The 140,921-nt window shown below is 40.0% G+C and overlaps 1 protein-coding gene and 1 pseudogene across 1 annotated transcript; both read left to right on the forward strand.

The window, feature by feature from the left end:
• Nucleotides 1–4,734: 4,734 nt before the first annotated feature.
• LOC102943704 lies at nucleotides 4,735–50,308 on the forward strand (annotated as a pseudogene).
• A 3,919-nt stretch (nucleotides 50,309–54,227) lies between these two features.
• On the forward strand, nucleotides 54,228–101,601 carry LOC102943928 (macrophage mannose receptor 1). The gene is made up of 27 exons (XM_037891562.2): nucleotides 54,228–54,413; nucleotides 58,063–58,464; nucleotides 59,411–59,572; nucleotides 59,951–59,968; nucleotides 61,818–61,982; nucleotides 62,885–62,998; nucleotides 64,557–64,703; nucleotides 67,077–67,259; nucleotides 67,727–67,884; nucleotides 68,301–68,414; nucleotides 72,096–72,211; nucleotides 74,029–74,177; nucleotides 79,336–79,538; nucleotides 79,875–80,002; nucleotides 82,420–82,507; nucleotides 82,989–83,133; nucleotides 84,193–84,335; nucleotides 84,489–84,603; nucleotides 87,224–87,420; nucleotides 90,063–90,165; nucleotides 91,344–91,576; nucleotides 92,480–92,645; nucleotides 97,181–97,333; nucleotides 98,250–98,366; nucleotides 99,474–99,641; nucleotides 100,812–100,853; nucleotides 101,204–101,601. Exons 1-27 carry the CDS (start codon nucleotides 54,353–54,355, stop codon nucleotides 101,416–101,418), a joined length of 4,005 nt encoding a protein of 1,334 aa, XP_037747490.1. The 5' UTR covers nucleotides 54,228–54,352; the 3' UTR covers nucleotides 101,419–101,601.
• Nucleotides 101,602–140,921: the final 39,320 nt, after the last annotated feature.

The raw sequence follows: 140,921 nt of genomic DNA on the forward strand, positions 1-140,921 counted from the left end.
AACCGTGGGTCGAGGGCCGTACCTATCTTTAGAAATTTCACATTGGTATCTTCTTCGCATTTTGTCAAATTTGAAGTGAAAGTGTTCGTAAATCAAACAACGTGTGCTGGGTCATCATCCGAGACTGCTATAACATGAAATATATGGCAGAATGCAGGTAAAACAGAGCAGGGGACATACAATTCTCCCCCAAGGAGTTCAATTACAAATTTAATTAATGCACTATTTTTTTTAACGAACATCATCAGCATGGAAGCATGTCCTCCAGAATGGTGGCTGAAGCATGAAGGGGCATACGAATGTTTAGCAGATCTGGCACATAAATACCTTGCAACGCCAGTTACAAAAGTGCCATGCAAACGCCTGTTCTCACTTTCAGGTGACATTGTAAATAAGAAGCAGGCAGCAGTATCTCCCGTAAATGTAAACAAACTTGTTAGTCTTAGCAATTGGCTGAACAAGAAGTAGGACTGAGTGGACTTGTAAGCCTTAAAGTTTTACATTGTTTTGGTTCTGAGTTCACTTATGTAACAAAAAAAAAATCTACATTTGTAAGTTACACTTTCATGATAGAAATTGCACTACACTACTTGTATGAGGTGAATTGAAAAATACTATTACTTTTTTATCATTTTTACAGTGCAAGTATTTATAATAAAAATAATATAAACTGAGCACTGTACACTTTGTATTCTGTGTTGTAATAGAAATGAATATATTTGAAAATAATCCAATAATATTTAATAAATTTCAACTGGTATTCTATTGTTTAACAGCATGATTAATCACGATTAATTTTTTAAATTGCAGTTAATTTTTTTGAGATAATCGTGTGAGTTAACTGCGATTAATCGACAGCCCTAATTTTTATCCATGTAATCTTACTTCCCCAGATCATCAGAATTAATATTCCCAGCTACTTGGTACAGCCATCTCAACCTCCAAAGCCTTTTTCCTCATCAAGAATTAAGGGCCCCAGTCCAATGCCCATTGAAATCAGTGGAAATACTCCCACTGACTTCATTAGATATTGGATTGGTCCGTAAAAGCATTGCTGCTCCAGGGAGAATCTGTTTGATGTTACATTCAGAATCCTCCCACCATTACCTCTGCATGTCTCCCTGGAATAAAGTCTGTCTTGTCCCAGTATACAACATACAATAGGGGAAGTAGCGTAGCCAAGTGGATAGTGCACTAATCTGGAACTCAGAAGGCCAAGGTTCTATTCCTGGCTCTGATGCTGGCCTCTTAGGTGACCTTAAGCAAGTCTCTGTGCCTCAGTTTCCTCATCTGTAAAATAGTGATAGTGACCTCTTTTGTAAGGTGCTGTGAGATTCACCTATGCAAATCGTTATAAAAGAGTTAGGTATTATTATGGGTATATTTTATATTATAGGTATTATTAAGTCAAATGGGAGGACTTGTCTAAACAGTGAGTTAGTGTACAGCAAGCTGGGGTGCAAATCTACAACATACTAGTGTGTCATGCATTAACTCTCCGTATGGACCTTACTATCCTACATGCATTAAAAGTTCCCCAATGCGCATTGACCTACTCCCAGAGTAGATCAAAGCACACTATATCACTTTTAATGCATGATAGCAGGATCCACGTCGACAGTTAGTGAGCGGCATACTAGTGTGCTGTAGATTAATGCCCCCGCTTGCTGCCCACTACCTCCCCATGTAGCCGAGCCCTCATTTCACCTGAATAAGGACTTATGTTAAAAATTAGTAATAACCCTCAAGATTTGGATATTTTTTAAAAGTCTTATAACCTAGGTCTAAGTGAAAGTGACTAATGCGGGGGTTCACCGAGTGAGAACTTTGTCTTGTTTTGTGAATTATTGATATACGTTACTGTCTCCTATGATTCTCGGAAGAAGCCTTCATATAAAATAAAACTGGAGGCACCAGTTAATGATGAGGAGAATAATTTCAAGACTGTCTAGAAAAAAATATCTGCCAGAACTCCAGTTGGGGCTTACGGTGGTGTTGTTTGGTCAGTTTTTAACAATGTCCGATAAATTCTTGAGTAATGAGTTTTGCACTGTTGGGTCTAGGGGAAACCTTTACATGTGAGAGCTTCTTGCAGAGGGTTCTGTAAAACTCAGCAAAGGTTTGAGTTATCTAGGTGGTACTGATCAGGATTCTTACTAGGGATAGGTGAAACGTTTCAACTGAAACTTTTTTTGGAGAAAAATGCAGATTCGGTGTCCAAGATATTTTTCAAATTCATGTTGGTTTCAACTAATGGTTTTTGCCAAAAAAACCCCCTTAAAATCAGAAAAAAATTAACATTTTCTTTTAACATTTCCAAAACAAATGTGTGTACATTTTTGAGCCAAAAGAGCTTTTCATTTAAAAATTTCCTTTAACTTCATTAAAAAGCAAAACAAAACATTTATTTCCATTCAAACAAAAAGTTTTGTTCCAATCTAAAATTATTATTTTGATTGTCTGAGAATTTTGAAAATGTTGTTTTCCATTGATGCAAAATGAATTTTTCTTTCAATTTTTGCAGAATTGCCAAAAAAAAGAAAGAAAGAAAAAAAAATCAGTTATTCACATAGCTCTGGTTCTTACTTATTTTTGTTTATGTTCTTATTCGATCAACATATTTTGTCCACAGTTGAAAAGTTCAAATTATATTCTTTCCCTTGCCTAATGTTTATAGTTGCTTGAGTTTCCATAGAGTTATATTATTCAGTAATTTATGCAGTTCCCCTTTTTAATTTTCTGGAGCTCCTTAAGGATCTTTCCTTCCTTTTGAGATTTAAGTTGAGCTGTCAAAACAAATAGCTTATGTCTAATTTTTGCATTTAGGTCTCTGTTTCATAATCAAAGCAGAGACTTCTGAGTTTTTCTGCTGGCATAATTTCACTTTAGAATCTAATCTCTCAGCATTTTCCAACAAATACCTGCTATCTGCAATGGGTGTTTTAGCTCATATGACTTTATTTTGTGTTACAACACTTCTCACCCGAAACACTAAGTGGCTTTCTTTCACAAAAGTTTTCTGGTGGTCGTACCTACCAGTGTATCAACATTGGCATGTGGAGTCAAGGCAGCTCATAAATGCTATAAACATACAATAAGTGGAGTGGCAGTGTAAAGGTGCTGTAAAATGAGTGCAGATAGCCTCCTGAGACTACAGGCTGGTGTAAAGGCTCTTCACCACCACTTTTCCCAGGCCTCTGCATCGTAAATATGTTGACTGTAGCAAGAGGTACCTACACTACTGCAGCTCACTTCTTCCCAGGGCCTACAAGTAGACTGAGGCTGCTCTGAGGAACTTGCAGAGCTCTGCACCTAGAATAGAGGCGGTGAGGTCCTTATTCCTGCTCCAGCCCCTGGATGCCAGGTAAAAGGGTTGACGTGATGTAAAGGGGCCCAGATGCCCCGGTTCTATAAGGGAAGGATTCACCTGGTGGAGACACTTCAGAAGACAGCTGACCTGTGAGGATCCCCTCCCCCTCAAGCTCTGGTGTAGGGGACATGTCAGGGGATAACCTGGGGGCGTGATTCATATGTGAGATGCGAGGCCACAGCATGCAGCACTGTGGAGATCCTGGGCAGGGCTGTGGGTCATAGTGTGGCCCTGCAACTCTGCTTAGATGCACTCCTCACAGCTTTTACAGTTACACCAGCAGCCCTGGAGCAGCCCGGGACTGGAATTGTACAAAGCTTAAAGCCGCCTTAGGGGCCCCACTCTCCCTGGGCTGTGTGTTCTGTGCTGCCCCTCCTACAGGCACAATGCAGAATCTCACCCAAGGAATGTTACCTTTGCTACACCCCTTCCTCTGCAGCCTCATGCAAAAGAACAAAGTAACTGCAAATTAGGACCAATATTCATGATGAGCCATTCACAAACAATCCCGTGCCCATGTGTGTTTGGAAAAAGGATTCAGGGAACAATTTTGACCGATGAACAAATTGTAAAAAAAAAATGTGATTGGTTTGTGTATAATTTATTACGAGAAAAAAATGGCTCAATTAATCTAATAAATGTTTTCAAATATCATTTCAATCCGTTGTATTGCTGCCTTACTATGGCTTCAGTCTCATCTTATTCACACTCCTATTAAAAGACCCCTGTACTCATTTTTAAAATGTTTTCAACTTTCTCAATCTTTGGAAAGTTTGAATTTTGATCTGATTCTGGAGCTGAACTTTACAGCCAAATACAGTTTCTCTGAAACATGGGAACACGCAGACTACATCCCAACCTTACCATGCAGCTCTAAATAGGTCTTTATGGGGATGAACTATGGCACGAGAAAAGAGATATCCTAACTTCTAATTCTTGAAAAAGGAACACCACATGTATTTATCACAGAAATTTTGAAGGATTTCTGTGACTTGGGGTATCATAATTCTCAGTATTAGAAGGACTTTTAAAGCTTATCCTAGAAGGAAAGGGACAAGTTATGCTTTTACTGCTGGTGCAGCATTTGCTCTCTAGAGAGCGGAAGACTTGACAACCTAAACATCTGACCTCTTTTTCACACAAACATGTCCCCAGAAAATCTGCACTGAACTGGCACCACTTTGCTTACCACTTGCATTTCTGTGGAAGAAGACTTTAGCCTCAGTAGAAAGAGATTCACTTACATAATCAAAGTTTGCTTTGTGAATTCCTGGTGTTTCAAAATGCCACACGTGACAGGATATTTCCTTATTTAGAAACTTCCCCTGATCCATCTGCCTTCAGAACTAAGGAGGCCCTACTAAGTAGCTCATTTCATATGGATCTTTTAGTTTGTGATAAGAACTACTGACACATCAGAAGAAAGCAATTAAATATTTGCAATGACTCTCTCACTACTCCTGGTTTTGCTCTCTCTTATCCATGAAACTATTCAGCAGCTGGGTAAGTCCATGTCCTACATCTGTTGTAAATGAGGATATGAAAGTGCTTCTCTTCTCATGCTTTTCCTGGGTCACTTTAATGCCCTTTGATGCAGTCTGATTATTCTTTATATTTTATTTCTGAAATTATTAATTTGAATGGCTTATAGCAATAGAATAGGGATGCAGCTCTGTGTAACTGAGATGTGAAAAACAACATCTTGTCTGCTTAACCTTAAATGCCTCACAAATGTTCCCTATGGCGAGAGAGACCAGTTCTGATTGAAGTCACCTCTCCTTTACACAGGTGTAATTCCTTTAGCTTCAGTGGAGTTATTTCTGATTGACACTAGGATGCATGAGAGGAGAATCAGAGACTCAAAATTGGATTTGCAATAAAGGAAATGTGTCTGGAACATTATATAGTGTTGCCATGCCTGGAGCAGAGACATTGTCCCCTCAGGTTATGAACAGACCTCTATGTCCACACAATGCCAGCTGGTTCTGCTCTGTGGAGCAGGGTAGCACTGGAATTTGACACAATGAGTTTTGAATGTATAAGGAATGTAGGGTTCAGCGTGAAAGATTTGACTAGAAATTGATATTTCTGAAAAATGAAGGTGGAAAGGTTCAGTATGGAGAATTAGAAATACTCTGTAGGAACCTTTAAAAAAAAATAACTGAAATAGGCAATTGGTTGACTTTCAGATTATTAAAAAAGTAAAATCAGACCAGGATAGCATAGTAAATGACAGAGAGGAGGTTAGATACTTTGTTGTTATAATAAATAAATGATTGCCAGTAATACAACAAATTGCACAACATTATTATTATTATTATTTTTTACAATAATGACACCAATGAATGGACAATCAGTGCAATGAAATTTGGTCTTAGGATTTGTCAAACTTTAAAATCTGAGTCTCTAAAATGGCGTTGTTGATTTTTATGATATATCATATTTAAAATATATAAATTACCAACGTTGTGTTTCAGGCTGTATAAATGTATAAGATATTACCACAGACGTTAGTCTAGTTAATAAACATACAAAGCAATTTTAACACACTATACCCAGTGATATCATCTGCTTGAAGTTATTTTGATTTCTCACAGTTCATCTTTGAAAGGCTTCTTGGAAAAATGTCTTATGCATTTTATCTGTGCATGTATGTGAATGATTGCTTCTTTCTGCATGCATGAGTGACACCTGATTTCTTTCTCCCCAGTTATCCATACTGCAGAAGAAATTTCTTCTTTCTGCTTAGGGTTTAACAGAACCTATAGTTAAGTGGTAAAAATCATGCTTCCTTCAGTAGGAAAAAAATCTACTCTTCTGCTTACAAACCCCTCTGGCCAAAAAAATGTTTTTTCTCGTGTTGTTTTACAGAAAGTGGAATATTTTTAATATATAATGAAGACCACAAACGTTGTGTACAAGCTCACAGTTCTAGCTCAGTCAGAACTGCCATTTGCAACCAGGACAATGAGTCACAAAAATTCAAGTGGGTTTCCGATCACCAGCTTTTGAGTGTGGCATTAAAACTATGTTTGGGAGTGCCTTCAAAGAAAGACCAGGTTGCAATCACTCTGAATCCTTGCAACAAGACAAGTGAACTTCAACAGTGGGGATGCAGAAATGAAACCCTGTTTTCACTTGAAGGAGAAGATTTATTTTTTCATTCTGGCAACCAAGAAGAAAATATCATAGTATCCAAGGGAGCAAGTGTAAAGAGCAAATGGAAGATCTATGGAAACACAGATGATTTGTGCTCCTGGGGCTATGAAGGTAAAGGTCTGAAAATTAATCCTTTTATTATTTTGCTAATTTCTTTGTGTATTTATTAGAGCATATGGACTCTTAAGCATTTGACCCCACAATCCTTGACTCAGTTTTGAATATGGATATATTGCAGAACTGGGCCTTGAGTGAACTGACCTTCCAAGTTGGTGGCTAATTTGAGAAAGGTAATTCTATCAAGTAAGTGTTAATAATGACAAAAGGAAAACAATGTGATTACACTGTAGATGCAGCGCTTAGGGAATGATGACTGCTACAACATGTAGATGAAATTAGATGGTGATCCAACAAAACACTTAAGCATGTGATTTGCTGCACTGGTATCTTAGTGATTGTACCTGCCTTCTTGACAAAGAAATGTGAAATTACACTGTGTGTAAGTACAAAGAGAACAGGAGTACTTGTGGCACCTGAGAGACTAATAAATCATCATCATCATCATCTTGTTAGTTTATTCAGCTACTCTGCATGAAAAATTACATTCTGCTCACTGGCTTATGTTTACTGGTCCCATCAAGTTTGGTGGCCCGAAAGGAAATTTTCTCCCATTCTTTCACTGTTTATGAATCTGGATGGAGAGAATACATTGAAAGATTAATTTATATTTTAAACCAGTTCATATGTAGAACATAAATCCATCTTAAAAATATTTTAAAAAATGAAATTAGTGAAAACAGCAAGTTCCCTCATTTACCTCACAAGTCAGTGCTCCTGGGAGTTTGGTTTTCAACGGCTGTAGCTAGTGATAGTTGTTACTATATACACTGACCTGGAGAATAATTCAGATGTTTTTCTCTCTAAAGTCCTGATTCAGAAAAGACTTGAGCAAATGTTTAAATACATCCCTATTCCAGAAAGATCTTGAGCAGGTGTTTAACTCCCATTTGTTCAGTGGGGCTTTGGCACTTGCTTAACAAGTCAGGCATGTGCTTAAGTGCTTTGTTGGCTAGGGATGCTTTTGTGAGTCAGCATCCCTACAGCTCCTTCACTTCCCAGTTTTCTTTTGATAATAATGGGCAGCAAGTGTGGAGAGACCTTGCCTCATATTGCTATAAAGTTATTTATTTGGGGTCCAATCTTGCAGTCTCTTCTCAGTCACAACACCTACTTGCTATAAGGGGGAGTTTTCTTTGTTAGTTTTAGTATTGCACTCTTCGCCATAGTATCTGAACAGAGTTGGGAGCATAGAAATTACCACACTGGATCACACCCAAAGTCCGTCTAATCCAGTATTGTCTCTCTGACAGTGACTAGCAACAAATGCTCAAAAGGAAGGCATAAGAACCCTGTAGAGGGCAGATGCAAGGGGATCTGCCCCACACATTAGGTCTTATCATGATCTCTAATGGTTAGAGACTGGCTAAAGCCATGAAGCATGATGTGTAATATCTCTTCCAAAATGCTTGTGTTTAATTATAGTTTCTGGATATTCTTGTTACCTGTGTAAACATCCAATTTCTTTTTGAATCTCGCTAGGTCCTTGGTCTCAGTAGCTTCCTGTGGCAGTAAGTTCTACAGCCTTTCTACCCATTATGTAAAGAAGTATTTCCTTTTATCAGTGTTGAATTTCCCACCTTTTAATTTCATTGAACGTCTCCTTGTTCTTGTGTATGAGACAGGGAGAACAGAAGTTCCTGATCTACTTTCTTTATATCAGTCTTTATTTTATGTACTCTTTCTTATTCATCTCCTTTCTATAGGAAACAATCTGAATCATTTCAATCTCTCTTCATAAGATAATTTTCTAGGCGGTTGATCATTCTTATTACCCTTCTCTGTACTCTGTCTAATTTTGCAATATCCTTTTTGACAGGGGATGACCAATACTGCAAAAAGTATTCCAGATGAGGCTGCACCATTCGTTTATATAAAGTTATTATAATATTTTTCGTCTTATTCTCCATCCCATTCCCTATGCAGCCTAGCATCTTGTTTGCTTTTTTGATTGCAGCTGCACAGTGAGCCAAGGTTGTCACCAAGCTGTCTACAGAGATGCACAGGTCCCTTTCCTGATTTGATACAGTTAATTTAGACGCCCGGGAGGTGTACAAGTCACATTATTGCCTCCAATGTGGATAACTTTGTGCAGTATGCATCCGATGAAGTGAGCTGTAGCTCACGAAAGCTTATGCTCAAATAAATTGGTTAGTCGCTAAGGTGCCACAAGTCCTCCTTTTCTTTTTGCGAATACAGACTAACACGGCTGTTACTCTGAAACCTGTCTTTGTGCATTTATGTACATTGAATTTCATTTGCCATCAGGGCGCTGTCACAGGGTAACTGACTTTCTGAGAGGGGCAGGCACCTAGCCTACCTAAGACAAGCTCCACTAAAGAGAATGAGCCAACCCAGATCTACCTGTAAGTAGTTAATTGCCTGGATGGCTGGGCTGCAGTTAAATAGCTAAGGAATACCTGGTCGTAATAAAGGGTTAAGAGGGTCCAGTCAGGAAGGTCAGCAGAACAGAAGAAACTTTCCTGAGGGAAGGAGCTTCTCAGAGAGCTGGTTGGAGAGCCCACCAGAAAAGATGGACTTAGGAAAGGTGCTCCTGTACGGAGCAGGTTCTGAGAGAGAAGGGCTATGAATGCCAAGTGCCTAGGGAGGCCCAGTTTCAGCAAAAGGACCTTCCCATACAGTGGCAGGAGGTCCTGATCACTGGGGAACTATGTGCCGCTCCAGAGAAGAGCTGCAGTGGTTTGACCTCTGCAGGGGCCCTGTGACCCGAGAAGGAACTATTCCTCAGGTGGTGTCAGGAGGCCTGACTCCAGAAGAGGATCCCAAATCAAGATCTTGGATGGAGAAGAAGGATGGATTTGAATGATGCAGACAGACTAAGATTAATTCTCACTCCCCAGCTAGACTTTAGAGATGAAGACTTCCCTGCATGGCCTTTTGGCCTTTGATTAAATAAATGAGACCCCCCACCCTGGAAGGGACACTGTTCACTCCATAAAGCCTCACTGAACTTACTGAGAGCCCGTAAGAGGAAACTGTGTCAGGCACGCACCCCCGCAGCTGCACACTGGCCAGCCAGGGAGTATGCAGGGTGACGCCAGCTTTGACACAAGTTAGCTCCAGAGATGAGGGCATGCTACAACAGCTGCTCAGTCATCTAGCTTTCTTAGGTGTTTCTAAAGTTTCTCACAGTCCACTCTGGTCCTGACTAACCTAAAAAACTTTGTGCCCTCTGCAAATTTTGCTACCTTGCTACACTGTTCACAAATCATTAACAAATATATTAGGCAGTACGGGACCTAGTATGCATCCTTGAGGCACTGGCCTATTAACCTTTTGCCAGGATAAAAATTGTCTAATCTTACTTTTTTGCTTTCTACCTCCTAGCCAGTTTTTGGTCCATGACAATATTTTGCCTAATAACCCAGGATTAGTTCGTTTCTATAGTAGACTCTTGTCGAAGGCGTTTTGGAAATCTATAAAAGTTATGTCAACTAGTTCTCTTTTATCCACTAATTTATTGACATGCTCAAAGAATTCTAAGAGATTAATGTACACAATGTACACAATGTTTCTTTGCAGAAGCCCTGCTAGTTAGACATTATCATATCATGATCTTCCAGGTGTTTCATTGTTCTGTTTTTCATTAGAATTTCAACCAATTTTCCAAGTACACATGTAAGACTTACTGTTCTATAATTGAGAAAGTTTAACCTTTATAATCAACTTCTTTTTTGTTAGGGAAAAATACTTTTCAGTGCTTTAATTATATTTGTTTGGGACAGTACAATCTTTTCTACCTCAGTAGAAGGTTATTTTCAATTTTAGTTTTACGTTTTCCATTGAGCTGTATACTCTTCCCTGTATTTGCTCAGTGTTCGTGGTCACTCAGGAACTGATGATTAGCTGGAAAACTGAATATCAATCACTCAGGCTTAGAGGGTATGTAAAGAAATTAGTCATTTTCATTGACTTCACTTTTTTTCCTTATGTGGTTTAAGTCTGAACATAAAGTCAATATTATTAACTATTTATATTTCATTCAAATTTCAACATATTTCTCCAGTTTTTTTATATATCCATATCTATAAAGCTATCTATCTATCTCTAGATATATACGTATGCTGTCAAGCAATTAAAAATTAATTGCAATTAATTGCACTATTAAACAATAATAGAATACTATTTATATAAATATTTTTGTGTTTTCCACATTTTCAAATATATTGATTTCAGTTACAACACAGAATACAAAGTGTACAGTGCTCACTTTATATTTATTTTTATTACAAATATTTGCACTTTAAAACACAAAAGAAATAGTATTTTTTAATTCATCTAATACAAGTACTGTAGTGCAATCTCTTTATCATGAAAGTTGAACTTACAAATGTAAAATTATGTATGAAAAATAACTGCATTCAAAAATAAAATGATGGAAAACTTTAGAGCCTACAAGTCTACTCAGTCCTACTGTCCACTCAAGCACTCAGACAAGCAAGTTTGTTTACATTTGCAGGAGATAATACTGCCTGCTTCTTGTTTACAATGTCACCTGAAAGTGGGAACAGGCATTTGCATGGCACTGTTGTAGCTGGCGTAGCAAGATATTTACATGCCAGATGTGCTAAAGATTTATATGTCCATTCATGCTTCAACCACCACTCCAGAGGACATGTGACTATGCTGATGTTGTGTTATGCTCAATAACGATCCAAAGCAGTGCAGACCAACGCATGTTGATTTTCATCATCTGAGTCAGATGCCACCAACAGAAGGTTGATTTTCTTTTTTGGTGGTTTGGGTTCTGCAGTTTTTGCATCAGAGTGTTGCTCTTTTAAGACTTCTGAAAGCATGCTCCACACTTCGTCCTTCTCAGATTTTGGAAGGCACTTCAGATTCTTAAATCTTGGGTCCAGGGCTGTAGCTGTCTTTAGAAATCTCACATTGGTACCTTCTTTGCATTTTGTCAAATCTGCAGTGAAAGTGTTCTTAAAATGAACCAACATGCTGGGTCATCACCTGAGACTGCTATAACATGAAATATATGTCAGAATGTGGGTAAAACACAGAGCAGGAGATATACAATGCTCCCTCAAGGAGTTCAGTCACAAATTTAATTAACGCATTACTTTTTAAATGAGCGTCATCAGCATGGAATTCTGTCCTCTGGAATGGTGGTCTGGAAGGGAAAAGAAGGGTCAGATGTCCCCACAGACACCTGTGGGGGGGTACATATTCGGCAGGGAACTGCAGCGGCAAAAGGAGCAGAATGTGGGGCCCCCAGGCGGCCCATGGCAGCAGCTCCTCTGGCGCAGCTGTACCACCTCCAGCCCTTCCACACAGCTCTGTCTTCTGTCTGGGGTCTGCACAGCCCCCACAGACAACAGGGTTCGGGGTGGGGGTGGGGGTGGGAGTGGTACTGGTCAGCCATGCCGGAGGAGCTGCCAGCGTGTGGCCTCACGTTCTTTTCCTTTCTCCACTGCGGTTCCTGGTGCAGCAGGAAGACAGAGCCACGCCCCCAGGTAATGTGGGATGGGGAGGGGATGGGGAGAGCATGGGGTCCCCGGGCTGGGGGTGGGGAGGGGTCACGTGGGGAGATCACGTGCCTCCACTCCCCCTTTAACTGGTGCTCCCCTCTGTGCCCCTCCCATGAGTCGCCCAGTAGTAAATAAGAAGCAGGTGGCAGTATCTCCCATAAATGTAAATAAACTTGTTTCCCTTAGAGATTGGCTGCAGAAGAAGTAGGACTGAGTGGACTTGTAGTCTCTAAAGTTTTACATTGTTTTGTTTTTGAGTACAGTTATGTAACAAAAAAAACCTCCCCTACATTTGTAAGTTGCGCTTTCATGATAGAGATTGCACTATGATACTTGTATGAGGTGAATTGAAAAACACAATTTCTTGTGTTTATCATTTTTACAGTGCAATTATTTGTAATAAAAAGAAATATAAAGTGAGCACTGTAATTTCTCAAATTAAATTTAGAAACACAGTTTGTAGCAGAAATGTGATTTGTAAATGTTAAGTTAGAAAAGTTTTCCTGTCAAGGCTAAGACTGTTTTATAAAATGAGTAGGCTAATTGAGTCTGAGAACTTGGGGAACTGAAATTTTCAAGAGAAGGAGGAATGAAAATTTGCAAGATGACCCTGGAATGTGATGCTGTTCGGAAGGCATTCTCCAGCACGTGCTATATACAGTAGGCCCTGCTTACATTTATATATTATCACTTCTGTATCTTTATCATTTTGTCTCCTTAGATATCTTTACATTGCTAGGAAATGCAAATGGGGCACCCTGCGTATTCCCTTTCAAGTTTAATAGCAAATGGTATAGTGAGTGTACAGATGCTGGCAGGACAGATGGCTGGCTCTGGTGTGGTACAACCACAGACTTTGATGCTGACCAATTATATGGATTTTGCCCACTAAAATGTAAGTTCTGCATTAATATATTGTTTGCTACAGCACAGTATTTAACAAACCAACACTAGCAAAATGTCACTGTTTTGCTAATGTTGAACAGTCTAACAGATAAAACTTCAGTATATGACTCATTCCCACATCCTGTTCTTCTTTGCAAGGCAGTAATACAAAATGTTGCATATGTGAATAGAAAAGGGTGCAATTTAAAAACAAAATAGCACGCAGTTCCTCTTACTTAAAATCTTGCTGAAAAGCAGTATATAAGAATGTACCTCATTTACACCTTCCTATATTGTACTAATAGTATGTACATTGCCAAGCATTGTGTAATCCTGCAACGAGACCCTGTAGTAATGGATATGCACATGAGAACAGAGTTACAGTTATTGCAGGATGCCTAGTTATGAATTTACTGACTCTAGAGACGTTAATATCTCATGTTGCAATAATCTAGTTTTATGCTTTCTAACTTGTGTGTTTTTTAATAAAACCCTCCATGAAAACCCGTTAGTCCCAACTTGTCTGAACTACTGCAACATTCTCCTTCCTCCACCATCTTCCCCACGGGCAATCTCTTAAAATTGCTGCTGCTAAAATGCTTCCTCTGCTATGGCTCTGCCTACATCAGTCCTTCTCCAAACCCTTTCCCTGACTTACCCTTGACTTTAACATGAACAACCAGTTTCTTCTCCTCACTTTCTCATTCACCACCTTACATCTCAGCTCTCACTGTCTCTCCGTTCTTCCCAAACTTCTCTTCCATAGTTGTGCCTTCTTCCATGATGCCTCTTATCCTTGAACTTCACTCCCTCTCCTATGGATTCAAAATGCTTTTCTATCATGATTCAGATCCCTGATTAAGACACACTTCTTCAAGTCCCTAGAGAGGGTGTTACAAACATCCAGCATAAAGGAATTCCCTCCATCTGCATTGGAGCAAACTGTTTCCACAGATTCACAGCCAACTCCATCATCAAGCCCTTCTAACCCAGTGTCCCCCACTTCACAAGTGGCAATAATTGCCAGATTCACATAATTGCTGGTGTGCTGACATTATTATCTTGTCTCCTTGGCCTACCTGAAATGTTCCCAGATTTCCTGTGGCCCTGGCACAATGATGTTTTACAAAAATATCAGACTCAGTTTGACTCCATAACTAATTTTACCTGGTTAGTCATTGTTACTAGTAACCAGACTGTATCTTTTGTTTCTCTGCAGGTAAAGACACCATCAGATTTTGGAAGATAGATCCTTCAACAGGTTTCCACTACCAGATCAACTCCCAATCAGCTCTAACATGGCACCAAGCAAGAACAAGCTGCCAGCAACAGAATGCAGAATTATTAAGTATCACACAGATGCATGAGCAAATGTATCTAAGAGGTAAAGGAACAACGCTCTAGAAAGCCCTGACTTGCATTCTGGGAATACTAGGCATAGTATTATAGCTACCTCCTGTGATAGTCTTTTTGGAGTGGTGGGATGGAGGGAACTTGTTTCATTTTCAGTGGTTAATGCTACTTCCAAGAGTTTATATAAAGGTGGTTAGCATGGTATGAATGGATGTATGTGCTGATGGTTCCAATAATGTCAAGAAATTTGGTATTTTAGGCTACTTTAGGAATCGTTGTCAGTGAACAGAAGAGCAGTTCTTAACCTCCAGTTTGGAGCAGGGCAATAATGAAATTGACCCTTTGTTAATGTGTTTTACGTTTTACGTTTCAAGGCTGAGTTTACTCTATGGAATCTTGCTCATGTTCACTTTGCAATTGCTGCCATAAATAAAGGCTTTATTTGCAACTTCTTGTCAAAATCTCAGCATGAAATGTTAATTAGCTTCTTATTAGCCTGTCTGAAATCTCTGCAGCAAATACATGAATAATCTACAAAGTATAATCTTTACTGACTGGTCCTGTCTGAAAATGGAATAGTGCAGCATGTCATGTAATTTCTTGTTTAGGGTTAACTGAAAGTGTGGGTTCTGCTCTCTGGACTGGGCTCAACAGGCTGGATTTAAAGAGTGGATGGCAATGGATTGGAGGCAGTCCTTTCAGATACTTGAACTGGGCTCCAGGTAGGTATAAACCTGTTGAATATTTAAAACCAGAATTCTGTTTTCATATTACCACAATGTATCTCAGCTAGGGCTGCCAAGCAATTAAAAAACATTAATAAGGATTAATTGTGTGATTGAACAATAATGGAATACCATTTATTTAAATATTTTTTGATGTTTTCCACATTTTCAAATATATTGATTTCAATTACAACACAGAATACAAAATGTACAGTGCCCACTTTATTTTTATTACAAATATTTGCACTGTAAAAAACAGAAGAAATAATATTTTTCAATTCACCTAAGTACTGTAGTGTAATTTCTTTATCATGAAAGTTGAACTTACAAATATAGAATTATGTAAAAAAACAAAACACCTACCTTCAAAAACAAAACAATATAAAACTTTAGCGTCTACAACTCCACTCAGTCCTACTTCTTGTTCAGCTAATCGCTCAGACAAACAAGTTTGTTTACATTTGCAGAAGATAATGCTGCCTGTTTCTTGTTTACAATGTCACCTGAAAGTGAGAACAAGCATTTGCATGACACTGTTTTAGCTGGCGTCACAAGATATTTACATGCCAGGTGCGCTAACGATTCATATGTCCCTTGATGCTTCAACAACCATTCCGGAGGACATGTGTCCATGCTGATGACAGGTTCTGCTCAATAGCGATCCAAGGCAGTGTGGACAAATTCATGTTCATTGTCTGCGTATACCACAAGAAGGACCCAAGACTTGTTATGGGTTTTAATCAGGACCCAACTTTATTATATAGATGTCTGGGACTACCCAGCAGATAAAGTGTACAGTGCAGGCAAATCCACGCTTATTCAAATCAATTCTCCAGGGCTTCCACGAGCTCCCCTTTGTTTAATCCATGCTTATTCAAATAAATTCTCCGGGGCTTCCACCAGCCCCCCTTTGTTTCCATCCAGGTCCCCCAGCCATGGCTTGGACCTTACCATCCACCACACTTGTAAGAGGGTTAAGGAGGGCTATGAGAACGGGGCGGGGGGAGGGGGGCGAGGTTGGCTCCCTGCTGTACCAATCATAGAAGTCCCCAACCCCCTCCCCTGTTCTGTTCCATTATCCATTCCTGTTCTGTTCTATTATTACTCCTTTCAAGTCCTTTACCAGGCCATTTATCTGGTCACTGGCTGCCCTCCCTATGGAGTACCTGCACTGAACACCTGCCCAACCTTACAAAATAAGTTGTAACATATGGCCTACCACCTTTTCTTCTCACCAGAAAAGGTCTTCCCAAAGCAGTGTGGACCGACGCATGTTCATTTTCATCACCTGAGTCAGATGCCACCAGCAGAAAGTTGATTTTATTTTTTGATGGTTTGGGTTCTGTAGTTTCTGCATCAGAGTGTTGCTCTTTTAAGACTTCTGAAAGCATGCTCCACACCTCGCCACCTCAGATTTTGGAAGGCACTTCAGATTCTTAAACCTTGGGTCGAGGGCTGTAGCTATCTTTAGAAATTTCACATTGGTATCTTCTTTGCATTTTGTCAAATTTGAAGTGAAAGTGTTCTTAAAATGAATATCCTATTATTGATTCACGTTGTCCTGGAGACCCAGAACAGAAATATAAAAGGCCCTCAGATGCAGGGGGTCTTTTCTAATATGCACCCCCTCTCCCTCTGCAAAAAAGCATCATTCACTGGAGTTAAGTACATCTCTTCAGGAAGGCACAAGAGGTGCTTGATGCTCAAAGACTCACTTTGGCATTAGACTGCACCCAGTGAGAGATTGCGGGGAAGGGGAACTTTGAACTGACGATGATCATTAATAATAACCTATAAGATAATAGCCTGTGCATACAGAGTTAGATATAGATATTTGTTTTTATTTAGATGGTTACATGTGGTTAAATACTCTTGGTAGAAAGTTATAGTGTGTATGTGTATTCGAATAATTATTTTTTATTATATATACTTTTAATATATTTAATGTTATTGTAGATAGGTGGAATCCAATTCCATTCTGGTTAAGTAAAATCCCTGTTATGTTTTGTTTTTGTATTTTTTGACTACCAGGTGTATTACTTTATCTATTAATAAATAACCTTTTATCACAGTATAACCCACCCACCATCACAGACAGACACACATACACGTCTCACCTGCTGAATACATTATACCACCACTGTGACAGACAATTGCTAAATCTAGGTCAGTGGTTTTGGGACAGGGTAACCCTTTCATGTATTTCAAATTATAACACAATACCTTTACTCTGAGAGGTCAGTTTACACATGCATAATTTTTACTGTGAACAAAAGCTTGTTCAAGAATCTATAGAAGACTACAATATTCCAGTACTATAAATGTTGAGTTAACTTCTGTCCTGAGAGTACATGGATGTAAGTGAGGGCAGGATCTGGCTCATTAACTATACTGCTAAGCAGTGGTATCAGCATATATTTCGACTTCTCTTGTAAGATATATCCGTTATAATATACTCAGAAATGTATAGGTTTCAGAGTAAAGTGAGCTGTAGCTCACAAAAGCTCATGCTCAAATAAATTGGTTAGTCTCTAAGGTGCCACAAGTACTCCTTTTCTTTTTCAGAAATGTATGTGGGCGCCAACCATAAAAATAGATTTGCCTTTCCCATAAATTCAGTTTTTCTTGTTTCAAATCCTATTATGATGGGATTTTTAAGGTCAAAAGGATGATGGAACTGAATGAACCTCGAGTACAGATGTTTTTCCTGTTCCTTAAACCTGAATACTACATATAGATATTTCTAAGACTGCAAATCTGAGTTTGGATTGAAACTGGGGAAAAAATGAGAATGTCCTGGTTAACATTCATCGAGGAACAAGCTCCCCAGACATATTTAAAACTCAGAACTGTTCTTGACATACAGGGAGATTCTCTTTTTTTGTGTCTTTTTTTCAAAGGAAGTCCCTCTCCAGAGTCTGGAAAAATCTGTGCAGCTTTAAATCCTGGAAGAAATGCTAAATGGGAAAACTGGGAATGTGATCGGAAACTTGGCTACATTTGTAAAAGGGGAACCACAAGTTTAGATTCTTTCACTGTTCCCTCAGGTAAGTCAGTCAATAAAAATAAAGTTTGTTGATCTGTAGTGTAGCATTACAGGCTGCCAAGGTGAGCAGATACAAAGATAAAATGGATTTTATCTATATGAAATTATGAACTGTTTTCAACAGGCAGGAATTCTTTTCCTAACATACACATACACTCTTCTGTTTTGTTGGTTTTCATTTTGCAACCACTCTGCCCTTTACCCTGTTTAAACATCATGGGCTGGATCTTCTGACCCACTGGCACAGCAGTGAGTAAAGATGGGGGAGGAGAAAAGGAACTTAATACCCACCTTTTCCATAGCATTTCTGCCAAAGCGTCACTGAAATATTCACAAGAGTGAACATAAGAAGGGGAGAAGATGGCTGAAACAAAGTGAATAGTTTTTTCATAAAGGGGCAGAAAGTAAGAAGTGAAAAAGCAAAGGAAGAAAAAAGTGCACATCACAGAGGTGGTGCACAAGTTATTTTAAGGGAACAGGGCTTTTTCTTGTAATTTTTCCCTATATCCATATCTGGGAAGTTCAGCTAGTCCCATATATGGTCTGATGTTTCTTAGTGAAAGCATCTATTTTAAAAATACTCACTCCAAAGGCATTCAGCGTTAGATTACAACAATTTCTGATGTTCAGTTAACTGAGAATCAGTTATGAAATAATATAAAAAAAGATGTCAATACCTACAGATTACTTAGCTGTCACATAGGAAAATCTTACATCTGACATTAAAAATAGTAGCTATATTCAAATGTGTACATCTTACAAATTGTAAAGTGCCCTCTTTTTAAAGTGTTTTAAAATGTTCATATTTTTAATCTTTCATTTGACTATACTGATATTTTCTATAGCAGATTCTCCATGAAATATTAGACCTGACTTTCAGACTTTTGTACAGAATGAAAGCAAATACAGCCAATTTCATTTACTTTGTTTTTTTAATTATGCTGATACATTGTTTAATTTCAGATGATTTGGGGCCTATTAAATGCCCAGCTGGATGGATGTAATATGCAGGTCACTGTTACATGATTCACAGGGAGCCCAAAATATGGAAAGAAGCCTTGACTTCTTGTAGAAAGGAGGATGGTGATCTGGCCAGTATCCACAGTTTGAAGAGCACAGCTTTATAGTGTCTCAGCTTCGGTTCAGTGAGTATTTTCATGGGACAGTAATTTGCCTCTGTTCATATTTATAATATTCCACTTGGCTGGTTTATATTGTTTAAACTAAAATGTCTGTAGCCAAAGAACATAGATCAGAATTCACTTGACATATGGAGGGGATAGATTTTATTTGATGAAATGATGAAAAATAAAATACAGTTGTACAATATGGAACAATTTGAAAAAAAATCTCAAAATTATAATTGAAATTTCCTTTCAAGGTGAACAAAACATTTCATTTGAACTGAAAAATAATTCTTTTGACTTTTTGATTTGCTGAAAATTAAAAAAAAAAATATTTTACTTCAAATGATTTTTTCCTCAATTTTTCAGAGTTATCAGTGAACTGAAAAATCTATTATTTACCTACCTGTAATGAAAGTGCATATTCTCCTGTGAATAGCAATGTGAGGTATGTATTTTTACCCATTTGTTTTGTTTGTCTTTGAAGAGATGTGGCATAAGGTGAGTGGGGTACATACATTTTGCTAAAAGGTTTTAAAGGTAGAGTAGGGTGAATAATGGATTTTTTTATCATTGGCAATTCTGAAAATTTGGAAGGAAAAAATTAGTTTGGAATCAGACTGATTTTTTTTTTAATGATCAGAGAATTCAAAAGTTGAAGCAAAATTATTTTGGATTGCATGAAACATTTCATTTCAGAAAAATGTTTCATTTCAATTTGAATCACTTTTAACTATTTTTGAATTTCTAAAATTAAAGAGATATTTTTTGAAATGAAGTATTTCAAATCAAAATAAAACATTTTGCTTTGAGAATGTCAAAAATAAATATTTGGGTTTTTTTGTTTGGTTGGGGTTTTTTTTTACCTTAAACAAGCAATTCAGTGAAATTTGACACACATTCTCAAAAACGCTAAATCTGCATTTTTTTCACCAAAAAAAAGTTTTGGAAAAAGAATTTCACCCAGCCCTGCTTAAAGTGTTTGTTAAATGTATGAGTAACTTTTTTTTTCTTGGTAGGTGGGTACAGTGTGTGAGAACAGGAAGTATGATTTTTGAAGAGTTAAAGTAAAGTTTTGTATGCGTTATTTTATTCTAAATATACTGGCAATGTGTTTTGGACAAAGTCTAGAACCATGCTATTGTAACAGATAAGCCCCCCCAGTTATTTCTCCAGCTGTTGTTGTTAAGAGGAGCAACCAAGGTTTTTGATAAAGCAGCAAGAATTCACTTCTTTGTGCTACATCTTAAGATTCTTGAGCATAACTTCCTCATTCCAAAATCAACATGAAACTTTATCCTATAGAAGGATTGTTAACACACTGTCAAGGTTCCTTCCCCACTCTGAACTCTAGGGTACAGATGTGGGGACCTGCATGAAAAACCCCCTAATCTTATTTTTACCAGCTTAGGTTAAAACTTCCCCAAGGTACAAACTATTTTACCTTTTGTCCCTGGACTTTATTGCTGTCACCACCAAGCATCTAACAAATATAACAGGGAAAGAGCCCGCTTGGAAACGTCTTTCTCCCCAAAATCCCCCCAAGCCCTACACCCCCTTTCCTGGGGAAGGCTTGATGAAAATCCTCACCAATTTGCATAGGTGAACACAGACCCAAACCCTTGGATCTTAAGAACAAGGAAAAAGCAATCAGGTTCTTAAAAGAAGAATTTTAATTGAAGAAAAAAATAAAAGAATCACCTCTGTAAAATCAGGATGGTAAATACCTTACAGGGTAATCAGATTCAAAACATAGAGAATCCGTCTAGGCTAAACCTTAAGTTACAAAAAGACACAAAAACAGGAATATACATTCCATTCAGCACAACTTATTTTATCAGCCATTTAACCAAAACAGAATCTAATGCATATCTAACTAGATTGCTTACTGACTTTTTACAGGAGTTCAGACCTGCATTCCTGCTCTGGTCCTGGCAAAAGCAACACACAGACAGAGCGAACCCTTTGTCTCCCCCCCCCCCAGCTTTGAAAGTATCTTGTCTCCTCATTGGTCATTTTGGTCAGGTGCCAGCGAGGTTATCTTTAGCTTCTTAACCCTTTACAGGTGAAAGGATTTGTCCTCTGGCCAGGAGGGAATTAAAGGTGATTAGCTTTCCCTTTATATTTATGACACACACAAACTGTTTTTATGTTTTAGAGCCAACAGATGAGCTTTGGATTGGATTGAATGATTTTAAGGTTCAAATGTTTTTTGAATGGAGTGATGGGAGTCCTGTGACATACACCAAATGGCAACGTGGAGAACCAACCAGAGCAAACAACAGGCAAGAAGACTGTGTAGCTGTGAAGGGCCAGGTAACGTAATCCGATCAATGTTAACACAGTTAACATTGAAGGTAGCTTCCCAATATACATCTGGTTTTGACCCCCAATTTCACCACCTAGCCAGGGCTAGACTAAAGAGTAGGTTCTACAGGCCCCTGGTGAGGCCTAGAGTCACAGGATGAGATCAGAAGAGATGAAGAATCCACCACATAGTACCTAAGTTGTTTCAGTGGTTGGTTACAACTAACCATTCAATGGTTAGTAAGATGCTAAGAATTTGCATCTTATTTCTAGTAAAAATATATTCTAGCATCAGCTTCAGCCATTGTTATGCTTTTGCCTGCTAAATTAGAGAGCTCTCTACTAAATTAGAGAGCTCTCTACTACCAGAAATTTGTTACCTCTTAACTTTTTCTTGGATAAACTAAATACACTAAGGTTTGCTTTATTTTTGGTGAGGAGTGGTGCCTTTCATTAGTTTGTGGTGAATTATGTAATTATTAGCTGTGGTTTATCATTCATAAGCATATACTATTTAGATATATTTAATATTGGTGAAGGAAGTGGCTGCCTACTTGTTAAGTGGTACTTCATGCAGACAGCACATTTCACCAGTGCTTTGAGATCTGCAGTGGTTGCCAAAGAGCCTATAGGTGGAATTTAAGGTGCTGATATGGTTGATAAAGACCTATTTGATTTGAGCCCTGCCCACTTGAAAGATTCTCTCTCTTTTCATGTTAAATCATGATGCTTGTGACTTTTGGAGATATTCAAGCTAGTACACATTGTCTGTGATGACTCCTTGACTGACTTCCTTCACTGCCCCTTTGGACTGACAAACCAGATTTGTCGTATTACAGAGTGTTCTCCAAGGCTTGCTTATTTACTGGGGGCTAGGTGGCAAGTGGGACAGGCATTTGGTAGACACAAGTCAAAGGACTTTGTATGAATTAAAATTGAATTAGTTTAACATCTTTGCTGGTGGCTAAAATATTGTTAATATTTTGTAACAACATTGTCAAAGGCAATTTACTGTGCAAGTTATATTATGGATGTAATTTTAAAATTGTACACATCCTTAGACTCAAACTAGTGCAAATATTGAATTAGATTATTATTACCATAGTGCCTAGGAGTCTAGTGGTGGACAAGGTGCTATACAGACACTGAACAAAGGGTGTTCCTGTCCCAAGGAACTTCAAGCTAAATATAAGAGAGAACAGAATGATACAAACAGACCAATGGGGGAGTATAAGGAAGGAAACAATGGCACAATATTAGCTAGTATGAGGGGAAGTGATCTCAGCACATACCCAAAGCTAGGGTGACCAGATAGCAACTGTGAAAAAACAGGACGGGGGTGGGGAATAATAGGCACCTATATAAGAAAAAGTCCCAAAAACGGGCTGTCCCTTTAAAAACGGGACATCTGTTCACCCTACCCAAAGCTAACTGACTAATTGTTGTTTCAATACAGAAAGAGCTAAACATTGACTTTTAGTTTAAAATGACATTTATTTCAGATTAAGTAGATGAACAACAAGAAAGAACAAAGAGGAAACCACCATGAGCACACAATGCTTGTGTCTGCTTTGTAGCGGACTTCAGTAAAGTAGATTCGCTGACAAAGGTGGTCTGGACACAATCTTCATAGTATCTTTGCCTGCTCCCACAACGACACTGTCACCGCTATACGGTCTGTGAAAGTAATGTGATTTATATTTCTAAACCAATTAATAGAAGAGTGTAAGAAAGAAAGAAACAGGATTTTCTCTTTCAAAGAACAGGACAGATAAAGGAAATGACCAGCTTTCTAAAGACTCTGAATCTCTCTTCACTGACATTTCTTTCTTCCTTATGCCATATTCAGGATGGCTCCTGGGCAGATCATCTTTGTGAAAAGAAAGTTGGTTACATCTGTAAAAGGAAACCATTGTCACAAGTGTCTCAGGAAATGGAAAGCACAGATGCAGGCTGCCAGAAAGTAAGTGGGCAGTAAGAGTACAATTAATGTTCAAAATCAATGGGAGGTTTGCTTGCAAACAACTCAAAATGAATTATATAGATATCCAGGAAATTAAATTGTACTACTAGGTTTCACTCTCTTTCAGTTACTCTGTCCTTTATTATGCCATCTACAGTAACCACTTTTGAAGGAGCCTAGTATTTTTGCTGTAAAGCGTTGGTAAATTATGCATATTGATTATTTCTAATCTGAAAAAAATACTACTTCTGTTAAGACAAATCTGGTCTGAATTCATTTTGTATTTATATGTATGCTCCGATACTGATAACTGGGGCCAAAAATGCCACTAAACAAAATTTTCAGAGAATTCCACAGATAATTTTTATATGTATATAATACATATGTGCCCAGGCGAATATAGTCACAAAATCATTCACAAACAGCTCAATAGTGTTAATAAAATGCATTCCATGCTCTTCTTACTACATTCTGTTGCCCACCAAGTCAATGTCATTAGGTCTCAATTGAGCATGTCCTCAGAAGGAATCGCATTCCAGGGCTTCACTATAATCAGCAGGTGAGGAAAAGAAGATTGTGGAGGCTAATTAAATTAAAATACTAATTAGATACTTTGCTAAAGCTGGACACACTTTGGAGAGAGCAGCACATTAGCCAGGACTTGTTTTTACCCGAACGTGTTCTTTCTCGCTGCTCTGTAGTAGGTAGCACATCCTGTGATGCAGGGAAAGATGGCTAATGAAGCAGGCAGAGCAGAGGAGGCAGGTTAGAGGGCAAGGAGAGCCGCAAGCATGGAAGGTGGGGTGGGCTCTAGTGCAGGTATGACTTTCTTCTGAATAAATCAACTAACAGCAGAGCTGGCATCTATGCCCTTTCAGGTCTGGTACAACTCTGGAGGTCGTGAGAATTTTGCAGTAGACCAAGCACAAATTGAGACTACTCCATTTTCGGCACATTGTAATAGGGAAAATAGTACTGATGTCATTTTACTCATGGTTAGGCAGAGTCAGTCAAACATCCCTGTAATTTTGCATGTAGTGTTCCTTCAATTAAATATACAAAACCACTATTCCTCGTGGAAATGCTGAGAGCAAGTTCTAAATAAGAACGTTCTGCCTCTGATGACATTCTTTTCCTCATTATGTCTTAAATGTCCAAATGTCCAAAATGTCTTTGGCTTTAATGATGAATTCTTAATTAATATATTATTAATACACTTAAAATGGGTAGAGTTCATTCAATGTGAAGTATATCACAATTCATCAAGAACTCATGCAGATGCCTGATGGTCATGTTACAGGGCTGGAAAAGATATGGCACATACTGTTATTCTATTGGACAGATACCCATAACGTTTTCAGAAGCAAATGGAATCTGTGCAAGGAATAAGGGTTACCTAGCTTCAATTGAAAATAGGTATGGTAATGACTTTTTCTTTTACTTTTACCTTTGTGCTAATGATGGAAATAACGTAGAGCTTCCTAAGTTCTAAAACAGCCTAGAACTTGCTTATCAAATCTAATGTTGTGTCAAATAAAAATTGTTTTTTGTCATTTTGTCATTGTCATTTTGATATGGATGGATTTTTTTAGGTGATTTAATGCTCTTTACTCTATATGGGAATAACATTCTGCATACCATTTTCAGGACTTCTCATGGTCAATGTGGTGAAGGTTCATGTTTAAATTCTGTAGGGATTTCCTTTTTGCTAAAAGTGCTCATGGGACTTAGCATATCACGTGTGCTGCTGGTGTATGTATGCGTATATCACGTATATACTGAGGACCTGATTTTTGGTGACACTAAAGCCACTTCACACAGCCAGAGCAGAGCTCTTGTATTTACACTCACATTAAGGTCCTTTATATGACTAGAGTAGTAAACGGGCCTGAATGTAAATGGGAAATCATGTCCTGAATGCCTTTGCACTAAAATCTCCATCTTTTACCTCATAAAATGTATTATTAAGGTAACTAGAAGTTTCATTTCTTTTGAGCTACTCAGGGCAGGGACTGTCTGTCTTCTGTGTTTGGAAGGCACCTAGAACATTGTTCTACTTTGTAAAAATTACAATACTATTAAAAAGTAAGGACACTGCTGTAAATATAAAATATTTATTATTATTATTTATATATTATTGTCAACTAATTTGTACTACCTTTATGTCTCATTAAGGAAGAAACCCAGGCTGTGTTGCTATGAGAACCGGAACTGCAGCTGGATTATGGGACGTTCTTAATTGTGAGATGGTGGAAAAATTTCTCTGTAAACAATGGGCTGAGGGAGCAACACCACCTCCTGTTCCTCCAACAACTCCTTCTCTCACATGCCCCCAAGGTTGGGAATCAACCGCTTATAGTAGCTCATGCTTCAAAGTAAGTTCTAAACTAGTCAATGGTGGGTAAGAGGCTTCACTCTTGATTTTAAGGGAAGGAGGGCACTCAGTTGTCTCTGTCTTATCTGAGACTAGACTAGACCAAGCAAAGCAAGCTCGCCACAGATAACTGAACTCGGTCCTGAAGGTCCAGCTCAATTCCACACCCACCCAGGAGTGGAAGATCACCTGTCCAGTAATATACTCTGACTTGGGGATGGGCAAGGAAGGCACTCCTTCTATGCGAGGTGTTGGGACTGGTGTGAGTGAATATTGCTGTGAATGTGAATAACGGAGAGTGGAAAAGAAAGGAGGGAGAAACTGACGAGGAAGGTGATTGAAGGGGAGGAAAGTGGTTAAAGAACACAACCCAGAACAAGAGAAGAAAGGAAAGAAGGGGAATGGAGTAAAAGGAAGAAAAAGACAGGAAGATTGTACATTAGAGGAAAATAAATTTGAGTAGAAAATTGGAAGGGGAGACCGGGGGGAACAAAGGAGGAACAAAATACATGAAGACATTCGGTCTATGAAAAGAAAGAATGAGTTAAGGCAACTACAGAAAAAGAGAACAACAAACAGAGAAGATCTAGTATTTCTAAAAAAATTACTTAATAAAAAGGGAAATGCCAAAATGCTGGATTAAGTAATACAAACAACAAAGCTTGGCATCAGTGGGATTATTTACGTGAATCATGCTAACCGTTGTGAGTAAGGGGTTCCATATTTGCACTCAGGATGGGATGGGATATAAGGATAGATGGTATGGGAACATACATATTAAGTTCAGCCAAGGCAGGAGAGAGTCTCAGGCTTGGCCCATGATAAGAACAGGACATTGCCCATATTCTTTAGGATAACATCTATCAGGGATGCTGGTGGATTAATTTCAATTAATGTTTGGGAGGAGCTTTGAATGCCTCATATTAAAAGTGATAGATTGCAGATGTCCAAAGAAATATAAAAGAAGTATTTTTTAGCAGACATTTGAAATGTCCTAAGTAAGAAGTGCAGGATTGGGTGCAAAGTGTGTCCAACATGCTTTGGGATTTTACAGAACAAAGAGTATGTATGTAAATGTAAGATGTTAATAGTTTTTGTTTTAGGAGACCCTGTCTTGTTTTAGTTTTGTAATTTTTTTTTTAAACAAACCCAACCAAAGATAATTTTGATTCTGGTTCCATTATCCTCTTATTGGTCAGGTCAGCCCTGTGCTCACTCACTGCTCAAACCTCTTCTTGTGAGGCCTAAGCCACCCTAGTCAGCATACCCAGATGCTCCTCACTCCACCTTGTTTCTCTTCTCCAACAATTCTTCTTCCCATTCATGTCACAGGGTATCCTTAGCACTTCTACAGCTCCTATGAGTTGTAAACTGTAAACTTCCCCTCTCTACTGCTCTAGCAGCTACAGATCCTCCCCAATATTCCTCACTTCTGTGAGTGACTGATAGATCTCCATGCAAAGTGAAATAGTTAAATTTACAAATAGAGCACTCTGTAACCCGTTACCTGTACATGACATACTCTTTGACTTGTCTAGCTGTACAAAATCCCATTTTTAAGGAAAAGAGATATTTGTTGATTTTATAATATAATGTAGTATAGAGTATTGTATTGTAAACTATATTCTCTTTAGTGTTTTTATAAGAGAACACAACAACAAAAGAAAACATGGTTTGAAGCTCGAGATTTTTGAAGAGCAATAGGAGGAGATCTGGCTACCATCCAGAGTAAGGAGGAAAATCGTATAATAAAAATTGCAATAAAGTAAGTATCTATTCTATTCTATTATAATTAATATGTCGAATAATAATAATTAGAAATGCTCTTTTATCCTTAGTGAAATAGTTAGAGTCTGTAAAAGCAGAAAAATCCTCTGTGTTGATCAACGCTCTCTCAAATTATTAATTTTCTTAGTGGTCACATTTAAAAACAATAGCTTGGGTATTTACAGGAGTTTCGTAAATCAGTGTCATGATATACAGAATATAGTTTGGGAGCATATAAATTGGTCCAGAGTTCATTTGTGCAAAAATATTTACAAAAATAGGGCCAACTTTTGTGACTCATCTTTAACTAATCACTGATTGAACCATTTTTTTTTTAAAAGCAGCTCTGAATTGACAGACATTTTTCTTTCTTAGAAGAAGACACAATACAAAGAAACAAAGGTTAGGATCAACAATAATAGTTTTAGTTTTAATTCATCAGTCTCTTCTATGGAATCAGTATGTGGTAATTCCTCCTCTGGGGCATCTCCTGTACATATGTCACTGTTCCTTGGTTAACAACATCTTTGACCTCTTTGTTGCTCCTGGAGAGCACTCCTATTTAGGTCTCAGGCCTCTAACCATCACATTTATCAAGGTGGAATCTCATGATCCTCTCACTCAAGACCAGGACCTTAGGCTGCAGTTTTCTGTAATGAACTGTGACCAACTCAGCAGGTCTGAGCGCAGTTCATGGTTTCTGTGGGGAGGGATAGCTCAGTGGTTTGAGCATTGGCCTGTTAAACTCAGGGTTGTGAGTTCAATCCTTGAGGGAGCCATTTAGGGATCTGGGGCAAAAATTGGGGATTGGTCCTGCTTTGAGCAGGGGGTTGGACTAGATGACCTCCTGAGGTCCCTTCCAACCCTGATATTCTATGATTCAGCCCTGCAGTTCTGTTCTCTCAGGGGCAATGGAAGAGTTTTCTAGTGACTATCCAGCTTTCAATAAAGCAAAATATTATTTATTCAGAACAAGCGTATTACATATAATACACATCTTAAAAATAATAAACTGTTTCTACGCATGCCTTGCTCTGGTAGGTTTGAATTACTTCAGGTCCTTTCCCTGTGGCCTGTCTGTTTTGGTTACAGTCTCCAGTCTGTCCATTTTTGGATAGAGTGTGAGTCACTGTCTCCTCAGGTCAAGGCTGATATTTTACACGATCTCAAGTCCTTTGTTATCTTACACTTCTTGAACCAGATCAAACCAGTTTATGCTATTCCCAGAGGGACTAGCAAATACTTGTTACCTGCGTTTTATCCCCATTGTCTTAAATTCCTTCAATAAACATCCTTAATCTTACCCATTGAGCCAGGAATAAAGTCACTAGTCTGCCCATAAAGATATTGGTAACATTTATGAAGTTAATTCAATTGTCTTTGAATACTCCATGATTCCAGGGCATTGCATTGGTCATGTCATATATAACAGTGAGTTTGATCTGATGATACTGGCAGCTGCAAATAATTTGAATTTTCAATTGAAAACTGCAAAATGTCAATTGATCTCTCTGATGGATAATGAAGTATTTCTATAGAGAGCTTGTTGAAGTACTGCAGGGTCCTGATCAAAAGCTCACTGAAGTCAGTGGGATTCATTCTGTAACTCAATTGGGCGTAGAATCAGGACCCAAGTTCTAAAACATTATAGTTTTTGATTACATAAACTATACTTATACCTATTTATATACTGTTCTCTTCATGTAATATATACTAGTAAAGGTGGATCCTTACATAGTACTTATTGGACTGGTATATTTTCCTTGAATCCTGACGAAGGATTTGCCTGGAGTGATGGCTCTCCGGTGAGTAATTTAATTTTTAACCATGTGTCTGAGTTCAGGATGTATTTTCTCTATTCTTATCTTAGCCTATTCCTATTCTTATCTCTGTCCTCTCCTCCTCCTCCTCACATAAGCCCTAATCCTGCCAACACTTACACTTCACTTTACTACTCTGAGTATCCCATTGAAATCAATGGGATACTCGTGGTAGTAAAGTTAAGCATGCATGTAAGTGTTTTCAGGATTGGGGCCACAGGCCACCCAACTCAGCTCCCAGCCTTTCCTGAAGAAATGCTTCTGTTACTAATCACTACTCCAACTACAGACTTCAGTTAGAGTCAGTTGCCTTGTTCATGTCAAAGCATATAGAGCATATTATCCTTTCTAAGGGAAACCAAAGTCATTGCTTTTGAAAGCCAAAGCATGTACTAGAGGTTTCCAGTCTCACTAGCATTAGCCTTGAATCCTGGGAATAGTAGATGTCTAATACTTATATGCTTGCTTGTTATTGTGACCAACATCATGTTATCTGACATTTATTACAAAATTTGCAGTCATCCCCCTCTCCCACCACTGCCACCACTACCTTCCTAGGATATTACAGATATTACTCCTGGTTACAGACCCAAACCAAGAAAATAATAAGTGGACCATGTCCTAAAAGACAGGCTTTGTTTGACTGCAAAAGGGGCTCAAATTCCAGAGCTGTGAGCCCTTCACTAACAGCACCCTTCTACTAACCTCCAGGAGGTCAGTCGTAGAGAAAGGCAGCAAGAGAATTGCAGTGAAATGCAGGTGTTACAGTGGGGCAGACTTGAGGAGTGGGGTCTCTGAGATAGCCATGTCCCAAAGGATTCAGGGCTTTATAAAGAATTACATACAAGAAAAGATGTTAAAATAAAATTATTTAGGTTGCAAGATCAAGCATTTGAAAGTAAGGAAATGCCAGATTCACAGTTGCCCATACAACCGTAAGTCTTCCCCTTTGTGCCCCTTTCCATCCTATGTCCTGAATGAGAGAGGGTTCCTGTGGAAAACATGAATATTTAGTCATTCCTCATTTTCCAGTGTTTGACTTTAACTTAAATGCTTGTAACCCTTTTAAGATTCTTAGAGTGTGTTTAATTTCCAAAGGAAAAAACAATTCTATTATGTGCAACTCTAACAACCTCGCCCCATTATTCAGCAGCTGATTATACATCATCAGCAGGGATTGAACCCTGACCCTTCAGCACTGCACCACAATGCTCATTCCCAGCAAAGGAAGGTGTGAGTCAGGGTGAATGCTTCTGAGATTGTTAACTTCAAGTGGCAATTTCCTGAGCAGGGACCTAGTCCTTGCCTGTTTTGGAGATGCAGGTAACTTGTTCTCACAAAGGGAGATTTTAACAATTCCCATCACTTATGGATCTAGGGAGACACCCTGCTGCTGCCCTTGGAGGCAAAACACAGAAAGTGCAGATCAAGGGGAGGGGAGGTAAACATGGCTTTAAGCCATCTCTGTGCCCCCAGATGCCAGCTGTGGGGTTGCTCTAATTTACAGCAGCCTTACCTACTGGCTACTGGCTGATCTGCAGCTTGTAGAATCCCAGTATATCAATCAGTGCTGTGAAGAGTTCTCTCCCATCCCCAGATTGCTCCTTGTGCTGGGGCTTGCAAGGGGGGCAGCATCAGGCAGCCTCTACAGCAATGTACAAGGGCAGAAGCAGGGGGAGACTCTGTACCAGTGTCTGTTTAATAGCCATAAGGGAGACAGCTCTATCATGCAGGTGGTCAAGTGAAGTTTATCCAGTACATACAGAAACACCAGCAGTGAGGCTGGATGAAACTTGCAGCCAGAGAAGCACGTGCACTTGTCTGTTCCTACCCTGACATTGTGTCCTCAGACTGCAGACAGGGTGGAAAGCTCGTCGCAGCAAGAAATGCTTGATCTTGTAGTCTCAATCCACCAGTGGCTCACTATGCTATGCCTGAAACTACGCTCATCCTCACACGTGTTGAGCACATTGTTTCAACTACACTCCCGCTTTCCCAGTCCCATTGAATAAGAGACTAAATCTGTAAAACAAGCCCAGGTCACTCTTGTATGACAATGCAGAAAACAAACACTGTCCCTTTTTAAGGCAAAAATAGTAACTAAGCTGTTTTCTACAATAGGTAAAATACACAGACTGGGGAGAAAGATCAACAAATCGGGAAGGAGACAAAGATTGCGGCTTGGTCAATGGATACACTTTTTCCTCGCATTGGAAGCATGCATCTTGCGAAATGCTGCATGACTGGATTTGTCAGATAAAAAAAGGTAGGATTGCTTCCCCCTATAAATAAGAAAACTAAAACAATTTTTTTTTTCTAAAAGGTCCCTTTGGTGAGCTAATTACAAATTAAAGAGGTGAGATTTTGAAAACTATACTGTACTTAAGGTTACATGCAAAAAGAGAGCTAGGTAGCACAACGTATATAAGGCCAGATATTCAGAGTTAGGAATATGCAGTTGAACATGCGTATGTACACATGCCTAAATAAGGCATATAAATAACTGGTGAATTTTATATGTCCTATAGAAAGCAAATTCAATATGTGGTTCTTTATAGGTTCATACCGTAAAAGTTAACACTTAATAATTATGGTGTGTTCTCTGAAACATTTGTTTTTATACTTGTATAAGTCTCCCTAACAAAGAAAGGATTTCAGAAATAACCATAGATTGAATATCCTCTTACCTCTGTATATATATATATTTGTACTGAGTGGCACTGGAAGCAGCTGAAAACAATTGTGGATTACATCAGAGTTCGGACTAATCTGTATAGATGAGATAATATCTCTAAAAAGAAAAGGAGTACTTGTGGCACCTTAGAGACTAACCAATTTATTTGAGCATAAGCTTTCGTGAGCTACAGCTCACTTCATCGGATGCATAACCTTATGTGCTTTTCTAATTGAAATCAAGCTTGTTTTCATTTGTTTGGTAACACAACTGTGTCTAGTATCAGTGATGAAAATATCTGGAAATACTTTGTAGTAGTTTAAAATTTTTAATTAATTTTTCTGGCACAATATATAAATAATTATGACTTGTATACTCATAGACCAGGGATGGGCAAACTGTGGCTCGGGGGCCACATCGACCCTTCAGATGTTTTAATCTGGCCCTCAGGCTCCGTGCAGCTCCCGGAAGCAGCGGTATGTCTGCCCTCCAGCTCCTACACATAGGGGCAGCTAGGGGGTTTCGTATGCTGCCCCCACCCCAAGCGCCAGCTCTGCAGCTCCCATTGGCCAAGAACCGCAGCCAGTGGGAGCTGCAGGGGCGGCACCTGAGGATGGGGCAGCATGCAGAGCTACCTGGCCGTGCCTCTACATAGGAGCCGGAGAGGAGACATGCCGCTGCTTCTGGGAGCTGCTTGAGGTAAGTGCCACTTGGAGCCTGCACTCCGGCCCATTCCTGCAGCCTAACCCCCTGCCCTAGCCCTGATCCCCCTCCTGCTCTCTGAGCCCCTCGGTCCTAGTCCAGAGCAACTTCCTGCACCCCAAAACCCTCATCCCCAGCCTCACCCCAGAGCCTGCATCCCCAGCTGGAGCCCTCACCGCCCCTCCCGCACTCCAACCCCCTGTCCCAGTCCAGAGCCCCCTCCCACATGCTGAACTCCTCATTTCTGGCCCCACCCCAGAACCCTCACCCTCTCCCGCATCCCAACCCCCAATTTTGTGAGCATGTGGCCCTCAGGCCAAATAGTTTGCCTACCCCTGTCATAGACATTACCTGAAAAATCCACACTTACACATTTTTGAAATGTAACATTTGAGTAATGTTTTACAAAAGGGCATGAGGGGAGGAAAATAAATTGGCTTCCTTTTACATTTAAAATAAATTTAAATGTAAAAGGCCAAATTCTCCTCTCAGTTGTATAAGGACAACCCCTTTTGGTTGTAGGGTATTACACTAATGTAACCAAAGTTGGGGGTTTTTTAAGCTTCACATAGTTAAATTGTTATCAAACCAGAACTTTGCAAAAATGTTAATGCACAAGTTGAAACCTTTCAAAATTAGCCAGATTTCAGTCCACACTCAGGTCAGAGCAGCAGGTTTGTGTTTGATTTTCCGGGCTTAGTAATCTTTTTGCCAATGTTTGATGTGAAGATTTCTTCTCTATCTGCATCATGTTGAATCTTTAGAAGCTGTCTCATTGGGTCATTTTAGATAAGTCTGGCCAGAGAGCTGTTTAGCTGGGGAGCCTAGGAATCTGGACAGTCTGCCAGGTGGATGCTTGGACAGCTTAGGGAACCAGAGAGCCACCTGTTTGCCAGACAGGTAAGGCAGCCCAAGGAGCTGGGAAGCTGGGGAACAAGGAAGCCTCAGAGGTCAAGGAGCCAGGTGGCCAGGAGAATCAAGGAGCCTTTATGTCCACCAAGTGGGCAGCCCTGGGAGCTAACCAGCTGGGGAACAGGGCATTCAGGAACCAGCTAGCTGGGGGTTCTGGGCACACTGGGGAGCCCAGCAAGCAGGCAGTCCAGGATCCAGCAAGCCAAGCAGCCAGACACCCAGGAAAGCTGCCTACCTACTGGGCAGGCAGCCAGGAGCCACACAGCCCAGTAGCCTGCTAGCAGAGGGAGCCCAGCAAGCCAGGCAGCTAGCTGGGTTGGCAGGAAATCCAGTAGCCTTGCCTGGTTTCCATCTAAAGTAACTGTCGGTGGAACAGACACATTCCCACAAGAATCACTATTATTGCTAGGTTTCAGAGTAGCAGCCATGTTAGTCTGTATCCACAAAAAGAAAAGGAGGACTTGTGGCACCTTAGAGACTAACAAATTTATTTGAGCATAAGCTTTCATGAGCTACAGCTCACTTCTGGGCACATGACGGTAACGCTCTAAGTGCCCTTCCATTCTTGAGTAAGAAATCAAGTGCTCCTCAGAAAAGCAATGGCCAAAAGCCATGGCTATCTTGTTCCATCAGAATTGATCAATCAAAATAAATGGCTGATGATACATATATTCACACTTCCTCTCATCTTAACAACATTCAGGCATAACATTTTTTTAATGAAAAACTTATCTAGATTGTGGTGAGTGGGTCGCTCTGGATGTTAGATCCATTTTCTGCTGCAGCTGATAGAATTTAAACTTAACCATTGAATGTGCCTACCATGATATTTTTCTGATTGAAAAACATTAACATTGTGAATGTCTAAAACATCTTAATTAACACTGCATTTCTTTGCATTAAATCACTGTATAAAATAAAATTTCCTTGAAGAATATGCATGACATACATTACACATTCAGATTTTCTCTTGTTCTGCAGGAGTATCATTAAAATCAGAACCAATTAGCAAGTATGGTAAGTTTTTTTTTTTATTTATTTCTTTTGGGGGGATATTAACTCTTAGTAAAACTGCTATTGTAGAATAAATGTTTTGTGCTGTAGTTGTAGTATTTATGGATACATTATTTACTTTCCAGAATATAAAACCACTGAAGATGGATGGTTTATATATGAAGAAAAACAGTATTTTTTCAGCAGAAATGAGGTGCCTATGGAAAAAGCCCGAGAGTTCTGCCAGAAGAATTTTGTAGATCTTGCTGTAATTGAGAGTGAAAGTGAAAGAAAGTTTCTATGGAAAACTGTAAGAGAAAACGTTCATTTCAGAAATAAATAATGTGGCATAGTGGGAAATAGATACTTTTAATATTATGTTTCTGAAACTTTGGAAAACATAAATTGAGACATGTTGTATTGGCAGGAGTGGAGCCGTGAATTTTTTGTTGTTGTTTTTTTGATGAAATTTGCCTGCTGTTGAATTTCTGAAACTTCCTCCAAACTATACCTAGTTACTTGTGAAATTGTTCACATTTGAGAAAAATGTCAACCAGATGTGGTTGCATGTCTATCAAGGGCCCCTTGAGCCAGTCTCACCTAGTGGAAGAAGCATAAGTCTGTGGACGCCTGGAGCTCCTGAGTTCTCTGTATGTGACTACCCTTGGTAGTAATTTGCACTAATCTGACCCTAAACAACACCCCGAGTAAATATCACTGTCCCTGTTTTATAGATGTGGAAATTGAGGCTCAGAAGTTACTACACAATTATGCAGTATTTAGGCACCTAATTAAAAATGGTGCTGAAGGTCTGCAGTTCCTAATGACTTCAGACTTCAGTGTGAGTTGTGGGTACTCAAGACCTCTGAAAAGCAGACCACTTTTACTGAGATACCTAAATTTAGATTTAGGCTCCGATTCAGGAAAATATTTAAGCATGTGATTAAATCCACCTCTATTTAGAATAGTATTTAAGTACATGCTTACCTTTAAATATATGGTTAAATCCCATTAATTTCAATTATTGTCTTCTCTTCGGACTGTACAGTACCCACCTAATCAATTGAAAGAGAATGGCTGCTTGTTTTGCCTAAGCCCTTTTTGTGACATATAAAGGAATTATTAAATTAAAATGGTATCTTCTTATTTTAGGGTATCTCTCCGCATAAGACCAGATCATATTTCATTGGTTTAACAGTGAGTCTTGATAAAAAGTTTAGGTAAGTAAATATGAACATCTAGGCTTTTAACATGTAGCAAAAAAAATGTATTTAGGTCATCAAAAGTTAAGGGTCTATAAATGCTACCATTTTCAAGAGTTGATGGTAACTCAATTATAGCTAGTTGTGGACTAATCTTTGCAGAAGAGTGACTGTAAGTGGCTGAATAAGTGGAAAGTGCTATGGTAATCAGTTCCTTTCTGACTATATCTCCCTTAGGATAGCTATCAACTCTCCAGCTGTGCAGAATCCTGTATAACACTGATAGACCCTGGTCATTGGCAGGCAGGATCAAACCTGGGGCCTCTGAAGCTTAGTGTATGAGCCTCTATTGCAGGAACTAAAAGCTACAGATCTCTTAGCTAAGGCTGTAGCAGACTCATCAATCTCTAGAGCAGTGGTTCTCAAACTTTTTTTTTCACTGACTACTTCAAAATTGCTGTGGGTCTTGGCGGACCACTAAATGATCTTTCCAAATGTTGTTTGTACCGTTAGCTAACTATTGTAAAGCGCTTTGGATAAAAGTGCTATATAAAAAAAACTTAATAATAAACAACGTTTTTTTGTTCTACAAATAAAAGCACACAACTTGTATTTTAATATCAGTAGTCTTACCTTTCTAATGCGATGGATGTGCCCTCTCTCCCGCACATGTGCATCTTCTCCAGGATCCAGGCACCTAATTAGTGGAGCCACGCCTGCATGGCTCCACTAATTAGGTGGGTGGCCTTTCATTCTCTTGTGTGCAGCCACCCAGGTGCGCACCTTAGAGGGAACTATCCGCGGACAATCTGAGTGGAGCTCACAGACCACTAGTGGTCCATGGACCAGAGTTTGAGAACCTCTGCTCTAGATGGTCTAGGGCAGGGGTAGGAAACCCTTTTTCTATCGGTGGCCATTGACCCACAGCCCCGCAGGGCTGCGTGGAGGCTCAGGGCTTCCCCTAGGCTCTGGGGTGGGGCCAGAAATGAGGGGTTCAGGGTGTGGGAGGGGGGTCTGGGCTGGGGCAGGGGTCTGAGGTGCAGGAGGTGGTGAGGATTCTGGCTCTAGGGTGGTGTTGCAGATGAGGAGTTTGGGGTGCAGGAGGGGGCTTCAGGCTGGGGCCAAGAGGTTTGGAGTGTAGAAGCTGGCTCAGGGCTGAGGCAGAGGGTTGATGTGCAGGAGGAGGTTTGGGGTGTGGGCTCTGGGAGAGAGTTTGGGTGCAGGAGGGGGCTCAGGGCTGGGGCAAGGGGTTGGGGTGCAGGGTCTGAGAGGGAGTTAGGCTCTGAGGGGTTCTGATCTGGGGCAGGAGGTTCGAGGTGTGGGCTCTGGGAGGGAGTTAGGGTGAAGGAGGGGGCTCCAACCAGGGCAGGGGGTTTGGGGTGCAGGGTGTGGGAGGGGGTTCCAACTGGGGCAGAGGGTTCAGGGTGTGGGGTCTGGGAGGGAATTAGGGTGTGGGACGGGGTTCCAGCCAGGGCAGGGGGTTCAGGATGCAGGGTCTGGGAGGGAGTTAGGGTGCAGGAAGGGGTTCCGACCTGGGGCAGGGGGTTACGGGTGCGGGCTCTGGCTGGTCAGTGCTTACCTCAGGCGGCTCCCAGTTGGTAACGCAGTGGGACTAAGGCAGGCTCCCTGCCTGCCCTGGCACTGCACTGTTCCCGGAAGTGGCTGGCAAATGGGAGCTGCGGAACCAGTGCTGGGGGCGGGGGCTTCCCTGATCACCCCTGTTTCTAGGAGCCGCAGGGACATGCCAGTTGCTTTTGGGAGCTGCGTGGAGCTGACTGGACTTTTAACTGGGGGAGGGGGGCGCTGAGGCTTGGTGCTTCCGGCCCACAGCACGGAGACTTACCGCAGGCCGGATAAAATTAAGCAGCTGGCCGTAGGTTCCCTACCCCTTGTCTAGGGGCTATTATAGGGGGACAGAGCACTACACCATGCAGGCATGGGTTACACCTGCTCTCCATGATGCTTCATCATATCACTTCTTTGCATCTCACTGTGCTATCAAAGCTGTCATATGTCATCATTATTTTGTCAAAGCTTTTTTTTAGTTCCTGATATTCCATTGACGTTCATGTCTTTCTGGAATCCGGTGCAACCAGAATCTTTGAAGCCCTGAAGGCTTCATGTGCTCTTCTCCTTCTGTAGAGACAAAGAGACTTTTCCCCATGCCCATCCTTTTGTTTGGCACCATTTTACGTAGAAGGAATGATTTTCAGGTGCTAATGACTGATTTATCACTTAAAAATTATTCAAAATAAGATGCTGGTTTTTCCCATTTTAATTGACTGATCTGGGAGTAGTTCACGTCCCACTAAAACAGGGAATGAGGGTTGGAGCACCTTAGGTTGGGGTAGTTTAGGGACTGCAGCAGGAAGGAGTGAGCAGTGAGCTGAGAGAGCCTCTATGCAGGAGCACAGACCGAAGCGTGGTAACCTATTGAGATATTTTTCTTCAGAGAGTAACAGTTACAGATAAGTATCTCATCTCGTTTTTTGCTTAAGTGAAATCAATAGCAATTCATAGCTGAGAGAACAGAATGCTTTTATAAAAATATATCATATCTGGTTAAGTAATTGCCATATTTGATATTCATTATTTGTATTAGAACTGGTAGAACACTATTTCCAAATTTATTTAATGATTTCTATCAATTGATGGAAAATTATTTTTGTTTTGTTTTTATTATTTCCCAATCTGTAATATTTATATTTTATGTAATTTATCGCAGCAAAAGGAATAATCAAAGTAAAGAAATAAAAATTCCTGACCTGATGCTCATGGTTTTAGCCGTGTAACTCCCATTGTTGCTAATGGACATCATGCAGCTAAAATTGTACAGAGAAATTATGAATATACCTTTTTGGCTTCTTGCCAAATGATTTTTGTAATGGATTGATGTGCCTCTTTCTAAAAGTGATTTGATGAACGACTTACTGTTACATCCTCTCTTTTAGCTGGCTGGATGGAACCCCAGTGAACTACATAGCCTGGGCTCCCAATGAACCCAATTTTGCAAATAATGATGAAAATTGTGTGATCATGATATCAACCATAGGTAAGTGACAGGACTAGGATTTAGATTTAGTTCCGTACACACACAAAATAAAGATCTCTCTTTCTGCCTTGTTTCTGGCTTGCTGCCACATCATGTAGTCTGTTGGACCTAGTCTTTTAATGGGCTTGTCACCACTTCTCCAGAGATAGGACTGGTGCTGGATAAGTGGGAGGGGCCTACTGAAAAGCTGCCATACTGCACCGTTCATTCCTAAGCACTTTACAAATTATATACAAAAAGTACCACTAGATGCAGAAGACAGAGGGATTGAAGGTAAAAGTCATCCAGTATGTTCAGGAGGGAGGAGCATACATTTGTATAACAAGGGGAAACCCCTTATCTTATAAAATGTTCTATAACATTCACACAAAACAAGTTTCAGAGCTAAATTTTCCTCCATTATGTCAGTGTAACCCAACTGAAGTGAAGGGGCTGCCTCAGTGTAAGTGAGATGAGAATCAGGCCTGTTTTTAAGGTGCTGCCTGAAACCCCACAGCACTCAATGTATCTACCTTTAGAATGACGAGACGAGAAAACCCTGTCTTGATTTGAACCTCTGGCTCCAGAGAGACTTAAATATTTCAAAGCAGTTGGTTAAAATGCTAAACCATCTCCTAAAGGAGATTCTAAAAGTTTCATCTCTAATGTATATTTTCTCTCTTTAAAATAAATAAATAAATCTGTTTGTGCCTCAGAAAATTCTTCTGCCAAACATTCAGCTATTACTTCTCAACCTGTATCCCTGGAAATTCTCCTATTCAGGCTCCATGTGAAAAAAGCAGAATTAAGTGTAATTAATATAAACAGTTTGTTCTTTTGAGCCACTTCCTTTTTTCACCCCCTCCATTTCTTGTGCATTTTTAATTGCCCTGTCACAGGGTACTGGCCAAGTAACTAACTGTTCGGAACAGTTCCTGTCAATAAATACCTATTTTTTGTGAACAATACATGATAGATATGTATATTTTCCAAGTAGCTTAGCTGACAAATGGTTTTTAAGATGTGTATATTCTACTCTTACAGAACATAAATGCTGTTTTTTAACAAAATAGGAAGTGCCAGATTATCATTCCATTTATCAATATTTTGCATTCATTTATTTACTATATTTAATTTTTTTTCAGGTTTGTGGAATGATATAAATTGTGGCTCTCCAAGTGGTTTTATCTGTGAAATGCATAACAGTACCATTAACTCAACATTTGCTCCTGCACCTCTAGGAGGCTGTCCAGAAACTTGGCTTTTGTTTAACAATAAGGTACATTAACAAATATCTTCAGTAAATTGCATTTGGCAGAGTAGGTGAACAAAGGACACATTTTTATGGTTATTATATTATGTTGGACAGTGATTATCCAAGTCTGCATGCTGTGTGGCAGGCTGGGCCATTTTGGAGATATTATACCATTTTAACAGGTTTCAGAGTAGCAGCCGTGTTAGTCTGTATTCACAAAAAGAAAAGGAGTACTTGTGGCACCTTCGAGACTAACAAGTACTCCTTTTCTTTATACCATTTTAAACTTCCAAAGAAATGAGTCTGTACGTTGAATTACTTAAGGCAGAAGTACTCTTTGCAGGACTTTGCTGCTATAACTTACACTTTCTTCCCCCCCCCTGTAATTTATGTCCATTTTTGGGACTGAAGTTATCAGTGGTCAATCTGGAAAGATAATATAAAGCAGTCCTCTGAGCCAGGATAAATTAGAAAGAACACTTTGAACAATAGATAATTAATCTTCATAAAAACAACGAGGAGTCTGGTGGCACCTTAAAGACTAACAGACTTATTTGGGCATGAGCTTTCACTCCATGCATCTGAAGAAGTGGGGTTTTTACCCACGAAAGCTTATGTCCAAATAAATCTGTTAGTCTTTAAGGTGCCACCGGACTCCTTGTTGTTTTTGTGGATTCAGACTAACACAGCTGCCCGCTGATACTTAATCTTCATAAAGTTTCCCAAATGGTTGGATTCAGAATGAAAGAGTAAAAATGCTAAGGAGTTTCAGTATGGGTTTATGTGTAGCATTGGCTTGAAATTTATCTTTGATGCACCAGGGTGATTTATACAGATTCCTGGGATGGTTTCTTTAGCCGCTGTTGCCAGAAGCTGGGAATAGGTGACAGGGGATGGATCACTTGATTATTACCTGTTTTGTTCATTCCCTCCAGGGCACCTGGCATTGGCCACTCTTGGAAGGCAGGATATTGGGTTAGATGGACCTTTGGTCTGACCCAGTATGGCCGTTCTTATGTTCTGTTTTCTTTCCACTCAGATGCAATCGCTACTGCTACTTTCCAAACCCTGTATTAGTCTTGTATTCTGAAGGTGTTAGGTGACAAGATCTAACTGTGACATTTCAGACTGTTCAGGAGCATGAATGATTGCTAGAAAGCATCCGTAGTGGCAGCATGAGAAACATTTCAGATCAATGTATGGAGCTGTACGACCATAACCAATAAGAAGTTATGTTTCCTTCGCTGCAAATCCTCTGACAATAAGGATGTCACATTAGCACTGTGGGAAGAACTGATTAGTAAAGAATAAAATTCAAAGTCTGTCTATACTGAATCGCAAGAAATGCATGCCCCCCTCCCACCCCGAAAAAAAAAAACCAGACAGGAAAAAAAGCATCAAGTTATGGCAATTTGTCATTGTGGAGCATCATGTATACCCAATATTTACCACTCATTTTCCCTTTTCCCCAATTTCACTTTCACTGATAGTGGCAGAGCTAGGGGAAGGAAATGTGAAAGGGGCAGAAAGATCAAGCTGTGATCAAAGTGTTTGATTTTAAATGACTCCATAGTTGTGACAGTAGGCACTGTCTCATCTTTCACAGTGTTTTTCGATAGCTTATTACCTGACAGATAGGGAGCAGATAAAGCTAGGTTCATGTGTATTCCACAGCCACAGAATTTGTCATGGAATTCACCCCTTGCTCCAAAGTATGAGCTTTCATTTCTGTCAGAGTGCAAAAGAATGTAATATGGATGTTGCATATGACTGCATTCTAAACAGAGAATAGAATAGATACTAGTTTGGTATCCTTCTCCCCCCACCCCCACCTCCCAAACACACATACACTTTCAAATGATGCAAGGGTGCTATTACATATTTTCATGTAACTGATACATTTGGAGACCAAAATTCTTTGCAACAAGACTACAATATTTAATCTCATCCTCATAATGCTACACAACTCCTAATTTTTTTTCCTCAAAATCAATAATACAGCTCTGACAATGAATAAAACTAGCAATATATCTGTATTACGTGATCCAATCACGCACCTATGGTCACCTTAGAAAACCTGGTTCAAACCAGCAGCACTAAATTATAGAGATTTATTAATCAATAATCTGAATCACAAACTAATGATTCTGGCTAGAATCAAAGGCTACCTAGAACTAAAGGCTGCGACTAAACCAACCAGCCTAACATCCTTTAAACTGTGACTGTTGCTAAGTATCCACTAGGATGTGCTGTGCTGAACTTAAACATGGTTATCTAAGTATTGTGGTTGTTGGTCCCACTTCATCTCACCCATCTCCTACCACTGTAACCCTTCAGTTCTGCATTTTGCTTCTCCTGTTCCTCTCCCCATTCTTCTTATTCCTGTTCCCTTTCTATTTTCCTCTCCTTCAGTTTACTTCTCTCTTTACTCATTCCCCTATTTCACATCAGCTATCTCTTCCAATCCTCTACTTGAACCCCGAGTATCCTCTCCCCGAAAGCTTCTGTATTTCTGTAACTTAAAAAATATGTTGTACAATTCCACCCCCAACAAACACAGCAAGCTCTAACAACACAGCACATGTCTATCATGATCACTTTGGGCTAAACTGGGTTCCTGGCTTATGCATGGTACGGTGTGAGTGGCAGGAGTATGTACACATACATGTCTTGCATAGCCCACATAAATATGGGAAGACTAGTCATGCCAGGAGAAGTACACACTATAGAGGACTATAGGAAATTACTATCCATCTAGTACAATCAGGGAATGCCTCCAGTACTTTCTCGTTAATTGAGTTTGTCTACTAAATATTTATCTATTTATGACTACAAAATAAAACCTCCATTGGTACTTTTTTCTCATCTGACTGCCAAAATAAAAGCACATTGATAATGGAACTTTTAGCATTTAGTATTCATACTGTTTTAGCTTCAGAAGAAATTTAATTTAAATTTATAAAATACTACAATAGAACTATGATGCAAGAGAAGAAGGCTCTTCAGAGCTGCAGAAACTGACTGGGGTTGGTTTCAGTTACACTAGAACTCACCAGATTTAGGCTTTGCATGTGGAAAAATAATCAATATTATGTCCATTTTATTTTATTGCATTGTTTTCATATAGTAGCTGGAAAGCAATCGTTTTCCTGTGAGAAGCACTTTTAAAAAAATCTGCATGTTCTCCCTGTCATTGAGGGATAAAATGAATGTTAACAAGAAACCTCTAAGTTGTTTGAATTCACAAAGCTTTTCAGCTCAGGTTTAGCAAAGTTTAAATTAAAGATCCTAAAGGTTTGCTAGCCTTCCTATCTTTGCTTTCTTTCTGTGGGAAGATGAATAGCACATGAGTAATTAATATTGTTCACATATGACAGCTTCCATTTGGTTTGCAGCATTGAATGAAATGTCCAGTTGATTTTTTTCTTTTTCAGTGTTTCAAAATATTTGGCTCAAGTGAAAGTGAGACATTGATGTGGCATGCTGCACGAATGGCTTGTATAAATTTAGGAGGAAACCTGGCTTCCATACCAAATAAAGAAGTCCAAGGTATAATGTGTGAACCCTTTGGTACTAAATGAAGCATCGACCAGTTCCCATAACAATTATAAATGAAGGCAAAAAATATACAACTGCAGTTATACATTCTACTCTTTTGGCCTGTTGTATAAATGTAACAAAAATTTTAGTTTGATAAGAAATGGGCCTTGGGATCATAGTAACATAGAAACTGCCATACCAGATTAGACCAGCAGTCCATCTAATCCTGTGTCCTGTTTCTGAGACTGCCCCAGTGACAGAAGCTTCAGAGGAAAGTGCCACAAACCTCATAGTGTACAGTTATGGAATAATCCGCTCACTCAGGAAATCACTTCCTAATCCCATCAGTTATTGGCTGTAATACAAAAAACTACATTAGGCCCTCATAAGTTAAGAAATGTCAAAATTAAGGTTGCCTGAAGTTAGACTAGATGATCACGTGGACGATAAGGTGGATAGAAAGCTGGCTAGATTGTCGGGCTCAAAGGGTAGTGATCAATGGCTCCGTGTCTAGTTGGCAGCCGGTATCAAGTGGAGTGCCTCAAGGGTCGGTCCTGGGGCCGGTTTTGTTCAATATCTTCCTTAATGATCTGGAGGATGGTGTGGATTGCACCCTCAGCAAGTTTGCAGATGACACTAAACTGGGAGGAGAGGTAGGTACGCTGGAGGGTAGGGATAGGATCCAGAGGGACCTAAACAAATTAGAAGACTGGGCCAAAAGAAATCTGATGAGGTTCAACAAGGACAAGTGCAGAGTCCTGCACTTAGGATGGAAGAATCCCATGCACCGCTACAGACTAGGGACCGAATGGCTCGGCAGCAGTTCTGCAGAAAAGGACCTAAGGGTTACAGTGGACGAGAAGCTGGATATAAGTCAACAGTGTGCCCTTGTTGCCAAGAAGGCCAATGGCATTTTGGGATGTATTCATAGGGGCATTGCCAGCAGATCGAGGGACGTGATCGTTCCCCTCTATTCGACATTGGTGAGGCCTCATCTGGAGTACTGTGTCCAGTTTTGGGCCCCCCACTACACGAAGGATGTGGAAAAATTGGAAAACGTCCAGCGGAAGGCAACAAAAATGATTAGGGGACTGGAACACATGACTTATGAGGAGAGGTTGAGGGAACTGGGATTGTTTAGTCTGCGGAAGAGAAGAATGAGGGGGGATTTGATAGCTGCTTTCAACTACCTGAAAGGGGGTTCCAAAGAGGATGGATCTAGACTGTTCTCAGTGGTAGCTGGTGACAGAACAAGGAGTAATAGTCTCAAGTTGCAGTGGGAGAGGTTTAGGTTGGATATTAGGAAAAACTTTTTCACAAGGAGGGTGGTGAAACACTGGAATGCGTTACCTAGGGAGGTGGTGGAATCTCCTTCCTTAGATATTTTTAAGGTCAGGCTTGACAAAGCCCTGGCTGGGATGATTTAGTTGGGGATTGGTCCTGCTTTGAGCAGGGGGTTGGACTAGATGACCTCCTGAGGTCCCTTCCAACCCTGATATTCTATTGACAGGTTTCAGAGTAACAGCCGTGTTAGTCTGTATTCGCAAAAAGAAAAGGAGTACTTGTGGCACCTTAGAGACTAACCAATTTATTTGAGCATAAGCTTTCGTGAGCTACAGCATGAAGTGAGCTGTAGCTCATGAAAGCTTATGCTCAAATAAATTGGTTAGTCTCTAAGGTGCCACAAGTACTCCTTTTCTTTTTATGATTCTATGATACTTAAGAGTGCAAGAGTACTATTTGCTCTAACATGCTGAGGTGATAAATGGGAGGGGAAAGCAAAACTTAAGAAAGAGCAAGTAACAAAATGTGTATGAGTTTTAAAAAAATATTCTAAGTTTTACAAAGTTTAATGGGCCAGTTGAGTATTCCTCCCCAATTCTTGTGCAAATTTAATGTATGCCTCATATGGCTTATCCAAAACTAACTGCATGTAACTTCACTGGCTTTTCTTACAGGCTTTCCTTCCACCTACTGCTGTAGATGTTCCGATATCTTATTTATTACCTAGTATCAGTGACTGCTGCATAGATACATAAGTAATATCAAGATTTGGGTACCTTCCATGAGGTACTTCATATAGTTTCAGACTTTCCCACATAGTTTCACTCTGTGAGCATAGACCAAAGAATGTTCAAGTAATAACTCAGGTTGTCACTGAATTTGAAAATTCTTTAAACATTTATGTGTTTTTTTTTCTTTCCATTTCCAACCTCCTTTAATATTTTTTACCTTCAGAGAACAAGAACAGCATTTAAATGATTTTCTTTTCTTCCTCTTGCCACGTGAAGATACATGATGTACTGTGTTCCAGTGGCAGGGAGGAAGGCCAATTCCGGTTAAGCAATCGCTAAACTGGATCTTCATCCAGAACTCAAACAGAAACCTTTTAAAAACTAGAAAAAATGTTTTGGTTAGCATTTATCTTATTTCTGTGCAACTTAGCACCATCTGCCTTTGTCAGGAAGCAGATATATCAAAATATCATGAGCTATGCTACTCTTGTGGTATTTCTGACTCAACTCAAACAGCAAGTACTAGAAATATGATCCAAAAGCATGATTTCCTGTCCAATTTTGCAACCCACACAGATTGGTATAAGTTCTAAATTTTGTGAGAACCTATTATTAGTCTCTTCTCCTAAAAGGGTGCAATTGCTCCAGACATCAGCTTTTCATGCAAGCGGTAGCATTAGGGCCTTCCAGATGAGTGAGTGCCTGATTTGAGACAATTCTCCTACAATATAGAATCATAGAATCACAGAATATCTTTGGGTTGGAAAGGACCTTACGAGGTCATCTAGTCCAACTCCCTGCTTATATCATGAGTTCATAGCATTAGAGACCAATAAAGGCTTATGTTTTGTTGCCAAATATATTGGAAAATACTAAGTCAGTGCTGACACCTGTTTAGTACTTGTGGGACTGATTGTCACCAGCCCCTATGTGGAAGCACAATGTTGGGTGAACGTGCAAGGAGCCTTCCCACCCTTTTGTTCCCCGAAACAGGGCCCAGCCACAACTGAGACAGAAAGGGAGCATGGCTGTGATCACATCACATGGTGGTATAGTAGGCACATTCCCTCTGCTCTCCTATATGCACTGGAAGGCATTATGCCTCCCTCTAGGATGACATTTCAGGGTGCTCCTGTTGGAGATGTGCAGGTCCGTATTGCCTCCTGCTCAGGGCTGTGTCTGAAAGATGTAGTCTGCCCTTTAATAGCAGTGAAATCCCACTGCCCATATTTGAAATCTGCACTTGAGTTCATAATCATCCAGTTGCCATCTAAGTATCGGTAAGTGGTGTTAATTTAACAGCCTGGCAGACAGCACCCTCTGTGTACAGCACAGAGAAATAGCATAAAGCAACTGAGCTGGTATAAATCAAGTGTTTGAGAACTGAACCCTGTAGATGCAAAATTTATGAGCTGCAAATACTGGAGCATGTTAAACTAAAACCTGCTGTGTCTTGAATAGGCTTTGTACAGTACAGAAAATCAGGGCATTTTTTCATGATTCGAACATGCTAGGCCAGATTCTCTCCTGTACTGAGATCTCTTCAGTGCAAGAGATTTGGGGCCATCAGGCAGCCAGCTATGCCAGGGCTGAGTGGGCAGTTGGTATAGGAGCCTAATATATATCTCCAGCTCTGGAGTCTTTGCATCAGCAGACCCCTCCCACAGGGAGAATTCTCAGCTAGGAAGCTGTGGCCAGATCTGGTATCTTTGCATTGCCTGAGAGGTACAACAGGGAAAGTGGTCAGAACAGCAGGGGTGGGAGACTCTGGCCATTCTTTGTGGATTAGCATTAAATCAGCTATAAAACATGACTAGTGCTTCACATGTTTTAAGTAATTCCCAAAACTTTTTGGCAGAATGACAACTGCAAGTACCTGTGTTCATAGAAACAATGTTTAACTGTGAGCACGTGAGTAATGCCACTAAAATCAATGAGACTACTCACATGCTAGGGTCTCACTGTGCTTGGGTGCATTTGATTGTTAATCAAGAAGCAAGTACAGTAAAACACTTTCATCACTAAAGTGTTTGGGTTCTGCTACAATAAATGTCAAGTTAAAGTGGGTATCAGATTTTTCATCTTTGTCAGTTTCATTTAGCAAATGCATCTACAATAAATGTATAAAGCGGTATGATGAAAGCAATAATTGTACAGTGTGTGCTTTACTGCATATACAATTTTAAGGGTAAAATGCAGATGTTTGCAGATTTTGACTAAATGTGGGGTTATTTGTTTTTGTTTTTGCAAGTGATTGAAGCTCAACCAAGTAAGAATCTAATAACTAACAAAGGTAGGACTCTTTTCTCACAAATAACTTCAAAGATAAATCCACATAAGTTCATAACTGTTATTTATTGTGTTTTCTGACATAATTACCATAAAATGCATTTCAGTGTCCTAAAATATTCATATACCTTGTTCATGCTTAAAGGCAGGACTCTCTCCCTCCTTAAGTGGAAGTGAGTTTTGAATAACGTTGGGGGGAGGGGGGTGCGGGGTAAGGGTTATTCTTTTTCCATATTCTTCTTTCCATGGTGTCACTTCTTTACAGTCAAAAAAATACCTCTGCAAACTGAAAATATATTCAAACATAAAATACTGCCTTTCTGCTCCCCTGATCCTGGGCCAGCCAGGGGCTAAATGACCCCCAGATTTCCCTTAGGCTATAGGCACCTATAAGGACTGTGGCACAGCCTGGGGATCATGGAAAGTGCCATGTGCTCTGCCCCTCAGCCTGCCCTCTCCCCTCCCCAATATGCCCCTATGTGGAGGCCTCACAGGTGTAAATTGATTAGACCAAATGCTCCGCGCTCTCAGAGCTACACTCAACAGAGGACTGTAGGTGGGTCCAAGGGGGTGGGGGAAGAAGGTGACTTTAAGTTCATCCCTAGCATGACTTAGAGCTACCTATGACCTCATGGGGCTGTTGTGGCATCTCAGGATAGCTGAAGTGCATTGGCACACTGACTGTTTCCTCTTTATCTCAGCCATTTTCTCCATGCTCAGAGCTGGGACGGGATTGACTTAGACAAAATATGCTAGGCTGAGGAAATTCTAGGCTGGGGAAATCATAGACTGGTTGAGCTAGCTTTCTGGCCTTTTCTTGCTGCCCGAACAATGCACAGGGGGTATAGGATGGTTGAGGGTACTTCAGAAAGAATTGATTCCTGATTTACATCAGTGTGAGTGAGAAGAGACTCAAGCCAATGTTTTTTCTCTAGTCTACTGCCTAATATCTATCATAACAATTGTCTCTCTAGTAATTATTTTGCATTTATTTTCAGAACCACCTGCCCACAGCACAGTTTGGATTCTAATTATTCTGGTCCTTATTCTAGTTGGAGCGGGCCTCACAACCTATTTCTTATTCAGGAAAAAAAGACAAAATAAACTACAAACAGATGCCAGCTTCAATAATGTGCTATTAGAACACAGAGATACTGTAACTGGAGTGAGTGACCCAAAGGATTCTGTGGACAAGAAAGAGCAAAATGAACACACTGTCATCTAGTGTGATAAAATAACTGAATCGCATGTCTGATTTTGAGGAAAAAATTATGTAACTGGAATGTTTTGAGCTCCACATATTTTGTATACCTACTAGCTGAGGTAATTATCCATTTTGTAATTTTGAAAAAGTCTTCGAACAATTTCACAGGAGGAAGACTTTTGAACATATACAGTGTGACTAACTAACAAGTATGGCAAATAGACAACTGAAGAAAATTAAAATGAAACACATAGCTGTGTGAATTAACACGCAGGCATCTTTGGTTTTTAGAGTCTTGCATCACCATTACCCATAAAGAGTGTCAAGACAGCTGAATAGTGAGAATTCTCTCAGCAAAGCAGGTATCCTATAAATGTCACTCGAGAGATCCAGCTCTTTAGACTATACATCAGTTCAACATTTAAAAGACTGTAGTGTTATTTCAGTCAAGATAATTTTGATATATATAATTTTATATTAATTTATATATATAAATTAGATATGTAAAATAGATCACAATAATCTTACTTTTACACAAATTGTTTTACCCACTTTATTAGTTCAGTATTATAATCTTAGCTTGTGACTTTGTAATACGATTTCTGTAAGCTAATCAAATGTATAGTATGTCATGTGTGGATTAAAATATTTTTCTCACAATATATGAATAGGTGAAAGTCAAATGTAAATGGTTTTCCCTCATTCATACCTTCAGTTTCAGTTCTGTAAAATAAATAGGGCTGTTTATTTTGCTACAGGCTTACATTTTTATAAGATTCTATGACTATGAATGTTTTTGTATCAGCTTCAAATTAACAACATTAAATATGTAAACAAAATGATCTGTTACTTAAATAAGCAATGATGAGCTTAGCATGCAGAGATGCTGATCAAGTGAAGCATTAACTTGTGAAATGGATTGGCTGAAACTGTGGGGGAACAATAAAGTATCTACAACATATGCCTGTCTAAAAAGAGAAATAAACAGTAGGGCAGATGCAAAATAAAGCTGTCTGTGCCCATTTTTATTTCAATTTGACCTGGGTTGTGCATTTCATTATGCACATTCATAATGTTCATTTCATTCATTCATTCATTCATATTCATTTCATTCATTCCATGACTTTCTTTGGAAACTGTAACAATGCTTGAATTGAGATGCTCTGGACCAGTATGACATACCAACATTTCTTGGTAGCATTCCACCTGACAGCCATACTGGACTCTCTTACCTTTCTGTAAATCTTAGCACATCTGTGCCAGATTGCAGAAAGACCTGTGTCCGAGGAACAAGAGAGAGCGGGATATCAAGTGTTCTGAGGAGAAAAACCTGTGAAACCGAACCCTCCTCAAAGCAGAGCCCCTGCTCTGGAACTCCTTTTCTATGCAAACCCTCTGAGCCAATGTCTGGCTACTTTTAAAATATGGTACACGATACACCTTTATTTGGCTTTTTCCCAATAATAACATTTTAGTTAGGGTCCTTCATTGTTTGGTGGCTGGGGAGGGGGCTTAGGGCAGAGTCAGTTTCTGTCTCTTTAAGGACAGGGTGAAAGGGTGTGTTTTATTTTCTTTTGTGGTGGCACCTGGGTGACATGGTGGTAGGTACCTAAGGTAACCCTCATACTAAATAGGTAAAGACAGGTTTCTGCATTTCAAAAATGGGTAGTTATGTTTTTGAGGTGAAAAAGAACATGATTTTTAATCTGGATTTTCTATGGCAGGCAAAGTCAAAGGCCAGATCCTCACGTCACCAGGGTTTAAATCCCCTTCCTCTTGTTTAAAGGAGGTTTGCCTAGAGAAGTTTTGATCCAGATACATGAACAAAACAAAGACAAAGGTGCTCACAAACACACAAGTAGTTTAATGTCCCACAATGAAGAAACAGTAACTTACACCAGAAATAGAGAAAAAGGAAGCAGCACTTTTAAGTTCTTATGTAAGTTTAGAATACAGAGACCTGTTAGCAAGACTAGTAGAAACAGGAACTAGAAATACTGCGCCATCTGTTTCCTATCAAAACCAATAAGAACATAAGAACGGCCCTACTGGGTCAGACCAAAGGTCCAGCTAGCCCAGTATCCTGTCTTCTGACAGTGGCCAGTGCCAGGTGCCCCAGAGGGAATAAACAGAACAGGTCATCATCAAGTGATCCATCCCCTGTCGCTCATTTTATCAATAATGATAAAATTGCTTCCAATAGACAATAGAAAACAAATATTAGAAGTTCACATCGTAAAGTTCATAACATGAGACATCTCTGTAAGACTTAGAGTAGGAGGGACCCTCATTATTCCTTGGTTTCTGGCCTCAAACCCATTCCTTTTGTCATAGTCATGTACTTGTAAGCCAATTCTGAGGTGGACATAGCTTCATTTCAGACTCAGAGGTCTACAAAGTGCTTTTTGATCTCAGATGAAATTATGCTTTCCCTTGCAGCCCATCTTGCAAGAACTGACTTCATAATGGAATTGGTTGAAAATTTCATGAACATTTTTAAAATTTTTAGAAAAATAAATTGTCTACCCCACAAAATAATTTATAATTCAAAATATTTTAACGAGGTTGACTTCATGGTTAAAGCTCATTTGCCCTTAATGTGGGAATTCAACTTATTTGTTGAGTATGAATAACACAGTGTATCCCCCCTTCCACCCACAGTGTATGTTACACCACTTATTCTTTGAGCGAAGAATGCATTTTCTGATAATTTAATTTGAAAGTGGTCCCTTTAAGAAATCAGCAGTGTTTGTGGCTGAAATCAGTGAGTCTATTGCTGTTCTCTCTCTTAAGCCATATGATAGTCCTCAAAGTTTGTGACAGTGTGGAGGCAACTTCCTGCTTATCTGTCCTGCTGTTGTAAAAAAGGGCGTAGTGAAGCAGTCTGAAGCTGGCCTGGAGTGAACTTGTTGGTAGTCAGACAGGAAACAGGCAAAACCTTAACCTCCGTAGCTATTTTGTTTATCAGCATTTCTTTAGAATTCAGCAGCTTATCCAATGCCTCCCTTTTTGCCGGGCTCCTTAAGGATTTTCCTTCCCTCTTGATTTTATGTTGAGCTGTTATATCAGACAGCTAGTCTAATAAAGCTGTGTGGAGGATGGAAGGTCCATTTTGCAAAGAATTTTGAGATTTCAAAAACTGGCTTTTTTCTAAACTGGAACCACCTCTCTCTCCCCCCAACACCACATTGTGAAATTCTCCACAAAGTAGTCAGGTCAATTGAAACATTTCATTTTGATTCATACTTTTGTTTATTATTTTTTATGATAAGATATATTAATAATGTATCGTACAAAACAGAAAACATTTTGAATGAAGTTAGTTTGAAATAATTGAAATGTTTCATTCTGAAAATGTTATAATGCAACATTCTTCTGAAACAGAATTCCAGCTAAGTTGACCTGATTTCTCAAAGCATTTAAATGTTGATGGAATATGGTTCAAAGTTTCTCTAACCAATTCTATTGTCTAATTCTTGCACTTGGACCTCTCCATTTCATTATTGCTGCATTGGTAAATCTGATTTTGGATTTTAATTCATGAGCACACAAATACCTACAGATACCTATCCACCTTTAATTCAAGTTACCGCTTCTCAAGTTACCTGGTACATGAGGAAGTATAACTATGTAGATTAATTGTTGAGTCACAACTCTTCTAGCATGTAGACAGATCCGTAATGTCTTGATTAGGTGTGTCACCACTGATTGCCAGGATCCAGTACAACTTTCCCTTCACCAAAGTGTGTCCTCATTGATAGATGTGATGCCTTCACTCTCTAGCTAGCTGAATGCCTTTTGTCTTTTACATATTTTTCAAACAGTGCAATCTCTAAATGTGAGAACTAATTCATAAAAAATATAAAATAATGCATGCTATTTCCCCTCTTCATCTCCCCCACCCCTGCCTTCCTCATTTCATGCTGGAAGAAATGTTAAACATACTGTGTAAGTTTACTCTTGGCTTGCACAATGTAAACCAGGTAGCAGGTCTGGTGGTGGAAGGTCAGCTTTGTGGAGTTTGTGGTGATGCAAGACAGTACGTGGGGTGAAACTTTCAAAAGTACCTAGGAGCCTTAGTCTCTTTTTCAAAAGGAGGCTTTTCTCTGGCAAATGGAGAATAAACTAAGATGAAGGCCAGCTGTAATGTTAGTGTTAGAACTTTAGTTATTTCCAAACATTTTGACATTCAGGATTTTGGTCTACAAGATTCTAAATTCCTAATTATTCAATTGCAGCATGGTCTAGGGGATAGGGTACATGACGGCACAGCCCTGATGACTTGCCTTCTCTGCTAAAAAAGGTGTATTTTTTACCTCAAGGAAACTAACGTACATGAGCTATCCTGAAATAAAAACACAGGGAAGAATAGGCATTTTTGTTTTGCCGTGAGATAAACTATGCAAGGTCAACCCCAGGCAGATGTATCGTGCTGACCTGGCTTAGCTTACTTCATGATACAACTAAAGTGCCTTGTCTTCACTTTAATATATCTGATGCATGTTAGTTACCTTGAGGTAAAATATATATATTTTTAAAGTAATGACAAGGCCTAGGAGTCAGAAGACCTGTTTTCTATTCTCTGCTCCACCACTGCCTTTCTAAGTATGTTTTTGAGAATTAATGTTCATTTTTTAAGGAAAGGGAACAGCTTTGCTCTTTTATTCTGTTTGCTCCGCGATACCTTCACCAGAGAGTTGATTGACCTGACAGTCCAACAACTGATTCATCTGTGAAACTAACATAAGTCCAGAAAAACAGTATTGATCTGTCACTACTTTATTGCCTGCATTTCTATGGAAGGAAACTTTGTTCTTAGGAGCAAAGTTTACACTGTGAATTTGAGTTATTTTAAAAAGCCACATGTGACAGGATATTTCCTTATTTAGAGCCCAGAGCTTTCCCCTGATCTATCAGCCTTTTGAAACTGAGGAGGACCTGCCACCTAGCTTGTCTGAGAAGGATTTTATTGACAGCAACTAATTACAACGCATCTCTTGGTGGAAAGGAGTTAAACATTTGTGATGACTCTCTCCATCTTGCTGGTTTTTCTCTCTGTCATTCATAGTGCTTTGCAGCTACTGGGTAAGTCCTTGTTTTGTCTCTGCGATAAGAGAGGATATGAAAGTGCTTCCCCTTCTTGTGCTTTTCCTTTTGACACTCTGGTCCAGTCTGTTTATTTTGAATTTATTATAATCCTAATTTGAGTGGTTTAAAGAAATGGGCTAGAGATGCTTATCCAGATGTGTTGGATCCTTCTCAGAAGAAGGTAAATATTTACGGAAGCAGCAGGGTCCAGGCCTAACAGGGGAGCAGAAGTAACAGCAGAGGCAGACACACTCAGGTACAATCTTGAAGTTTCCTGTAGGATCTGATTTAATCAGCAATACATATCTATATAAAAGAATAAAATGTATTGGATGTGTACCTTCTTCCACTTTAGATGAGCTTGTAAAAGAAAAGATATGACTTGCAAATAAATAATTGGATGTTAAAGTGGGGCTATGTGGCTGTTGTTAGAAATATATAAGCTTGCGTGTAAGAACATATCAAAGATATAGGCAGAAACTGGTTGTGGGCATTGACACGGGGCAGAGTTAAGGTTGTATGTGCATATTTAACTCTGAACAAGAACTTTCGGGCCAGATCATGGTTGGCCCTGCATTGATGGACTAGGGATGGGGAAAGGGTGCAAGCAGCCTTCCCCTGTCCTTCAGTGGACCCCTGCGCAGGGATTGGACACAATATAACTTCTAAGTAGAGCTACTGCACCTTATTAGCACTGCCAGATGCCATAGCCACCCAAAAGCGTGGCTTAAATGAGAATAGAGCCTGGCCTTCACCATCAACCACCAGAGTCCATTTAAAAGGGTTGCAAAGCTGCAGCTGAAGTGTGAATTTCACTGGTATCCCAAGAGGAACTATTCTTATTATACCTTATTATTAGTACTAAGTAGCACCTCAAGGCCCTAACTAGCATTGGGGCCACTATGCTAAGCACTTTATAAACACATAGTAAGAAATGGTTTCTGTCAATTTGAAGCTTACCATCTAAATACACAAAACTGACAGAGTAGAAGAAAATGATTTATTATTATTCCCATTGTAAAGCTGGAAAACTGAGGCACAGAGAGATTAAATGACTTGTTCAATGTCACACAGGAAAATGGTGGTCAAACTGGGAATTGACCCCATATCTCCTGATCCTAGTCCAGTACCTTAGTCACAAGACCATCTTTCTTCACAGACCTTGATTACTCGGAGTTTTCCAGATCCTGCTCTGTGGTTTCTTCAACATTCTTTACCACAGAGCTGCGATATTAAAACACAATCTAGCCCTCAGCAGTGGAAATCACTGGGAGCTGTGTGTGTTCTGGAGCTCTGAAAATGAGGCCAATTCCATTTAGATGCCTAAATGTGGATTTAGAACCCTAATTTTGGACACACACATTTGAAATATTTAGTGATCATGTAGCATAATTCCTCTTCAGTCTTAACTATACTTAATAGAATGTTTGGTAACAATAGTTGTCTATAGAGTTCTGTTCTATAAGAAATTCTGTTGTCACACTACAACTGCAGCATGGACTTGTGGGCAATGGACTTGTTTAAAATCACTGATCAGAGGTAGGGCTGAAAGGGCCAGGGTCTATTATACATCTAAAAGAGGTTACTTTTATTTAAAATTTCCATAAAGGTATATTCAGTATATTCATTTGATTTAGAAAAGTTAAGGTAACAAGATACGCCTAACATCGATATGGGTGATTCAGGCAATTGATCCCCTTACCCCTGCCCCATCGTTAGTTTTTTGTTTTGTTTTAGCTATTTAAAAACAATTTGCCGTCTTACTTCATTCTTCTCAGTGGAAGCTAAGAGGCCCCTGGTACTGACCACACAGGAATACACAATGAAAACAAATAAATGAGAAAAAGGCTTCCTCAGCTGATGCTCAGGCTCTTGGCAGCCTTGTCACTCATTCTGAGAGTTCGGATGGATCCTCCTCAGCTGGGTTGTGGTTTGGGGGTAATTGTTCTGCCTTGTCACAAAGGGGCTCCTGTGGCAGCCGCTCTGCCAGGCCAGGCAGCTGCTCTGCCTCTTCTGTTGCTGAATTCCCCCTGTTGGAGCTGAGCAGGGAAGGAACAGCCAGCAGGAGCAGGTGGTGGCAACACGTGAGGCAGCTCAGAACTGTCCCCAGGCTCCTCCAGCCAGACTCAGCCATCCAGAAAGAACTCCCCTTATCCGCCACCGAGCAACCATAGCCCACAAGTAACAACTTAGCTACCCTCCCACTCCAAAACCCTAACACCCAGCCGTCACCCAACAGCACTCTGTTTACACCCAAAGAACACCCAGATACCCGAGTCTCCTATCTACTCCAGGTGACCTAACACTATGTCCTGCCCCATGTCCTATCCTTGACATAACTTGGAGCAGGGTGTGCTGACCATAAAATGAGATTTATGGCTATATGCAAATTATTTACAAATATAAAAATTAGCTCATTAAATAATTTGTATACAATGCCGCACACAAGCTCCTTCAACACTTACGTAAGCTCCAGAGCTAGAAGGCTTAGGGAGATGGAACACAGCTCTTTCTACAGAGGAAATGCCAGTTCTAGCCTTACCTATTTATGTGAATTGTAATGTTTCTTAACTATACTTCCACATTCTGTGTTTCGTTGCTGTAGTTGGAATTTGCCTATCATCTGATTGTATAAGTTATATTAGACTCTTGCTGTAACTGCACTAATGAAAGGACATAGGAAATTGGATAACAAGCTATTATTTTTGTATGCAGTGTAGTTGTAGCCATGTCAGCCCCAGGATATTAGAGAGACAAGCTTTAATTGGACCCACTGCTGCTGGTGAGAGAGAGACAAGCTTTCAAGCCACACACAGTCTTCTTCAGGTCTGGGAAAGGTGCTCCCAGTGTCACAGCAAAATGCAAGGTGGAACAGATTGTTTAGCTAGCCTAAGCAGTTAGCACATATTGTAAGGGACCATTCAAGGCAGAGTGGCCTGTTAACACCTCTGCAGTCATGGGACAAAAAGAGAGGGTTAGTGGGTTACAGATTTTTGTAATAAGCAATAAATGCCGTGTGTCTGTTCAGCCCATGATTTTTAGTGTCTAGCAGAGTTATGAATTTAAGCTCCCAGACTCTTTTTTTGAAAATGTTGTGCAGGTTTCCTTTCAGGATGAGGCCTGCTAGGTAAGATATAGTGTGATCGTTTTGTGAGAAGTGTTCACCCACAGGTGATAGGGTATTTTTGTCTTTTATCATTTTCCTGTGTGAGTTCATTCTAGAGCGCAGTGATTGTCTGGTTTCACCCCCATAGTTATTATTGAGGCATGATTTAGTGCATCCAGAAAAGCTTCTTGGAAGAAGTGTTTTTTTCGGGACAAAGTTAAAGGAAAAAAGAAAGTTCCATTATAATTATTGCTTTGTTAAAATGTGGTATAATATAAATTGTTACATTTCTTCTTTGTTTGATTGGCTCTTTGTGTTGTGTATGCACAAGTCACATCTGATTTTTTTTTTCCCTTTCCTACTCGGGCCCCTGAATATACTGCCTCTGTGACTATAAGTGGGACTTGAACCCACAATCACTTGCCATGAGTAAAAGGCCCATTCTTGATTCAATAAAACAACACCCCCACATATGCTTATGGTTTTCCCGTCAGTCTCTCTCTACCCAAACACATTAATTATTCTCATTTTGTTTTGCAGATAATGAAATATTTTTAATATATAATAAAGATCTCAAGCGCTGTGTACAGGCTCACAGTTCTAGCTCCATCACAACTGCCATTTGCAACCGGGATTCTGAGGCACAAAAATTCAGGTGGGTCTCTGATCACCAGCTTATGAGTGTAGCATTGAGGCTATGCTTGGGAGTGCCTTCAAAGAAAGACCAGGTGATGATCACTCTGTATCCCTGTAACAAGACAAGTGAACTCCAACACTGGGAATGCAGAAATGAAACCCTTCTTGCAATCCAAGGAGAAGATTTGTTTTTTAACTCTGGCAGCAGAGAAAAAGGAAATCTTATGCTGCAGAAGGAATCAGGTGTGAGGAGTAAGTGGAAGATCTATGGAACCACAGATGATTTGTGCTCTCAGGACTATGAAGGTAAAGTCTGAAAATTAATCTTTTCATTGTTCTGAACTAATTTATTTGTGTATGTGTTAGAGTAATTTGATTTATATTCATCTGATCGTATAATCAGCCACACTCAGTTCTCCTATGAGACTATGGTAGAGCATGACTGGTGGTTTATACATCCCAATCCTGCAAACACACTCTTCACTTTACACACGAATCATACCATGATATGATTTGTTCAGCACCATGAAGGAAAAATGTGTTGTCTGTAAAGCAAAAATGGAATTAGATTATTTTTAATTATTAAGTGTAACTCTGTTAGTCTATTCAGCTGCAGTATACGTGCTAGTAAATTGCTTTGTAGTTACTGGATGAGAGGCACAAATTTATCTCTGCTTACTTCACACTTCAACGTTGATGGCCCATTAATATCAGAAAAGAAAATCAATTCTGTGTACAGTTCCTCCAAATGCTTTAAGTGACTTTAGAAGATGAAAAGTCCTTTTAAGGGTGAACTGAAAAGATATTTACTTAAAAATATACAATTATTAAAAATGAAGGTATATGAGGAACACAATTTTTTCAGTTCAAAGAAACTAATCTTAATATGAATTTAGTGAAAATAACTAGGTGCTTGCACCAGCTCATGAGCATGAGTTCTGAAGGTTCAGTTTCCAGCTGCCAGAATGCATCCGTTGAAGTGAGCTGTAGCTCACGAAAGCTTATGCTCAAATAAATTTGTTAGTCTCTAAGGTGCCACAAGTCCTCCTTTTCTTTTTACTGAACAAATGTATAAGTCACACAGTGTTTCCTGGACTGTCTTATGCTGCTCTGAGAGTAACAGGGGGCCATCAGTGACCATGCATGCAGTGGCCCTCCCACATGTGATACGGAGGATTAGAGAGTTGGGCACTCAAGCTTCCTTATTTTTATTACTATTTCTATACTGACTTCTATCATTTTGTATCCTCAGATTTGTTTACATTGCTAGGAAATGCCAATGGGGCACCCTGCGTATTCCCTTTCAAGCTGAGTGGTAAATGGTATGCTGAGTGTACAGATGCTGCCAGGTCAGATGGCTGGCTCTGGTGTGGAACAACTGCAGACTTTGACACAGACCAATTGTATTTTGGGCATTAAAATGTAAGTTCTGAATGTTGATTTAGAATATATAATAGCACAATATTTAGGAAACAGAACAACACTGTTGAAATGTCACTGACAGTGTCATGTTCACAAGATAAAACTTGAACCGATTTATTTTGCATCATCCTCTACCTCCACCCTATAATATTTCTCACAGGGCACTAATGTAAAATCTAGTGCAGTAGAAGGCAGTCATATAAAATATTACCTGTGTGCATCTATAATTATAGAAAAAGAACTCTGGTTAATTGGGGACTGTTATCAACTGCAGAGTTTTGAGCAGCATCTCTAGGCAACTCTAAATTCTACTGTAGTCAGCATAAAACCACCAGTGTATCAGGCAGCCACTATCAGGGTACATCTTCACTACCCACTGGCTCGGCAGGTAATGATCGATCTATCGGGGATCGATTTATTGTGTCTCATCTAGACGCGATAAATCGATCCCCGAATCGACGCCTATACTCCACCTCGGCAGGAGGAGTAAGCAGAGTCGACGGGGGAGCCGCCGCGGTTCACTCGCCACCGTGAGGACAGCAAGGTAACTCAAACTAAGATACTTCGACTTCAGCTACGCAAATAGCATAGAGGAAGTTGAGTATCTTAGTTCGAACCCCTGCCCCAGTGTAGCCCAGGCCTCAGTTGCCTCAGGGGCTATTTCCCTCACTGCCAGCTACGGATAGCAGTAGTATTTCACCTCTCCATCTTTGGCAGGCCTGCTGTGTTGGAGTTGCAGGTTGGGTGACCAGATGTCCTGAGTTTATAGAGACTGTCTTGATATTCAGGGCTTTGTCTTATATTGGTGCCTATTTCTCCCCATCCTCTGTCCTGATTTTTCACACTTGCTATCTGGGCACCCAAGACATAGGAGCTGGCTATGCTAGATGTATATCCCCTTGGGAGATGTCAGCAGTCTCCTGCGTGGCACAAAGAGAATGGAATGGGACACAGAACCTAGGCCAACATGAGTAAGGGTTGTAAAATGAGGCCATTACAATCGTCCTGGAAAGCCACATACTCAGTTGACAGCCATATGTAGGGTCAGGAAGGAATTTTCCCAAGGTCAGATTGGCAGTGACCTTGGATTTTTTCACCTTTCTTCACAGTATGTGGGTGCAGGTCACTTGCCAGGATTACCTGGTGTAGCTCACTTAATCATTTCCCGCCCTTGCACAGGCCTCCAGCACTGGTGCACCTCGGTCCGTCGTAGTCTCTGCCTGTAGCACATAGCAGTCTAGTCTCCTGTGGGTTGTAATACTTTGATTTGATTTCAGTTATTGTGGTTAGTGTGCTGGTACTGGGTGTTGGTGGTGGCGGTGGCCTGTGATTTACAGGAGGTCAGACTAGATGATCTCGTGGTCCCTTCTGGCCTTAAACTCTATGACTCTGTGACCCTATTAAAATGGATACACACCTGAGGTTAGAGAAAAGGTCACACTAGGAAGATGAACTATGAATTTGCAGAAGATAATGCAAATGCAATCTCAACCTTAATATTGCATCAATGTCATCATTTGCTGTTAATTTCCTTGCTTTTTCAGAATGAGAGAGAAAGTCAAAGACCAGATTCCCCAGTTTGCTCTGACTGTTTTGTGCCACTCCTGTGATGCAAAGCAGCTGTGAATTTGCCTTAACCAGCCAATGAACATCATAGTGCTGAATTTGGCCATAAAACTAAAAACCAGTAACTCCTTCCTGAGGGTGCAATGGCTGTTGGGTCAACTCTAATCCTTCCCTGGCCTGCCTGACCCCACCTCCCAAATATGGCAGCATGGGAATGCACAGGGAGCCACTCAAGAGTTGTGCTTTATCATGTATGAGAGTGTAGATACTGTGGGCATGAACCCCAAATTCTCATCTATTCTCTACTCCTTGTTGTGGAACCATGTTAAATCTATTATGACTGGGGCTGTATAGTGCCATGGAGGAAGGAGCAGGATTTGCCCCATTGTATTTCTTTCTTTGGGAGATTGTCACATTTGAACTATGAAACTGAATATATCAGGTGAAACCTTGGCCCTGTTGAAATCAGTGGCTCATCCCATTGACTTCAGTGGGGTCAGGATTTAATCCATGGAGCAAAATAACAGACTCCCACTTTTAAAGAGAGGATTCTGTTTTCTCTGTTGGAACAGCGCGACTTTACAAGTACACTCACAGTTAAATTTTATCATTCATTTTATATGCATTAGTCATAATAAATGGCAACATTGCATCCCACTTCTCTCATGCAGATAATGAAACTCACAGATTTTGGACTACAGACCCTTTGACAGGCATCCACTACCAGATAAACTTCCAATCAGCTCTTACATGGCACCAAGCACGGAAAAGCTGTCAGCAACAGAATGCAGAATTATTAAGTATCACAGAGATACATGAGCAAATGTATCTGAGAGGTGAATTATCAAAGCAATTCTGAGTGAAAACGAGTTATTTTTCTGTGTTGGAGTGGATCACTAACTTTTTAGTGGTTTAATCATCTATTGTAATTAATGAGTGTGTTGAATATTAGCAATATGTGCTAACGTGTAGGAAAAAAACCTAAACACAGAAAGTCATGTTTTTGAAACAAGAAGTAGAATTACCATTCAAATGGCTTAGAAAGTATCTGATTCAATTCCCTTTACAGTAAATTCAAGGATTCCCGTTGATTTAGTTGGGAGTTGGATCAACCTCAAAGAAAAGTCGTTCAGGAAATGTCCTTGATATGATAACACTGAAGGAAGAGCTATTTTGTTGCATATTACACTAGATACTGCCATTTATAAGCTTACAGTACTGAAAATTCAGCTGTTCCTCATATAGCAATTCCAATACATACAACATTCCGGGAATTTCCTTTCATATAAAGCACCTGACTGGATTAACCCTGTCAGCAGCTCACATAAATATAGGCTCCTTTTGAATGAAGCCTTTGAATGATTTTGCATCAAAACTTAGAATGAATTTAGCAATAAAAATATAATTTGCAGCACTTAATGCCTTTCTTTGCCAAAGCTTATTGCAAACACTAAATGTTATGGTGAATGGTGTCAAATTCAGGTCAAATAATATGGTACTTGTATTTTTGTCATCCTCATCTCATAGATGACCAATAACTAAATTGCAATTAATGCTAAATTTTAAATAGTATATTTGAATAACAATTTAGCATATTTACTATGAGTCAACACAAAAAGCATGTTGACTTTTGGAAACCACTAAGCAAACAACTATTAGCCTCTTCAAAACATTGTGGCTGCAAAGTATTTTACAACAAATGTATGATGATGTATTTTCATTTCTTTTGGTTCTTTAGATTTGATTGATAGGATGAGATCGGCTCTCTGGATTGGGCTTAACAGTCTGAATTTCAACTATGGATGGCAGTGGAGTGGTGGCAGTCCTTTCAGATATTTAAACTGGGCTCTAGGTAGGGGTAATTTTTAGAATGGTTTTAAGGATGAAAATCTCCAGCTAGAATGTTGAATGGATCTCAGTTACAGTTTTGTACTTTCCCACATATAATACAGCATTTGTAATGAGAGCCATATGAATCGATCATAGTTGGAGCTGAGCTCCACTTTAAAGATCTGATAGTGGAGTTATGCTTTTAATGTGTAATCTGAAAATAAAAAAAAAACAGAAATCATCATCTTAAGGAAACCAAGTTCATTAGAAAAGTAAGAGAAAATCCTATATCAAAAGTAAAATGCAATAAAATCCTATATAGCCTCTGTCTGGGTAACAGCTGGGCTGCATAAGGCATGTATTTAGAGGTAATGTTGAGCCAATTAAGACATCTAACATTCTCTTTGTGCCCCTTAAACTTCATCATTTCCATTTGACAACATCTCAACGTGTCAGTTCTCAGTGGCAGTGGGTTTTAGTCTCTCAGAGTTTTTCCTCCTTATTTTTGAGACTTTCTTCTCTTTTTTATCCTAAAGAGTCTTTGACCATGTGAGTTCCCGTGCATTTACATTCTAGCCCTGAAGTAATCTCTACTGTCGTCATAGTAACTATGAGGTGGCTCAAATTCAAAACTCTTGTTATGATCTCAGCTGCCTCAAAAACCCCAATTTTATTCAACATTATATTTGCTTCCTGAGCAAATATATTTGATTTTCTTTTCCCAAGCCTCACCAAGTCTTAAAGTTCCTTTAGAGTTGGAGTGTATGGCTACCTACCTTTCCTGACACCATGATTGGAGGAAGGCTCCAGAGTAGTCAGGCCTGCCTCTATCTTCCCCAGAACTCCAGGGTTTGTCTATTCCCTGCTGGTCCCATCAACCTTCATGCCCCACCTCGTTGATTCAAGAGGTAGGGGGGCATTGTGCCTTGGCCTCATACAGCCTTCACCCAGGTTATTTCTGCATTCCCTTGACAATCGGTCATATAGGTCAGTAATAAAATTCTCTTATTTCCAATAATTTTAGCAAATATGATTTTCCACTTATCTTCTTTTACTTTCTAAACAGTAAATAGAATTTATAAAAGGAATATGAATGTTTCCCCTAAATGCATACAATTTCTCTGTATTGTTAGTGTCTGATTATTCAAACACTGGGGTACATTCTTCTTTCAATACATACATATATAATTCCTAGCATGAGCCAGAATTATGCACAAGAATCAATAGGAGAATACGCAGTGCACAAAAATATTGGGCCAGATTGTGTCCTCAGATTTCGTGAGAGAACATGAGGGCAGAATTTGTCTCATTAAGTTGACTGTTAAGCAATAATATCAGTATGAACTGTCCCCAGTTGAATATTACATCAGATGTTATGGAATTCATATTTTATCATATGTGTTTAAGGGAACATTGACCAGTAAAGAGCTATTTTTAACACATTTCTTTAGCTACAGTATAAAAATAATAATACCAATGAAATGCTGAGTCCATAATCTATATGGGAAAAGGTACAAAAAAACATGAGGATTTGCACTGCCTACAAGGAAATTCACTGGTTTTGAATTCATTTCTTAAAGGAAACCCTTCTCTGGAACCTGAGAAAATGTGTTCAGTACTAAATCCTAGAGGAGGTGCTAAATCGGAAAACCGTGAATGTGATCAGAAAATTGGCTATATTTGTAAAAGGAAAAACTCCACTTTGGATTCTTTCTCTCTTCCCTCAGGTAGGTCAGTCAATAAAAATTATAGTAAAAGCTTTTTATTTAAATTATATGGATTTGGTCTGCAGAGATCTGTCACAGAAATGCATTTTTATTTATATGAAATGACAAACTTGCTTCATCCAAGAGTAATTCTTTTTAAAAATCGCATATGTTCTATTTTGCTGGTTGCACAGAACAAACCATTCTATCCATTTCCCTGTTTTAGACACTCTAGGAAGCATACCATTATTTAATCAATCTAAAGTAGGTTGTCTAAACTTTGGCAACTTTTCTAGAACTCAGTGCACACCTAAGTTTAAATGATTTATTTTTATTTTATTTTTATTTATAAAAACAGAGGTTACCATCTAAGCCAGAGGTGGCCAACCTGAGCCTGAGAAGAAGCCAGAATTTACCAATGTACATTGCCAAAGAGCCACAGTAATACGTCAGCAGCCCCTCATCAGCTCCCCACAACCTCCACTCCCAGCACCTCCCTCCCACCGGCACCTTCCCCTCCCTCCCCGCAACTCCCGATCAGCTGATTTGTGGCATGCAGGTGGCTCCGGGGGAGGGAAAGGGGGGAGTAGCGAGGGCACTGCAGGCTCAGGGGAGGGGGCAGCAAGGGGTGGAGTGGGGGCAGGGCCTGTGGAAGAGCCAGGAGTTGAGCAGTGAGCACCCCCCGGCACATTGGAAAGTTGGCACCTGTAGCTCCAGCCCTGGAGTTGGTGCCTATACAAGGAGCCGCATGTGACTCAGGAGCCACAGGTTGGTCACCCCTGATCTAAGCCATGGACATCCTGACATAATTTAACTTCACAAAGAAATAAAATGGATTGTGCTTCCCCGCATAAGGCCAATAGGAGTTCAGGATGTTTAGCACCTGCTACAATGTGTTCTGGCCTTCCAAGAATGATTCCCCTTGACTTGAGTGGTCACTGTATCTGGGCCTTAGCAAGCAGCAGCGTGATCACTGGAAGCCCTGTAAAGACTGCAGTATAGGCTCATATCACCTCCTGATAAAGTCAAATGCAATTTGTCCCTAGGTATTAGATCCTGTAACTGGCAAAGGGAAAGATTTACTGCAGCACCACTTTTCTGAGAAAAGAAAGACAGCTATCCTGTCTCTGACAAATTATTTAATGAGAACTGTCATAAATACAAAGGGAAGGGTAACAACCTTCCTGTATACAGTACTATAAAATCCTTCCTGGCACAATATCCTTTTACCTGTAAAGGGTTAAGAAGCTCAGGTAACATGGCTGGCACCTGACCAAAAGGACCAATAAGGGCACAAGATACTTTCAAATCTATGGGGTGGGGGGGAGGGGAAGCTTTTGTCTGTCTGTCCTGTGTGCTTGCCAGAGAGAAATCAAGAAAGCAGGCAATACAACTCCATTAGAATTAGTAAGCACTAGCAAGGAAATGCGTTAGATTACTTTTGCTTTGGCTTGTGATTTTCTCTGTGCTGAGAGGAAGGTGTATTCCTGGTTTTATTTTTGTAACTTTAAAGTTTTGCCTAGAGGGAAATCCTCTGTGTTTTAAATCTGATTGCCCTGTGAGATTAGCTTCCCTTCCAATTTTACAGAGGTGCTTCTTTTACCTTTTTTCTTTCTAATAAAGTTCTGTTTCTTTTAAAAGCGTGACTGATTTCTCTATTGTCCTAAGACCCAGGGGTTTGGGTCTGTGATTACTTTGTAATCAATTGGTTAGGATATTATCCTCAAGCCTCCACAGGAAAGGGGGTGTAAGGGCTTGGGGGGATATTTTGGGGGGATAGGAACTCCAAGTGGTCCTTTCGCTGATTCTTTGTTAAATCACTTGTTGGTGGCAGCGTACCCTCCAAGGGCAAAGAGTTTGTGCCTTGGGGAAGTTTTATCCTAAGCTGGTAGAAATTAGCTTAGGAGGTCTTTCATGCAGGTCCCCACATCTGAACCCTAGAGTTCAGAGTGGGGAGGGAAACCTGACAAGAACCTATGATGTAGAAAGTAAACATATGCTGAGAGGTAATTGCTACTGTTGCAATAATATACAAAACATAATTAGATGCAATGCATTATGTGAAAATATTACATCTGGAATTATAAAACACAATGTGTCCAAATTTGCACATTTTGCAATGTTGATATTTTCAAACTCTGAAGTCCATTTGGCATTGATCCCATTTTTTTCTGTCTTGGTTGAATATGTTTATATTTTCTACACCAAATTCTGTGTATCATAGCAGATAGATCTAATAGCCTTAGATATTTAAATGCAGAATGAGAAAAAAAATACTTCCAGTACCTTAACTCTTCTTTTATTTTTAATTAATTTCACAATTAATTTCAAATTTAACCACATTTATTCCAGGCTCTAACTTGAATTGTTCTGAAATATTTTTATTTATTTTAGAGTTCTCTGCATCTAGTAAATGCCCAGACGGCTGGTTGCCATACACAGGTCACTGTTACATGATTCACAGAGAGCCCAAAATGTGGAAAGAAGCCTTGATTTCCTGTACAAAGGAGGATGGTGATCTGGCCAGTATCCACAACATTGAAGAGCACAGCTTTATAGTGTCTCAACTTGGGTACAGTGAGTATTTCCACTGGGCAGTAATGTAGCTTTTTAATCGTTTTAAATTTTGTAGCTTTTTAATGGTTTATATTTAATTTATATGGATATTTACAGGTAAGCACACACATAAATATACATAAACTATGCTGGATGACTGATACTAACTTATCATCGCTGTTAATTTACAACAAATCTTCTGAAGGAAATCACAGCCCCAGTTACTGCAGCATTGGGTAACTGCAGGGGTCACAAAAGGAGCAGCTGATACTGCTGCTAAGTAGAATGATTTGCTTTCCTGGTGGTATTTCCTATCTCTTCTTGAATGAAGGGGGGAACCTGAAATAGACATTAAAGTAGACAACATTACCAATTTATCTGGAGTGGCTTTGTAATGCAACGTAACAATTTCAGCTCATCATCATAAAATCCTGCTCCTGAAGATTATTACAATGTAGATAAAAACATAGCTGAATTTATGTTCTTAGAGCCAACTGATGAGCTGTGGATTGGTTTGAATGACCTCGGAATTCAAATGTATTTTGAATGGAGTGATAAGATGCCTGTGACATACACAAAGTGGCTCCGTGGAGAACCAACCCATGCAAACAGCAGACAAGAAGACTGTGTTGTTATGAAAGGACAGGTGAAATAATGCAATTATATCTATGCATTAACATCATATTTTCTTTCTGTTTTTTATTTTTAATTAGATGTCCAAAAACTGGAGAACTTGTTTTAGAATAATACCATATGATGATATCTCTAGTTGCTCAATGAGTTTATGGTTTTAATTTTAGAGAAATTTAGATCAGTATTCAGATATGATAATGCATTTACTTCTCTAGCATATCCAGCAATCCTTGTAACTTTGCACCCCATGGTTCAGGACAACTCAATTCAACAGTTATAGCTTCTTTATAAATCAATTCATGAACTAGCTTCAGGGAAAAATAATAAGCATATTTCTTTTTACTTTTAAAGGAACATTAAAAAAAAAGCAGTCGTGTAAAGAATTTTAGTTCCTCTTAACTGATAATCTTTTTCCCAAACTGTCTTCAGGATGGATACTGGGCAGACAATGTTTGTGATAAGAAATTTGGATACATTTGCAAAAAGAATCCATTGCAAGACACTCCTGGAACAGTGGAGTACATTGATAATGGCTGCCTGAAGGTAAGGACAAAATAAATTACATTTAGATCAGACAAAATCACCCTTGAAATAGCTTGGTATTTTTGTATTTTTGACTAGCAAGTTGCTCGTTTATATTTGCTGATGATTTTCAATCTGAAAAAAATGTGGTCCTTCATTTAAACTAAATTTGATTTGAATTCCTTCACACACACACACACACACACACACACACGCTCTATTTTCTCTCAGTACCCTCTCTGAATGAGACAGAAACTGGTATTGTAGCTTTGGGCATACATGATTCATGTTGGTGTACATATATTTCAACACTGTGTAATTAGCTATTGGGTCTCACAGTGTGGGGATTTCTGAATTGTGTGACATCATTTTCTCAGTGGGTGCAGAATGATGCTGTGTTCTACCAATGGGAATCTGAATTTTAGAAAGGACTAAGCACTAGAACTGTATTAATGAAACGATTTACTGTGTTTCCTGTTGTTCTTTTTCTTCTCTCATTCATCTCCTTTTGTTTTCCTTAATATATCATAGAATCATAGAATTAGAAGGGACCACAAGGGTCATCTAGTCTAACCCCCTGCCAAAATGCAGGATTTGTTGTGTCTTAGCCATCCAAGACAGATGGCTCTCCAGCCTATTTTTGAAAACCTCCTGTGACAAAGCTTCCACAACCTCTGAGACGTCTGTTCTGTTGTCCTACTGTTCTTACAGTTAGGAAGTTTTTCCTGAGAGTTAATCTAAATCTGCTGTGCTATAGTTTGAATATAGTTTAAATAGCTGTGCTATTGCCTCTTGTCCTGACCTCTGTCATAAATATAAAGGAAGGGTAACCACCTTTCTGTATACAGTGCTATAAAATCCCTCCTGGCCAGAGGCAAAACCCTTTCACCTGTAAAGAGTTAAGAAGCTAAGGTAACCTCGCTGGCACCTGACCCAAAATGACCAATGAGGGGACAGGATACTTTCAAATCTGGAGGGGGGGGAACAAAGGGTTTGGTCTGTCTGTGTGACGCTTTTGCTGGGAACAGATCAGGAATGCAAGCCTTACTACTCCTGTAAAGTTAGTAAGTAATCTAGCTAGAAAGCGCGTTAGATTTTCTTTTGTTTAATGGCTTGTAAAATAAGCTGTGCTGGAGGGAATGTATATTCCTGTTTTTGTGTCTTTTTGTAACTTAAGGTTTTGCCTAGAGGGATTCTCTATGTTTTGAATCTGATTACCCTGTAAGGTATTTACCATCCTGATTTTACAGAGGTGATTCTTTTACCTTTTCTTTAATTAAAATTCTTCTTTTAAGAACCTGATTGCTTTTTCATTGTTCTTAAGATCCAAGGCTTTGGGTCTGTGTTCACCTGTACAAATTGGTGAGGATTTTTATCAAGCCTTCCCCAGGAAAGGGGGTGTAGGGCTTGGGGGGGGGATATTTGGGGGAAGACGTCTCCAAGTGGGCTCTTTCCCTGTTCTTTGTTTAAAATGCTTGGTGGTGGCAGCATACTGTTCAAGGACAAGGCAAAGCTTGTACCTTGGGGAAGTTTTTAACCTAAGCTGGTAAGAATAAGATGGGGGTCTTTCATGCAGGTCCCCACATCTGTACCCTAGAGTTCAGAATGGGGAAGGAAACTTGACAACCTCTGTGGCAAAAGAGAACAACTTTTCTCCATCTTTTTTATGGCAGCCTTTCAAGTATTTGAAGACCACTATCATGTCCCCCCCTCTTAATCTTCTAAACATACCCAGTTAATTCAGCCTCGTGCTCACAGGGCTTGCATTCCATCCATTTGAATGTCTTTGTCACTCATCTCTCGCTCCTTTACAGTTTCGTAAGACCATAGCAGTCTGCAGTGCTCTGCATAACAATTGTGAAGCCAAGGGGGAAAAGTTTCCCCAGGGGTGGAGTGTTGAGGTGGATTAACTGGTGGCTGATTTTGAGCAGCCAGAAACCAGAGCTATTGGAGGGGCTTAATGGGGGCTATTTGAATCAGGGGACTTTGAGGCAGCATTTTGACACTGAGCCCCAATAATGTGTCTTCCTGTAATCAGTTGAGCCAGGCATTGTTTACTTGCCACATTGAATGACCCTTGTAATCATTCCTGCCTGAGCATTAATTGTAATCTGCAAGTGTGCGATAGCCACTGTGTATGAATTTCTGCTGCAATAACCCTGTGTCAGTCACAAATAAAGAATCACTGTCTTTGTAAGACTTCATTTTTATTAAACAGCAATATACAGATTAACATTTCTTACAAGGGACATGACAGTGAGCAGCACTCTCTGAAGTGAGGATCTCATAGCTGTGAGTAAGTCCAACTGTCATTATGGAAAATGTCCCTGGGGTGGAGTGCAAGAGGTACTCCAACGAACCAGGAATGTGAGAGGAATGTGTGTGGGGGGTGTTTGGGGAGGGCAAGGAAGGCAGTTCTGTATGGACTGCAGGGGGAGTCGAGCACACATGTGTTCCACCTGTAGCACAATCAGGGCCCTCAGCATCTCTGTTTGGTCCTCCATGGATACCTGCTCCTGACCCTCTATTATGTACTCCTGGCCCTGTCTCCTCTCCGCTGCCTCCAGTCTGCCCAAAGTATCCACAGGGCTCTTGTCAGTGGAGGTGGGGTCACCACTGAGGATGGTGTCTAGCTCCTTTTAGAAGTGACATGTTTTTGGCGCCGCACCAGAGCAACAGTTGGCCTCCCTTGACTTCTGCCTCAGCTCCTTATTCTTAGCACAGCACTGTTGCATGTCCCTTTTGTGCCCCTTCTCATCCATACCACAAGTAATCTGCTTGTAGATGTCAAAGTTCCTATGGCTGGATCAGAGCTGCAACTGCACAGCACCCTCTCTCCACAGACCCAACAGATCCAGCAACTCCTGAGCACTCCAGGCAGGAGCACATTTGCTAGAGAAAGCTAATATGGTCAGTTGGGAAGATGCAATGTGAGGAAGCGGAATTTCAAAAATTCCTGGGGCTTTAAAGGCAGAAAGGTGCATGTCTGTGTACTTGGTTGCAAGGCAGCTGAGTAGACACTGCTCACCAGAGCAGTCATGATGGGCATTATGGGACACCTTCTGGAGGCCACTTAGGGTGACACAAGCAACCGCAGCATCTACACTGAAACTGCCTTGCTCTAACTTTGTTGCAAAAAGCTCTGTGCAGCTTGTTTTTATGCAGGATGCATAAAACATTCTGTGCAGGATGATTTTATTATGTCGGCATAGCAGGAGCATTGTTGTGTGTACACTGCCCCACATTTGTCAACAAAACTGTGTAGTGTAGACAAGGCCTTAGTTAAATAGACAGAGGAAACCCTAACCAAATATTCCCATTTGTTTTGAGTTACTGTTCTTTCCACATCAACTATATCAGCACTTCACTACAAAACAAACACTCCCATCTTCTATTTTGATCAAGGACATTGATTAATTCATTAATTTATTTGTTTCTATTGTTAAATACATTCTCTATTCTGTATGGTTATAATTTTTTTAACTGTAGTAACATCTATTTATCAGCTGTTAATTGTCAAAAGAGGATAATGCATCATCACTTTGATTTGTAGGTTTGTGGATGTTTACTTAGGCTTAGTTACTTTTGTAACTTTATTATTGGATTCCAAATTAATATATCATTTTGCAAGGATAGAGTATAGTCAATATATTATATCACAATCTGTTACTAATTTATGGTCATTCCTGATTGATGTGACAGGGCTGGGAAAGACATGGTTTTTACTGTTACTTGATTGGACATACATTTGTAACATTTTCAGAGGCAAAGAAAACTTGTGAAAGGAGTAAAGGTTATCTAACAACTGTTGAAGACAGGTATGAAAAATACTTTTAAATTTGTGCTTTTTGATGGAATAATCTTAGAACATGCTAAAATACTTAAGAACTTTTCAAAAAAAATTCTAGTGTTAAAACAGATAAATATAAATAGTTTGAATTAAAACCAAAAATGTTCTATTTCATGGGAAGTTACTCAGAAAATACATGGGTTTTTTTCAGACTAAATATTGTATTTTGAGATGTTCACTTTTGACAGTTCTCCAAGCCGGTAAAAAGTAAAACCCTTTGCATCTGTAGCTCTACAAAATTACATTTGAGAAGAAAAAAAAATATTTTCATTTTGGAAAATTGCATTTCTGCTTTACCAGATACCACCCCATGCCATGGCTGTCTCTGCTTTATAAGAGCTAGTGTTCAATACAGCACAGTTACTCATGCTACAAACTATGTAGCTTAGAGAGGCATTTTTACATAAAAACAAATGTTATTGAAGCTAAATTTTACGAGTGTATCACAATAGCTCGTGCTAGGTCCTTATAAAAAGGGCAGCAATACAAGGATTATTCAGATCCTAAACAAAAATCCAAATGCAAGTTGGTAAATTAAATTGAAGCCTAGGAGGGTTTCCCCTTTTAGAGTGGTGTCAGCAGGAGACGATGGCATTATAACGAAGAACAAAGTGAGGAAAATAAGCAGAAGGAGAAAAACACAAAAAAGTCAGAATGAGAGCTGGAAGGAAATGAAGGACCTACAGGTGAGAGACAGCGATCCTGGATGAAAGAGAGGGCTCAAAGGGGATAGTTTGAAAGGAGAATGGAGAAAGTGAAAGCGGGATTGTCATAAATATAAATGGCAGGGTAACCACCTTTCTGTATACAGTGCTATAAAATCCCTCCTGGCCAGAGGCAAAACCCTTTCACCTGTAAAGGGTTAAGAAGCTAAGATAACCTCGCTGGCACTTGACCAAAATGACCAATGAGGAGACAAGATACTTTCAAAACTGGGGGGGGGGGAAACAAAGGGTCTGTCTGTCTGTGTGATGCTTTTGCTGGGAACAGAACAGGAATGCAGCTCAGAACTCCTGTAAAAAGTTAGTAAGCAATCTAGCTAGAAATGTGTTAGATTTTCTTTTGTTTAATGGCTGGTAAAATAGCTGTGCTGGAGGGAATGTATATTCCTGTTTTTGTATCTTTTTGTAACTTAAGGTTTTGTCTAGAGGGATTCTCTATGTTTTGAACCTGATTACCCTGCAAGGTATTTACCATCCTGATTTTTACAGAGGTGATTCTTTTACTTTTTCTTTAATTAAAATTCTTCTTTTAAGAACCTGATTGCTTTTTCATTGTTCTTAAGATCTAAGGCTTTGTGTCTGTGTTCACCTGTACAAATTGGTGAGGATTTTTATCAAGCCTTCCCCAGGAAAGGGGGTGTAGGGCTTGGGGGGATATTTTGGGGGGAAGACGTCTCCAAGTGGGCTCTTTCCCTGTTTTTTGTTTAACACGCTTGGTGGTGGCAGCATAGGGTTCAAGGACAAGGCAAAGTTTGTACCTTGAGGAAGTTTTTAACCTAAGCTGGTAAGAATAAGCTTAGGGGGTCTTTCATGCAGGTCCCCACATCTGTACCCTAGAGTTCAGAGTGGGGAAGGAACCTTGACGGGATATACAATAGCTAAAGGACATTGAAAACTGAAACACCATTAATGTAGCTATAGAGAGGGGATGGTGCCTCGCAGCAGAGAAGAAATATACCTGTTCCAGCACTTGATAAGCTTTTGAAATCACAGTCATGTGTGGACATTACAAATTATGAGAAAAACAGGTTTAATCTCAGTTTGCCACTTCCTCTCTTTACAGATGTGAGCAAGCCTATCTAACTAGTCTGATTGGGCTGAGGCCTGAAAAATATTTTTGGATCGGTCTTTCAGATGTAGAGAAACATGGGACTTTCAAGTGGACCAATGGTGAAGCAGTTCTGTTCACTCACTGGAATTCAGCAATGCCTGGTATGTTTTGTCATAGGTATTTCCCATGGGCTTGTCTACTTTGTGCAGTAATACACCCCACAGGTGTGTGAATTCTAATGCACATTGCAACAGGGCTGTCACTTCCTGAGCAGTCCCTCTTGGTCAGAGTGCCCATTGCAGTGGCCTCCCCTTGTTCTCCCCCCTACAGGGCTACTTGGACTCCCCACAGCCTTTCTTATAAGTCCTACCACCCTCCACTTGGGGATGGTTTAATGCCCACAAACAGTCCTGCCCATTAAGTCCCATCGCTGCAATCCAAAGGGTCACACTTATCTCTGGCTCTTCCACCATCCACACAGAGCTCTTTTTCTGCCACAGCCTGCTGTTCACAGGGTTGCTTCTCATAGCTCTCTCTCCCTGGAGTTCAGCTTTCTGGCTCTGGCTTCTTGTCTTGCCAGCATCTCCCCTGTTCCAAGGAAGAAGGCAATCAATTTATGGTCCTACACCAGAGAGCTCCTCCCAATTGGCTGAAAGAGAGGGGAGTCCTGCCCCACCCTACATTCCATGGCTCCTGATACCGGGCCCTTAACAGAACAGCATCCTGGGGTTTTCTCTGCATCCAACTCCTTATTCCCTGGGACTGCTTCCTCTCTTCAACTATCAGGTCATTTCCTGGGCCTTTGTTCATTCCAGGTCCCCGGAACAGAGTGTTCTGGATCCCCTCTATTTTTAAAGAGCCAGTATACCCTGTTACATGCAGCAACATGAGGCACACTAAGTGTCTCGTGTAGACCCTGCTGGCATGCACTAAAAGTTCCCTAGTGCTGGTCAATGTAGTACTGTTTCAATGTTACTTCATTAATGTGTATTAGGGAACTTTTAGTGCATGCCAGCAGGGTCTACATGTGCCTGTTAGTGTGTAACATGTTGGTGCACATTAGAATTAAGACCGGTGTGTATTGCTGTGCCATGTAGAGGAGCACCACAGCTTGAATCCATGTTTAAAAGGCTGAATTTTGAAATTCCAGTGAAATTTCATTCTTTAGCAGGGGTGATCTATAGACTGGTTAGCAACTCTCAAACATCTTCAGTGAATTGTGCAATGGTTACAGGGATAGCTGCATCTCTGTGCCCGTTACGGTTTCTCTGAGTGCTCCGGCTCAGGTATTAGGTCTCATGCCTTTACCTGTTCCAGGGTAGAATTTTGCAATTCTCCCATTCTTTGACTGATCCTGTGCTACAGGACCCAGTGTATCAACTGCTATTACCTTGCAGGTCTGGCTGAGTTGGGGCACCTGCAGTTCTTCCATTGAGGAGATTGTGACCAGTGGTATACAAAGATCAGTTTACAGCTGGGGAAATAGTAAATTTGCCAAAAATGCATTTTGGGGGTTATCCAAACTATTTGGCCATTTCAAAACAAAATATTTTGACTTTTCATTCAGAAGCAGAGTTTCATTTTGAAAATTAGGGTTGTTGTTTTTCTTTTTAAAGTGTGGATGAAAAGACACCCATAACAAAAGGTAAAACAGAAAAAAATCATTTCAGGTTGAAGGAAATGTTTCTTTCTACTCAAAATCATTTTTCCCCATCCTTTTCATTTCAGGGAGAAAAAAAATGAAAAAAAAGATCATTTAAGTTCAAATGGAAGTGATTTTTTTTTCAGATTTTTCAATTAAGTATTCACTCTACTTTAGATCAAACAGCCTTCTTTTTAAAAAAGTGTTGATTTGAACATTGTAGGAGCAAAGCCTTTTTAGAGAAAAAAGGATTTTAAAACAACAAACAGTCTTCATGTATGTCTATCATAAATGTCTTGTCTTAGACCCTGATGGTAACCCAAGCAAGCCTAACTTCTTCCAACTCACCCAACAGTTTCTTATGTTTCAGTCTGGTTCCCCTCAACCAACTATTGCCTTGAGAGTGTGCCCCTCTTTCAACTTAGCTATAGTTCTTTTGTTCATCTGTGTTGCCAGGCTTTGACCCTTCGTGGTCCAAACCATTTTGCAGGTTGGCTGAAGAGGAGGCCAAACCATCCAAGCTAATAGTTCTGGCATTGTCTCTTAACAACTCTTGAATGTTTGCTGAGAAGTGGCTAGCTTGAGCCATTCTTTTCTTTCCTGCCTGTTTTCCAAGACAGTTCTCTACTGAGTTAACCCAATATATTAATACAGTAAACATCCCAAAAACGAGGTCAATATATATTATTCATAAAGTATTACAGAGCAGTTCCAAATCTGTCACAAATGGCTTTATTGCCAGTTTCGGTACCGCTCTGAAAGATGGCATGAGTGATCTGCTGTCTACATCAGTTTAGTTGGCTTTTTAACCCACCAAGACAAAAAGCCAAAACGTAGGATCAGAATCCCGAAATTTGCTATTGTTTATGGACAAGTATCACAGACCACTAAGTACGAGGGGCCTGATCCTCCTTTGGCCTGCACAATACGTAGCCATTTATATTAGGGTCAAGTGGGTGTAAAATGCTGTCATTCTGATCTGGTAGCATTTTCCATTCACTTTTCACTTATTTTTGCACGACTGCAAAGAATCAGGCTCCAGGTCTATGTAGTCCATATCCCATTCACCTACCATGAACATCTAATAGACTTCTCCTTTCTCGGCTACACTCTCCTTAGCTTCTCTTGGAATTAAAAGGAGTTTCCCTTCTGGGTTGTGATTCCAAACTATTTTCTGTTTGTCCAACTAGCCAGGACCGAAACATTTCTCCTTAATGATGCACTATGATATTGTGTTTTTGAGAGACTAACCAAGACTGAATTCATAGACTCATAGAATCGTAGAAGATTAGGGTTGGAAGAGACCTCAGGAGGTCATCTAGTCCAACCCCCTGCTCAAAGAAGGACCAACACCAACTAAATCATCCCAGCCAAGACTTTGTCAAGTCGGGCCTTAAAAACCTCTCAGGATAGAGATTCCACCACTTCCCTAGGTAACACATTCCAATACTTCACCACCCTCCAAGTGAAATAGTGTTTCCTAATATCCAACCTAGACCTCCCCCACTGCAACTTGAGACCATTGCTCCTCATTCTGTCATCTGCCACCACTGACAACAGCCAAGTTCCATCCTCTTTGGAACCCCCCTTCAGGTAGTTGAAGACTGCTATCAAATCCCCCCTCACCTTTCTCTTCTGAAGACTAAATAAGCCCAGTTACCTCAGCCTCTCCTTGTAAGTCATGTGCCCCAGCCCCCTGATCGTTTTCATTGCCCTCCACTGAACTCTCTCCAATTTGTCCACATCCTTTCTGTAGTGGGCCCCCCAAAACTGGACACAATACTCCAGATGTGACCTCACCAGTGCCGAATAGAGGGGAATAATCACTTCCCTTGATCTGCTAGAAATGTTCCTACTAATGCAGCCCAATATGCCTTTAGCCTTCTTGGCAACAAGGGCACACTGTTGACTCATACCCAGCTTCTCATCCACTGTAATCCCCAGGTCCTTTTCTGCAGAACTGCCGCTTAGCCAGTCGGTCCACCGCCTGTAGCAGTGCATGGGATTCTTCTGTCCTAAGTACAGGACTTTGCACTTGTCCTTGCTGAACCTCATCAGATTTCTTTTGGCCCAATCCTCCAGTTTGTCTAGGTCACTCTGGACCCTATCCTTACCCTCCAGAGTATCTACCTCTCCCACCAGCTTAGTGTCATCCGCAAACTTGCTGAGGATGCAATCCATGCCATCACCCAGATCATTAAATGAAGATGTTGAACAAAATCGGCCCCAGGACCAACCCCTGGGGCACTCCACCTGATAGTGGCTGCCAACTACACATTGAGCCGTTGATCACTACCCATTGAGCCCAGCAATCTAGTCAGCTTTCTATCCACCTTATAGTCCATTCATCCAATCCATACTTATTTAATTTGCTGGCAAGAATACTCTGGGATTGTATCAAAAGCTTTGCTAAAGTCAAGGAATAATGCATCCACTGCTTTCCCCTCATCCACAGAGCCAGTTATCTCATCATAGAAGGCAATTAGGTTAGTCAGGCATGACTTACCCTTGGTGAATCCATGCTGACTGTTCCTGATCACTTTCCTCTCCTCTAAGTGCTTCAAAATGGATTCCTTGAGGACCTGCTCCATGCTTTTTCCAGGGACTGAGGTGAGGCTGACCAGTCAGTAGTTCCCCGGATTCTCCTTCTTCCTTTTTTTAAAGATGGGCACTATATTTGCCTTTTTTCAATTGTCCAGGACCTGCCCCGATCACCACACGTTTTCAAAGATAATGGTCAATGGCTCTGCAATCACATCCATCAACTCCTTTAGCACCCTCAGATACATTAGATCCAGACCCATGGACTTGTGCATGTCTAGCTTTTCTAAATAGTCCTCAATCTGTTCTTTCACCACTGAGGGCTGCTCACCTCCTCCCCATAATTCCTTAAATATATACTGCAGTCAAAGGTATTTGTAGCTCTTCTTTTACAATCGTTAAAAGGGAAAAAGCCACCTTATGTAGAGAATGAAAGGAGGATGGAAAGGAGTACTACAGAAAACTGGCTGAAAGATGTTGGCTAGTTTGCAGGGATGTCTTTTGCTGTCCTCAGGTGGTTTCTGTATCTGCTTTCCATGCTTCTATCTATTCATCCATTTTGTTCCTCTTATCTCTTTCTCATTGGGTTAGACATCTTGCATTAAGATTTCTTTTAAATAGTACAGTAAATATGATAAACAGAACCACAGCAAAGTTTGACAAAAACTGGTTGCTTTATGGAGGTGATCCATGGAATATTGTTCCAAATGGCTTTCAGGCTCTGAGACCACATACTGCCAAATAAAGAATGTGAAAGTCAGATGAGTATGTGGGTGTGTGAGAATTTCAGAAGTTATTTGCAGGATCTTGACCATTTCAAGATGACAGACTACCAGCTACTTGCATTGTCACAGAAAAGACCTAGACAGAGTGTCCTTTAGATACCAATGACTGCTCATGCATTTGAGATTTAAAATTTTTGGAAAAGGAGTTAAGTTGCTGGATAACTCCAATCTCGTCTTTTCAGTTTACATGATTCACTTTGCAAAACTCCTTATTCGAGCAGCCAGATAACCATTACCCAACTCCAATACAGGTTTCACTCTCATAAAACATAATAAAATGAGATATGAAAATTACAGGGGGAACAAAAAGAAAAAAAGTGTGCATTTTAATTTCATTTACATCTCATGAAGGAAGAAAGCCAGGGTGTGTAGCAATGAGAACTGGAAGTGCAGCTGGATTATGGCATGTTCAGGACTGTGAAGAAAAGGCAAAATTTCTCTGCAAACAACAAGCTGAAGCAATGACCTTTCATCCTCCTGTTCCAGAAAAAAATTCTTACTCCAAATGCCCCATGGGTTGGGATTCAAACAATAACATCAGTTCATGCTTCAAAGTAAGTATTAAATTTCCAAACTAATAATGAACTGGATACATGCAGATAGATACAAAGAAAGTCTAAACTGCAGAGATTCCCAGGCTATGCTACAAACATAACAAGCTAGTGTATAGACTATTTATGGGTCTTGTTTCAACTGTCAATTATCAGCGAAACAGCAGACTATCTGAAGATGGCATTCTGTAATCCAGTTTTAAAATGTTTACTTTTATATGATTAGCTATTTGATTTCTCACATTGTCTTAAATCCCCATACAGGAAAATAGCTAAAATGTCTTTTTTTTAATGCATATAGCATAATATACAGTGTTTAACTGTAAAATATATCATTAGCCTTTTGTGAGAGAAGGAAACCAAAAGAAATCATGGCTTGAAGCTCGAGATTTTTGTAGAGAGATAGGAGGAGATCTGGCTGCCATCAATAGTAAAGAAGAACAACAAGTGATACAGCATTCAATAGTGTAAGTATAGGCATCATAAATGGTCTTCCAATATAACAATATTGCAGTATAACATGTTGTATAACAAAACTAAAAATGCTCTTGGATCCTTCCTAAAATAGTCAGTTGAAAATCTATGAATATGTTTAGTTAGGTTTATTAGAAAAAGGGTTGAGTCAATACACAAACTTCACAAGTTAAACAGAATTGTTATGTACTAATTTCTAAGTGTGGTTGGGGAGCTTCTAAAATTGGTTCAGATGGTACAAAAAACTTAAGAGCAATGGAAAAAATGGATGGCCAATGTTTCCATTTAGGACTCATTTCTAACTACATTTCCTAGAAATCTAGGATGGGAAGGGACCTCGAGGTCATCCATTTCCCCACACTGCGGCCAGACCAAATATATCTAGAGGCCTAGATCAGTGGTTCTGAACCTTTCCAGACTACTGTACTCCTCTCAGGAGCCTGATTTGTCTTGCATAACCCCAACTTTCACCTCACTTAAAAACTGCTTGGTTATAAAATCAGACATAAAAATACAAAAGTATCACAGCACACTAGTACTGAAAGAATTCTTACTTTTTTATTTTTACCATATAATTATAAAATAAATAAACTGGAATATAAACATTTTACTTACATTTCAGTATATAATATATAGAGCAGTATAAACAAGTCATTGTCTGTAAGAAATTTTAGTTTGAACTGACTTCCCCAGTGCTTTTTATGTAGGCTGTTGTAAAACTAGGCAAATATCTAGATGAGTCGATGCACACCCTGGTATACCTCTGGGTACCCCCAGGCACATGTGTACCCCTGATTGAGAACCACTGCCCAAGACTATCCTATCAGGTGTTTGTTTAACCAGTTCTTAAAAACTTTCAGTGACAGGGATTCCACAACTGCCTTGGTGACCTATCCCAGTATTTAACAATCCTTATACTTAGAATGTTTTTTCTAATATCTAACCTAAATGTCCATTGCTGCAGATTAAGCTAATTACTTCTTTTCCTAACTTTAGAGGACGTGGAGAATAGTTGATTCCCATCCTCTTTATAACAGCCCTTAATATATTTGAAGACTGTTACTAGGTTCTCCCTCAGTCTCCTTTTCTCAAGGCTAAGCATACCCGTTTTTAAACCTTTCCTCACACTCAGGTTTTCAAAATCTTTTATCATTTTTTGTTGGTCTCCTCTGGACTCTCTCCAATTTGTCCACTTTTCTTAAAGTGTAACACCCAAAACTGGACACAGTACTACAGCTGATGCCTCACTAGTGCAGACTACAAAGGGACAATTACCCGCCAAGTCGTACAGACGATATTCATGTTAATGTACCCAATAACGATATTAGCCTTTTTAGCAACTGTATCACATTGTTGGCACATATTCAATGTGTGATCCACTATAGCCCCCAGATCTTCTGCAGTACTACTGCTTAGCCAGTTATTCCTCACTTGTATTTGTACATTTGATTTTCCCTTCCTAAGTGTACTTGTCTTTGCACTTGTCTTTATTGAATTTCATCTTGTTCATTTTAGACCAGTTCTCCAATTTGTCAATGTCATTTTGAACTCTAACCCTGGTCTCCAAAGTTCTTGCAACCCTTCCCTACTTGCTGTCATATGCAAATTTTATAAGCAGACTCTTCACTCCACTATCCAAGTCATTAATGAAAATATTGAATAGTAGTGGACCCCTCTACATACATCCTCCCAGTCTGACAGTAAATCATTGTTAACTACTCTGTGACTATGGTTTTTCAACAAGTCGTGCACTTTTAGCGGTTTCAGATAGATCTTATTTCCCTACTTTGCTTATAAGACTGTCCTGTGGGGCTGTGACAAAAGCCCTACTAAAATCAAGATATATCGCATCAACTGCTTCCCCTCTACCCATTAGGCCAGTAATCCAATCAAAGAATATTTGCTAAACTATTTTCAAACAAAGTAGTAGTTCATAATCTATGTGGAATTTTTTTTCCCCTAAAAGAAGGCAACAATGAAACATTAAAAAATAAAAATAAGCTAACAATTTTTTTTCATCAGCATTTGTCACACAAGGGAATATTTTGTGTTGCTTTGATGATTATGAAAATTAATGGGGGTTAGATGCCTAACTGCACTTTCTGCTTTTGAAAATCTCCATCAAAGTTAGTTGATGGTAATTTAGTCTTTAGTCCTATACAGAGGTGTGTGTCAAGACTTCACTACCATGTACCAGAATATTTATCTGCAGATCCTGACACAATTAATTTAACTTATTAGGTTTAAAGTTCTGAGTATGCCTCTAAGCCTCCAACAGATATGACAGCCTATAGATATCGAGATTTTTAAAATTTGCTGAACTGCTGTAAGTACTAACATTGATTATGTATAATGATGATCTATATCCTGTTATAGTTATGTGTTATTCTATTTCTATCACACATTTTAGGGACAAAGGACTGTCTTTTCGGCCTTTCTGGATTGGTTTATTTTGCCTGGATCCTGATGAGGGCTTTTTTTGGAGTGATGGCTCTCCAGTGAGTGATTTAGTTTTTAGCCGTATAGCTGTCTTTCTAACTTCATCATCCTTGGAGCGACTGGGAGCAGTTCAGTAAGGGATATGGACTGAAGATGACTATAATCTTCCAGTAGGCCATCATCGCACTGGTGAAATGATTGGACAGCAATCCCCTCAGAGTGTTCTGGAATCCAGTGGGGCCCATTAGTCTTTAAGATTATACCATCAAAACAAGTGGAAGTAGGGGCTATTGAAGGACCCTGACTACTTGGAGGCAATTATATTACTGTGACAAAGATATAATACAGTCTCTCCAAAATGTATTTAGTTACTGCATGCAGGTATATAATGCAGTTCCCTTTCCCCACTTAATTTTTAGCCCCACTTGATATCTCTTCTTACAAAAGCTGAATATGTTGCTTTCATAACACATCCATGTGCTGTTGGCACAAAAAGCAAGAGCCTGGCTTGAAATTAAACCAATTGTGTTTCTACTATAGATGAGGTATAAAAACTGGTATAATTCTGAACCTAGTAATGAGCATGGAATTGAACATTGTGGAACAGTCAATGAAGTGTTTTCCATGGACTGGATTAACATACACTGTGAACATTTTAACGATTGGATTTGTCAAATAGAGAAAGGTAGGTTACTTTCTATTTTAAATTAGAATATTAGACAAAAAAAACAATGACCAGTTAGCTGGACTAATTAGATTAAATTGGTGTGACCCTGAGAATCATTCTTTCCATAAGGGGACATGCAGCGAGACTGAGACACAATGGTATCTCACAGCTGTAATGAGATGGAGTTAATTCAGACCTTAAAACAATGTCATTAAAGTAATTCATTGACCAAAAACACAACACACGAAAGGAGACAGAAAAGAACAGCAAACACAGCTTCTGTCTCTGGTGCTGAGTCTTACCTGCAGTCTCACTGCTGTAGATGCACAGACACAGCACCAGCTGTTATCAGCCACTCTGTGACCTGGTAAACTTCTATCAGCATCAGGTTATATCCCACCCAGGCAAATGCAGTGCTGGGCAAAAGTGTAAGCTAAAAAGTTATGAGTGGAACCAGGTGTGCAGGGGAATCCAGCCCACTTTAAAAAGTTTACTGCTCTGCAGACAAATCGGGCAAAATCCAGGTTCCACTGAAGTTGATGGGAGTTTTGCCATTGACTTCACTGGAGCTAGGATTTCACCCCCAGCTGGTAACCAGAGTAAGGCTGGCCAAAGAATGGGGAACATAGTTAAGTGCCTAATACACATGTTGAGGTTTGTGTTTAATCCTGTATTTCCTCAAAGTAAGCCACACGCTGTCTCTTTTTCAGTTTGAGCTCTTGAGAATAAGGAAATGGGTGCCTAAACGCTTGAAACTTTGGCTCAGAGTACAGGATGACAGTACATTAATTGCTTAACTGTACGTCTCCCTCACATAATCTCTGTTCCCACTTACACTGGAGTCCAGATACCTAAATTGTGCACCACCCAAGGATTAGCAGGCTCAAAGCCTTTGTGCAAGCATTGCAGGTGGGATGTAGTTAATAAACTTTCCAAGTACAGGAACAAGTGACAGTTGACTTGACGCAAAGTCTGTGGCATTCCCAGGGGAAATAAAAACATGGGGAGGTGATAGATTTTCACCAGAAATGTCAAACTCATCCAATGGCTTATTTTCTATATTTAAATTGCTTTCAGGTTTGTGGAATGATATCAATTGTGGTATTCCAAATGCCTTTATCTGTGAAAGGCATGGTAGTACTGTAAACTCAGCATTTGCTGTGACAGCACCTTCTCCTCCAGGAGGGTGTCCTGAAAGTTGGCTTTTGTTTAGAAATAAGGTAGGGTAGCAAACATCTCCAATACATTGCATTTATCATAAGAATAAGGGAAATTCAGATCTGAATTTGAACAATATATATTATAGTTAATACAATTCAATTAGCTTCTATTTTCTTTTCCTGATAAAGTAAATATCTGACTTTTCCCCCCAGTGTTACAAAGTTTTTGGCTCCAGAGATGAAGATAGAGTTATGTGGATTCCTGCACGTAGAACTTGTGTAAAGTTTGGAGGAAACCTGGCTAGCATACCTAATGAACAAGTGCAAGGTACAGTACATAGACCCTTTAGGGATTAGATGAGACAAAAATCAATTCTTGCAAAGAAAAGCGTGCCAGAAAAGGGGAGTGTGTATTATACTATCGCTTCCTGTTATTGTTCAGGTGAAAGAATTAATGAACCTTCCTTCTAAGAAATATATATTTTGATAACACATAAAAGTCCTTTATTATACCAGCCAGGCAGATGGAGGTGGCAAACGTCAGGTATATTGGGTGGTGGTGGTAGTTGTGGGGCTAAAAGTTTGTTCTCTGTGCTTACCCCATATTCCCATGCCACACCACATGGGAAGTGGTTTAGTCTAGTGGTGTACTCGTAAAGAAAGAAAGAAAGAAATGGTGGGTAAACTAACCAAAACTAAACTTAAGCTATGTCTACACTACCACTTACGTTAGTATATCTTATGTCACTCAGAGGTGTGAATAAGCCACCCTCCCCGAGCGACATAAGTTACCCCAACCTAAGCACTGGTATGAACAGTGCTATGTCAGTGGGAGAGCTTCTTCCACCAACATACCTGCTGCTGCTTGTTGGGAGTAGATTAATTGAGTCAACAGGAGCTCTTTCCTGTCGGCTTCAAGGGGCTACGCTAGAGAGTTTACAGCAGCTCAGCTGCATCAGTGTAGCCTCTAGTGTAGCCATAGCCTGAGAGAGACAAGGTGGGTGAGGTAATATCTTTTATTTCTCCAACTTCTCTTGCTGAAAGAGATGAGCTTTTGAGCTTCACAGAGCTCTTCTTGTGATCCAGTAAAAGATATTAACTCTACATATTGTTATTCTGGAAGGTGTTAATGTCTGCCATCAAGTGGATGTTTGATCTATATAGACAAATACAGACTTGTTTAAAGTGGATGGGTACACTAAGAATCCTTCTTTCAGACTCAATGAAAGGAACAAATAATCCCCTTAATATAGTCTACTGGCCAAGGCACTGGGCAACATGGCAAATCCTGGGAGTGGTTGCAAACACAGTGGCTAGAGGATTGACTGAGCTGTGTGCATGGGCACCTGGTTATATGGGTCTGTGAAAAAGAAAGATGGCAGCTTGATAACCTGGACAGCCCAGGTTACTGAAACACCATTTTTCCTTCTGGAGATGGCCTAGAAGCAGAAGAGGTGGAGGAGACGAGGATGCCATCTCCTCATGCTGCTTCCTCCTCATTTTCTGCTTCTGGGCCTGCTCCAGAAGGGGAGAAGGTGGCTCAGTAATCAGGTTGCCTAGCCACTATCTTTCCTTCTGGAGCAAGGAGCCAGGTCTGGGGGCTTCCCTGGGATTCACCCAGATTACTGAGCCACCATCTTTCTTTCCAGAGTGAGGAGCCAGCTCCACGGGTTCCCCCAGGGTCCACCCAGGTCACCAACCTGCCGTGTCACATTCCGGAGAAGGGAGCCAGGCCCGTGGGGTCCCCCTGGGGCCCACCCAATTTAATAAGATGCCATTTCTCTTTCTGGAGCTAAATCCTGAGAATATTTTCAAATTTTCTCCTACTTGGGGGGGCTCCACCCCCAAGCTCCAAAGTATAGAGGACTTTGCCCCTTATATCCCCACTCAGGACTTCACCCTCAGATGCCAGGACCCCACCAAAAATTTCACAGACCTGGCACCTATGTATGTGTGTCTGTGTGGGGCGGGAAAGGGGGGATGTAAAAAGCTAGCAAACAGCAAGAGAAGCAGTCATGAGTACAACCCTGGGAAGGAGCAGAGAGCCAGAAATACTTGGACACAGGACTCACTGGCAAGATAAGTGTGGAAGTACTGAACATGGAAACTACCTGTTGCTGTTGGTTTCTACTGTCCTCGGGGAAACAGGACTTTGTGTACCTTCTTCATAAATAGACAGGATTACACCAAAGAAACCCCTGAACTTGTGTCCTCAATTTCTCCTCCTAATGGGAAAAAATCCTGAATTTTAGCTAACTGCTCAGGCCAATGGGCAACAATATTAATCGCAGCTGTTTCAATACAAGAGCAACTTCATGCACCATTCACCTGCCCCTACTGCCATTCATGCTCATCCTTAAATGTAGTGTGTTACGGTGCTATTCATTATGGGGCATCTCAGGGTGCCTTGCCATGCTAGAGAACTTTTAGTGCACCGTAGCAGTGTACATAGAGCGAGTTAGTGCACAGCAAGCTGCCGCACTGCAGAAACACATTTTGGCTTGCTGTGCACTAACTCACCACGTAGACACTGAATTCAGATACATGGATGTTAAATTCGAACTCATGAGTGGACAACAATATGAGCAGGCAGGACCTGGTAGATTTTCAGTGACCTTAGATATGGTGCCGTGCTTTGCCCTTACCCATGTTTCTCCACAGATCCAGGCCTTTTGTCCTCTGAGCCTTTTCCCAGCCAAGAGCCTGGATTCATGGTTCTGGCCCAATTCTGCTCTGCCAGATACTAATCTAACAATGTAAAATATTGCATTTACAAGATTATTTAAAATTAAATAATTAAGCAGGTTTTGTATGTTTTTTGTAACTGTGCCCTAATTCTGGGCATGCTGGCATCTTCCTTGATTAGAGGAAGGCATGTGCCAGATTTCCTTCCCTTCCTTCCTCATGCATCTTCCTTTCCTATAAACATTTATTTGGCTTTATTCCAGCTTTCCTTACTTACCACTTAAAAGATGCCAAAACTGATGCCTGGATTGGATTGAATGATATAAATTCTGAGCTCCACTTTGTTTGGGCAGATGGAAGTGGTGTCTACTACACCAACTGGATTGCAGGTTCACCTGTAGTTGGAGAAATCATCCTATATGATTCTCTGCAGCCAGAGACTGGCAACAATCTGCATCAGGTAAACATTTATTAGAGATTTCCAATAAACACTCCATGCATCTGAAGAAGTTGGTTTTTTATCCACGGAAGCTTATGCCCAAATAAATAGGTTAGTTTTTAAGGTGCTACCGGACTCCTTGTTGTTTGAATAAACTGATTGGAGAAGAAAAGGAGTACTTGTGGCACCTTAGAGACTAACCAATTTATTTGAGCATAAGCTTTTGTGAGCTACAGCTCACTTCATCGGATGCATCCGATGAAGTGAGCTGTAGCTCATGAAAGCTTATGCTCAAATAAATTGGTTAGTCTCTAAGGTGCCACAAGTACTCCTTTTCTTTTTGCGAATACAGACTAACACAGCTGTTACTCTGAAACCTGTCATTGGAGAAGGCAATCCGACTTTAAATAATTTGCTAAATTTATTTCTTATGTAGGCTTCTTTGTTTTCCTAGTGTTCATGTCTGTTGCATTTGGGAATAGAGTGGCAATATTGCAAGGTTCAGGTCTTCTGTTGATGTAAGAGGAGAGTTTAAATGGCGACTTTCATCACTCCCCTATTTCTCAAGTAAGAACAAAGTGAATTTTGAAAGGATGTTCTAAAATGTTGTAGGAAAGATGGGCTGACTTCAGTCACAATGATATAAGAGGAAACTATTAGCGATTTGTTTTGGAGAATATTTTTGAATGTATTACTGACATAAAAAGAGATACCGTCTGTTTTGAAAGAGCTTGTGGGTAACAAAAGAGAAAATGTATCTATGGAGCTGGGAAGAGACCACATGTATTTGACTTTTATTTTACTTCCAATCTTTTTAAAGAATAGTTAGTTTGAAGATATTTCAAAGTCAATAGACATTTCTGAAGTAGCACTGGAAGAAATTAGAAACTGGCAACCAGGTTCATTGTTTTATGGTGAGTTAACACTGGGAAAATCCTCATGCATCCCTGCCAACATTTGAAATAAAAAATTAGTATATTTTAATTAACACAATTTTGCATACACTTGCACAAATATATATTGATTTGCATTGACATATTGCCTATTTACCCCTCTTTCATCCGTTCAATGCATTCAAAACTTACATTTTCACACCACTCTATTCCCAGCCTTTCCACCTACCCACAGACACATTCTCCAGACCCAACTCACTCCACGCCTCTCCCAATTTCTTCTACATTTACCCATCCATTTATTCTTCGCATGCACACACATCCAGTACCTGCCCCTGATTGTTAGCTGCTACGGAATCTTTCCCTTGCTTAGTAAAACAGTACAAATGATCAAAAATAAAAGGAGAGTGTAAAATGAAGGAATATGTCGCTCTTATTATTTTTGTTTGCTACCAATTTATTCACTTTCTGATCCTCCCTCTCACCCACATCCCCTCACTACATACACACACTTTACACATTTTTGAGATTGGGTGTAAATTATCTATTATGCCATCTTTAACCTGTGGGGGTTTTATTTAAAATATCTGAGTTTTTACCAGTCTGATCAGTTGACTTGTCCTTCCCCCTTTGTGAACATTATTACCCAAAGACCTAACTAAATAGGAGATAGAATGGTCCTGATTGGGGTTAATTAAATGAGCAGCATGATCTCATGGATATGTAGAACTACCCCATTCAGAACATCATTTTGAAAGGACAGTGACATCACAACAACTGCGGGCTTGTCTACACATACAGAGCAGCACTAAAGTAGTGCTGTAGTGAAGATGCTACTACACTGAGGGGAGAGCTTTTCCTGTCAGCAGTTAATCCACCTCAGCAAGAGGTGGTAGCTGTGTCAATGGGAGAAGCTCTCCTTTTGACATAGTGTTCTCTACACCGGAGGTTAGGTCGGTATAACTGTCGCGCTGGGGCAGAGGCAATGCATGGCGGGGGCATGAGCGGTTACATGCTTGCCCCCACCCCCCATGATATGCTGCTTGGGTTGTACTGAGCATGCTCAGTGATACTGCTGAAGCCAGCTGCCCTCTCTGCTCCCCCACTATCAGCCGTCACGATCGTCTCTGCTCAGGGTGTGGACTTTTCACACCCCGACCGACACAGTTACACCAATGTAAATTGTGGTGTAGATGTGGCCTAAGACTCAAATCCAAGAAGACAATGATGACTCTGACCATCCTTTTTCCTTCTATCTCTCTACATCTTCCTTTCACACCCCACCAGTACTTTCCTTCACAGTAAGAACGACTAAAAGTTTATTTTAAACAGTTCCTTGCCATCTTGTCAATCCCTAAATTTAGCTCTGAGATGTAATTGGTAACAAGCAAAGCTGATGGTGTGACAGAATGTTTCTAGTCCTATTTTAGTACATTTGCTTTTTGTATTTAATTCTCTTCTCAAGAATAGTAGTATCTCTCCAGTATCTCCAGAATAATAAAAATGTGAAATTGATAAGCAGGCAGAGGCTAGAGCTGAGGAAGTAGCTGCACTGAAACAGCCCCTCGGAATAGCAGCTGCGTGTAAAAGAATGCCACATGGGAGAAGGTGTTGCTGGATGTAAATAACACACCAAATACCAGCAGAATTCAAATGTGCAAGAATACAGGGACTGAAACTGCCCAGGGCTATAGCTCCAGAAGGAGGAAAAGGCTTTCTTCTTTGTTGCTGACATTTTTTTAGTAATTCATATATGCTTTTTTCCCCTAGCTGGATTGTGTTGTTGTGAAAACAGGTCCTGTTGATAAGATAGGGCAATGGAAGGATGAATCGTGTTATGAAGCCAGAGGATTTATATGCCAGATGGACAGTGGTGAGCTCTGTTTCACTAGTTTTGCAAACTAAAAACACATTAAAAACTCATTTTGCAATTGTTTGTGGATTAACTGTGGTTTGTATGCACAGTAGATCAATCCTTTTCTTAAGTGAAATGAATTTCTCTGCCTCAACGATGCTAGTGCACGCCATAAAAATAAATATATAGGGTCACATGTTCCCCTCTTTCCCATGGCACGGAAGGGAGCATTCAGAGTAACATTTTGCAAAATCTGTCCAGGCGTCTCTTTGTGCGTAAGCCATGAGTACATGGCATTTTCCCTGAAGCAGACATTCTACCACTGGAATGGAACCAAGGGGCAGAAGTACTGCAGTCCCTAATTTCTCCAAACATTTGGTACCAGGAGGGTATATGAATGTGGCTTCAATAGTCTCAGCTTTTTGAAGGGTTTTGACTTTAACATTTAGAGTGCTTTGTGTTTGCATCCTTCAGAGAGTGGATCTGCATAGGCGATATATACTTTAAGAACTACCATTATTAGTAAGTAAGCTTTCAGTTTTTGCAAATAATAATAAAAAAAAAGCTAAATGATAATGAAAGCAACTAAGTAGCTAGTAAGATTTCCCAGAATTGGAGTGCTACTTTTCCCTTTTTGTTTTACCACGTGGGGATGTTAATGCTAATGCTAAGGGTGTAATGCAGTGGCGCTTGTTTGATCTAGGCATGGCCTGGGCCAGTGTTATGTAAAGTTCCATAGCAACTGGAGTATACCTCATGGTGGGTCTATAACAGTCTACTAGTCCTGATCTTCTCTTGAGCAGTGAAATCTAATTGTATCTAATTTAGTTGTGGATCTGTATTGGGAATAAATGACTTCTAGGGATTAGGGAAATGGTACTAAACTCACTCTCACTTTTGGCCTACCCAGGTATGAATTCAAAATTGTAGATGTAAACCACTACTGCATTACTCCACTTTGCTTACCAGGCTACCCTCCCCAACCTCAAAATGTAGAGTTTTCAGTCAGAAGTGTTCACTGATGTTTTGAAAATACCAATTTCTCATGAATGTTCAGCGAGGAAGTTTTTTCATTAATAATTAATGCCACACTACTTAAGTTTTGAAGACTGCAGATGCTTGTTGTTCCCTGGCACAAGACAAATCTATGCACCCAAAGTTTATCTTTGCATGTTTTGTTTTGTTTTTTGCTACAGACCCTAAACTGTCTCATTCCCCAACAACAATTCCAGCCTCTGACTTTACCCGTTGTGGTGATAGTGGCTATTTAGTCATCCGTTCCAAAATGAAATGGGAAGAGGCACGAAAAAACTGCCAGGAGAAATCCTCAGAACTTGCCAGTATTTTAGATCCCTACAGCCAGTCATTTCTGTGGCTCCAGGTGTTAGAATATGGGGAGCCTGTATGGATTGCTCTTAACAGCAATGTGGTAAGAACAACAAATATGTTGCTGCTTCTCCAGGTAATATTTGAACTCTTCTTCCCTTTTTAAATGGTAGGAGCATCTATTATCACAAGACTTTTTAGCTGCACCCTTTATGGTCTCACACTGAGCATCTGAAACTTCTATGAAATCCTGTCAGAATGCAAGGATGAGACCAGCAAGACATGAAGATGAGGGAGGCTACAGAATACGTGAAGGAGACAAGCAACAGGCAGTTATGGGTACAAGGTGTGGTGGAAAGACATAAAGCCATAGAAATGGGAAAAGGAGGAAACATAGAGGAGAGCAGCGAAGCAGTGGGTGAGGGCAGCCTTTGAAAGACTTGGTAGGTAAAGAAGCAGACTGTGTGGAAAAGGAAGAGCCACAGAAGTAGAGGTAGGGGCTGAAGACCAGCAGCAGGTAAAAGAGGTCATTTTTCTTTATACCACTTCTTAAACTTAGTGAACAGTAATTTAAACTCTTCCTTCTCTGTTGTGTGTTTGTTTATCCCAGTGGGTAGCTCTAATGGCTACTTAAAAAAAATTCCCAATGTAGACTCTTTTGGATTCTTTCTTAAATATACAATTTACAACTTCTCAGCTTCCTAAAGAATTTCAGCTATAAGGGCTGCAACCTACTTTGTTTGTATTCTTTTATAACCTACTTTATTATTCTAGCTTATTTGTTCAGCGCACTTCCCCCCTTGTACAGTTCCATAGTAATGTAGGTCCTATATAAATAATACATTTACAATGTGACATTACTAATCTTATTATTCCTGTGCTGCTGACAAGAGGTGCTCACTAGTACACTTCAAATTTTAAATTATATATAGATTCTATACTACTTTAATACTATATAATGCTATAATTATGCTAAAAGCCACCCTGGAATTGATTTTGCTTCCAGACCAATGGCAATTACAAATGGATGGATAAATGGAGAATGTGGTATTCTAAGTGGGCCAGTGACGAGCCAAAGCAGACAATAGCTTGTGTCTATCTAGACCTTGATGGAACCTGGAAAACAGCATCTTGTGATCAAAAATTCTTCTCTGTCTGTAAACAGTCTGATGGTAAGCAATAAAATTTAACAATTTGCATTGTGGAGCCTGGAGATTCATTTAAATTCACTGATGAGTTGTATTATAAGCATTCGGAAAAGAACCCAATCCTAAACCATAATACAAGATTTAGAGGCTATCAAGTTCTAAAAACTCAAAATTCTTCCCAGAAGCCAATCAGTTTACTCACTATTAAGGTCACTTTTCAGTTCCTTTGGACCTGAACAATCATCATGCTCTACACGTAGGTTATTTCAGCATCTGTCCAGGGTAATGGAGCTCAGAAGTATACTCTACATGACCTCGAACTGCAAGCGAATGCAAACATTTCTTCAAAATAAACAAAATTGTTTAATTGATTAAATCTTTTATTATATGAGTTCCTGGACATAAATAAAACCATATTGCTCTACAGTGAGGGACAATATTAATAGTTATGTTTAGTTTAGAATTGGCTTAAATTTTTCTAAAAAATATTTTTCAGTGAGAAATGGGTTTTGTCAAATAGTTCCCCGCCCCTCCTTTTTTTTTTACAACTAAATGTTTTTTTTTAAAAAAATTAAACTAAAATTTTTGGGGGGGAAAAGGAATTTTTGGCATATTTGAAATTTTTCATTGTAAAATTGTGTGGAAATTCCCACCTTCTCTCAGCTTTTTACTGTTTCCCCCCACTGAATAGGTGAGAGGAAAAGTTGAAAAGGTGAGAGAGAAAGTAACACTTTTACTTTAAAGCCTTATTATGAAAAATTTTCATTTTTAACAGTAACACTTTCTTTGCAGTTTTTAATTTTCATTTTAAGTGAGAGAAGATCATTTTCTCCCAGTGGAAAAAAATATAAAATGAGTTTTCCCCACTTTTTTTAAAAATCCCCATACCCTCTCCCTCCCCCCCCACCAAAAAAATAATGCCCCAAATCAAAAACCCTTGAAGATCAAAGAAAACAAAACTAAACAAAATTATACCTTTTCTAGTTATTTTTATCATTTATCTAAACAATCACTCCCAAATCTACTTGGCCCATTTAATCAATCTGCAAAATAAAATAATAATAAAATAAATAATATGGGCCCAATTATCCCTTGCCATAGAAAAACCCATTCATTTAGATAAGTAAGTTTTATTGTGATTTCAGGATTTTAAACTTCATCTAAAAAAATAATTACAATCTCCCTAACAAAGTTCGGGAAGTTGGGATAGATGGTTTAGTTTTGTGCCATTAGGATATAATGGAAAAGCCAGGTTGGTTGTGGTTTCACAAAATCTTGTCAGACCATTCATAAAAGTAATATAGTTTCTGTGGTCCAGCATCTTCCACAATTTTGTACACCTGGGCTGCTTTCCTCTCTCTGCAGTTCAGACAGAAGCGCTCCTTTTGCTCCTCATTCTCACAGATGTACCTGGAGACAAAAGATTCCCCTAGAGAAAATACTGGAATTGAGGTCTGGGGGGGAAGTTCAGAGGGATCTCAGCCCCCCCAAATCCACTGAATGACAGAGATCGCATAGGCCTCCATCCAGAGCTGAAGCTAGGGGACAGGATTTCCTATTTCAGAGAGGAATGATTTTCATTGACCACAGACAGGGAAATAGTGAGCCAGGGATACTCCCATGAGCTAATACTCCCACATGCCATCATTACCAGAGATCCTTTAAAACACAATCTGATCCAGAATGAAAATATCTCATCTTCTGGATATGGGAGTGATAAAAGCATGTTTTCTCAGAAGAAAGGTTCTCTGGGTTCTACTCCATCATCTTCTTCATTGTACAGAAACTCATGGGGGGTATCAGAACCATTCTCAACCTCCAAAGGCTGAAGAAGTGGATGAAGATGGTGGTGGTGATAACAGCCAGAGTCAGTCACAGGGAACTCACCTGTACCCCTTCCTGGACAACATTCTGATCACAGCTCCATTGCAATCAGCAGCACACAGGACCATGTCTAGGATGTTGAATCTCCTCCAGCCACAAGGGTTCATCACCAGTGCCAAGAAAAGTTCTCTGGCTCCATCCAGGAATTTATTTTCTTGCTCCAGAGCCATAGGAGGCCAACTATAGCACTATGCCTCCAACTGCTAGGACTTTAATGTCATGTACATGGATCACGCCATGAAGATAATCACACATCATAAATCTTTAAGCCTTTATACTAAAGGTGTGGGATCACTTCCTGGAACACATGAGAGATCAAGTACGGGTTCCAGCACAGGTGTTCAACACCTTACAGTGATAGTCAGCCTATCACCATGTCCACAAAGGCATGCCCATCTGCCTTCCAGATCTTTTAGTCTTCACAACCAATGCCAGCCTCAAGGACTGGCAAGCTCCCTTGGAAATCCAAACAACCTAGGGCATATAGAACCAGGAAGAAAAGGCTCACAGGATGAACCTCCTAGAGCTGAGAGTGGTGAAGCTAGCTCAACAAAGATTCCAGTCCATCCTAAGGAGGAACCATGTCCTGACTACAGTTGCATATTTAAACAATTAAGGAGGAAACAAAGAGTTTGGCACTACAAATGAAAGCTGTGCAAATAATAATGTAGGCAGAACAGTTCCTCTTTTCCCTCAGTGATTCACCTCAAAGGGGACCTGAACTAAAAGGTGCAAGGTTCCAACTCTAAGTGTTGCCTGAATCAGGTTTTCAGTCTCATGTTCAGATGTTCAGCCTCCCTTCAAACAATCTGTCCTCAAATAGTATGAACAAAAAGAGGCCAAAATACTTCACAAGAGAGGCAGACCTCAGATCCATGGAGACAGATGTTTTATTACACAGTTGGCCCAGGGCCTACTTAGCGCATTTTCACCCTTGCCACTACTGGGGAAGGTGGTCCAGAAAATACAATGAGAACGGGCGATGGTAATACTGATAACTCCTCACTGACCAAAGAAACCTTGTTTCTCAAACCTGATAGAGCAGACACTGGACCCCAATTCCAACTTCAATGGAGACCAGACATCCTCTTGCAAGGTCCTCTTCTTCATCTGGACCTGAAACGGCTTCAGCTAACAGCCTGGCTATTGAGAGGGAAGTACTAGAAGGTCCCATTCTGTTCTCCAGCATCATTAAGACATTGCTTTCATGTAGAAGAGTATCAACACAAAAACACCCTGTCTGGGCCAGATTCAACAACTGGTGCCAAGAGCACAAGGTGTATCCCAGAAATCTGGGAATTCCAACCATTCTTGACTTTCTAAGAATGCATAGACAGAGGCCTTCAGCCCAGCACTATTGCACATCAGCCCTTTGCACCATTGTACATTCATCCCAACACTATTGTCCGCTCTTAAGAGCATGCTATTCACAGGATTCTTGGGCTCCCTCGCAGACGGGCTACAGGAAGCCAGATTCCTCCAGTCTAATTAGCTAGACTGATAGTCAGTCCACTCTTCCCAAAATGAAACCTTCCACTAGTGTTGAGGGCTCTGACAAGCCATCTCTCTGAGCCTCTGACTTCAATGTCAGCCTTTTATTTATCAACTAAGACTTGTTTTTTAGTATCTGTCATGTGTGCCAGATGAGGTTTGGGGCTGACAGCCTTATCTATACCAGAGCCGTACCGCATGTTCCACAAGGAAAAGCTGTTGGTCAGGACATCAGAATCCTTTCTTCCCAGCTAAATTCGTCCTTCCATACTTCCCAAGAGGTTGTGCTTCATTTGTTCTGTCCAAAATGACAATATCCAATGGAAAATGTGTCACACCATAGATGTCCGAAGAGTCTTGAAAATCTATCTCAAGTATACAGAATCCATGAGAAGATTGGGGTCCCTATTCGTGTCCTTCCACCCAATGTGCCAGAGACTCAGAGCTTCCAAGTCCTCCATAATTAGGTGGCTTGACCTGTGTATTGTGGAAGCCTACAAATCATTAGAGGTCCCTGTCCCAGAAGGGATCAAGGCACACTCCACAAGATCCGTAGCATGGACAGAACAAGCAAGTGCATCCACTTCGGAAATTTGAAAAGCGGCCACTTGCTCTATCGTGAATACCTTCATTATGTACTACATAGTGGACCCTCCAACTTCTGTAAAGGCCTCCTTTGTCAGGAAGGTGCTGAAGGTGGTAGCCCTGAAATAATACAGATCTTTGAGCAAGCTCACAAAAAGTGGGGATTTCTTTCCTACCAAAATTTCATGGCCACTACTTTCCAGACATCCAGAATTGTGGGAGATGCTAGGCTGCATAATGGAAAAATTCTTAGTGATAATTTTCTTTCTGCTAGCAGTGTTTCCCATGATTCTACCCACTCTGGGTAGCTCATGAGTCATGGTCATATATTAAGTGGTTAGACCATCTTCCTTGGTCTAACGTAGTTATTTTGTTACTTCTAGAATATTAATAATGCTGTCACACAAGTTTTACAGCTCGGGAACAACTCATTGGGCAGCAAGCAGCAACAGAGGGGGCATGGTCAGACAATGGAGGCACCAAAACACTGATCCATCTCTGTGAGCTGCAGAGAGGAGAGCAGCCCAGATGTCCAGAATTATGGGAGACACTGCTAGAAGAAAGGAAATAATTGGTAAGAAATTTTCTATTCTTAACAGTTATGGCCCCTACTGATTCTCCACAACTCTTTGGAAGATGCCCTGAATCAGAGGAACACAGATCTTGGGTTCATTACCGCAGTCATTGCTACTACATCGAGTCCTCGTATACAAGAAACTGGGCCCAGGCTTCCCGAGAATGCACTCGATTAGGTGAGTGTCATTTTTTTAAAGAGTGAAGACTTAGACACACGTAGAAATAATATTTTTCAAAAAATAGTAATCAAACTTTAGATCATTAAAAAACCAAATTGATTTTTTCAGTGTTAATGCTTTTTATATATTTACACACCTTGGACAACAAAACTAGATTGATTAGTTTCACTGTCTAGTTTTTATGCATTAGAAATTTCAGAGTTGTTAAGTCACCCAGATCAGGTGGAAGACTTTCAGTTTTGGGCACCTCCTCCCAAACTGGTGAGCATCTGCTAGTGGCAGAGAAGGGAAACTGGGGGAGGGAGGAAGGAAGAAAAGCACTCTAACCCTCATCTCTATGGGTAAGTCTGGGAGAACTGCTCAAGGATAACTCATAGAGACGCTGCCTAGATGGTAATCCCTAACCCACCCATGTTTGCTTAATTGTTCCAGTATATTTCTGTCTTCTAGCCAGATTTTATAATGGATTAAATATCAGACACTATATTTCTGAGTGTTTAATAACAATTTAATCTCAAGAGTGCATACAAAAATTTCCAGTAGCACTGCATATAGTCGCTGGGAAGCAATAACAGTGTTGATCAAATAGCAAAAATGGAGTTTAAACAGGCATTTTACTCTGCAAGTGTGTTAAAAATAAACCACTAGAATGATTTACACAAATATATGTAATTTAGTCACGAGGAAAAGGGTAATTTTACACTAACAAGCAAAATGCAAGAAGAGCTGTATTGTGCCATTGTACCCCACGCAGAACTCCCATTCGCTACAGTGCATGTTTTGTGCAAAAATCAGTGATATGACACAGCCTCAAGAATTAATTGTTTTCAGTTGTTCATAAAAATTAGAAAAGAAGCTTTTCTCCCAAAAGGCAGATTTGTTTCAATTATGCCTTGTTAATGCTTTTTTTCAGATGCCACTTTGGCTTCTATAGAAGACCATGCTGAATCCATCTTTCTGTCACATAGCATAAAGCCACTTGAAAGTAAAATAAGCAGCTTTTGGACAGGAATGAGCAAAAATGTGAATGGTAATTTCTTACTTTCAGTATTCAATAATATAAATAGACACATATGGTGTAATATTTCATACCTTAGGAAGTTATAACATATAAAACAGATATGAAGAGACAATATTACACATTTTGTGGTATGTATTTTAATTTTATTTATATGCATACAGCGCTGTAACTAAAGTGTTTATTAGATGTCTATGACAAGTTATTTTCCTTACCACAGTTTTCTCCCCATCCTTAACATTAATCAGCCATTTTATCTTAATTTTAAAAGGAATCTTGGAGGATTAGCTTTTATCCCCCAATAAGACTCTCCTGAAATGTTTTAAAAAACACATATTTGAGTTCGGTATTACAGTTTTAACCCTGTACTGTGCTTTTTGTCAATAAAATTTCTGCTCACTTTAAGATTTTCCTATTGGCAACAATCCAGGTCCAGATTAAAGTGCCAGCCTTGCTTAGAAGATGGATATTTTTCAAATGACTCATTAATCTGTAATAACCAATAGGAATTTAGATCTGCTTGTGAGGAAAACAGGTTATGGGGAGGGAGGGATGAAGTCAGAAAGATAAATAGCACACTGAAAATATGGAAGGGAGATAGACAAGAATAAATGCTATGTGAGTATATAAGGAACATAAAGACATTTTTTCCCAACAATTATTGCATACACATATCACAGTTTTTCTTCATACTTAAAATGGGAAATAATTATGGTAATGATGTGCTCTGTTTGGCAATTCCTAATCACTGTAGCTTTCTTAGACATAAGTTTGTAATTAATATATTATCCAATACAACATTCAACTATGATCTGATCTGTCCTATAAGACACATTTCCCTGAAACCAAAAACTCTAAGTAAAATGACTCAATCTGGATGCAGACCAGAGAAGGAGAGAGGCTACTTACTAGTACATTTGGTCAAGTAGTGATAGTCTTGGTTTGGTGATTAAATCAAAGCTTAAAATGTCTGGTAGCTGACAGAATGGAGGAGTCTTTTACAAACTCTGGGGCTCGATTTGTTGATATTTCTATTCTGGTATTTTAAATACTTCTGAGCCTTTCAACGTGTTCTTTCAGTCTAAACAGTTGACCCCATATATTTCCTTTTAACATTAGGTCAATGGTTATGGAGAGACAACACTGCAGTGGATTTTGTCAACTGGAATGAGGGAGAGCCTTCAAGTTATGATAATGAGAAGTGTGTTGAAATGTATGCATCATCTGGGTACTGGAATGATGCTCAATGTTCTTACAAAAGAGGATATATTTGTAAAAAATCAGAAAGTAAGTGATATTTGCAATATATTGTGGTTCTGGTTAATAATGTGTATAATGGGTGTATACAATAAAATGCATGCTGCACAGTATTATACCAGAGCACAGGCTCTGCTATAGTCAAGATATATACGTATTACAGATATTGCGTGTGTGTTTATATATATATATAAAATATATAAAACCATACATATTGAAGGTGAAGTCGAAGATCACTTATACTTCATTAAAGGCCAGATTTTATCCATGTTAAACACAAAACTTCCATTGACTTCAGTGAGATCAGGATTTCACCAAAAATACCACACACACCAACAAGTTTGGTTTCACCTCATCTTAAATATATATAAAAATATTTTTGTGATGGACAGTCTCCCTTTAATTAAAAGTGTCCCTTTAATTTATGCCAGAATTGGATTTCCCTTATTCACCATCATCCTACCATGCTGAGTACAGAATTGTGATTCACACCCATGCCAATCTTGTAGCACTACACAACTCCTGTACTGTGAGGTCATTGATAAATAACGTTTATTAAAACATTTGCACTTCTTTGGTATTAGAATAGTTTTGGGGAAAATACTAGGGATGATTGAACCAGTTCAAATTAAATAAGAGACAACCAACTGGAGCCTTCCTTCAGAACATGAAATAAACATGATTTTCTGAGGATTAGAAAAGTGTGGTTAACTTCACATTTTTATATTTCTGTGCATCTTTGCACTACCTGGTGCTTTTAGGAAACAGAAATACCCTAGTATTGTGAGCAAAGATACTCTTGTGGTATTTCTAAGCCAATGGAGGCGTCCATTCAGGCAAGCCTCCAATTTTAGAAAGCACTTAAGCATGTGCTCAAGACCCATAGAGAGATGCTTAAAGATAAGACCATGCTAAGGTGCTTTCCTGCGCTGGAGTCTGATGCAGGAAGTATTGGAAATCATGCAAGATCCTGATTTCCTGCCCATATCTCAACTGAAGAGAATCTGATACTTACCAGAATTAGACAGCCAAGCGTTCTGAGCTTCACACATTCTTAGCTCCATCTCTTAAGGAAGTTCAGGAGCACCAAAAGCAGAGTATGTGGAAGCCTCAGCTTTTCATGCTTATGGGATGGCACCATCAGGACCATCCATGTGAGTGCATCTGGAATAAATATCTTGCTTTATTTCTTTTTGAAAGGTATTAAAACAGTATTGACTGAGAAGCCACCAGAGAGGAAAGGTATGCTTATTTTCTTTTTAATTAAAGTAAGGAGAAACCTAAATAGAGTAAAAGCATAATAATTATTTAAAGTAAGTTTCTGGACAGTATAATTATTACTGATAGCATTTAAAAATAATAAATCCATATGCATTATTTGTACCTAAATACAGAAAATTGGCTTTCATTTTTAATTGTGGTGTTTAATATAACTTATTATATTTCTCCTTCACCTCTGTTAGCAAAATATCTCCATATACATATGTTCATAACTTGATTTTTAAAACTGTGATTAGCAATATCAACTTCCACATTCCTGGAATCTCTCATATCATTCTGGTGTCTAGGAATTGCTTTGTGTTTATTTACAGGAGAGGAAAAGGATGAAGAGGTTTCTGAATCCTCCACCAAGGTCACTTGGCTTGTAATTATTCTGGTCATTTTGATTCTAGCAGGATCTGGATGTGTAGCCTATTTCTATGTCAAGAAAAAAAACCAAGATCACTTCTTACCTATTGTAACTCGAATGAGTGATACAAAAGAATCTGTCGATAACCAGGAGCAAGATGAGCTTGCTGTTGCCTAATGGGATAAAATGATTGAATAATATGTCTAATATTAATAAAATTATGCAATTGGAATAAATGAAATCTTAGGCCAACATTGCTTTCTCTTACCAAAATACTAATCTGTTTCACAATCCCTGCATATATGTATACTTAACATAAATAAAATATACTGGTAGACATGATTATTCCTTTTATAGTCTTGAAGATTTTCTAGATCTACAAATTTCAATGTCAAATAAAACATAGTATGAACTATCAAGTGGGCAAATGCATACATTTCAGAGATCTAAAATGAACCACACAGCAAGGTGAACTAGCATTAAAGCATCTTCAGGTTTTACAGAAATCTGATCTGCCATCATTCGTAGAGACATCCTGTTCATGCAAACAGTGAGAATTCCCTCTGCAAAGCACCCTGCCAACTTCAGTTCAAAGAACCAGCACATTCTTTTAGGACTGTATATCAGCTCTAAATACAAAAAACTCTGAATGAAATCCTGATTCCATTGAAGTCAATGATAAAACTCCCATTGATTTTAATGGGGGTCAGCATTTTGCCCTGTGCAGTTGTTTCAGTTAGGATAACTTTGGGATATCCATATCTACATCTCTAGAGAGAAGGAATACAGTAGCTCTGCCTTTATGTTAATTTTCCCCACTCTTTTAGTTCAGCATTATCAGTAATGTGCAAAGACTGAAATATTTACAGAAATCAAATTATAAAATCATATCAAACTTCAGCCACATGAATTAAAATATTTCCCCCCATCAATATATAAATAAATGTGTGGAAGCCAAATGTAAATGTTCCTTCATTCATGCCTTCAACTCATGGTCTTTGAAATGAGACTGTAATTTTCTATACCTTTGCATTTCTATAATAGTCTGTGAATATGAACATTTTCCTATCAACTTCAAATTAACAATAAAAATCATTAAGAAAATGATCTGTCCATTAGAGGATAATACTTGGGACTGAGTTTAGGATGCTGAGATGCCACTTTTATATGATCTAGTGATCTATTTGTTTGTGCTTTTGGCCTCGTGCAGCATACAGGTCTCTAAATTAGAGAAATAAAAAGGATTCACAAATAATTTGTAATTAAAGTGTTTCCATGTTTCAAGTTGACTTGTTTGTGTATTTCAGTATAGGCCCCTCCATGACTTTCCAATCAATTGGATGCTATAGCAACGCTTGGCTTGAGATGGTATGGGCCAGTATGGCATACCAGCATTTTGCTGTAATAGGCCTATTCTTGGCTTCTTTTACCTTTCTGTAAATTCCAGGACTTCTGTTCTCTATGGCGTGTCATAGAATGGCCTTTCTCTAAGTAACAGGAGGGGAGCTCAGCATCAAGGGGTCTGAAGAGAAAAGCCTGCAAATGAGAGTGCTCATCTGAAGAAGGAACTATATGGAAAGCACGTGCTTATCAAAATACATCTGCAGTGGGGAACAGGTTTTCTCTTATGCCACTTTGTGGATATTCGCAAAAAGAAAAGGAGTACTTGTGGCACCTTAGAGACTAACAAATTTATTTGAGCATAAGCTTTCGTGAGCTACAGCTCACTAACCTGTCTTTGTGGATATTGTGATTAGTCAGAATACTTGCTTTGTCCCTATGGATAAGTGACAAGACAACCTTGACAGACAGTCCTTTGCTCTGGTACTCCTTTACTCTGCAGTTCTTCTGAGCTCACGTCTGGTCACTCTTCAGCTATGGTGCCAGACATGTGTCCAAGACTTGAGCTATGAGGGACCCTTGACTTCTTCAGGTTTGTGGCTCTGGCCTGTCCCTTTTGTGGTTGTCATAGAATCTCAGAAATGTAGGGCTGGAAGGGACCTCAAGAGGTCATCAAGTCCAGACCCCTGCACTGAGGCAGAACCAAGTAAACCTAGAGCACCCTTCACAGGTGTTTGTCTTACCTGTTCTTAAAAAGCTCCAGTGGTGGGGATGTCACAGCCTATTCCAGAGCTTAACTACCCTGATAGTTAGAAAGATTTTCCTAATATCTAACCTAATCTCCCTTGCTGCACATTAAGCATGTTACTTCTTGTCCTACTTTCAGTGGACATGGACAGAAATCAATTGTTCTCCTCTTTATATCAGTCCTTAACATATTTTAAGGCAGTTATCAGGTCCTATCTCAACCTTCTTTTCTTGGACTAAACATGCCCAGTTTTTTTAACCTTTCCTCACAGGTCAGGTTTTCTAAACCTTTTTTCATTTTTGTTACTGTCCTCTGGACTGTCTTGAATTTATCCTCATCTTTCCTAAAGTGTGGCACCCAAAACTGGGACACAGTTCTCCAGCTGAGGCCTCACTAGTGCTGAGTAGATCAGGACAATTTCCTCCCATGTCTTACATATGATATTCCTGTTAATACACCCTAGAATTATATTAGCCTTTTTCACAACTGCATCACAGTGTTGGCTCATATTCAATCTGTGATACACTATAACCCCTAGGTCCTTTTCAGCTGTGCTACCACTTAGCCAGTGTTCCCCATTTTGTAGTTGTACATTATTCCTTAAGTGTAGTACTTTGCAATTGTCTTTAGTGAATTTCATCTTCTTGATTTCAGACCAGCTCCAGCTCCTCCTCACTGAGGGTCATTTTGGGGGATGGCTCCCACTCATCACCCTCACAGTGCATGCAGCCAGGGCACCCCTACATACACAGCCCTGGGGTGGGGAGGCTGGAAGCAAGGGCCGGAGAGCAGGTCAGGGACCAATTGGCTTCCCTGCAGGGAGTGGGGGGAATAGTAGAGCTCCCAGCTCAGCACGGCCAGGGGAGAAGGGGCACCATTTCGGGAGGGTTGGGGGGAGGCATTTGTCCCTGAGTTTTGGTCCCAGAGGTCTGCTCGCGGTGTACACCCCAGACCCAGGTGGAGCTCTTAACTGCTGTGCTTCACAGTCAGGCCCCCTGCTCCAGGAGCCAGGATTCTCTGGCTACAGCTCCCACCTGCAGTCAGTTTCTTCCACTGGGGAGGAAGGGGCTGGCTGCCTGCTTGTGTGGCTTTCGGTGCAGACATACGGCAAAGGCAATGAGCGGCCTGAGTGTGGCATGTAATGAGTTCTGCAGAGGAGAGGTGCTGCTCCCAGCTTGCACCCCTGGGGCAGGGAGTCAGTATTCTGTTTATAAACAGAGCCAGGGTGATTAAGACAAGAAAAGGCTGGTAATTAAATTAAATTAAATTAAATTAAATTAAATTAAAGGTCTAGAAGTCATTAGATGAGCCAGTCACTCCAGTTCCTAGATCTGTCAAACAAGAATCCCTCTGCATGGGGGGTGCTGAAGAGAGATCACATGGGATGAGTAGTATTATCAGCATGGAAGAAATACAGCCAAGGTCACATTCAGAAAAGAGGAAGATATGAGAAGAATAGGTAGAAAGAAGGGCCAGAACCAAGGGAAGGGATAGCAGTGGCATAAAGAAGTTCCTACTCTACCTGTGGTACTTATGAGGCCCCAGCACTGTAGTGTCTGAGCACCTCACAATGTCTAACCTATTTCTCCTCACAGCCCTCTGAGGTAGAGCAGTGCTGTTATCCCCATTGTACAGATGGGACACTGAGGCCCAGAGAGACTAACAGCCAGATTTTAAATGGTATTTAGGCACCTCGTGGGATTTTCAAAAGCGCCTAGATACCTAGCTGCATCTTTGGGTGCCCAAAAACTTTTGAAACTGTCCCTAAGGCATTGGCCTGAGGTCATATAGGAAGTCCATGGGGGAAGTAGGGATATGAACCCAGGTCTCTCAGGGCTAGCAAACTCTCTCTCTGCTGTACTCCACAGACATCCTACCCACCATGTAAGTCCCCTTCAGCTTACACCAACTGGCCTCTCAACAGCTGACTAATATTACAGTAGCACCCAAAGACATTAATTAGTAGTAGTCCCCATTTTGCGATAGGCACCACGCAAACCATTAAGAAGGCCCAGTTCCTGCCTCACAGATGTCAATCTAACCCTTATAATTCCATAATGCAGGCAGGTAAGTATTATTATTCCCATTTTACAGCAATGGGAACGGAGATACAGCGTACAAACATAGAATGGTACTTAAAAAAAAAACATACAGTAGAACCTCAGGGTTACGAACACCAGCGTTACAAACTGACTGGTCAACCACACCCTTCATTTGGAACCAGAAATAAGCAATCATGCAGCAGCAAAGAATTTTTTTTTTAAATCAAGCACAGTACGGAGTTAAATGTAAATTACTAAAAAATAAAGGGAAAGTTTTAAAAAAAAGATTTGACAAGGTAAGGAAACTGTTTCTGTGCTTGTTTCATTTAAATTAAGGTAGTTAAAAGCAGCATTTTTCTTTGGTATAGTAAAGTTTCAAAGCTGTATTTAGTCAATGATCAGTTGTAAACTTTTGAAAGAACAACCATAACGTTTTCTTCGGAGTTATGAGCAATCTCCATTTCCGAGGTGTTCAAAACTCTGAGGTTCTACTGTATATACAAATGCTAAATAATAAGACAATTTTTTTCTGAACTTTAAAATATGTAATTTTCTTGGTTTGCTTTTAAATATTCTCCTGTGAGAACTACAACTCACTCACTGTAGTGTTATGTTTAAGAGCCTAAACAGAAGTGAAAGAGACTTGAAAGTGTCAGTTTCAATCCTGTTCACAGTCCTTTCTAGTCTATTATTATTTGTAATAGGGTAAAACACCCCTAGAGTCCCAGGCTGGTGCAGTGTAAACTCATGCGGCCTTGCCCTAGTAGGATGTTTCCAAAACTTAAATGATCTGTATAAAGTAACTAGCCTAAATTATAGAACGTAATCTAGATATTTCTACAATTACTTCAATTGTTGTATTCAAGAGTTAGTAACAAAGTAAGACCATACATTAAAATTTTAAACCTAACTAGTGTTCCTTAAGTGACTTGCCACAAGAGGTCAGAACATGTCAGTATTAGAGCTGAGTGGGTCTAATATTTATTTAATTTTCTTTCTTTATATAGGAATTTATTTAAGTTTCTTTCTTTCTATAGATACAGTGCTCCTGTCAGCTAATTTCTAAGTTATTATCTGCAAAAAAGCTGGCGTTTTTCAGGTGCCTAAGTAGTCCCTAGAATCAGAGTTAAAGTTGCCTCCCCCCGAAAAGGTGCCCCTTTAAGGTGGTGCTTGGGCTGCGCTCCAACCTCTGGCCCTTGCTCCCGGGCCTCCCCTTCCACCCTGGGGCTGCGTGTGCAGGGGTGCCCGGGCAGCCCTTGATTTGACAAAAACACCAGCTTTTATATTGATGCTAAATTTCCATTTAATACATTTGAACCAATCCTCCCCCACCCCTAAGCACTTCAGCCAAGTAATAAGAAGTAAGAATATTGGACCGCTAAAAGTAAAGTAAGAATGCTATTTAGAGAGATGCAAGATTTTCTTTAGACCCAGGAGAGGGAGCTATTGGAGATGGGTCTGAACCCCATAAAGATAATACATAGGATCAAATCCTGCTTGCCTTATTCATGTGAGTATTCATGCTGAACTAACTGCTGCAATCACTGACAGCTGGGTTTAGGCAGTGGGACCTCAAGACGTGGCATCACAGAGGTTGCAGTAGAGAGGCCATGGCAGCAGAGAAGGCGCAGCGGAGTGAATGGCGGTGCAGTGATGCAGGGTGAATGACAGCAACTGTGAACCAGTTGCAGCTGTGGCATTGTTCGGTGCCTCCCCCTGGAGTGGGAAGTGAACTCACGTAAACGCACATGTGAACTCTGGGTCTTCGCTGACCAAGGACAGCAACTGGGAGTGGGGTGCAGTGAGGGAGAGGGAAATGATGTGTTAGAGGCATGTTTGTCAGACTTTCACACCACAAGGTAAGGAACTGAGGAAAAGGACACTGCCCTATGTATGCTGGGGTGGGTGCTTTGCTTATGACATCATGCTTTTGAATATGGTTGTGGTGCTTCCCCAAACTAATGGTTTGATTCCCTTTCCCTTTTAATAAAAGTTTTCATTTGTTATACACAGACTCAGTGCTTGTGAGAGGGGAAGTATTGCCTCTTAGAGACATCTGGGGGTGGTTTTAAATTTTCCGAGATTACTGGGAAGGGGCTCGAGCCAGTTCTGTTTGGTATTGCTAAGAGCGGGGGTTCTCAAACTTGGTTCACAGTTTGTTCAGGGTAAGCCCCTAGTGGGCCATGAGACGCTTTGCTTACCTGAGCATCCGCAGGTATGGCCGCTCGCAGCTCCAAGTGGCTGCGGTTTGCCGTTCCCGGCCAATGGGAGCTGTGGGAAGTGTGGCCACGGTTCACCATTCCCGAGCTGCTAGCGGCTGTACCTGCAGATGCTGTACCTAACAAAGCATATCACGGCCCAACAAGGACTTACCCTAAACAAGCCGCGAACCAAGTTTGGGACCTCCTGGCTAAGAGGAACCTCTAGATCGTGAACCTGGCCCTTGTTGCTGCTGACTTCACCTGGCAGAAGGGAACTGAAGGGATTTCTCTTAGAAGTCACAGTGTGGGGTGAGTTCCTTGCTGCTCTTGATAACATCTGAATATGTCTGTGACAAGGTAAACGTGCTGCAGACTAGAAAGGTTAAAGGTCCCTCCCTGCCTGTCATATGAGTGCTTCATATGGCATGGAGTATAAAAGGAAGGGGAAGCTAAGTAAAGGGAAACAGAGAAAAGAGGTCTGCCCTCTCCTTTCTTTATTGGTTACAGCAAGGAAAGCCTCTGGAATTATTGTCCAGTGTTTCACAATTGATTTGCTTTTGTTTTGTAGACACTAAAACAAGCCTTGAGGAAAGAGCCTTAAAAGACTAATGCGTGGAGCTTTATTTCTCACCCCGGCTGTGAAACTGCCCCCCAGTTTACACTGTCTTTGTTTTGAAATTTGTGGTAGTCTCTCCCAGAGCATATTGATGGGGAGCAGATCCTCTGGTGTGTTAACTGTCAGGGCTTCATTAATTTTTATGGAGCTAAGAAAATTTATACTTGCTGAGGAACTGCCCTTGGTTTTTTATCAAATACACATATGTGTTTGTAAGCAGGGTGTGCTGAATTCTTCCCTGACAGCTAGCTGGGAGGGGGAGAGACTTCAAGAGCAAACTGTAGTTGCTTAGATATCCAGCATATAGAGTGGTGTGCTGCTTAAAGTGATCAACTTTGGCTGGCGTTGGGTTACAAATCACCTTAGTATTGAATGCAGTGGTAGTGAAATGCTGTTACAAATATTGGCAATATTGTGAATAAAGGGGAGCAGAATTGTGCTTAACTTGTCGCAAATGAGGGGGTCACCCTCATCTGAAGGGATCTCATTAAGGCAGGACCTTGAATGCCAGAGCCCTGTGTAAGTAAGAGGGATGGGGACAGGTGTCCCAGCCAGGAGGTGTGGACCCCCCCCGCCCCCAAGGGTCCTCCCTAGACTGTTTTAACCTGCCCCTACCCATTCAGAAAGAGTTAAATAGGTTTCATTAGGATCCTCTTTGTTAAATGCTCAATCAGAGCTGAAATCAGTTGTGGGAGGACTGTGTTTCTTGCCCTGCTTACTAAGAGCTAAAAGTCACTGAGAGCTGAAATCACTTGAGATGGGGCAGTGTTTCTGCCCAGCCTGCAAAGAGCTGAAAATTACTGAGACTGATGTGCAGAGATCACAGCAGAAGGTGACTGACAGTTAACTGGCAACGAGCAGCCAGCAGCGTGGCTGGCAGAGAGGTGCGGTGAGCTGCCAGCAGGGCAGCTGGTGGAGAGGCGCAGCGAGCGGCCTGCAGGAGCAGCAGATGGCTGGCAGGAGCGGCCGGCGAGTGGCCAGCAGGGCGGCTGACAGAGAGGTGTGATGAGCGGCCAGCAGGGCGGCTGGTGGAGAGGGGCAGTGAGCGAGTTCCCAAGCAGCAGAGTAAGTAAGGTGCCTCTTTCCACACACACACATACACACACACACACACACACACACACACACACCCCGCCCTCGCATCCACCCAGGGTGGGAGGGGAACTTTACATAGTAAGACAGAAACAGTGTCTTGTTATTTTTCCTGTGAGGAAGCTAGTATACTATTGTGGGCTGTAATAACTAATATTTGTGACCAAAATGTTTGCTTCAGTGAACTTTCTCCAGCAAATTTTTTTCAAGTACATCAGAAGCAAGAAGCCTGCCAAACAATCAGTGGGACAACTGGATGATCAAGATGACAAAAGAGCACTCAAGGAAGACAAGATCACAGAGAAACTAAATGAATTCTTTGCATCGGTCTTCACTGCAGATGATGTGAGGGAGATTCTCACACCTGAGCCATTCTTTTTAGGTGACAAATCTGAGGCACTATCTCAGATTGATGTGTCAGTTGAGGAGGTTTTTGAACAAACTGATAAATTAAACAGTAATAATTCACCAAGACCGGATGGTATTCAACTAAGACTTCAGAAGGAACTCATATACGAAAATGCAGAACTACTAACCATGTTATGTAACCAATCACTTAAATCAGATGGTTGGAGGATAGATAATATAATGCCAATTTTTAAAAAAGGCTCCAGAGGCGATCCTGGCAATTACAGGCCAGTAAGCCTAACTTCAGTACCAGGCAATTTGGTTGAAACTATAGTAAAGAACAGAATAATCAGACACATAGATGAACATGATATGTTAGGGAACAGTCAACATGGCTTTTGTAAAGGGAAATCGTACCTCACCACTCTGTTAGAATTCTTTGAGGGTGTCAACCAGTATGTGGACAAGGACGATCCAGTTGATATAGTGTACTTTGACTTTCAAAAGCCTTTGGAGAAAGGTCTCACACCCAAAGGCTTTTAAAGAAAGTAAACATGGGATATGAAAGAAAGTCTTCTCATGGATCAGTAAGGGGCAGGGATGCTGGAATAATTTTTACAGTATGGGTCCTAAGAGCTATTGAACCAAACTGTAAACCCTGTATATAATGGAAACCACTTCAAGCCAGAGGGTGTGGCAGCACCCTAGTTCCAGCACCTATGGTAATGGACTAAAAGATAGGGAAAAGGGTAGGAATGAATGGTCAGTTTTCACAGTAGAAACAGGTAAATAGCAGGGTCACCCAAGGATCTGCACTGAGACCCCTAATGTTCAACATATTCATAAATGATCTGGAAAAGGGGATGAACAGTGAGATGACAAAAATTGCAGCTGATACAGATGAGTCTGTCCTTAATTAACTACCTCCAGCCTAAATCTCCACTGCTTGCAGCCTAATTAGCTGATTGGGCCCACCTGGCCTAATTCAGCTCTTTCATAGCTAGTGTGGGGAGTCCACCGCATCACATGTATTAAAAAATGAGCGTAAAAGAAGTGGAATGGTTAATTAAAGGTGGATCCCAACATTCATAAGTCAACTTACAACTTTTTTTAAAAAATTATTTATATATCATGAAGGAAGACAGAGGAACTGTGTTGTCATGAGAACTGAAAATGCAGGGGATTAGGGAATGTACAGAACTGTAAAGAGAAAGCAAAATGTCTTTGAAAACAACTAGCTGAAACAGTGTCCTCCTCCTGTTCAAGAAGAAATTCCTGTCTCCAACTGCCCCAGAAATGGGGATACAAACAATATTAGTTCATGCTTTAAAGTATTAAATTTACAAACCAATAATGAAATTGATACATAATTGAAGCACACAGAAGTAAAGAGACATAATCTATATTTATATAGCTCCTTCCATTCAGAAGAATCCAAATCCACGGCACAAATATAAGATGTCAGACAGAATATAGATAGGGATCACTGGAGCTGTCATTCCATCAATGAAAGAGTAGATTGTATGAACAGGACATCTGTAAGCTATGATAAACATGTTCACTTTTATATGATTTGGTGTTTGATTTTGCAGTTCAATGAAAATAGCTGAGATTTCTTTCATAATACAGTGTATTATACTGTGTTATCTTGTAAACTATATTATTTGCGTTTTGTGAGAGAAGGGAAACAAAAGAAATCATAGAATCATAGAATAACAGGGTTGGAAGGGACCTCAGGAGGTCATCTAGTCCAACCCCCTGCTCAAAGCAGGACCGATCCCCAATTAAATCATCCCAGCCAGGGCTTTGTCAAGCCTGACCTTAAAACCTTCTAAGGAAGGAGATTCCACCACCTCCCTAGGTAACGCATTCCAGTGTTTCACCACCCTCCTAGCGAAAAAGTTTTTCCTAATATCCAACCTAAATCTCCCCCCACTGCAACTGCTTTAAAATCAAGATTTTTGAAGAGAAATTGTAGGAGTTCTGGCCACCATCAACAGTGATTCCTATAGAAAGAGGTAGTGGAAAAATCAGCAAGGTAAGCATCTGCACTGTATTGTACAATACGTTGCATAAGAATAACAAAAATGCTTTTCTGAAAGTTGGTTTCACTTGAAAAATTTATATATATATGAAGTCACATTTATAAAAAACAGGGTCTAGATACTGCAAAAACTTCATGAATTAAACATAGTTTTCATGTACAGATTTCAGAATGTGGTTTTGGAATTTATAAAATTGGAATAGGGTTCTTTTTGACAGCATAGGAAAACTGACAATCAATAGGAAAATATTTAATGTGCCAATGCATTTATTTCTCACATATTGTAACAATATTTACTGGATCATTTTTTCAGACAAAGGAGTAGTTAATAATCAACACAGACATTTTCTTTACTTAGAGAATGTGAAAAAAAAGAAGCAGCAAAGATTTTTTTTTTATCATTTGCCACCAAGTTAATTAATGATAATCAATATTTGGGGCCTGTTTTATTAATTTAGGTGGAATATATGGACCGATGGTGTTAAAGTAATGCAATCACTGTCCAACACTAAACTGTGTTAAACAAGATTCAGGGTTTGGTATACAGAGACCTCCGCTTGCTTAGTACCATGGCAAAAACACCATTAATAATCCTTTAAATTTTTTTTATTAAAGATACATAAAAGAAGGAAAAGCAGTTAAAATATTCAAAATGTAAAGTATTAAGGGAGGCGTTTATTTTAACAACTGTTCTTGTTCCTTTTCCCTTTAGCTGGACAGTTCTCAGAAAGAAAAACTCCTTGTTTGACCGTCTCTTAGATGGTATCTAAGGTGTCAATAACTGTCCTTTTGTGTAAAAGAGAAAAAGTTAGTTGAGATGAGTTGGAGCTACTGCTGTTGCTGCCACTGTTAAAGTCCAATCCGATTTCATCCCAAGTGGATTGGAATTCAGCTGGAGCGAGTAGGGTTGACAATGTGATCTGGGTCCCTGTCTCTCTGGCCTGGTCAGGGTATCTCTTAGTATTAGGATGAAGAATGTCCAGGGTCCCAGGAGACAGTGGGGGTGCCAGCCTTGATGGCGAAGGTCACTATAGGAGCCTCCATCTGTTCTTCCTTGTTTTCCTCCTGAAGTCTCTTTTTTTAAGGGCCCAAAAGGGAGTGATGGGTGGAATCATAGAATCATAGAATATCAGGGTTGGAAGGGGCCTCAGGAGGTCATCTAGTCCAACCCCCTGCTCAAAGCAGGACCAGTCCCCAATTTTTGCCCCAGATCCCTAAATGGCCCCCTCAAGGATTGAACTCACAACCCTGGGTTTAGCAGGCCAATGCTCAAACCACAGTTATTTTATCTACCAATTAGGCTTAATATCTGACACACCAATTTTGTTTAATTAATTTCTGGTTCCACTTTTTCGGTTTTTACCAAGTATGATTTCGGCATAGTCCTTAGTCTCTCTGCCTGGCTGTCTTGCACCTGTTTATAAAATTAATTATTGAGAACAACTTGCCCAATTTAACATCAACATTTGTCCGTGAGTATCATAATGTAGGTGCCATGCACCAGAGTATTAGGTTTAAAACCCTAAATGGTCCTTTACATCTCTACCACAGGTAAGATATTTTTATAGAGAGTCTTCAGAGTTGTTGATATGATGCAAGTCATAAAACTGATTGGTCCTGATTCTCATTTACACTGTTACCTCACAAACCTCTGGCAGCATAAACCCTTACTCTGCCAAAGTGGTGAAAAGGGGCCTCACTTTGAATGAGTTGTATGTGAAGACACATATCCTTTGTTATTATTTATATATTATTCTATGTAGAGACAATTTTTTTAGGGAGAAAGGCCTGTCACTTCAGCCTTTCATTGCTTGAATGAGTATGAGGGATTTGTTTGGAGTTATAGTTTTTTGTTTGTTTTTAATGGTTTATTAAAACCATTAAAGTGAAAACAAAACCCTGCTAAGGTTGTTACATCTAAAAACCAATGTGAGCTGCCAATTATGATGTGATATGCAACAATGCACAGGTATTCTACATTTCAGTCATTTGACACACATTTTGATTGCTTGTGTCACACACTGGCACATTTAAAGGTTCAGGCCTTTAATTGCAGGCCATAGAATTTCATCCATGGATTCCTTCAGGGGAGAGAGAGATTATTTTCTAGTATGTAAATCAGCTTTGTAAAGTTCAATAATTTGTCATGGAGCTAGACCATATTTTTAGAAAATTAGGAGCGATTTTTCAGAAGCATCCAAGGGGCACGAATCTACAGAAGAACTGTGCTCCTAAATCCTTATGCACCTTTGAAAGTCTCCCTTGCAATTTCTGTTGAAAGACACCAAGTGATGATGATTTACTACTTCCCTTGGTAAACTGTTCCAATGGATAACTATCCTCATTAGTAAGAATTTGTCTCTTTATTTACAATTCTAATTTTTCTACCTTCAATTTTCAGACATTGAGTCTAGTTATGACTTTGTGTGACCCCCTAATGTCAGATATTGTCTACCTCTGTTGGTACTTTTATACATCGTAATCAAGTTGCCTCTTTACTTTCTCATGAATAAGCATCATTTATAGAGCTCGTTGAGTATGGTAGGTTTGTTGAAAGATCTTAGAATCCATGACGTTTTTGATTTTTCTCAATGTGAAAAAACACTTGTGTGTACCTATGGAGAAAGTGGAAAAAAACTAAAATACCCACAAAGGTTTTATGAAATAAAATACAAAACACAGACTACACGATTCATTTGGTAAGTATGTTTATTCCTTAAATATAAAAACTTTGGATGATAAACATGCAATACTTCAAGTGAATCACAAAAACACAATAATCAAGTCTGCAATTTACAAACTAGCTAAGAACTCCTCATTTGATGCCACAAGTGGTTGAGCAAAGTTACACGGCTACCACTGTAAAACCAGCATATCTAGAAATTACATCAGCAAGTTTGTCACCAGGTGAAAGACAGCTAAAGGAGAGAGAATATTTGCCCGTTTTTGCCCTGAGCACAGTGTCTGATGTCTGTCACTGACTGAGTCACATATCCGGAGCTGTAAAGTAGATAGAATACTCTTCAAATTAAAATACTGTACTTCATTCTGTTTCCAAGTAGAGGCAATTTGGATTTACCAGGCTATCTACCACCTGCAAACTTCCACTTGTCTAGACTTCACAAGTGCTGTACTGGTAGAAAAGAATAACTTGGCCTCCATGACATCAGTGGTAAAGGAATGTAAAAAAAATGCCTTCAGCCCTTGCCAGTCCAGTGTGTCATGATGCATAGAACCATGGAACCAGGGTCCTCCTTAAAAAGAGATCTTCATTACACAGAACAGCTATACAAATAGGTTGCCTACACAGCCTGAAAAAAAAGAAAATGGACACAAATCAGATGTCAAGAATTGTAACATTCAAAAACCAGTCGGAGAACACTTCTGGTCACTCGAATCTCTCTGGTCACTCGATTTCTGATCTCAAAGTGACTATCCTTCAACAAAAAAACTTCGAAAACAGACTCCAACGAGAGACTGCTGAATTGGAATTAATTTGCAAATTGGATACAATTAAGTTAGGCTTGAATAGAGACTGGGAATGGTTGAGTTATTATAAAAAGTAACCTATTTCCCCTTGTTTATTCCTTCCTCCCCCACTGTTCGTCAGACGTTCTTGTTAAACCCTGGATTTGTGCTGGAAATGGCCCACCTTGATTATCATACACATTGTAAGGAGAGTGATCACTTTAGATAAGCTATTACCAGCAGGAGAGTAGGGTGCGGGGAGAGAAAACCTTTTGTAGTGATAAACACCCATTTTTTCATGGTTTGTGTGTATAAAAACATCTTCTGTATTTTCCACAGTATGCATCTGATGAAGTGAGCTGTAGCTCATGAAAGCTTATGCTCAAATAAATTGGTTAGTCTCTAAGGTGCCACAAGTACTCCTTTTCTTTTTTTGCGAATACAGACTAACACGGCTGTTACTCTGAAACCTTACACAGCCTGAGTTTGTCTAATGTAGCTTTATATATAAAGGGTCATATATTGTCTGGAACTCTGTACAGCCCACAGTGACATCTAGTGATTTAATAAAATACTGCAAGTATATATAATTACAGAGAGTACAACTAGTGTCCTTTGACAAGAAACAATAGTTAAAGTTGTGTTTATACCATAGGTGAACTATAAAAATTAGCAATATACCCCCCAAAATAAACTCTGTGGAGTGGTCAGAACAGTATTCCATAAAATGGGATGATATGGCACATGGATATTTTCTTAACTCAAATAAAGAAAGGTAGGTTATTTTCTGTTTTAAATTAGAATACTAACAAAAATAACTCAGTTAGCTGGACTAATTCGAACTGAAATAGGTGAGAGCCTCAGAATCACTTTTTTCCATAAAGCGAGATGCAAAGGGAATGAAACACAATGGGGCAGTACATGTAGTGAGAGTTGATTCAGACCTCATAATTAATTTCTAAGATTACAAACAAAGGGGCATCTTGCTATTATATTTATGGTTAACACATTCTCTTCCTATAGCCTGATGAGAGGTATGGTCTTTTTCCAAAGCTCACGTGCTTAATTTATGAATATTGTGAGTGTAACAAAACAGGGACCATCTTCATTTTGTGCTGTTTGTTAATTCTTTGTCCACCTGGCTAGCAGAATTATCATGTACACATCCCTCTTTCGGTTGACATTTGTCCATAATATATGCAGTTAATGTTGGTATGCAAAACACTACTTTTCTCCAGAAGTGTGTAATGGGGGAGGCAAGTGTAGTTCCCTGCACCCTGACAGTTGATTTGCTATGTGACAGTGGGCAAGTCGCAAACTCCAGGTGCTTCAGTTTCTCCTCTCTAATGAAGTGATGTACTGTGACGATTAAGTAACTGTTTGTAAATTGCTTTGAAATCCTTGAATTATAAGACCTATTGAAATGCAAAGTATTACAATATTTTATTATTATTAATGATGTGGGACTGGCAGAAATTTTCCTAGCTAGATTTCTAAACTTTTTATACAAGCCATCTCCTTATCCCTTCTGAGGAGGTATAATAGCTTCCAACTCTCATTTTCTTTCTTACTATTAAGGGTGAAGGAGCTCCCCTGTGTCCCTGATACTACTTTGTCACAGCAAAGTTAGGGCATCATTCACTAATTCTCCATTATTTAATCTTAGATTTTTACCCCTTTTCATTCGTTTTACTTTTCCCATGCAGTATTTTCCAAAAGGTGAAATGAAACTATGCACTCGGAGGCAGGCTGGTCTTGGTGCATCACGGAGTTTTAGTTGCTGAAATTTCTTTCATCTCCCACGGTTTTTCCTAAATCTTAATGCTGGTATATATCATAGCCTTTATACTGTTTTCTTGGGTCTATTTTCCCCTCCCCTTGATTCTTCAGGATTTCAGCATGTAGAAAAAGTTAGCTAGTGGCTTTTTAAAAATTGTCATGAGTGTGGTCACAAGATGTTCATTACGAAAAACATGAGAGATGCCTAAAATGTTTCTGAAAGGATTATGACTGTCTCAGCTGTAGCATCTGCACCCAGATTTTGTGGGCTGTGTTCCCTACGCCAGAAGGCACTGTTGACTTCCACAGTGTTTCCAATAAGAGCAAGGGAGTTTTGTCTGTGCTAATGGGGTGTTAGCTCCCCAACACAACCAGCCTGTCACTTAAGCACTTGCCTGTGGGCTGCGCCAGGCCTTTCTTTGCCATGTAGGTTGATAAAAGGTTTACCTCAGCCCCTGATAGTTCTAAAGCTAGTAATTCAATTGTTTCTACATCAGAGTTAACTTTCCTGATTTGTCCTAGCACTTCTAAATAGCACAGGTAGCAGGACAAGAGATCCTTCTGGGGCCACGCTTTGTGCAGAAAAGAAGGATTTACTTACTAGTACTCTTCAAGAGTTGCCTCCGTGCATTCACATCTTCCAAGTGTCACGCTGTGGTATCCAGCCCTGATCACTGGATATCCACAGAAATCCCAGATCCTCTGTTCCCAAAGGAACACTGTACCACAGTTCACCAGTTTTACCTTAGACCAGTGGTTTTCAATCTTTTTGCATTTTCAGACCCCTAAAAAATTCCAAATGGAGGTGCAGACCCTTTTGGAAATCTTAGACATAGTCTGAGGACCGTAGGTGTCTGCAGACCCACCTGTTGAAAACCACTGTTCTATGGTGGTAACAACCTTTTGCAGAACCTTTAGACATTGTCTGCAGACCCCCAAGGGTCTGAAGACCAAAGGTTGAGAACCACTGCCTTAAACCACTGCTCCTGTATTACACATAGCATTGGAGTTGAATTATAAAACAAAAGGAAACTTATTTAAGAAAGAACAGAAACTCAAATAAAAACTAGTCTAATAGATCAGAATAAATGTTTACATATAAGACAACATCATAACACACATTCTAAAGCCCAAACTTAACTACAAGTTATCTTCCTGTCTAAAGAAGTTTATCTCACCCAAAGTTCTCGTCAGCATTTTCATCCAAGCCTGGTTGAGATCCCGTTTTTTATGAAGCAAACTTTCTGTCAGTTTACTTCCTATGTGAAAAATGCCAACGTGTCTGTTTGCACCCCCAAATATACCAGAATAGACCTTTGATGTACACCTCAGCAAAGGGTCCTCCCATCCACTGTTTACCTTTTCCTATTAGTTTCTTTCCGAAGTCTCCATCAACTCTTCATTAACATTTGACTTAGAATATTAAGTGACTGCTAAAAGAAAAGGAGTACTTGTGGCACCTTAGAGACTAACCAATTTATTTGAGCATGAGCTTCCGTGGGCCACAGGTTGTCCACCACTGTTCTAGAGGTATACGTTTTCATTTAACCATATTAAAATGTATATTTTTTGCTTGTGCCTATCTTACCAAGCAATCCAGATTACTCTTTATTAGTGACCTGTCCTCTTCATTATTTACCACTCCCCAATTTTTGTGTCATCTGAACACTTTTTCCATAATGATTTTCTTTTCTTCTAGGTCATTGATAAAAATGTTAAATAGTGTCGGTCCAAGAACCTGTAGAACACACTAGAAACATACCTGCTCAATGACAATTCCCCATTTATAGTTACATTTTGAGATCTTTCAGTTAACTAGTTTTTAATCCACTTAATGGCTGTCATGTTAATTTTATATTGTTCCAATTTTTAATCAAAATGTTGCATGGCATTAAGTCAAATGCCTTACAGAAATCTAAATACATTACACCAACACTATTACCTTTATCAACCAAATTTGTAATCTCATCAAAAAAGGTATTAAGTTAGTTTCACAGGATCTGTTTTTCATAAACCCATGTTGATTGAATATATTACTGTCCTTTAATTATTTACTAATTGAGTCCCACATCAACTGCTCCATTATCTTGCCCAGAGAACAATGTAAGGTTTCAGGCCTATAATTACCCCGGCCGTCCAGTTTACCCTATTAAAAATTGGCATAACATTAGCTTTCTTCTAGTCTTCTGGAACTTTTCCCACTGTTTCAAGATTTATTGAACATCAACATTAATGATCCAGTGAGTTCCTCGTCCAGGGAGCTCCTCTATCAGCTATTTTAAAACTCTTGGAAGTAGGAGTCTGGGCCTGCTGATTTAAACATTTCTAATTTTAGTAGCTGCTGTTTAGCATCCTCCCAAAATACTATGGAATAAAAAGAGTCCTGTCATCATCATATGATATGACCCATCATCTGTATTTTCCCCAGATAAATTATGTGAGGGCAGGGACTCTGTTATTTGTTCAACACACTTCACCCATTGTGCAGTGCTATATGTCATACATGTATTATATAAATAAGGTTAATAAATTTAAAAAGCTCATGTGGCATTATTTGTCTATTAATGATAGGAGAAAACTTTAGGCTAGAAATTTAATATTATATAGTGATGATTACTCAAAACTACCATGTAAGCTATTTTAATTTATTTTGCTTTTAGACAGATGATGAGAACAAATGCGTTGATAAGGGGAGAATGAGGTATATTGCTAAATGGGCCAGAGGGGAGCCAAAACAGACCATAGATTGTGTCTATATGGACCTTGATGGAACCAGGAAGACACCATCTTGAGATGAATATTATTTCTCTGTCTGTGAATCATCTGATGGTAAGCAATTGGATTGAACAGTTTCAATTATGGGACATGGAGTTTCCATAACTGCACTAAACACTGGATTTAATTATTGCTATATTAACAAAGAGCTATAATATAAGCCTTTGGAAAAAAATACTTATATTATGGTTTAGGACTGGGTTCTTTCAAGAGGGAGGTCATTAGTCCAGAATCCTGTTTTGAGATTTGAGGCTATCTAGCAAGTTCTAAAATATTTCATAATTCTTCCATGCAATCAATCAGTGCATGCTCATTCTACAGTCATTTTTCACTTCCTTTTCACAACCTATGAATCTGATCAATTACAATATTCCATAGAGAATATCAAGACTATTAAAGCATTTGTTTGGATGAAGCAATATTTACAGAGCTTCCTCAGCTGGCAGCAGCCCCAAGCAACTCCCACGATGAAGTGGGAACTTTGGAAATGTAATACAGTCTCAAGCTGTATTCCTTCTTCTCCAGTAAGCTTTCCTGTGTTTAGGGAAGGGGGTGCTGTGCATCTCCCCCGTACCTGTCCAAAGACCACCCATTTCCCTTGTGTGGATTTTTAGATGCAAGCAGCACCATGTGCAAGGTCTCAGTGACATGGGGAACGCTATCACAGAGGCCACTGCCCTCTTGCCCATTCATGGCACTATCAGGCCCAAAGTTAGGACAACCAAGAATGAAATGTAATGATTCAGTGGGCTACGTATATTAAGGATGCCAGCTAAACTGTACACCTGCAACATCAGAAATAGAACACACTACCTCCTGCTTAAAAATACACAAGGAGAAGATAGGTATCTGCTAGCTCTAAGTCGCAGAAGAGCGTATCTAGAAATATACGAAATGCTGCAGTTTCCAGGTGTCTTTTATTGTTGTTGTCATTCACTTGTGAATTCACTGCACATGGCACCCCAGAGGTCACTTGGCACTTGATGTTTGAACCAGCCAAAAAATTAGCAAAAAGCACCAAGCTTCATTCCTTTTTCGGGTAAAATTAGGGAAAGCCACCAAGTTGTGCATGGTTTCAAACAAAACCATAAATTCTTTCTGGAAATGCATGGGAAGAGATGAGTTTTACTTAAAATTTGCAAACAATAAGTAAACTTTTGATAAACCTGAGCCAAATTTTGGATTTCAGATCCAGAAACCATGCAAGTTTTCATACGGTATAAGGTTTCATAACAGAAAGTCCATACAGTTGTTTATAGCCTGTTTATAGGCAGGACACCAGAGAATGCCAATCACAAGCACCTAAGTAGGTCTGATTCATAGCCAGTAGAGGGCAGTGGTACACATGCAAACAGTAGTACATTAAGAAAAGGAGGACTTGTGGCACCTTAGAGACTAACCAATTTATTTGAGCATTCTCCCTTCTTAACTAACTTATTACTCAGTGAACACCTTGTCAAACTAATCCTCTCATACACCGTTTTATGGGGACTCTTGAAGAGTTTTTGAAAAATCCAAATCTGAAGTTTCTGTGCCAAGGTGATTGGGAGCTATAATGTGGCAAAAACAAAAAAGCATAAAGATTGCACCAAATGTGATTTACTTCTAGCTTTTTAGATGCCCATAACTTAGAAGTAGCTTACCCAAATCACCACAGACTTGGCCAAAATGTCCTGTTCTAGTCACACCGTAAGCTTACAAATTTTGAAGTGGAAAGAACTGTACTTATGTTCGATGTGGCGTGGGTGGGAAAATAGGCTTATAATGAAGAGCCAATCTCATCTTTTAACTAATGAGAAGTTATTGCCTCTTCATAATCATTTAAAGTTGTCAGACGATGGTCCGGCCAGTAACACGTGTTTCTAAGAAGCACATAAGCATGTACTTAACTTTTAAGAATGTGCTTTGGTCACATTGCTTTCATACATGTTTAAAGTTAAGCAAGGGTTTTTGCTAGATTGGGGCCAGAGTGCTCAGCACCTTGCAGGATTTTAGCCTTTAATGTTTGACCAATACGTTTCAGCTAAAGCAAAAGCGGAGAATGTCTTTTCTGGCTTACTGTGAAATGTGAAGCTTGTTTTAACTTTAATCGACCTTTTTTTTTTTTCCCCCTATTGAAAAAGAGCCACTACGCACGTTATCTCAAAGATTGAATTTAGATTAATAGAAACATGAAGAAGAAATTCCATATGCCACTCGCCATGAGAGTGTGTATCTCCCTGTTACATGCTGATTGCATTCTGCTTCTCAAAATGACAGAAAAACGTACACCCGCAACAGTAAAACCATTTTATCTTTTAATTCTTTCTGCAGTAAAATATCAAATGGGAATAACTCTGTAAGTGGTTTCTGTAGTTTTGATGCAGTTGGTCTGCAGTGAAATGAAGCTTGGCATGTATTACATTTGGATGTGGATCTGGAACTGGGCCTGGACTCAACCCTCTGCCCAAAGGTAATGTGCCTTGGCTGTGACACCATTTTTCAAAGATTAACATTCAGTTTTTAATAAAAAAAAATCTGAGTCAAAAGAAACGTAACCTCCTGATACAAATTTTTTTTTTTTTTTAAAGTTTAACCTCCAGGTGCTAAGGCAATTAAGCCACTTACTATGCTTTTCCTTTTAAGCTAATGGGTGCCAATTGATTTATCCTGCTTTGTGTGGTTATTTTCTGTTTTTCATTTGGGCTACAGGTTTATTCAAGAGCATCTATTTGCTTTTAAAATCAAAATTAATAGTCACTGAAATAGGCGGTGAAAGCTACTAACTTTGATGTTTATAGCACTCTAACACAGGCTTTGCAGACCTCTGGGACCAGTGCTGACTCCAATACAAGGGGGCCCAGGGATGGCTGGTAGTGAGAGGCTCATGGAGCTACGCCTCACAAATTTAATCTCCTCCCTTTTATTTCTTTAAAGCAAAAAAACCCTTTTGTTGCAGCTGCATTTCTTTCCCTGTTCTCCCCAGCAGCACAATGGAGAGAGTAGCAGGGAGATTGGAGGAGATGCTGGCAGATTCTACCCCTTCTGTATAGCACAGAGAGTGTTGTCACTGGAGGGAGAGACTCGAAGTTCTTGGCGCCATCCTTACACCAGAACCATCAAGAGCAATCTGGTAGCTGTACTGCAGATGGTGACTTCTAGGCCCAGATCCTAAGGCCCAGCTATACAAAGAATGCGCTGACTCAACTAAGTCCGTTTCTAAATTGTTTTTGTTAAATTGGTACAGCTCCTTTGTGTGGATTGTCGGCTGGTGGACTGGGCCCTTTAAGTGGGACTGGGTTCAGCTGCTCTGTGCCTCATTAACAGCCTCTCAGTGAGGCCTCATAGAGCAGAGCTGGTCCCTATAAGAGGTAACAGGAAGCTGCAGAGAGAAGGTGATGCTCAGAGAGAGACAACCAGAGGAAGTTGTGGTAGAGGCTGCAGAAGAGCTGCAATGAGTAGGAGGATCTTGACTAGGGGAAAGAGTTTAGGCTGGAAGCCAGAGCAAGAAGGCTGACAAAGGCTGAGAGCCAGGGAGAGCAAATTTCATGGGATTAGAAAAAAAAGACACCAGCCAGGTGGGCCTGGGACTGGGAAGGAAAAGTTTCGTTAGTGTGGACTTTTGCTGGATTTTAATTTGGGATTTGGAGTTTCATTTTGAGTTTGTTTATAAATTTAGGCCCCAAGGAAGGGTAATTTTGGCCATAAAAAGCCTGTGTGGAGTTCGAGGAGAAAAGTGAAGGGGAAACTGAGGCAGGCTGCCCACAAAGCCACCCATGGCCATGAGTGGTGGGTGGAAGGTGGTTGGTCCTGTTACATGGACACGTAAGTCAGTTTAAGAGTGGCTAATATCACTTTAGATTAAGCTAAAGTTCCAACTTCAAACCAGTGAACTAAAGGTAGAATAAGAGTAAAGAATCAAGGAATGTAAACAGAAAATTCTTCAGTTGCCTATGTACCTATGCTAGAAGTCTGAGTAATAGACAAGGAATTTGAAATACTCAAGTATTGAGAAAAATGTGATCTAACTGGCATTACTGAACCCTGATACGATGATTCACGTATGGGAATTCCCTGATGGGAATGTTAAAGTCACCAGAGACACCCTATTTAGGAACGATAAAGTGGAAACAAGGGGAGTGGAGGGGCCTTCTACATTCAGAAGTACAGGAGTTGCCATGCTTATAGATCAATGTACTAACTGATAAATCACAAAACAAGATACTGGTGGGGTCTGCTATAGATGAAATTAGAAAAGGGAACAGCTTCCTAACCATATATCTATAATATGCGGGGAAACTGTGTTAAGGTGGGGAATTAAAATCTATGGACACGTGTTGCTACTATTAAAACATTCCATTTAAATAGACGATAACTTTCTAACACAAAAATTATTGCAACCAACTTGAGATAAATCTATATTAGCCCAAAGTCTGATGGATAAAGATGAATTCGTCACTGAACTAAAAATTGACGGTAGCCTTTGTGCAAGTAAGTGATCATGTCCTAATTTAATTTGTTATGTGCAAACAGAATAAAATCCCAACCAGTAATATATATATATATACACAGACATACACCAGGTTCTTTTAAAAGGCCAGTTTCCCAGAGCTGAAAACAAGCATGAGCAAAACTAAGTGTGAGTAAAAAGTTAAACATAGCATGTGAATGGCAACTGGGAATTGTTTGTTTTGTTAAATGCCCAAAACCCCCACAATTCTGCAATCACAAAAAAAGGCTTGTTTGGTTAAAAAAATCAACCTGGTTGAAAGTGAAAGCAGCATTAAAAAATAATATATATAACGTCTAAAAAAGAGGAATCTGGTAGCATTGAGCACAAATCAGTAGTTATGAAATGCATAGCATGGATAAGGAAAGCTAAATATATCAAAGCAAAAACGATGGTCAGTATGGTTAAGGACAACAATAAGGAATTCTTTAAATATGCCAAGAACAAAGAAATCATAGCCATGGCATAGGTCCTGGTTGTAATAATTCGGGGCTAGCAGGCCTACTTTAATTTGAGCCTAACTGGTGGAAAGCGGGTAAATGTTCATGAGTTGTCACAATGATTTGTTCTATAAAAGTATTTTAGAAAAGATGTCGGAGACAGAAAGACTAAGTTAATTTAAATAGAGAAGGTCTAATAATACCACCAAAGACTGTGTTAAGATGATGACTAGTAAATAGGGTTGCCAACTTTCTAATCGCAGAAAACCGAACACACTAGCTCTGCCCCATCCCCGAGGCCCTGCCCCTGCCATGCCCCTTCCCCCGAGGCCCTGACCCCGCTCACTACATTCTCCCTCCCTCAGTGGCTCACTCTCCCCGACCCCCACTCACTTTCACTGGGCTGAGGAAAGGGGTTGGGGTACCGGAGGGGATGAGGGCTCTAACTGGGGGTGTAAGTTCTGGGGTGGGGCCACAAATGAGGGGTTCAGGGTGTGGGAGGGGGTGAGGGCTCTGGGCTGGGGGTGCTGGCTCTAGGGTGGGGCTGGGAATGAGGGGTTTGGGGTGCAGGAGGGGGCTCCAGATTGGGGGGTGGGGCCAAGGGATTCGGAGTGCAGAAGGAGGCTGTGTGTTGAGGCAGGGGGTTTGGGTGTGGGAGGGGGTGAGGACTCTGGGATGGGGCCAGGGATGAGGGGTTCATGGTGTCAGAGGGGGCTCTGGGCTGGGGCAGGGGGTTGGGGGGCAGGGGGAGTGAGGGCTTTGGGCTGGGGGGTGTGAACTCTGGGGTGAGGGCAGGGATGAGGGCTTTGGGGTGCAGGAGGAGGCTCCAGGTGTGGGAGGGGTCAGGGCTGGGGCAGGGGGTTGGGGCTCAGGCTTACCTCAAGTGGCTCCTGGTCAGCAGCACAGCAGGACTAAGGCAGGCTCCCTGTCTGTCCTGGCACCGCGCTGCACCCCGGAAGCAGCCAGCTGGTCCGGGTCCTAGGAGGGGGGGCCTGGAGGCTCCGCGCACTGCTCTCACCCACAGGCACCACCCCCCCCCCTCCCAGCTCCCATTGGACAGGAGTGGGGGCAGCCTGCATACCCCATGGCCTCCCCCCGCCTAGGAGCCAGACCTGCTGGCCGCTTCCGGGGTGCAGCGCGGTGCCAGGACAGGCAGGGAGCCTGCCTTAGCCCTGCTGCGCCGCTGACTGGGAGCCGCTCAAGCTAAGTCCATGCCCCAACCCCAAGCCTGAACCCCCTGCCCCAGCAGTGCTGACCGGAGTTTCGACCGGATATTCCAGTTGAAAACCGGACATCTGGTCACCCTGCTAGTAAACAGGGAAAGGAGGGGACCAGAAATTAATGGACCAGAACTGGTGCTTCAGAAACTAGGCCTCACTGATGAACAAAATAGAGGATGGATTATTCTGCCCAACACCCCTTTTTCGGATCCTTAAAAAGAGACTTTGATAGGGGACTACTATCCGTACTGCAGCTGCGGTGGTAGGATTTTGATTGCGATATCCAGATCCTGGCATACCAGTGGGGATGCTTGACCATCCCCCCTGTGCCAGTGAGGACCCCCAGGCTGCTAGATGTGACGTCATGCTTGGTCTTCCTTGCCATCATGTCCCCTTTTCTATCCCCCTCTATTTTTCTCCTGTCCTATCTCTTAGCTTTTCACCTGTATCTAGAATCAGCTGCACTGCATGGCACCAGCATGATGAGATGAGATACCTCACCCAGCTCTGTTCAGCCTGAGAGAGGACTGACCAGATCAACCACATGATGTCCCCAGGGGTGAAAGTAACTTAAAGGACTTACAGGTACGTCAGAGTCCTGAGCGGGGGGGCGTGGCCTCAACCTGAAGAGGCAGGGCCTTTAAATACCCGGGCCCTTTAAATCAAGATTTAAAGGCCCCGGGGCTCCAGCTGTGGCTGGGAGCCCCGTGGCCTTTAAATCACCCCCGGAGCTACCAGCTGCAGAGGCGGCTGGGAGCCCCAAGGCTCAGGGGTGATTTAAAGGGCCCGGGGCTCCGGCCGCCGCTACCGCAGCGGAGCTCCGAGCCCTTTAAATTGCCACCAGAGCCCTGCCACCCCTACCCCAGGGCTCCGACAGCTTGGGAGGCGATTTAAAGGGCCCGGGGCTCCAGCCACTGCACGGAGCCCTGGGCCCTTTAAATCACCAGCCTAGGGAAGCTGGTCCGGTCTGGCACAGCATGCCGGCTCTTGCCGGCACACAATACCGGCCCAGACCGGCCTGACTTACTTTCATCTCTGGATGTCCCTGACCAGCAAGGCGAACTGGCATCCAGAGCCAAACTAGTATATGTGGCAGATTTTGCCTTTTTGCACAGTTCAGGTGACGGTTGTACCTAGTGACACTTAAGGTGGGAAAAATACTGATTTTTGTACATGGTATCACACAAAGGTATTCCTCCCCACTATTGCCTCTTCATACAGATTGGGATCAGGTTGCTGGGTAAGAGGATTTTTTCCCAATGAACTTCTCATGTCAGTTATTATTTTCCATACTATGCTGAATATAAGAATTGCTGTGGAGGATTAAACATATGGATTTTACTAGTTTTGAAAGCACAGATAATCTTGCCTCACCACTTACTGGGTCATTCACATGAGATATTTTATGCCAAAATTCATCAATTTTCATAGTGCTCTCGTATTCAGGAAGTGCATCACAGATTTGATCATCGCTAAATTCGGAAAGCAGAGAATCCATTTGTTGCACACTAGTCACATCAGGAAATTGATCAGTTTCACCTATATATCATGGAAAGATGCTGACAAATGACTTAACAGAAGCCAGGTTCTTAAGTACAGGATCTTGTAAGGTGTTGCCTCTTCATGTCATCCAGTGCTTTGCAAAAAAATTGCACAGCTTCCATCAAGAATGTTTTCCACGCTCCTTGTATTGCTTATGTTTTTCCTTGCTGCATAGTTACATGTCTCAAAGCCCACAAGCACTTCAGATGTCAGTAACTGCACAGAAGAGTGTAATTTAGTCCCATAGCATTTTGACTTGCAGCTATCAAAGAGGGTTGCACAGATTTCAAAAGAATATCTTTGTGTAGCATCATTGTTGCTGGGTGCAAAAGGTTTGGAGGAGTAAATAGAACTTTTCAAACATGGGCAACGCTGCATTCAAAAGCACTAAATACACCTTCGTCAAAGGATTTTTGAAACTCAGACGTATTCTTAGTTCTCATGGTCCAGCAGCACCTCTTTGCTCTTCCTCATGCAAGGTACTGACAAAGTAGAAATTTAGACAATCCCAAGTAGCAAAGGTACATTCAGTAGTTCTCTCCAAAGACATCCAGTGAGTTTTCACACACTTCACAATTTTCTTCACACTGGTATTGCAAAATGCCTAGTACTCATTCAGTGATGCCACTCCTTTGACACTTCTCTTAAAGTCGTAGGAAATGTCAGTGATCAAATCCTCAACATTCATCTGCAGTATTTCAATGGATGCTCTGCCCTTAAGTGCATGGTGGTAGGGGCAGCCCACAGCATACACTCCCTGGTTGTTTGTTTGCTTGGTTTTAATTCAAGACAATATACTATTGTGCTTACCCTGAATGTTTGCAGCATTGTCCCCCAAGTACGTAGCACATTTATTCCAGCCAACGTTGTGTTTTGATAACGCATTGTTAGCTGCATCAAACAATTTCTGAGATGTATTCAACATGGAATAAATCATATCTAAAACGTCAGCAACAGTAAGGCCAGTTTCTGGATAGTCATATGTACCCAAGACTGGAAAACACTTCTCAATCTCATCTGAACTAGCATCCTGTGCCAAACCAAAATATTGTTCATGGCCTTCAGTCACATTCCATATGTTTTCAAGTACTTTAGGTGTGACTGTCCCTTTATAATATGTGTTGTTTTTGTGGAGGCGCACACACCGCTCTCGGCAATTTTGGAGCCTGGGAACATTTCTCTGAATAAAGGTCTAACATGATCACTGCTACCAAGAGGAATGTTATTCTCCAAAATAAATCCTGTAAATAAAACTTCAGCTTTGATTATATTAGCACTCATTTTGCTCCAGCGGGGATGGAGGGGTAGCTGACAATGATTTTGACTGTGTCCCAGCCTTGGCACAGCTTGCTTGTTTATCCATAATAATGTGTCTTGAAATATCATTGTATCCTCCATAACCAACAGAAAAATCAGCTCCACATGACAGAAATCAAATGTCAGCCCTCGCCTAGACTTTTGTAGAAAATGATGCTCATGCTGTGCTCACCAAGAGCCCTTAAACTGACCATCTTTTCCGTGTTTTCCTTGGTGAAGCCTCAGTGACTTATCAGTCATCGCTCCTGTCGAGCCTTATCCAGGGCTGGAGTAAGACATAGGCAACCTAGGCATGTGCCTGGGGCCTAACTTAAGCTCCAGCTGTTCTGGTTCAGATGCTGATGTAGGCATCTCTGTATTTGGCACTGGTGTGACCACTGCTGGAGTACTGTGACCACAATTCAGGAAGGATGTTGATAAATTGGCAAGAGCTCAAAGAAATCCATAAGAATGATTAAAGGATTAGAAATCATGCCTTACAGTGATAGATTCAAGGAGTTCAGTCTATTCATCTTAACAAAGAGCAAGTTAAGGGGTGACAGTTTATAAGTACCTACATGGGGAACAACTATATAATAGTGGGTTTTTCAATATAGCAAAACAAGGTCTAACACGATCCAATGGCTGGAAGTTGAAGCCAGACAAATTCATACCGTACATTTTTAATGGTGCGAGTAATTAACCATTGGAACAATTCAGCAAGTGTTGTGGTGGATTCTCGATCACTGACAAGTTTGAAATCAAGATTAGATGTTTTTCTAAAAGATATACTCTTGGAATATTTGGGGAAAGTTCTATGGCCTGTGTTACAAAGGAGGTCAGACTAGATGATCACAGTGATTCCTTTTGGCCTTGGAATCTGTGAACTCCCTGTCATTCTGCAATATCCTTTTTTGAGATGGAGTGACCACTGCTGTGCAAAGTACTGTAGATGAGGCTACACCCTCAATGTATATAAAGTCACTACAGTATTCTCCATCCCATTCCCTATGCAGCCTAGCATTTTGTTTGTTTGTTTTAAATCCAGCTGCACATTGGGCCAAGGTCATCACTGAGCTATCTACAGTGCTGTACAGGTCTCTTTCCTGAGTTGATATAGTTAATGTAGAACCCTCTACTCTGTATGGGTAGTTTCAGTTTTTCCCTCCAATGTGCATTACTTTGCATTTAGCAATACTGACTTTTATTTGTCATCACACTGCCCTTTCACCTAGCTTCATTAGGTCTCTTGGAAGTTGGCTAACTTAAATAACTTTGTCACATCCAGCACATGCTCTCCTCACTCCTAATCTGGCGTCCGTTCTGGAATTTTAAATACTTTTAAGTCTTTGAACATTTTGTTTCATTCTCTAAGGATAAATCATCATCTAATCTTCTATTATTCATATATTTCTCTTTAACACTAGGCAAGTGATGATGGCTAGACAACACCGCAATGGATTTTGTCAACTGGAATGAAGGAGAGCCTTTTAATCAGTGGGATGAGCTCGGTGTCCAAATGTATGCATCATTTGGGTACTGGAATAATGCTTAGTATTGTCACAATACAGGCTATATTTGGTTTAAAACCAAATTGATTACTATATACTGGGTATATGATTAGCAATACGTGTAGTAGGTATGCTATGAAATGTATGCTGTACAGAGTATACTGTGTATGTACCTATGTATTATTGATACTGTGTGTGAAGACAGAGTATATTTGCCCATTATACTCTCTGTGTGTTTGTGTGTGTGTGTGTAAAAGTATACAAAATGTAGTACCTAAGACACTACATGTTCTATTCTCAAACTAGGTCATCTAAGGCCATCTATTACCCATGTTAAACATAAAACATCAGAAGAACACATTGCAACCGTTACGTGTCCCTTTAGGTTAAATAACTATCAGCTGCAATTATACAGAAGACTGGAAAAGTTTGGCTAACTTTCTTTCTTTTAACATTTCTGTGCATCTTTACATTAACTGAAGCTACTAGGAAGCAGAGACACCACAGTACTGTGAGCAATGACATGCTTGTGGTAATTCTGACCAAATGGACACAAGAGATGAAAATCCTCCTGATTTCTTGCCCAACATCTCAACCAAAGAGGTTCAGGTACTTAGGAGAAAGAGACATCCAAACATTTGAAGTTCACAAGATCTTAGCCTCATCTCTCCAGGGAGGGCAATGACAAGAACAGCCCTTGCAAAAGGTTTCTGCTTTTCAGGCTTCAGTGGTGGCCACATCAGGACCCACCACATGAGTGCTCCATTCACTCATATCAGAACAGAAACAGTTTCTGACCATTATGCAACACTGAAGGCTTCATTTTAGTTTCTGAATAGGTGGAAACACTCTGACGGTGAGGAAATAGGTTTATCTCCTTTATATGTATGAAAGGAGAAGAAATCCCTCTGTTCACATTTGAAATCTGCATTCAGGCGGACAGCCATCCAGTTGTCTCCCACATGCTGGGGAGTGATGCTAATTTTTAAAAAATAGAGTGTAGTCATTGTCCAGGATAGGCAAACTGGGAGGGGTGGGGGGGAGTAGAAACTAGTGAAAGTCGTGCATTTGAGAATACCACTCTGAAGGTCTAATTGCTGTTGGCTTCAAATATTGGAGGACGTTTAAACTAAAATGCTATTTCTTGAAGAGGCAGAAGTATATAATGAGCTAGGATTGATGTTTTGTATGAAATTAACATTTATATCTTGTGTCATCTTCTTGGATTGGAATTACTTTCAGACTTGACCGATGTTGCATGTGTTTTTAGTAATTTCCATTTACACTTGCCAGACAAACGTCAAAATATTTCTGTATCTAGAAAAATAATTGTCTGAATATTATATAATCTGATTAGTTAAAAATGAAGGGGAGGGGGTTCTCTTTGGTGTTTTGGCCCACTTTCACTGCCTATTTAGTTCACGTTTTTGTCACATTGTTCATCTTCATTGGTTTCAGTTCATAAATGCACCTACACTATGAACAAATGATTAATTCTGTCTTTGTTGCTGTATAGTTTTGTGTATGATGAAAATACTTACAAACTCAATATACATGTATTTTTTTCCTTTTGAAAGTTAATGAAGTGGAATCAACTGAGAAGCCACCACAGGGGAAAGGTAGGGGTTATTTTATTTTAAATAAATTAAAGAGAAGCCTACCTAGAGTAAGTGTGATATGCATCCCTATTTGGAGGCCCAGAACATGAGCTATGCACCACCTAAGTCTTACTGAAGTCCTATTTTTGTGGCTGAGTTTCACCCTAGATGCACATATCTGAAGAATTAAGTGAGATTCAAGTGGAGTATAAGTCTCCCTTCTGGGTGACTTCCTTACATGGGTAAATTTCATCCTTCAAACAAAATTATTTATTGTAATCTTTTGATATTAAAATTATAAAAATCCTACAACATCTTTATGCCTCATTTGTTTGTGAATGCAGGAAATTAGATTTCATTTTTAATTAAGCTTCATTTTATTTACATTTCAGATTTCCCCTTATATTTTGCCCTTATTTTAAAATGTTTCCATGGACTGGAAACATACAGGCATAATAAGCTGCTTTTATGATTAAGATTAGAGGTATTGCTTTCCATTGTCACTGTCACCATGCCTCCATGAGTCACAACTGAGAATACCAAATTCAGGACAAACTGCTGAGAAATAGGGCAGACACCCCAAAGCTGGTGGTTATTCTTCCATGAGATATACCAAACCAGTAACAAAAGTAAACTTCTGTCTCACCACACTGGCTAACAAGAAGACAGAAATGCATCTTCCTTAGGTATTCCAGTCCTGGATTCAACATGCAGACACTAGATTTAAAGATGAGTAGTTATTTAAAACCAATTTCATCACACAAAAGGGTTCTTCTGATCCCAAAGGTCAATATACAACTCAGATCTTACCCAATAATCACACTGTTGCCAATCCTTTAGTATCTAAAATCTAGAGATTTATTTATAAAAAGAAAGAAAGAAAGGTGAGAGTTAAAATTGGCTAAAGGAATCAAACACATACAAGAATTGAAAATCTCTTGGATCAGGCATAGCAATGATGGAATAAACTCTTGGTTTGTTAAGTCTCTGGTTGCTTCCAAATTATTGGAAGGTCCTCAATCCCTTGGCTAGAATGCTCCCATTAGTATAAGTTCATAGTACAGAGGTCTGAGCAGGAAAGAAGCAAAATAGAGACAATTCCAGGGCCTTTTGTAGCTTCTGCCATGTGGAGGGAATCCATTGTTTCAAACAAAGCCCTCAGCACAGCTAATGGAAAATTACAGGTAGCAAGCTGGTGTTTGGATTCCCAACAGCAAGTCACATGTCTATGCATGATTTCACTTAGTCACAGCAGAAGCCATTACCTATACTCCAGATCAGGGGTCGGCAACCTTTGGCACGTGGCCCATCAGGGTAATCTGCTGACAGGCCGCGAGACATTTTGTTTACGTTGACCATCAGGCATGGCCCTCTGCAGCTCCCAGTGGCTGCAGTTCGCCATTCCTGGCCAATGGGAGCTGCAGGAAGCAGAAGCCAGCATGTCCATGCGGCCCACACCACTTCCCGCAGCTCCCAGGCCGGGAACAGCGAACCGTGGCCACTGGGAGCTGCAGAGGGCCGTGCCTGCGGACGGTCAATGTAAACAAAATGTCTCGCGGCCTGCCAGCAGATTACCCTGATGGGCCATGTGCCAAAGGTTGCCGACCCATGCTCCAGATGGAACCTTCACAGGAAAGTCTATTAAGTGTAGATAGGCATCCCCCATGGTCGATTGTGAGTTGTGTTTCTTGATGAGCCACTCCATTCGAATAGTCCATTCAAGATGTGCAGACTAAATACCTTGTGGGTGCTACCCAGAAGCAAATATATTTGAAATACAAGTCTAGAGCCAGTACTCATAAACTTCAAATACAAAAATGATACATGCATATTAACAGCATAATCATATTCAGCAAATCATAACTTTTCTGTTGACATCTTACTTGATACACTTTGTATCAGATTTGTTGCAATTATATAACAGTGGTAGCAACAATGAGCTACAAGGCCATATTTTAATCAGATAACGTCACATTCCTAGAATCTCGCATATTCTTTAGCAACTGCTTTGCACTGATTTACAGGAGAGAAAAAGCATGGAGAGGCTCCTGAACCTACTCGTAGTATGATTTGGTTTGTAGATATTCTGGTCCTTTTTATTCTAGTAGGAGCTGGATTCAGTCTACTTCTTCTACAGAAAAAAAAGGACACAGCCAACTACAAACAGACGATAGATTCTCTGACACACTAGTAAAATATGGCTTTGCTGTTCCAGGAGGTAGAAATGCAAAGAATTCTGTGGCCAACACCAAATGGAATGAACAGTCTGTCCTCTAGTGTGATAAAATAAGAATCGTTCCTGAGCTGGATAAAATTATACAACTACAATCCACGAAGCATTAACTCTAAATTGTATTTCATCAGTTAAAATAGTAGCTGGTTTTGTGCCTTCTGTATACATTTTTTAAAATTTCAGCATAAACAGTTATTCTTTTTACAGTCATACTTATGAGGGGATATTTTATGGAACATTACATTCAGGCTGTTAAGCAGAGCAAATAGATAAACAAGACTTAAAAACGAAAATGTAACCCAGTAATTCTCAAACTTTTTCATACTGTGGGACCATTTCTTAAAATGAATCAGCTTCTCCTTGGCTCCCTCCTCTCCCAAATCTTCCAACAGCAGCTGTAATGCTTGGCTACATGAATCAGTAATATTAGCACAATATCGTGGAGAAAAAGTGTGTGTGGGGGGGGGGAGCTTGCTTTAATGCAATGAGATTGGCTGCTTGCAATGCTTAATTTGTGCCAGGGCTTGCCAAATTACAAATTAAGCACTGGCTGCTTGGTTACATTTCCTTCACATATAGGTGTTGTTGCTGTCATCTCCCTGACTGTAGGAGTTAGCATTTATTATTTAATTTCGATTCATTGCCCGTAGCCCTATTGCTCTAAGCTTTTCAGGTCATTGTAATGTGGTTCTGTATGCTAAGTCTCCAGTTTAATATTATTTACAAAGTTGATCATGGGTAAAAGCCCTCGAGAAATGTAAGTCCTGCCTTGGGCAACAACTAGCATCAAACCATCGCTGTATAAAGACAGACTCCTTCCTGTTGTGGCAGAAGTATCTTCTCAGATCACATAAGTGCTTCATGAGTCAGACTTTGAGAACAAGTGCTGTAAGGCAAAGCATTGTGGATAAACACTGGCTTATCCTCAGTTTTTATTAGAGCTGGTTATTCAGTACAAAAGCGACTTATGATGTTTTTGTGAAGTAGCATAAGCTGCACAAAGGAACTTTTGATTTGCTCTCAAACATATTATGATGGTTATCCCGCAGCACTGACTTTCTGAAGATGTTGTGCATTTGCTTAAGTGTATTCCCTTTCAGGTGGGAGGGTGAATCATCAAAATATAGGGTTAACCATGGATTTTTTCAAATGTAAGCTAATGGTATGTGATTTATTTTTCATTCAAAATACAACTCAAAGCTCTATAATGATATGCTAAATGGTATAATTTTGTATTTGGTATATTAAAACCCCCCTTTCCTGGAAATGTGCCATTAAGGCATAAATAACTTCTGCTAGATAAAACATTGTTCACTAAATCAACTTTCTTTATTTGCTCATTAGAAATAACCTTGTTTGGAAACTTAAGGGAGCAGACACTTATTTGATATTACCAATCAATCAAAACTATGGGACCAAAGTAAACCAAAACCGAGAAGGAGTATAAACTCATTCTGCACATCTATTTAACTTAAATGGCTTTGAGATAATGCAACCAGCTGGCCTGGTTGTTTAAGGACCATAGTATAATATTTGGATCCCTTTAAAATAATTAACTGTGCTGCCAAAGATGAGGCAATGAAGAACATTAGAACATAATTACCCTAAAAAATGTTGTGTGAACTGAAGAATAAAAATGAGCAGCAACATCCACTTGCAAATGCACGATATTGTTCCCTGCTAGTATAAAAGGCGTTTCAAATAGATATGTGTACAGATATTATGAGGGGTTCATTACAGCTATAACTAAAGTAACTAAACAGTAGTCTCCACAGATAGATTGGGCCATCTTAACACTAGATTTATACCACTTTCCACCAACATAAATCCTGCTGCAAATACTCATCAGTGGAAAGGCCATCAGAGAGGAAATTGCAGTGGCATCAGTATGTCACAATGTATGTAACTGTAGATGATCTCACTATCCACATACATGGTCAGTTCCTTTATTAATCCTTCTAGGTTCTTGTTCCAATGATATCTTGTGGCAATGAGTTCTACAAGACCTTTTTAAAAAAAAAAGTAATCGTGCCTACCTTTTCTGAGCATGAATCCCCCAGAGCATCAGAGGCCTTGCTTACCCGTGGAGGTATAATAAGGCTCTCTGCACCAGGTTTAATGAATATGGTCTCTTGACTTTATTTTCAGCAGGTCTTCCTCTTTGCCCTTGTTGTTTTGGAGGACATATGTGACATCTGTTCCTCTCCTTGCTTCCTGTTGTTCTGGCTGAGGGGAAATGTTAATTTAATTACTTTGTAGTGAATCATGTAATAGTGGGATTTGAGAGGAAGAATGGTCTTGTGATTCATTCGCTCTGGAAATACGGGTCTAGTTCCCTGCTCTGTCACAGACATACTGTTTGACCTTGGGCAAATCATTCCTTCTCACTGTCCCTCAGTCTGAACAATGGGGATAATAATACTTCCCTTCTCTTCCTTGTTTATTTAGTTTGTAAGCTGCCTGGGACAGAGACTGTTTTGTACTATCTCTATGTACAGTTACCTAGAGCAACAGGACTTTGATCTCAGTTAGGAATGACTGTAATACAAATAAATAACAACTTGCCTATCGATGAAAAGAAACTTCACTACAAGTGCAAAGACAGCCACCTGAAACACACTGCAGTAAACGTATTTCTTTTCTACTTCAATATAAGTAGAGATTCCCTATACCTGGTTTGAAAATCTCATCACCTGCTGGCCAGTGGGAGAGCTCAAGAGTCCTGGACTAATACAGAGTATGCTCCAGAGCCATCCATAAATATGTACTTCCTATAAGATGCATGTCAATAGTATTAATTCATTTTAACTCACTGACAAACCTTAAAATATAACTAGGCTTGGAAGAATTAGATTTTTATTGGTAAACGTTGATTTCACTCTATGGACACAAACCAATGACAAATATTTCAATTTATAATCATCTGAATTTACACACAGGCACAGTAAGAAAAATGCTGCTTGAGAACTTCTTAGAGTTTGATGTAAGGATATTTACTTTGTGAATTTTGACATGGGATGTAGACAATTTGTGTTTTAACGATGATAAAGCATTAACTTTTTGAATCTCCAGGTCTGCTGTCATTAAATAATTGTCTGACCCACCCACACCCTGCATAACTTCCTGCAACTGTGAACATTTAATAAAAATTGGAAGCAATGTTTAAACATAAGCATTGATATTATCTGTGGAAATTATAAAAAAAAATAAAAATCAAACTCTGCCGAGCATAAGTAAAACATATTGGTAGGACTGACTAAACGGGCCAATGAAGTGAATAGCCTAGGGTGATGTTAAAGCGCTGAAATTATTTATAGGAGCACTTCAGGATTAATTTATTGAACAAGATGTGATTTGCATTGAAATACAACTTGTATTGTGTGGAGAATGAAATCCTTTCATATTACAATACACTGCCTATGGATCTAATTACAGCAGACATTCACACATCACACTGATAATGTGGAGGAAATCAGCAGTTCCACAGGGTTCTCTCTTCATTTGATGTAATTGCTGTGATTAGTAAGGGGGCTCAAGGCTCATTTGCGTAGTCCATCAAAATACATTATTCAGTATTTAAGGAACAAGAGTTCAATATCAATAGCAGTTTTCATCAGTAAGCTGCAAGCTACCAAGGGTTTTTTTGCTAAGATGTTGCATAGATCCTCTCCCACTTTGCCATATAAATAAAATTAAGCTCTTTGCTAGGTTGGTGGCACTTACAGGAATGTTTTGGTTGTCTAAGAGCACAGTTCTATAAAGAGTTTTAATATTTCTACATTGTGGAATCATTGATCTTTTGACAACCATTAAATTAAAAGCAAAGTGCAGCTGTAAATGGCATTTAGAAATGGCTAACCTGCTTTTGTTCTCACAACAGGTGTGTAGGTGGGAGAAGTCTTACTAGTTCACTTTTGCAAAAATGAGTTACAAAAAAAAATTCTTGAAGCAAAGAGGGTAGCTGCAGGAACTTGTCATGTCCCCTATCTGGTTACATTATTTTACATAACTATCCTCTCTCACACTCACTACAAATAGAAGTTCTGACCATCTTATACAAACCCTTTGGGCCAAAAGGGTGAAAGAGCAGAATTTAGCCCTTAACGCCTGAAACTGGATCTGAATTTCAAGGAACTCCTGGTTTTTGTCACACTTCTTCAGTCACATGCTTCTATTTGTGAACATCTATTAGAGTAGATGTCCAGCACTTTCCAAACCTTTTTCCATGATACCTGTCCGACACTGACTGTATTTTTCCAAGATAGAATATCCCACCTGCCTCACTCTCAACCCTGGTCCTTACTGTGGCCTTGCTATCTGGAGAGATCTCTAGCTAAGTGTGGATCAACAGAATTAGAATAATATCTCATTTATTCATAACTTTTCTATCTTAGATCAGATATGATAACAATTCTTTATAAGAAGCAGCAAACACAACGATCTGATGTACACAGTCAACATCACATGCTATACTAGAAAGTCTTTTTGATTCAGAACATCTCAGTTCTCTAACATCAAAGTATTTAGTACTTAAACATTTTAAATATAAAATGCTATGTACAATGGAACCGCAATTTACCCAGAGGCTGGCAAGCTGGAAGGAACCCATTTAAGAAACTAAAAGAGTTTGGAAGGCTGGCAGGGTTAGCTATTACAAATAAAATAAAAGGCAACATCCATTGCAGTTCTGCCAAACCTAATTTAAGAACAATTGTGCTAAAGTACAATCAATTAGGCAACAACATTTCCTTCTCTAAAATAAATTATAAATGTGACCTGAAAGCTCTCTGCCACCCATAGCGCTATCCTACAGTAGCTACAGATTCACTAATTTATATGTATTTGATAGTGCCTATCAAATTGGGTTTAAAACACATGCAAGAGGTGGTTCCTGCCCATTGTTATCAGTGGCACTTTCCAGTAGGCATTATGTTGGTAGTGGGCCTTGATGCGGGATTTGAAGGAAGAGACAGTAGTGGTTTTACAGTCTAGTTCACCGAGGACATTGTATGTGCACAGGGTGGGGTGGTAGACGGCACAACGAAACTGTGGGGAGAAATGAGCTATTGAATGGCAGAGGCTGGCATCAAAATGGACAGGGAAGCTCAGTACAATATTAATTTGATCCACAAGGGATATTGCCACAACACTAGTGCAAAAGTCATTTAATAAGCAGTATGACTTCAATAGGAGTTGACTGTTCCTTTGAAAATCCCAGTCTCCATTGCCTATAACATTTATTATCCATTACTCGTTAACATACGGTAAATTTAGTCTTAGTAGCCTAACTTCTACAATGCAAATGTTAATATAATATATTACAAATATCTTTCTCCACATCTCCTTTCAACACCTCTCTGTTATAGTTTGTCAGATCTATACCTCTAAAAATACTGGCTTCTCTGAAAGAGTTAAAAAAAATCACCCTTTGTGTGTATACTCTTATCTGGACAAAACACATTCTCAATCTTAGTTTTTAAAATATGTTCAGAACATCTGAAATCACTGAGATTTCTATGGACAAATTTGACACCTTTTCCATGTTTACTCTCCATGTGAGCCATTCCCAATATTAAATTATGCAGGCTATTTACTTGTTATCTTGTCATAGCATATAATCATAGAATCATGGAACTGGAAGGGACCTTGAGAAGTCATCTAGTCTAGTCCCCTGCACTCATGGCAGAACTAATTATCTAGACCATCCCTGACAGGTGTTTGTCTAACCTGCTCTTAAAAATCTCCAATGATGGAGATTTCACAACTTCCCTAAGCAATTGATTCCAGTGCTTAATCACCCTGACAGTTAGGAAGTTTTTCCTACTGTCCAACCTAAACCTCCCTTGCTGCAATTTAAGCCCATTGCTTCTTGTCCTATCCTCAGTGTTTAAGAAAAACAATTTTTCTTCCACCTCCTTGTAACAACCTTCTACATACTTGAAGACTGTTATCATGTCCCCTCTCAGTCTTCTCTTTTCCAGACTAAACAAACCCAATTTTTTCAATCTTCCCTCATAGGTCATGTTTCCTAGACCTTTAATCATTTTTGTTGCTCTTCTCTGGACTCTCTCCAATTTGTCCACATCTTTCCTGAAATGTGGTGCCCAGAACTGGACACTATACTCCAGTTGAGGCCTAATCAGAGTAGAGTAGAGCGGAAGAATTACTTCTTGTGTCTTGCTTACAACACTCCTGCTAATACATCCCAGAATGATGCTTGCTTTTTTTTTGCAACAGCATTACACTGTTGACTCATATTTAGCTTGTGATCCACTATGACCCCCAGATCCCTTTCCGAAGTATTCACTCCTAGGCAGTCATTTCCCAATTTGTACGTGTGCAACTGATTGTTCCTTTCTAAGTGGAGTACTTTCCTAAATGGAGCATCATAGAGATGATGCTGTAGGAAAGCACTGAAGGTAGAGGAAGCACTTACAATTGTGAGTCCTTGTTTTCAGTTACTTATAAATTTCTGAAAAAAACTCTTTAGGTTGAAATTTCCGTTTGTTCTGAGCACACCAATGAATGTTTGTGGGTGTTTGGTATAAATCTGTTCACTCTTTTGTGATTTATCAAGCTTAAAATAAAATGTACTTCAATAAAAATGTCAGATATCTTTGCATTTGAATAACTAAAAATTAGGTCTGCTTTTAAAATATTAAAATGTCTAGTGAGCACACAAGTATTTGTGCATGCTCTTGTTTGCTATTACTTTATCTTATTGAAGTGGTTTGTTTGTATTTTGCTTTTCACTCAGGTTCAACTGTCCAGTTTCACTTTTGTTTGTTTGTTTGTAGTTGGTTTCACTTGCAGGTTCTCAGGAACTATCACAGTGCTGTTGTTAGCTGCTCAGATACTATAGTGATAAGCATAATATAAGAACCAATATAGAATAGA

This window comes from Chelonia mydas, chromosome 2, assembly GCF_015237465.2.
Source record: "Chelonia mydas isolate rCheMyd1 chromosome 2, rCheMyd1.pri.v2, whole genome shotgun sequence".
NCBI classification, from domain to species: domain Eukaryota; kingdom Metazoa; phylum Chordata; order Testudines; family Cheloniidae; genus Chelonia; species Chelonia mydas.

Excerpts from the sequence above, each read along its gene's own strand:
- LOC102943928 (XM_037891562.2), top strand. The coding sequence starts at position 54,353 with ATGACTCTCTCCATCTTGCTGGTTTTTCTCTCTGTCATTCATAGTGCT. Across the intron at positions 83,134-84,192 it reads GATTTGTCAAATAGAGAAAG|GTTTGTGGAATGATATCAAT; the intron begins GTAGGTTACTTT and ends AATTGCTTTCAG. Across the intron at positions 98,367-99,473 it reads AATGAGCAAAAATGTGAATG|GTCAATGGTTATGGAGAGAC; the intron begins GTAATTTCTTAC and ends TTTTAACATTAG.